The following is a 144179-nucleotide window of genomic DNA, read 5'->3' as shown; positions in this document are numbered from 1 at the left end:
TGAAGGTGAGATTGTCAGAGTAATGTATCTGGTATTCCATCATTGTTGATTCTGAGGAAGAAAAAATAACAGTAATCAAAGCAGCCAAAATGAAAGCACTAAGAGTAAGGAGAAGCAGCCAGAGGCATGAATTATCCTTGCACTGGACTGGGGAACCAGCCATTGAATAATTGAGAATTGACTTTTGTTGAATGTTGAGTTTCCACTGGGTGGAAATGTGAGCTCTGGAGCACGTAGGTAAAGATTTAATTTACATAGATTAAATCAATAAATAAAAGATAAAAATAAGGAAGATATAAAAAAATCCATCTGCAGATAAAAATCATGCTTTAAGGTTTGTTTAGTTGAATTCTTTTTGGGAAACAAACTGGCAAATTCTTCTGGTTTTCAAAATCAAGTATCTAAGCTACCTTCCTCCATAACACAGAAGAAAATTAGCAAGCAGTGCCAACAATTCATTTACATACTTAGAAACTATTCTTCAAGCTATTTCAAAATGCAGTTTTGAGAATGAGATAAACTATAACAGCAGAAGGGTCATAAATTATGAGGTATATAATTTATTAACTTAGTGTGTGGCATTTGTTTCTTTTATTCCAGTCAAAATACTGTTTTACTTGGATTTTTTTTTTTTTTGCATCACAAGTTGAAAATTGTGTGATGGTAATAATTTTTCCTTCTATAGCTATTTAACATTTTTATTGCTGCACTTAATTTTTGTGAAAACTTACTGAATATTTTAGATTTGCTCTTATGAGTCTTCCTATATATTATTATTTTTTTCTCTTGTATTATAACTATTTCATTTTTAAAATACTGTAAATATTTTTGACTTATCTTATGATCTTTATTTTGCAGTTTCTTTCATTGAATTCATGACAGGGAAATATTGTTATCTCAACAGACTCCCATATGATGAAGCCCAATGCAGAACTGAAATTAAAGCTTTGAATTATAGGCTAATTATTTTGGAAAATATGTACAGCTCCTTTCAGAATGTTTTTGCTTGCCTTCTATAACCAGTCAATTAACTACATGTACTTAAGATCCACAGAGGCTTCCCTGGTGGCTCAGACAGTAAAAATTGTGCCTGAAATGCAGGAGACCTGGTTTGGAAAGATCTCCTGGAGAAGAGAATGACTACCCACTCCAGTGTTCTTGCTTATAGAATTCTATGGACAGAGAAGCCTGGCAGGCTGGAAGTTTACAGGGTTGTAACCCATGGGGTCACAAAGAGTTAGACACAACTGAGCTATTGACATTTTCATACTTTCTCTTAAGATCACAAACACTTCCCCGGGATGAAGGAAGATCACAATTTGTGGGTAAAAAAAACATTGGAACATGTACAAAACTGCTAAAGATATTACTTTTAGGCTCTTGACTCTATAAGGTACTGCCTATGATTTTGTTATTTTGTTTTTCTTGGTTTCACGGAAGACATTGATTTGTTATATTACATCTGTATAATATTCATGGATGTAATCATCGTTACTTTATCATTATTAATACTTGACATAGATTTTTTTCTCCATTTCTTTCCTGAATAGTTTACCATTTCTCTAAAATTAATACACAATGTTAATGCACATAATTTTATCATTATCATATAATAGTGTATAATACATCAATAAAACTGTAAGGCCTTCCATGCAATTGCAAAGAATATAATCATACACTTATAAAACTTTAACTGGTCTTAGCATCTCTAGTTCAACCATTTTGTCTTCCAGTGAAAACAGTTAGGTTGGTGGATTTGTAAAATTTCCATGCATATCCAAGTTAAAGAAAGTGTTGGGGAAGTGTGTAATTTCCTCGGTTCTGTCTTGTCACAACAAAAACTTGAAGCGACGGACCAATGTTACTGCCAGCCCTCGGATGGGCCAGTGTCACAGCTCTCAGATGGACAAGTGTTACAGCTCAGTGTTAAAGCTCAATTTTATTTAGAAAATAAAGGAAAATACATCCTCGAGGAGTGAGGGCATGCCAAGAGAGAGAGACCCCCAGCCCTTTGGCTCCTCTTTTTATATTTTTATCTCCTCCCCCTGGGCCTGCTATATGTAATTTGGGCTACTCAGGAGTGCTGTTTGTTCTACCTGAGGGCCTCACTCCGGTCCTTGGACCTTCCTTTGTTCATTTTTGTGGGATTATCCCTTCTTTGTCTTTTAGCCACCACCTTTCTGGACTCTTTTTTCCTACTCTAACTACCTAACAAAAGAACCAAATTTAGAATCCAATCCTCACAGTTTTTAAGTTGAAGCTACTTTAATATCCAATTATTTGTGTGCTGTTTACAAAGTGAAAGACATAAAATTGCAGTAATCATAATAGTAATCATAGTAGCGGTATGCTTCTCAATCTCTTTTTCTTCATGGCACATGTGGGGAAAGAAGTGAGGTAGCTCATGGTAAGAAGAAAGACCCAATGGCTCTGGCTATCTCATACTCCACCCCATTATCCCAAGGACTATAGTAAAAAATACCTAAATATTCCAGTCAGTACTAAGCATGCTATAGCACATTATTTGAAAAGCTCTACTGAACTTATTAAAGATTATAAGGTTTCAATTCAAACTTAAGGATGCTTTATGATTTTCATTCTCTCTAAATTGGGACTATTAAACTAGAAATGAAAGCATAGTGGCCTTAGAAGTTTAAATCATTATTGAAGAAGATATAGAGAAGTCCATTAGACTAAGCATTTCCTCTGACTACTACCATTTGAAAGGTTGTGATGTCAGAAAAAAATACAAATAAAAAATACTTAGGTAAAGAGGAGGATATATTATGAATGTTGTTTATAATTAAAGCTAGACTTGGGTCAGAACACCTTAATAGATACTTCAAGGAATTTGAAAATACAAGAAAACATAGAAACAAACTTTTGTAAAGCAAAAACTGTTTTAATAAGATGATTCTTCTATATTGCACAGAATGGATAAAATGGAATTAAGCTCAGCAGTTGATTGATTGAATTAAGGCAATGACACTTGGAGTGATAGATAAGTAGAAATACATGGATATTTTGGAGATAGATGAGATATAGAAGAGGAGAGAAAAAAAATGCCTAAGGTGGATGTATAAGCAGGAGGATAAGTTAGGGGCAACTCATTAGAAAAGAAGAGGAGGATTAATTGGGGGAGAGAAATCAATGAAGTAATTGTATATAATTGTTTTGAATTGATTTGTAAATTACTAGTAAGTAAATGAGCTTCCCTGGTGGCACTAGTGGTAAAAAAAAAATCTGTCTGACAAAATGCAGGAGACAGATGTAAGAGACAATGGTTTGATCTGTGGGTCAGAAAAATTCCCTGGAGGAAGAGATGGTACCCCATTCTAGTATTCCTGCCAGGAGAATCCCATGGACAAAGGAGCCTGGTGGGCTACAGTCCATGGAGTCATAAAGAGTTGGACATGACTGAGCACTGAATACAGCACAGTAAATAATTAAATAAATAGCAGATTTCTGGGTCCCACTTTAGAATTACTGAATAAACCAGATCTCTGAGGGATGACAATGTAATAAGCTGTACTCATGACTCTTAAAGTTTGAGAAACATTGAAATATGTTAATAACAATATTTCTCAGGGTGTTCTGTAGGTCATCGAGGTTCTTACTAATGTATTAAATAGTCCTTTGACAATCTGGCAAATGCAGAGAGAAAATTATTAATAGAAGTTTGAATAATTTTCATTATACATTTGAAAAGAATGGCTAATTTTGACTTTTACAGAGTTCCATGTTTTTATAATTAGTATGTTTTTAAATTATGTGCATAAGTTTTAAGAACTGTGTCATTACCTTTCAGTAAATACATATTTAAGTCATTTGTGTTTGTTTACATTTGTATAATTTTAAATTATCACTGCTTCTTTTATGTAGAATTATGGTTTTTTGCAAAAGGTAGGATGAATTAATCTCTGAATATCCTGATTTCATATAAGCAATGAAAAAAAATACAACTAGAAGTTGTGAAAATTACTCTCTAAAAATAAGATTTGTTGTTATTTATCTCAATCACTACTTCTTTGGTAATTTTATATCATAAAACAAAATCATCTAAGCTTTCTAATAACCTTCTTTGATAAATTGAGATTTCCCATAAGTATTCCTATCAGGAACAGATAATTTTATCACTAAATGAAAGAAAATAGCAACTTAAAGAAAGATATTATGTTTGTATACGTCACAGGCAAAATATTTATAAGGCAAAGCATTACCAATAGGAGAAAATCTTGCTACTACATGAACGAAAATAGTTATACCTGAACACCAGATTTATTTTGTTTTATTTTATTTCTCAAGAGCGGTTGGAGTTTGTGGTGAGAATGTTCAGTCAAAGAATTTGTCTCTTGATGGTATGATGGTGACACTGATATATCAAAGACAAAAATTGGAGCTGATTTTGACAATTTAAAAAAAAAGAAAGAGAGATCAGGAATCCATTAACCACTATCTTCCAAGAGGACATATTCAGCCTACTAGATTTTGTATCTAACAATCTCTGATTTATCACTGACAAGCTATTGACTGATCACTGAAAATAGTCTTTAAAAGAAAAAAGAAAATAGACTTGAGTGAGAAAAATTTTAATATATTTCAGATGAATTTACAATTGGAATATCCAAGTATATATATCTGACAAAGTGGACCAACATTACTAACTTCCTCAAAAGCCTGTAATTTTAGGCAAACAGTTAAATATAAAGTTAAGGAAACAAACATCATATAAGAACTCTGATATTTGGCTTATCACCACTAAAATATTACCAACCCTCTAGCATAAAGTAATTAAGTTCAAGTATGAGTTAAACTGTATTGAATGCAGATTTGCAGACTTATCAGAGACTCTGCTAATCAAATACAGTAAGGATGAGGATTGTTAAATGCTTATATTAAAATGTTCCTTTGGTATCTCTAATTTTCTTGAAGAGATCTCTAGTCTTTCGCAATCTGTTGTTTTCCTCTATTTCTTTGCATTGATCGCTGAGGAAGGCTTTCTTATCTCTCCTTGCTATTCTTTGGAACTCTGCATTCAGATGGGAATATCTTTCCTTTTCTCCTTTGCTTTTTGCTTCTCTTCTCTTTCCAGCTAGCTGTAAGGCCTCCTGAGACAGCCATTTTGCCTTTTTGCATTTCTTTTCCATGGGGATTGTCTTGATCCCTGTATCCTGTACAATGTCATGAACCTCTGTCCATAGTTCATCAGGCACTCTATCAGATCTAGTCCCTTAAATCTATTTCTCACTTCTACTGTATACTTATAAGGGATTTGATCTAGGTCATATCTGAATGGACTAGTGGTTTTCCCTACTTTCTTCAATTTAAGTCTGAATTTGGCAATAAGGAGTTCATGATCTGAGCCACAGTCTGCTCCCGGTCTTGTTTTTGCTGACTGCATAGAGCTTCTACATTGTTGGCTGCAAAGAATATAATCAATCTGATTTCAGTGTTGACCATCTGGTGATGTCCATGTGTGGAGTCTTCTCTTGTGTTCTTGGAAGAGGGTGTTTGCTATTACCAGTGCATCCTCTTGGAAACATTCGATTAGCCTTTGCCCTGCTTCATTTTGTACTCCAAGACCAAATTTGTCTGTTACGCCAGGTGTTTCTTGACTTCCTACTTTTGCATTCCAGTCCCCTATAATGAAAAGGACATCTTTTTTGGGTGTTAGTTCTAGAAGGTCTTATCGGTCTTCATAGAACCGTTCAGCTTCTTCGGCGTTACTGGTCAAGGCATAGACTTGGATTACTGCGATATTGAATGGTTTGCCTTGGAAATGAACAGAGATCATTCTGTCATTTCTGAAATTGCATCCAAGTACTGCCTTTTGGAATCTTTTGTTGACCATGATGGCTACTCCACTTCTTCTAAGTGATTCTTGCCCACAGTAGTAGATATAATGGTAATCTGAGTTAAATTCACCCATTCCAGTCAATCTTAGTAAGCTGATTCCTAGAATGTCGATATTCACTCTTGCCATCTCCTGTTTGACCACTTCCAATTTGCCTTGATTCATGGACCTAACATTCCAGGTTCCTATGCAATATTGCTCTTTACAGCATCAGACTTTGCTTCTGTCACAAGTCACATCCACAGCTGGGTATCATTTTTGCTTTGGCACCATCTCATCATTCTTTCTGGAGTTATTTCTCCACTGATCTCCAGTAGCATATTGGCGACTTACTAACCTGGGGAGTTCATCTTTCAGTGTCCTATTTTTTTGCCTTTTCATACAGTTCATGGGGTTCTCAAGGCAAGAATACCGAAGTGGTTTGCCATGCCCTTCTCCAGTGGACACAAATGGTATGGACCTAACAGAAGCAGAAGATATTAAGAAGAGGTGGCAAGAATAAACAGAAGAACTGTACAAAAAAGATCTTCATGACCCAGATAATCACGATAATGTGATCACTCACCTAGAGCCAGACATTCTGGAATGTGAAGTCAAGTGGGCCTTAGAAAGCATCACTACGAACAAAGCTGGTGGAGGTGATGGAATTCCAGCTGAGCTATTTCAAATCCTCAAAGGTGATGCTGTGAATGTGCTGCACTCGATATGCCAGCAAATCTGGAAAACTCAGCAGTGGCTACAGGACTGGAAAAGGTCAGTTTTCATTCCAATCCCAAAGAAAGGCAATGCCAAAGAATGTTCAACCTACCACACAATTGCACTCACATCACATGCTAGTAAAGTAATGCTCAAAATTCTCCAAGCCAGGCTTCAGCAATACGTGAACTGTGAACTTCCAGATGTTCAAGCTGGTTTTAGAAAAGGCAGAGGAACCAGCGATCAAATTGCCAATATCCGCTGGATCGTCGGAAAAGCAAGAGAGTACCAGAAAAACATCTATTTCTGCATTGTTGACTATGCCAAAGCCTTTGACTGTATGGATCACAATAAACTGTGGAAAATTCTGAAAGAGATGGGAATACCAAACCACCTGACCTGCCTCTTGAGAAACCTGTATGCAGGTCAGGAAGCAACAGTTAGAACTGGACATGGAACAGCAGACTGGTTCCAAATAGGAAAAGGAGTATGTCAAGGCTGTATATTGTCACCCTGCTTATTTAACTTATATGCACAGTACATCATGAGAAACGCTGGGCTGGAAGAAACATAAGCTGGAATCAAGATTTCCAGGAGAAATATCAATAACCTCAGATATGCGTATGACACCACTCTTCTGGCAGAAAGTGAAGAAGAACTAAAGAGCCTCTTGATGAAAGTGAAAGAGGAGAGTGAAAAAGTTGGCTTAAAGCTCAACGTTCAGAAAACTAAGATCACGGCATCTGGTCCCATCACTTCATGGGAAATAGATGGGGAAACAGTGGACACTGTGGCTGACTTTATTTTTCTGGGCTCCAAAATCACTGCTGATGGTGATTGCAGCCATGAAATTAAAAGACGCTTACTCCTTGGATGGAAGGTTATGGCCAACCTAGATAGCATATTTAAAATCAGAGACATTACTTTGCCAACAAAGGTCCATCTAGTCAAGGCTATGGATTTTCCAGTGGTCATGTATGGATGTGAGAGTTGGACGGTGAAGAAAGCTGAGCGCCGCAGAATTGATGCTTTTGAACTGTGGTGTTGGAGAAGACTCTTGAGAGTCTCTTGGACTGCAAGGGGATCCAATCAATCCATCCTAAAGGAGATCGAACCCGGGTATTCATTGGAAAGACTGATGTTGAAGCTGAAACTCCAGTACCTTGGCCACCTCATGCGAAGAGTTGACTCATTGGAAAAGATCCTAATGCTGGGAGGATTGGGAGCAGGAGGAGAAGGTGATGACAGAGGATGAGATGGTTGGAAGGCATCACCAACTCAATGGACATGTGTTTGGGTGGACTCCGGGATTTGTTGATGGACAGAGAGGCCTGGCGTGCTGCAATTCATGGGGTCGCAAAGAGTCGGACATGACTGAGCAACTGAACTGAACTGAACTATATTAAAAAGGATATTTATTGCTGGACCTATACAAAACAGAGCATATCCCCAAACTTTAAACACTTTGTACACTGTGCCAAAGCAAAGTTCAAAATAATTCTTTCAAAATATAAAAATACAGAAATGACATCACAGCTCAAACAGTAGTAGTGCCTAAAAATCTAGAGTTGTAATACCACTTTTGTTTACCAATAGAAGGTAGTAATAGTCTAATTTCAATGGTTTGAATATGAAGAAAAAAGCTGCAGTTTTGGAAATGATCAAAATAAGCAAAACTTCAAGATAGTAATATTGAAAACTATCTAAGGTAACATCATAGTATGGTATATTCCACTACAAGATTGTAATTTTTACTTAGACTTTACAAAATTCGTTACAATTGAAAACAGTAGCATCAAAAACATGTTCTATATCAAATTTTATAAAATAGATATATTTTTTTAATCTAGTAAAAACAAAATATCTTTAATAAGACTACACACTAAAAAAAATTTTCTTTTAAATGCACGTTTTATTTATTTTGTATTGGTGTGATTAAATCATGCATAATAATGCAGTAGCTTGCTCCTGTGATAGGGACTGAAGCTCTAGTATACATAGCAATAACCCTTATATATTTCCATACTATTCTATTTGCTACCAATTTAATATGCAACATTACAAATATGACAAGACAAACTTTATTAGACTTTATATGTTATTTATATTGGTGATTAAAGTATGCACCAAATATAAGTGCATATAAAATTTTGTATAAAATTATATTAATTCATATAAAATTGAATTAATAAAACTTAGAAATAAAATAACTTTGTAGCAAATGAAGCATTTTTAATATCGGGATCTTCTGAGGGAATTTTTGCCTCTTTACATTGTTTCTTGGTGCATCAATGTTTTGAATGACTTACCTAAATAATTACATGTAGAACTCATCAGATCCCTTTTTACATGATGTTCTTTGGAGTTAAAAGTGCAACTATATGAGGAAGACCACTGGAACTGAAATTAGACATACAGCCAATGTGGGATTCTAGAACTAGGGATATATTCATCAGGACACCATATTTCAAGAAAAACAACTCTTTTCTGCTATCTAGGTCTTAAATCTCAGCTCTCTACACACCCCCACTTGTAGGTCAATATTTCTTTATAAAATGACACAACAGTTCTCACTGGTCTCACTTGAAATTCATAATCTTGACTCTTGTATGAGCCACTCAGCACTGTCAGCAGTTCACATATACATTTGTCTAGTGTGTTTTCCTTCCAAGCCCCTGATAAGGCTCTTTCATACTACCTGCTACTGCTGCTGCTGTTAAGTTGCTTCAGTCGTGTCCAACTCTGTGCGACCCCATGGACTGCAGCCTACCAGGCTCCTCCGTCCATGGGATTTTGCAGGCAAGAGTACCGGAGTCATACTACCTAGTCCTTACCAAATCATTTCCCAATCCTCTGTCAATTACCTCAGCTAAGATTTTGCCTTTTATTTCATTAAAAAATAACAAAAGGAATTGAGGAAAGTTTTTATATTCTCACAATCAAATCGGTTAACAAGCTACATCTGTACCAAACAATTTTTCCTTTACTACTATGTCTTTACTCCAAGTTTCCATTTATTTGATTGCTGAATTTCATTTTCTCTAAAACTAATATCTTGATTATGGTGATTATATATATTTTTTCTATATCATTGATTTTTCAGTCTTTGGATTCATGATCCCCAGCAGTCTTCTCATTTATAAGCTAATTAAATAAAAAGATCTCTGTTGACCATATTCTTACTTTGAAAATTGTTCTGGGGCTTCCCTGATGGTCCAGTGGCTAAGACTCCATGCTCTCAGGGGATCTGGATTCAATCCTTGGTCAGGGAGCCATATCCTACACGGCACAATTAAGAGTCCTCACACTTCTCAACCAAGATCTAAGATCCAGCACATCCCTAAATAAGACCCAGCACAGTCAAATAAATAAATATTTCTCAGTGGTAAAAAATCCACTTGTCAATGTAGGAGACATTAGAGATGATGCAGTTTTGATCCCTGGGTCAGGAAGATCCCCTGGAGAAGGAAATGGCAATGAACTTCAGTATTCTTGCCTGTGAAATCCCATGGATGAAGGAGCCTGTTAGGCTTCAGTCCATGGGGTTGCAAAGAATCAAACATGACTGTGTGTGCACACACAAGTAAATAAATAATATTTTTTAAAGAAAATTGTTTCTCCCCCTTACAATTAAGCTTTCAGTGTCTCAGCTTTCTGTTTATAGTTTTTAATCTCCCCACTTCACCATCCCCAATTCAACAAAACTGCTCTTTGTTACAGTCATCACAGACATTCATGTTGTAATATCCAGTGCTCATTTTCAGTATGTATCTAACTCTACCTCTAAGCAGCATAAGACATAGTTGACCACTTTCTATTTTCTTGATGTGTTTTTGGATCACAGTTACCATAACTACATGCTACTCTGATTTTCTTCCCATTCCACATCTCTCCTTTTCATTCTCCAATTCTTGTCCTTTTTGCATATGATCAAATTCTAAATACCAGTATGTCTCAAGACTCAGGCCTGGAATTTCTTTTTATCTCTATATCATGTTCAGAAAGGTCAGTGAGGTAGGATGACACATTCATGACAGTCAAGCTTGATGTGATGTATTTTATAATTTTTTATCTACATAGAAATGAGTGATAATTTTCATATTCAAAATCTCTAATAGCTTTATACTTAACCTAGGCTAAATTATAAACACCTTACAAATTCCTCATAAGGTTTAAGATCATACTCTGCCTTTGTCTCCAATTTCACTTCATAGTATCTGTGTTTATTGTCTTTGTCAGGTATGGACTTTCCTCAGATCATTACAAGGTTGTCTGTGGAGGAATGAGACTACTCTATTGAAGACTTCCACTTCTTTTCCCCACTGTTATTGCCCTTTATTATAAACATATCTTTTACTCTCTCTTAGGGCCTATTTCTATTGATATGATCTTGTTTATTTTCTTACCTACTTTTGTCTTCTTCTACAACATAAGCTTTTCTATCTCCATAGCCAATGTTTTAAGAAAATGACTGGTAAAGTACCTGGCACAAAACAGTGATCACTGTATAGCTGTTAATAAATGATAATAGTTGAAAAGTCTAAAATATTACTATTGAAACATGCTGGAAAAATAATGTTAAGTTGGAATGAAGTAACACTTGTTAGGCTAGGAAGATAAAAACTAATATTGCTTCTGTTCTAAAAGTAATTGTGAAAGGCATGGCTATAGCAAACATTCGTTTTCATTCTTTCTCAATATAATAAAGTTTTCAGGGGTCCATTCCATGAACTTTCCCTCAAGTTCATTTGCCAAAAGGTAAAATTGGGGTGCTGCACATGTTAGATTGCAGGATAGGAAACTGATCTGAGATACACAACTACATACATAGTAGAGATGAAAGATTAGAATGGTTAACTCACACTTAAGAATTAACTCACACTTAACTCACACACAAAAAGAATCTTGAAGAAGAATCTTGAAAGAAAATTTGATATAAAATAATTAAGAATCATTATAAGTTTTAAAGAGCAAAACAACTAGAAAAATACTAGGTTAGAATGCTACATCAAGCATGTTGAGAAATGAACTGGAGAAATATCTATGGAAAGTTTCTGTATCAAAATTGAACAGAAAAGTCTATACACGTTACTTAGGAATTCAACTAAGATTGGCAGTTATTTAGAACATAGGAAAGGCAGGTGAAATTTTAAAATGTACATAGAATTTGGGGGGATTTACTGATAACTTAGAGGACAAGGAGAATAAGAGGTTTCAGTCTGGAGCTTGGGCAACTAGAGAAGGGTGATACAAGTGGCTGTGAGATGAGAGAAGGGTGACATCCAGGAAAAATAATATCTTATGGGAAATATGACAAATTCATCTTTCAATGTCAATATTAAGATATAAATGTGCATTAAAATTAAAGTAATATTATGGAGGAGACAGAATAGTAGTGTTATAAATAAAGATGGATGAAGCCTTGCTTCCTTACCATAACCTCCGGGCAAATTCAGACTTTGTTTGGCTGTCCACTACCCTTATCTTCCTTTTAAACCACATTGTTTTTTCATTATTGGACATCAGATATGTGCTAAGTACTCATAGGTACACTTAAAATTGACTTAACTCACTAAAAACACCACTCTTTCCATAATTATATCACAGCAAGCTAGAGTACAGTGATGAGATAGCTGCTGCATCCTGTCACTGCTTCCTTTCTTATCATAAACACTGACATGTTCTGGGTCTATTACACTCCAAACAACTCTGTTTTACTTTAAAACATGGTTTTACTTTTAATAAAATTCAGAAATCTCTCCCCTCTCTCACCTCTTGCCACCCAAACTGAAAGCATCCCCTAGGTCTGTATGTTTCATAGTCAATGGCTAGTGAATCACTGTTAGGAAAAAAGAAATAAAGAAAAACCACAGATACAGAGAAAATCTTGCTCTAGATATTTTTATTTTAGATGTTTGGGACTTTGACCCACAATGATTTTGTTTTAAAAAGTGAAATAGTTATTAAATCCATCTCCATTCATCTGTAGTCACACGTACACACACTATACATACATATATATAGTGTGTGTGTGTGTGTGTGTGTGTGTGTGTGTGTGTGTGTATGTATATAACTAAGGAGAAATATTTTATCATAGAGCTACAAAGTGACTGGCTTTAGAAAAGGACTGAGGAATATACAGTGTTACACTGAAGAGTATTTTTACCCTAGAGATTCTTTGGGAAATTCAGTACATAGAGCAAAAAATTGTGTTTAGTTTGAATCATACTTGAAAGTCCCTCAGGGGAAGCCATGTCTGATACCAATACAGACAATTTTTTCCTCATTCTTGTATCTAATCACCATTTCTTTATTTGGCAATACCATGTGTTAGCTGTCTATATCTAAGTATTTTTCTAAAATCCATTTTAAATTATTCAACATTGCATACATAATAAATACAAACTTTTAACAACCAATATAATAAATGCCCATCTGCTCTGTACCCTGTGATTCACTGGTTACATGCCCTGGAGGAAAGTGGTTTTTTAAATAGTAGATGTACACCATCATTACACTTAATTTGGAGAAATGCTGATTTTAAGGAGGTGGAAGGCATCTATGACAACTGATAAAAAAGAGAACCAGAGATCTTATCTTATTCACTGGGGTATAAATTCATGGAATGAAGAATCACACAGAGTTTATGACACTATATGAGTTCTTTTGTTTCCTTTCTCTTTTTCAAGAGTATCAAGTTGAGTGCATATTAGCTCCTGCTTCTAATTGTGATGTCCCTTTTGTCCAAAATACTACTATGTGTGTTACAATAATATTAAAAGACCAATCAAAAATTAGGGAATCAAACAAGGGAAGAGTAGGAGACTGCTTAGAATTCTAATGAAACATTAGAGACAGAGAGAGAAATGGAACTGCTGACTCAAGAAAGTCATAAAATTACTTAGATTCAAGAAATAGTGTAGGTATTTATGCAAATCACTTCCTATTATACAAGATATGCAATGTATATAAAGAGAAAGACACATTCACTCCACATTCTAAAGAGAGGATGGTTATGCGGCCATGACATCACTTATGCCTTCCCTCCCCTTTCATGATATGCTTGGTGCACCCATTCACTGAGTTGTTGATCCTATGATGCTCTTTATGTTAATGTGTGAATATTACTAGATTCCTGCACTCAAGTAGTTTTCAGTCTGGTTGGGGAATAAAACATGTAAACGAAGAATTGCATTTAAATGTGAAAAGTGAGAATTGCTTTGAGGACAAGGGAATTAGGGATCACTTGACCAATTGAGTGCCTCTATTTGTGAGATCTAACACTTGAAATCCAAGAGAGAGGACAATAATTTAATATCAAGTCCTGCCTGGCTAAAATTAGTGATAAAAATAATCCTTACAGGAATTTGGTAGTTGATATTTCCTTTGCTATCTGATTCCTCTTACAAAGAACTATCTTTGTTTATAAAACAAAACTGTATAAGAAAAGATGTTTCGCATCAAAGACAGAATCTCACAGGAGACTTCAAAACTACAAAAGGACTTAAGTTTCTCCCTGTTTAAACAGAAAACATTGGGAATTTATTTGAGTTCTCTTTTTGGTTTGTTTTGTATTTGATGATACAGGAAGAAGAGAAAAAAAAAAGTAGTGGGGTAGATGATGGTTCTCATACTTCTGTATAAAGAGACAGGAGATAAAATTTTGTCTTTTTAAAAGTTGGGATACTAATGCTGGGAAAGATTGACAGCAAAAGGAGAAAGAGGTGGCAGAAGATGAGATGGTTAGATAGAATCTCTGATTCAATGAACATGAATTTGAGCGAACTCCAGGAGACAGTGAAGGACAGGGAAGCCTGGAGTGCTGAAGTCTATGGGACTTTAGAATCAGATATGACTTAGCAACTGAACAATAACAACAACAAAGATATTTGTATTGACACAAGCCGTAAGTTTCAACCTGGACTGACAGGGTTCCAAGTGCACACAGGTCATAAGCATGCACTTTGTCTTTTGTAAGAAAGAAAAGGTCAAGGGGTTGAAGCAGCAACTGCAAGATAATGAGATATCCATGCATTTAGCTTAACTGACAGAAGCAGGAACTCTGCCAGAGGTGATATGAGAATGTATATCTGAGAATTTACTTCATGTTTTACACAGGATATGGTACTGGGTTTGAGTTTATCCTCCTTAGATGTTAAATGATAAGAGTGACCCAATCTACATTTGACAATGTTAGTTTCCTTTTGATTATTAAAAGGATAGTTAGGGTCATACCTCTAAACCTATTGGAATCAAAATGTTAATGTAAGCAGTCACAACAGTCACCTTGCTATCAATGTGGATATAACTATCTTTTCTTGCATTTCATTTCTAAACTAAGTAGTAGAACACAATGATTTCGTTTACCTAATTACTGCCTATGTGTCTACATGTCCTGTAGGTCCCAGCCTTTTGGTAATGATGATGTTCGTGGTATAGTCGCTAAGTTCTGTCCAACCATATAATGATACTACATGACAAATTCCTGAGGCACTTCCTGGCCTGGTCCTTGTTACTCCTGGGTAATAGCTGCAGACATTTTCCTTAGACGTGGTGCTCTGCTTTTATCAGGTTAAGGGTGAGGCATATATGGTTTCAGGTTCACTCTTATTGGCTAATTCAAAGCATAAGAGTGAGAATTAGAGTACTAGAAGAGAGTTGGTAGGTTACTTAAGCAGACAGTTATTTAGTTTTATCCAGGGTTTCAGAAAGAGTAAACCTCATGGATAGGGGATGGCCTGATTTCTCTTCTGGCTGTTTTGTTAGTAGCTGTGTCAAACTGTTGGCAATATTTTTATTTAGATATGGATATCTTCAAAATGAATGCCTCTATAATCAAAAGCTTAATAGCAGGCACTTATACTACATTATCCTTAATTTCTTAGCTTCTCTTAACATTTTAACTATTCTCACAAAGGTAAACGATATTGTGCTAACCACTAAATATACTAACCTACATCATACCTCACTTTCCATGGCTTCCAAACCCTTCTGGATAAAGTCAAAGGTATACAATTTAGCCTTCATGGATCACAATGATATGGTGACAAACCATCTTCTGATGGATCTCCTACATCAATGATATGTTCCAGACACATTTTATGGTCACTGCTAGCCAAACGTATCTTTCCATTCCTTTATTGTCTATGTGTCACTCAGTCATGTCTGACTGTTTGTGACCCCATAGATGGTAGCCCACCAGGCTCCTTTGTCCATGAGACTGTCCAGGCAAGAACACTGGAGTGCATTGTCGTTCCCTTCTCCACTGGATCTTTGCAACCCAAAGATCGAACCCAGGTCTTCCACATTGCAGGCAGATTCTTTACCATCTGAGACACCAGTGCACTTTTTAAATTGCATAACCTTCCTTTTACCAGTATCCCTAACAAATATGTCTCTTTACTCCAAATAAACAAATTTTCTCTGACCTTTGAGAAATAGTTCCAAATTATATTTTCATGGACTAAGAAGTATTTTCTTCTACACAAGTATTTTCAGTTGTGCCTGGACTAATAATAAAATTGACACAGGGTAGATTAACAGGAGAAAAAGAAACATATTTATTTGTATATATGGAAGTCATATAAAATTGGGAACTAAAAAGTGGCCAAGGTTGACACCTTTCATAACTTTTTAGACAAACAAAAAATTTGTGAGGACTTAACAAGACAAAGAAACTAAGGTTTTGGGTGCTTAATTAGTGAAGAATCTAAACAGAGCTTTGGTATAGGGTGGTAAGTTAAAGCAGCAACAAATTTGTTTATGCAGGCTTCTTGGCCCTGAATTCCCTATCTCAGCCAAGCTCAGTGTCTTTCTACCTCCAGATTCAGAGAGGGCATCTTTCACATGGCAGATTTTTTTTCTGCATTCAGGGGAAAAGAGGAGGGTCAGTTTCTTTCTTGCATAAGCTACTTCTCAAACACCCTAAAATGAACTAATTAGTATACCACTGTGGCATATTTTGAGGTAGCTTGACCTAATCTCCAGCAATGTGTGTGTCCTCAGCTGCTCAGTGGTGTCCAACTCTTTTGTGATCCCATGGCTCCTCCATGGAACTGTCCAGGCAAGAATACTGGAGTGGGTTGCCATTTCCTACTCCAGGGGATCTTTCCGACCCAGGGATCAGACTCTTGTCTCTTGTATCTCCAGCATTGGCAGGTGGATTTTTTACCACCGTACCACCTGGGAGGCCTAATCTCCAACAATATGCTATATATTTATATAATATTCAGGCCTGAAACTGGAGCATTGAGATCCTGAATAATTGTATCCCTTACTGCATTTATCATATGAGAATATTTATTTACAAACAGAAATTTTATAAACATTTTTGAAAATTTCAATATGAGTGAATTTGAGTGAATTTAGAAGTACTTTTAATATATTTATTTTAATCTCAGCAATCATCACCAATACTTTTATGGAATAGTGAACCATAAATAGAAGAGAGTTTAGAATTAAACAAAACAAAACAACAACAAACTATCCTCTCCAAATTATAATCTACCCAAAACAAATATACACATTTCCAACATTTATAAACAACAAAACATCTTTTTAAGCATGATAGACTCTGCATATGGCAATTAAGAAATACAGTGTTTCACCTTTCACTTTGCAAGCATTTTCTCACTAAAGATTATTATAAACATGTATCCCTATCAATTTTTGACCATTTAAATGTTTCCAATTATTTTGATGCTACCATAGCATTTTATTATCTTAGAACATCTCTAACTTGCCAAATACATTCAAAACAATTGATAAACATTAAATGGAATATAATTCAGAGTGTATGACAGATGAGTATATAAAAACTCTCCTGGCATGCTTTACCCTTACGGTATTTGAAAAATTGACTAATTGGGCTATAAATCAGATCATCAGTAAAACCACTTGAAATGAAATTTTTAAAAAGCAAGCTGTAACCATCCTGTCACATCTGACATTTGATCAGATGTGTCACATCTCACATCTGATCAAATGGAAATCATTGCTAACAAAAATATGACCTTCCACAAACCTTCATTTATTGATTTTTTTTCATTTGTATAATATCGTTTAATCACCATTTGCTATAAACATGGTTTTCTCTGACTAAACATCAAATCCATAGCAGATATAAACATCTTAAAATGTGGTCTTTTAAGAAATGACTATTTTCTTATTTGGTTCATTGTGCTTTTATTCTTTATATATTGAGTCCAAAGAAAGTGCAGTGTTAAAGGTAAAGTTTCTATGAAATAAAAAATAACAATTATGGATATTACCTCTAATTATACTTTTGTTCAAATAGCATTTTGGAAAATATTTTCCTCCTCAAGTCACTATGACAGGTTTTGTAATCCTTCCAATCTGTTATTGGTTATGCTTGATTCAAAGAAAAGTACTGAAAGAGTAAATGTATATGCTTTATTTTAGGATGATATTAGAAAGAGTAATTATAATAAAAATTAACCACAATGTAAAATATCATATATACCTAGTTATTTTCACTGTGTATTGTAATCTAAATCCATCAGGTTTTTCAGTAATAGTATTCTAGTTATATCTTCCAGTCTAGCATTCACATGTATAAATTATGAAATATTGATTATCAATGTATTCACACATTTTAAGAGACCGCTTGTTACTTTCTTTTAAATTAGTCACATTATGTTATAAATTAGTGCTATTTATGTTAAAGGTCTGTCTCCAATTTCCCTGCATTCTCTTATTTTTTGTACTTTATAATCTGAATTAGAAAAAATACTCCAACAAAATCTAGGCAAAAATGATTCTAACTTTAGGAAGATATATATTTTAAAAAAGCAAATTTAGAAGGCTTTTTTTTGGGGGGTGCTGCTGATCATTTGAATTACGTAATTACAATAGGTTTGCTTTTTATTCTTGTATTACTATTAAAAGCATATCTGCATTTGAAGCACAAATTTAAGTGTCATTTATTGGAGAGCACTTTGAATTTCTTTTCAAAGTTTTGTGACCTTGGGCAAACTACAGCAAGATTCAGCTTGCTGAATAAAGAAAGGAAACTAGCCTGACTAGTTGTAGCTCCATATAACACTGAGTGTAATGATGCAAATCTAGAAAAGATGGACAGTTACTCTTCTCAGGAGCATGTCACTAGACCTTCTAATTTATATATCTCCTTTAGTGTGACTCTTGGCAGAGAGTATTCCTGGAATACAGGAAAAGAAGTAAGATATTCTGTATATTATTATTTTGAATATTGTCCCCTTACTACCTTGTCACCCTCTCTAGAAGTTATACTGATTCTCTCATATCTACAGAAAACAATTTAAAGTCCTCAAGCAACAATTTTCTAAACAATTAGCAAAGTACCTTGCAATCTTTCATAAATATTTGAATGTACTCCCAAGTTAAAAACAAAGTTATGAGATTAAGTGGTTCATCTTGGGAGAGATCTCTTTCCTCTGTATTTAATTTCTAGGCAATCAGCCCAACGCTTCTTTTTAATCAGCAATATTTACTAGGACTTAGTAGATGTTCAGATCTATAAAGTCATTAAAAGGGGAAACAAAGATAGTTAAGAAAATCCCTTTTGTTTCAAATCTTTGTTGATAAAATGATATTCAAATACATAAAGCCATTACATCACAATGTAAATCAATTCTGAGCTATCATAGACATGATAAGACCTGAGTTGAGCTCACAAATAAATAAAATCTGCATAAAGAGTAAGGAAGAAGAAAGCATTCTAAAAATTTAGACTAGCAAAGTGTGCTCAGGATACAATGTGAACCATAAAAGAGAGAGAACCTCCCTGACTAGAGCCAGTACTGGGAGAATAGGGAGAATTTGATAAAGACCTGAGTTCCAGTTACATATATGTTTTAACTTTCTCCTGAATTTAAAATAATGCATTGTCTAGAATAATAAGACTTTCTGATGTTAATAATACTCTTTATTTTAACTTATTTGTTCTATACTAGAAATTTTATAACATAACCCTTCATTTCAAAAGACTCCTTTGGTTTCCTATTATATCTTTGCTTACAGGGAGCTACAGGGAAGATCATATCTTTGCTTAAGCTTCCCTAAATACAATCTCTTCCTCATGAATTAGAGGACCTAGTAGACTGTCAAATATAAATGCACCAAACTGAACTCATGATCTATATCCACTTTCACCTTCCCTACAGAGAGAATTGCATCACCATTCCCCATGCCACTGAAGCTAGAAGTCAAGAGGCTTGCTAATTTAGGCTACAATCTTTGAAATTTTCAAATTTCAAACATTTTCCAGGTCTTCCTCATTCTATTTGCTAAATATTTTCTAAGATAGTGCTGTTTTTGTTTGTACGTTTAACCTAACTGTTGCTACCTTTTCTCTGGTTCTCATCAATTATTACCAGGATTATGTTTAAAACTATTCAATTACTACTTTTTTGTTGTTTTTACATTAAAACAAATCTCCAGCATAATATATAGATCATGCAGGATCCCTTCTCTGTCCTCTTTTCAGCTTCTTCTCCCGCAGCTCTCTTCCTTCTTAATTACTTTAAACCAGCTATTTAGAGTTAATTCCATGTTTCATAATGAACCATGCTCTTTAAAGATCTGCGGGTTTGCCCATGCCACTGTTATATCTTACAACTTAATTCCTTCCTTTAATCTGCAACCAACTCGAGTCCTTCAAGGTTCCACTTAAGTATCTACCCTCTCAAAGCCTTTTGTGAACCTGAGTTATGTTTATTTATCTAGTTTATTTATTAGATTATATGGCTAACTTTATCATGGCACTTTCAACCTTGGGACAAACTAAACTAATCCATCAGTTATTTGTTTCACCTACATTTTGCAAGCTTGAGTTCAAGGAATTTATCCTATTTTCCTGGTAGAAGCATGATGCTTCCCTGTTATATAGTAAATATTCAGTGTGCTTAGTTGCTCAGTTATGTCCAACTCTTTGCGACCCCATGGACTACCCCGCCAAGCTCCTCCGTCCATGGGGATTCTTCAGTGGGTTGCTATGCCCTCCTGCAGGGCATCTTCCCAACCTAGGGATCGAACCCATGTCTCCCACATTGCAGGTGGATTCTTTACCATCTATCTGAGCCATGAGGGAAGCCCAAGAATACTGGAGTTGTTAGACTATCCCTTCTCCAGGGTATCTTCGTGACCCACGAATTGAACAAAGGTCTCCTGCACTGCAAACAAATTCTTTACCAGCTGAGCTACCACGGAAGCCCAAATATTCAATACTTGTTCCCTAAATAAGAAAACGTTATTCCACTTTCCTGAAATTTTTCCCAAGGGAAAAAAAAAAAGGAGAATGTGGGGAGTGGGGACTCAACCAAGGTGAGAAGAAAGTCTCTGATTAATGGGCCATGACTCCATGCTACTGGACAAGTCCCTCCATGGAAGATCAGAGGATGTCTCCAAAAATTAAAAACTGCATATGCAAATCCAATGAAAAGCTGACCAAAAGAACAAATTCTTCATATCAAAGGCCAAGTAAGACTCCCTGCCTACATTAAGAAAGATAATCAATGCTTTAGATAAGATTATAATTTTATTTTATGAACTTCAACTCTTTCAAAGTCTACATCTCAATTAAATTAAAGAAATAATTTTGAGCATATCTATCATGTGCTCTCTTGGGCACTTTGATGTTCTATGAAATGCCCAACATACCTATGAGCCTGTCAGATTCCAGACACAATATCTTAGTTATAGGATCAGAAGTTCAGAAGTTTTAGGAAAAGAGTTTCAAGGAACAGATATTAAGGTAGTGATTTTCAAATACCAAACTCAAAATAAAGAAATATGTAAATCCTTACCTTTAGGGAGGAATATCAGAGGATTTCTATTTTGGACTATACAAAGCATCTAGAGTTAGATTTTTAAAACCACTTCAGATAGTTTTGTGCGCATACTGTATGAAATGCAAGCTTAGAAGTGAAAGAATAGTGTTGGAACAGGCAGATAGCCATGATTATTTTTTGAAAAGGAATTTGAGTACAAGAAACCAGTCAAACAAAACCTAACCATACTCACAATGAAAAAAAAAAATGTTTTCTAATTTAAACAACTGCTTTGCATTTTCATCATTTGCATGAATACCCCTATCTATTTGAAAGGAAGCCATCTTTTCCCCCATTCTAAAGGGGCAATTACTTTGAAGATATTTTTATTTTTTATTTTATAAAATATTACAGTTCACACTAAAACTCCATGTCTTGCTTTATCAGAAATAGAAAGCCCCTTGAAATAGATATATCATCATAATTTATATCTGTAAATCTGGAGATTACTGATTTTTCCTACTCATAGAGGTGAATGAATACTGTCCTTCAATATAGTCAAAATGAGGTACTTAATAGTTTCTCAGAACTGACTGGCATTGGTTTGTGAGTCTAACATGCATAAATACTGAAAAAATTATTAATTGATAAACCCACTTCAGAATCAAATAATTTTTCCTTGAATTGTGCATAAGAAAAACACAATTTAAGCAAATAAAATTTATTAATAGATGACAAAAAAACAGTATACTGAATACACACAGGCAGATACTCCATTTTAATACTGCCATGTCAGTATCCCAAACTGATTTCTCCTTATACATGACAGCAGCAAAAACACATTCATTTTTATACACTTTTTATTTTACATTGGGTTATAGATGATGAACAATATTGTGATAGTTTCAGGTGAACAGCAAAGGGGCTCAGCCATACATAAACATGTATCCATTCTCCTCCAAATTCCCCTCTCATCCAGGCTGTCATAAAACATTGAGTGGAGTTCCATGTGCTGTACAGTAGGTCCCTGTTCAGTTCAGTTCAGTTCAGTTGCTCAGTTGTGTCTGATTCTGCGACCCCAAGAACCACAGCATGCCAGGCCTCCCTGTCCATCACCAACTCCCGGAGTTCACCCAATCTAATGTCCATTGAGTTGGTGATGCCATCCAACTCTCTCATCCTCTGTCATCCCCTGACTTTTTCCAGTCCTGTGGCCACTGCTGAGTTTTCCAAAATTGCTGGAATATTGAGTGCAGCACTTTCAGAGGATCATCTTTTAGGATTTGAATGATCTCATCTGGAATTCCAACATCTCCACTAGCTTTGTTCGTAGTGATCCTTCCTAAGGCCCACTTTACTTCACATTCCAGGACATCTCTGTTGGTTATCATTTTTTAAACACAGCAGTTTGTACACTTCCATCTCAAACTCTTTAACTCTATTTTTCCCCTTCCTTCCCCTTCAGTGACCATGAGTTCCTTCTCTAACTCTTTGACTCTGTTTCTGTTTTGAAAGCACTGATAAGTTCATTTGTATAATTTTTTTTTTTTTTTTTTTTTTAGATTCCACAAATAAGAGATGTCACACAGGATTTCTCAAAACTCTCATGATTATACAGTGGAGGTGATGAATATACACAAGGGATTAGATCTGGTATACAGAGTGCCTGAAGAAGTATGGACAGAAGTTCATAATATTTTACAGGAAGCAATGACTAAAACCATCTGAAAGATAAACAATTGCAAGAAGGCAAAGTGGCTGTTTGAGGATGTCTTATAAATAGCTGAAAAAAGAAGAGATTTAAAGGGAAAGGAGAAAAGGAAATATGTACTCTACTGAAAGCAGAGTTCTAGAGATTAGCAAGGAGAAATAAGAAAGCCTTCTTAAGTGAACAATGCCAAGAAATAGAGGAAAACAATACAATAGGAAAGACTAGAGATCTCTTCAGGAAAACTGAAGACAACAAGGGAAGATTTCATGCAAAGATGGGCAAAATAAAGAACAGAAACCACAAGGAACTAACAGAAGCAGAGAGGATAAGATGAAGTGGTAAGAACAAACAGAACAATACAAAAAAAAAAAAAAGGTCTTAATGACCTGGATAACTACGATGGTGTGATCACTCACCTAGAGCCAGACATCCATGAGTGTGAAGTCAAGTGAGCCTTCAGTTCAGTTCAGCCACTCAGACGTGTCCAACTCTTTGCAACCCCATGAAACGCAACACGCCAGGACTCCCTGTCCATCACCAACTCATGGAGTTCACACAAACTCATGTCCATTGAATCAGTGATGCCATCCAACCATCTCATCCTCTGTCGTCCCTTTCTCCTCCTGCCCCCAATCTTTCCCAGCATCGGGGTCTTTCCAAATGAGTAAGCTCTTCACATGAGGTGGCCAAAGTATTGGAGGTTCAGCTTCAACATCAGTCCTTCCAATGAACACCCAGGACTGATTTCCTTTGGGATGGACTGGTTAGATCTCCTTGCAGTCCAAGGGACTCTCAAGAGTCTTCTCCAGCACCACAGTTCAAAAGCATCAATTCTTTGGCACTCAGCTTTCTTTATGTCCAACTCTCACATCCATACATGACTAATGGAAAAATCATAGCCTTGACTAGACAGACCTTTGTTGGCAAAGTAATGTCTCTGCTTTTTCATATTCTGTCTAGGTTGTTCACAACGTTCCTTTCAAGGAGTAAGCGTCTTTTAATTTCATGGCTGCAATCACCATCTGTAGTGATTTTGGAGCCCCCCAAAACAAATTCTGACACTGTTTCCCCATCTATTTGCCATGAAATGATGGGACCAGATGCCATTGACCTTAGTTTTCTGAATGTTGAGCTTTAAGCCAACTTTTTCACTCTCCTCTTTCACCTTCACCAAGAGGCTCTTTAGTTCTTCTTCACTTTCTGCCATAAGGGTGGTGTCATCTGCATATCTGAGGTTATTGATATTTCACCCAGCAATCTTGATTCCAGGTTGTGCTTTCTCCAGCCCAGTGTTTCTCATGATGTACTCTGCATATAAGTTAAATAAGCAGGGTGACAATATACAGCCTTGACTTACCCCTTTTCCTATTTGGAACCAATCTGTTGTTCCATGTCCAGTTCTAACTGTTGCTTCCTGACCTGCATACAGGTTTCTTAAGAGGCAGGTCAAGTGGTCTGGTATTCCCATCTCTTTGAGAATTTACCGCAGTTTATTGTGATCCACACAGTCAAGGCTTTGGCATAGTCAATAAAGCAGAAATAGATGTTTTTCTGGAACTCTCTTGCTTTTTTGATGATCCAGCAGATGTTGACAATTTTGTCTCTGGTTCCTCTGCCTATTCTAAAGCCAGCTTGAATATCTGGAAGTTCATTGTTCATGTATTGCTGAAGCCTGGCTTGGAGGATTTTGAGCATTACTTTACTAGCGTTTGAGATGAGTGCAATTGTATGGTAGTTTGAGCATTCTTTCATTGCCTTTCTTTGGGATTGGAATGAAAACTGACCTTTTCTTGTCCTGTGGTCACTGCTGTGTTTTCCAAATTTGCTGACATACTGAGTGCAGCACTTTCACAGCATCATCTTTCAGGATTTGAAATAGCTCAACTGGAATTCCATCACCTTCACTAGCTTTGTTCATAGTCATACTTCCTAAGGCCTATTTGACTTTACATTCCAGGATGTAGGAAACATTAACACCAACAAAGTTAGCAGAGATGACAGAATTTTAGGTCAGCTATTTCAAACCCCAAAAATGATTCTGTTAAAGCACTGCACTCAATATGCCAACAAATTTGGAAAACTCAACAGTGGCCGCAGGATTGGAAAAGATTAGTTTTCATTACAATCCCAAAGAAAGCCAAAGCCAAATAATGTTCAAGCTACCATACAATGGCACTCATTCCACATGCTAGCAAAGTAATCTTCAAAATCCTTCAACCTAGGCTTCAACAGTACATGAACCAAGAAGTTCCAGATGTTCAAGATGGATTTACAGAAGGCAGAGGAACCAGAGATCAAATTGCCAACATCCATTGGATCATAGAAAAAGCAAGGGAATTCCATAAAAACATCTACACCTGCTCCACTGATTATGTTAAAGCCTTTGTGTGGGTCACTACTGTGGAAAATTTTTAAAGAGATGGGAATAACAGACCACTTCACCTACCTCCTAAGAAACCTGTATTCAGGTCTAATGGCAAAAATTAGAACCTAGCATGGAAAGGACTGTTTCAAAACTGAAAAGGAGGCATGTCAAGGCTATATACTGCAATCCTGCTTATTTAGCTTATATGCAGAAGACATCAGGCAAAATCCTGAGCTAGATGAAGCACAAGCTGGAATCAGAATACTGGGAGAAATAACAACCTCAGATATACAGACAATACCACTCTAATGGCAGAAAGTGAAGAGGAACTACGTGCCTCCTGATAATGGCGAAAGAGGAGAGTGAAAATGCTGGCTTAAAACTCAACGTTCCAAAAACTAAGATCATGGCATCCAGTCCCATCACTTCACGGCAAACAGATGGAGAGAAATTGGAAACAGTGGCAGATTTTATTTTCTGTACTCCAAAATCACTGCAGATGATGACTGCAGCCACAAATTAAAAGTCTCTTGCTCCTTGGAAGAAAAGCCATGACAAAACTAGACAGTCTATTAAAAAGCAGAGACATCATTTTGCTGACAAAGATCAGTATAGTGAAAGCTATGGTTTTGCCAATACAGATGTCAAAGTGGGAGACCATAAAGAAGTCCAAGCATCAAAGAATTGACACTTTCAAATTGTGGTGTTGAAGAAGACTCTTGAGACAGCAAGGAGATCAAACCAGTCAATACTAAAGGAAATCAACCCTGAACATTTGTTGGAAGGAATGATGCTGAAGCTGAAGCCCCAACACTTTGGCCACCTGATGGGAAGAGCTGACTCACTGGAGAAGACTCTGATGTTGAGAAAGATTGAGAGCAATATTAAAATTGGGTGACAGATGATGAGATGGTTGGATGGCATCACTGACTCAATGGGCAGGAGTTTGAGCACACTCCAGGAGATAGTGTAGGTCAGGGAAGCCTGGCATGCTGCAGTCTGTGGTTTGCAAATAATTGGACACCAACTTAGCAACTGAACGACAACAGTATTTTTCCTTCTCTGAGTTACCTCACTCAGTGCGACACTCTCTAGGTTTGTCTATGTTGCTACAAATGGCATTATTTAATTCTTTTTAATGGCTGAGTAATATTCCATTGTATATATGTACCACATCATCTTTATCTACTCTCCTGTCGATGGAGCAAAGACAACTTTAAATACTACCACCCCTTTAAAGGTTAGGATTTTTTTTTTTCCTATATAAGCTTATGTCCTAATGGCTATGTGTTTACCTATGCATTAACTAGATAAACAGAAAATGTTTTGATTACTTGAAGATTTTCCAGTCTAAACTAGGTAATAAGAGATACATAGGAATATTAAATGATTTCTCCAAATTGATAAATTTCATAGCAAACAGAATAAGATAACAGCCTACTTTTTACTGTTAAGAATATCCATTGCGTTTCTCCACATCCATAAACTAAAATTATCATAATAGAGCTATTTGTCTTTCATATTCCTTTACTAAAACTGACTTGAGGAACTCAGCAGTGATATATGTCTTAGGTTATTCCAGTCATTCAATTTTCCAGACAATAAAGTATTTTGAACTGTAAAAATGAAAGGGAATTATGCCTGCCAATAAATAAAATTGTCATTCCATGTGGTTCCTATAATCCCTTTATTCTTTTAATTGTGTTTTCTTTTACATGTTGAAAATTTGTAAAATTCCATAATACACAAATTGCGTCTTCAGTTATTACTAGAACCACCAAATTTTCATGGATTTTAAAGCTGACCTTTCAGTCACAGCATCCTTTCAAATGAATTTAAGATTTGAGCCTACTATCACATAACAGGCATAAAAATTGTACAGGAAACTAAATTGTACCCACGGGCAACTAAATGAATAATTAGTCACTGGAACTTCATGCCAAAATACAAATTAGCCAAAATACAGTTGCACCTGCAACTAGTCACCTGTAAGTTCAATTAGACACATGCAGTTTTGCCTGGACAATACATATCTGACATAAAATAATTGACATATTTTTAGACCAGGAAAAGGTACTTAACCCTTTAGAAATTCCCAGAAGAAAAGAGCTCTGAAATATTTTCTTATACCTAAATATTGCCTGTTCTGGCAATGTTCTCCAAGCATTTTAAAATGTAATATTTTGTTTCTATGCTTTCTTTTCTCATATTACTTGTTTAGTTTGACAGATAACAAAGAGTTGAAATAATCTGTGATTGTGTTTTTCTCAGAATTGTTACATTTAACTATCTGTGTTCTACAGAATTATGCATGGTATCCTTCTACATAAACTGATTAGTTGTTACTAATGCTTCCTCAGGTAACACTGGGATTTTCTAAACAATACATTTTCATGGAAAATTTATATTTTATTAAGGAGTGATTTTATTTCAAGGTTAAGGCTAAAAGCAAGACAGTGATAATGAATCATGTTCTTATTTATTTTAGTAACTAAAAATTTAAACTCATGTGCAGAACACACTTTTCTTGTTTCTGGAATGATACCACCCTGCTACCCACTTCAGTATTCTAGCCTGGAGAATTCCATGGACTGTATAGTCCATGGGGTCACAAAGAGTCAGACACAACTGAGCAACTTTCACTTCACTTCACTGCACTGAACCATCCTGTTTTAAAGACTTGAAAAGAAACCTGGGGACTCATGCTCTGGGGGAAAAATCTAACAAAATTGTGAAATAAAAACTTAGCCATTGGAAATGTGTGTCACCCCAAAGTTTTAATATAATATTATAGTATACTAGATTATTGAACATTTAAAGTTTATTTCTTTTCAATTCTGATTATCATGAGAAGAGTATATCCTGTACCCATGAATGCTGAGCTTGAGCATTGCATTTGTTATAGTGGAATACATGCAGAAATGACAGATACCAGTTCTGAGCCTAAGCATTAAAAGGCCTTGCATGATTCTGCTCATCCTCTAGAACCATCAGACCTCATCAATGAGACAAACCTATGTTACATAGTTTCCTGATCCAAGAATAAGAAACACATGTAACTGACTTGAATTTGATCCATTACTGGCAACAAGCCCACTCAAGCCTAGCTTAAATAAGCTAAAATACAATCTACAGATTCATAAGCAAGAAACACATGCTTATTGTTTTATGCCATTAAAAACATAAAATAAAAAAGTAAAATTGTGAAATAATTTCTTTGTGCTTTTCAAAATCTACACTAACAAAATTAAATAGGCAACGTACCGGTATAACATTATTTCTGTCTGTGCAACCAAATCAAACAAACCGTAATGAAAATTAATCAAAACTTTAAAAATAGGCTGTGACCACTTTATATTCTTTATGCAAGTCTCTAAATGTGTCCATGTATTTGACTGGTCATTTTCTATTGATTAGGGTATTTAATAACTCTGTAAAAAAAAAGACCATTAACTTGTAGAAAGACAGTTTCAGTACAAGCAATTCCTGTCCAAATTCATTCAGTAAAGATGAAAATAATTGTGTGTGTGTGTTTGATCATTTCCTTACTTTTTGGCACAACAAGATGTTAACGTTCATCTTACATATTACCTGCCCTAGCCCAAGAAGCAACTACTTCCTTCTACTGGAGAATGTTGTTAGAAATTCATATCTGGGCACTGAACGCTTTCATAAAGTTAAATGGATTTTATTGAGCCCACAGATTATTCATAGGAATCTGTTTTCCAAGCCTATTCTTTGTGGGCAGCCACACATAAGGAAGTTATCATTTCAACAGAATAACAAACTGCCTAAAGGAACCATCAGAATGGAATGTGAGCACAGTTTGATGGATCCCTTATGTTATCTGTGGGTTTTACAATCAACTAAAATGTAGTAGTGGCATGCATCTAGCATAGATATGTGTGCATGTGTGTGTGTGTGCGTGTGTGTGTATAGAGAGAGAGATACATACTCAACTTTCTTTGTTTCTCATTCTTTCTTGTTTTCCTTTAAAATACTGTGCAATTTAAAAGAAACAGGAGGTTGACATCAGGTGGGCAATTTAAAGAAATGCTTAAACAAATTTGATGCATCTCAATCTACTCATTCCACTATATTCCACTCACTGAATGGTGCATTTAATGTAATGTTGGGAATTTTTTGCTTTGGTTGGCATTCATCTGATTCTATCAATTCCAGTTTGTAGCCATTGAAAATCCCTAATTTAGAAGATATTTTTGATTAAATTTGTCTATGTTTATCATTTGGGATAGGGTTTTATAGAATAAGAATTAGATTTGATATTTACTAGTGTAATGTGCTTTCACAAAATTTGTGTGTAAGTGTACAAGATATCCTGTCTCTGCCATGACAGATTCAAATTCAATACCTAATAGAATATAATTACATCCCAGGATGGGCATGCAATAAGAATATAAGAACAAGCTAAAGTTTAGATGTCAGGGGTCAAATATTAATAGTAGTTATAAAGGTATATACAGTATGTATATATATATATATGGGATACTTTCTCATGGTGACTCCTTTCTATTTATTCCTTATTTTGATCTATCCTACTCAGTTCTACTATGGAGATGCAAAAAATTTCCTTTCCATTGACAATGGGATATAATGCATACTACCTATAATCGCACTGTTTATTCACAGTGACCAGAATGGTGTCACCTGCACACTTTCTAAACATTAAATACAGAATACTGGAAACTATGTGGTCCTCAAGCAAATTCTTGGTTTTTGATTCACAAAGTAGGAACTTACTACCTCTAGGCCACTTTTAAAAAATATCTCACTCCCTTTGTTTTCAGAGATATTTAATGTCAGGTAGTAGGTAAATAGCATAATAAATAGTGCCACCATTTGCTATTAGCAGCAGTAAATTTTTCAACAACCTAATTTCATTTTAAATCTCATATGGCTAGGAGTCCATTGAAGCCCACTTTAAAAAGAAATCTAGCTTTCAACCACTTACTAGTGCCTCTAAGTGCACATAATGTACTCCTGGGACCCTTGTAAAGGCAAGAGCATTACAGTATCTTTTCATTTTCATCAGGGGAGAAACTTGATATGGAGTATATGTATTTTCATCGGCAATCATAGAGCTCAATTCTTTCATAGTGGGTGAAATAAAGTTAACACTTCCATCTTACGTATATCTCTTCACATTGTAGCTCTCCTGTAATGGCCAGATGTGTTTTAGGAAAGCCACTGGTTATAGAAGCTCATTGCTGAACCTGGGATTTGCTCTTTTATAGAAATATGACTAATTGGGTTAAAATCCCTATAAAAGGGAAAAGAGAACTGATGTCGGCTTTTTAAAATTTTGACATTCCAAATTTTGTTCAAGTACCTTTTGACATTAAAAAAAATACTTCTTGTTCTATATTGAAAGAACTTTGAGATTTTTGAAGCCTCATAGTCTTGTGTAAGATATAAAAGATCCTGTGTGTAGCCACTTAGACATGTGTAAGTTACTAGGGACTAGAATAAAGATTTCTTCTTGTAAGTACTTTGAAAATGTAAGAACAATCATGTCTACAAGTTGAAGGTTGATTCTAGTGTGTATGAGGAGGTAAACATCCTTTTCAGTGCTTTACCTCTTCCTATTCTTCTTGTCTTATTCTTTCAATATCCCCAGATGCTTTTTCATGGTAAATAAACAAATCTTTTGTTTATTAATGTGAAAATGTTTTCTGAATTGCCTCTAACACACCTCTATTGGTTTTTTCAGTAAATTTTACTGAGCTTAACATTTACAACTACTACATCCAAATATATTACAACTGTCATATATAAGGTTATTTAATATTATATTTCTGGTACTCATACTTGTTTATTATTCTCTCCCAAGAGAAAATAAAAAAGGAGAGACTACCTACAGTATTAGAACTATAACAAAGCATTATATAGTCAAAGCATTGCTGTTATTTTATCAAGGCAGCAAAGAGCAGCACAAAGCTAGCACTGTGCAAATAAATGTTAATCACCTTAAGGTGCATTAATGCAGCCAGGACACAGAGAGAGTGACTAAGATCACATTTCTTTCCTACATAACAACTCCCTTTCCATTCTCCCCACTTCCCCACTTTAAATGATAGTGGCTTAGGAGAGAATTAAAACAATACTTTAAGAAAAAAGAAAAAGTTCTTTCTTTCACTCAGAAAATGCCATCAGCCTGGAATAATATTTAATTCAAGCAGTTAATCAACAGAACCTGTTTTCATACTAACAAAATCAGAGTAGAGCTGATCTTTTGGTTTGTTCATTTGTTTTAAAATATATTCATAGATGGTAATTTCAATGCTCAGGTCAGTGAAATTTCTACCTAATCAGCTGGATTGTGGCCAAATGAAACTGACCAGAAGATCATACTTGAGATTAGTCCCACACTATGTGGAATTTCCTTGATAAATCATTCAAAATAATTTATATTGTAAGTTCTGTTGTTCACTACTAGAGCTTTTAGTTTGAAGATTTCTCTTCAATGAAGTACGGCCTCATGAAAGTTAATAACCAAAATATCTTGAATAGCTACTTTATCAAGAGTATAATTTCTTCTTTGAAGCACTAAATGCTGCTTATAAGGGTTAGAGGAGATGAGACACTTCGGAATTCACTTAAATTCCTTATTCTCAACTACTTAAAACATGTAACATGAAGAGATATTGTCATAAGACAGAAATAAAGTTAGTGTGTTTGATTTAAAGGTACTGTCTATAATCCTGAAAACTCATAAGGGAGATGAGTTGGAGTTTCAATGATGCTGCTCCTTTGGGTTATTCATTTGCTTTTCCTTCATTTTATTCTCTCTCATTTTTGGTCTGAATTCTCTATAGTAAGTAGTTAAAAACTTTCATTAAGCAGTAAAATACTACATCTGGCAATGGTCATGCATGGATGTAAGAGTGGACTATAAAGAAAGCTGAGCACCGAAGAACTGATGCTTTTGAACTGTGATGTTGGAGAAGACTCTTGAGAGTCCCTTGGACTGCAAGGAGATCCAACCAGTCCATCCTAAAGGAGATCAGTTCTGGGTGTTCACTGGAAGGACTGATGTTGAAGCTGAAACTCCAATACTCTGGCCACCTGATGCGAAGAGCTGACTCACTGGAAAAGACTGTGATGCTGGGAAGGATTGAGGGCTGGAGGAGAGGGGGATGACAGAGGATGAGATGGCTGGACAGCATCGCCGACTTGATGGACATGGGTTTGGGTGGACTCAGGGAGTTGGTGATGGACAGGGAGGCCTGGCGTGCTGTGGTTCATGGGGTCGCAAAGAGTCAGACATGACTGAGCGACTGAACTGAACTGAACTGGCAATCCCAAATTGTAATCAAACATAGCTAAGAATTAAGAAGGCATAGAGGAAAACAACATGTGATTTAGCTGTCCTAACAAAAATTAGTTTAACTTTAAATTAACTCATGTCTATTTTAGAATCAGTACTATTGACACCTGAGATTACATAGGAATTCAACAGGTTAAGAACAAACCTGAGCAAATATGCTTCCAGTAACGGACAGTGATAGATTTGACAGATGCATGAAGGCCTCACTTTATTTGTATTTCAAATGCTACTTCTTCTGAAGACTCAACTATATGTATTTTTTCTTTCTGTCAACATGGTGTAGTGGTAAGAGCGTGGATTTTGACTACTGACAAAATCCTGAGTCTATTATTTCCTATTCTTATGAAGTTCAGGATGGTTACTCACCCCATATTGACATATTTTATTTACCTTTCTTGGTTTCTTTCCATTTTCCTTCTTAAACCACATAAATCAACACAGAAATAATGAGGTCATTGATAAAAACTTAGAACAACCATTTTAAGTCAAAACATTTGGCCAAAAAAAAGCCAAGGAAATTAAGAGATGGAGTAAAAAATATAACATTTTCTTCCAGTGCAGGATTACCGGTAACTCACTGCCTATATAGAAAATTTTCCTCATATGTAAGATTTGAAAGCTGATTTTAATATCTGTATATATTCCTCTTAGTAGATTGATGAAAGTGGCTCTGATAGACAGTCTGGCAATCCTGCAAGCAAATGCTTTTTGGATTAAGACTACTAGTGAGCTTAGATAAGTTAGGATCCACTTTCATCTACTTTCTCTCTATATATTTTATCAACTATACTATTGGCCTTCTAAGGAATGCTCAGAAAGAATTAGACAATAAGCCAGATTTCCTTTCATGAGTCAAACTCAGTCTTGCTTTACAATCTACTCCTCTACATCACCACTTAAAACAATTCACTTCTCCATGTTGGTTACTGTACTTTAATACTTACAAAGTCCTCTGTTCAAATATCAATAGGCCTCTATCTCCCCTGGCACCACTCTGGGGTAGGTTCAGCCTTTTTTTTTTTCTGTATATCTAATATGACATCTATTCATTGTTGTTGTTCAGTCACTCAGTCCTGTCCAACTCTTTGCAAACCCATGGACTGCGGCACACCAGGCTTCTCTGTCCTTCACCGTCTCCTGGAGCTTGCTCAAACTCCTGTCCATTGAGTCAGTGATGTCATCCAACCATCCTCTGTCCTCCAGTATCTCCCAGAGTCTGTTCAAACTTATGTCCATTGAGTCAATGATGCTATCTAACTATGTCATCCTCTGCTGCCCCCTTCTCCTCCTGCCTTCAATCTTTCACAGCATTAGGGTCTTTTCCAATGAGCTGGCCCTTTGTTTCAGATGGCCAAAGTATTGGAACTTCAGCTTCAGCAACAGATCTTCCAATGACTATGTAGGGTTGATATCCTTTCAGATTGACTGGTTTGATCTTGCAGTCCAGGGACTCTCAAGAGTTTTCTCCAGCACCAAAATTTGAAAGCATCAATTCTTCAGTGCTCAGTCTTTTTTACAGTCCAAGTCTCACATTTGTGCATTATGTGCACAAAGAAATCACAACTTTGCCTATACAGACCTTTGTCAGCAAAGTGATGTATCTGTTTTTAATGTGCTATCTATTTCTGTGATAAGTTTTCCTTCCAAGGAGCAAGCATCTAGAACAGCTCTATCAATCTAAAAGACTTCCTTAAGCCCTTTACATCAATCCCATTCCCCCACATCTTGTCCTGAGTAACCACCCAGAAAGTAACTGCTTTCTGTCACAGTTCTGCACCTCCAGAATTTCTTACAAATAGAATCATACAGAGTATTCATTTGTATTTAATTTATTTCATATAGTTAATACAGTGTTTCTAAAATCTATGAGTGTGCACATTGACATTTAATTTCTATTTATTGCTAAATAATATCCCATAGTATGAATATACTGAAATTTAATATTCCCAAATTGGGGTGGTTCCAATTTAGGGCTGTTACAAGAGAAAATGATTTGGCCAAACTTTGTGTATGCGTATTTTTGCTGTGTTGTTTTCTGCTGTATCTGTCCTCAATATTAGAAATTTGCTAGAACACAGTGGATCTCATGAATTATTATGTTGTTTAAGTGGCATAGCATACAGAAGAAAAGAGTATTTCTCTAAAAGACAAACAGAGCTACTGCCTCCACCAAGGCCACTTTGCATTCTCTTACGTGTGTCACTTAAAACTTCAATTTAACCTCTACTTGTCAAATGAGAAAAATAATGAGTCTTTGCCTTGGAGGAATGATGTGAGGATTTATAACATAATAATGCATATAAAACTTGCTCTATACTTTTAGGGAAAGAAGTGCAATTTAAATACAACAAATTATTTTCATATTTTATATTGGCTTGTATCTGTTTCTGTTGTCATCTAATTAAATCAGTTTTAACAAAAGTTAAAAAAATTAGTATAGCTCTAATGCTGCAGAATAATTTTAATGATACTCAAAAAATTACATCCTGAAGCTAGTCAATAATTACAAAGCAATATTATGTTTTACAAATGAAATGTGACTACAAATCTTTCAAGTCATATTTTAACAAGTCATAAACCTTAGCTGCTTACTATGACCTGGGAATGTTGCTGTGTATAGAATCAAATGACTCTTGCATGCCATACTTTTTGTATATTAGTGTGTGTACAAAATGATCCCTGAGAAGCACAGGAGTCAGATACATGACATAACTGTATTTAATTGAATTCACATGCTTCTCTGCAATAAAGTTGAAATGTCAGAAAAAGAGTTATACACTAATTTAGTCTTCTCTTAGCTATAGTGATAAATTGGAACTTCATTTTAGCACCAAATAATGCTCTACTCGCAGTCTAAAAGATGGCAAATTGGAAAGGAAATGGAAAGACAAAAGTATGGAAGTTAGAAGTGATTTGGATCATAGCAAGTAGCACAAAAAAACTAAGATTATGGCATCTGGACTCCATCTGCAGTGATTTTGGAGTCCAAAACATCTAATTCTGCTTCATTGACTACAGTAGATGCAGAGGGTGACTGCAGCCATGAAATTAAAAGACGCTTTCTCCTTGGAAGAAAAGCTATGACTAACCTATATAGCATATTAAAAAGCAGAGACATCACTTTGCCAACAAAAGTCTATATAGTCAAAGCTATGGTTTTTCCAGTAGTCATATATGGATGTGAGAGTTGGGCTATAAAGAAAGCTGAGCACCAAAGAATTGATGCTTTTTACCTGTGGTGTTGCAGAAGACACTTGAGAGTCCCTTGGACTGCAAAGAGATCAAACCAGTCAATCCTAAAATAAATCAGTCCTGAATATTGGACTGATGCTAAAACTGAATCTCCAATACTTTGGCCACCTGATACGAAAAACTGACCCCTTAGAAAAGACCCTGATGCTGGGAAAGACTGAAGGCAGGAGAAGGGGACAACAGAGGATGAGATGGTTGGATGGCATCACTGACTCGATGGACATGAGTTTGAGCAAGCTCCAAGAGTTGGTGATGGACAGGGTAGCCTGGCGTGCTGCAGTCCATGAGATCACAAATAGCAGGACATGACTGAACAACTGAACTGACTGACTGACTGACTGACTGAAGTAGTACAGTTGAAGAACATTAGTGTTTGAGCCTCTTATAATTGCAGTGACTGAAATTTAACAGAATGTAGACACAACTTTGCATAAGGGAGAGAGGAGATAGATACAGCAAAATAGTCACATTAAAATACACAGAATTGATTCACAAAAAGACTGAGATCATAGAAATTTCAAAAGATGGCTAAAGTACAAAGCAAAATGAACATAGCTACTGCATTCATTAAAGTTTAATTAGCCTGATAATTGCTTAAATTTAATCAGTATGTCTTCAATCATATTAGAAGATTTCAGAACATAAATTTTCCACATGAGTAAGTCTCAAAACTGGCTACATATTAGAATCACCTGGAAAATATTTTTAAAATTCCAAGGTCCAGATATCATCTGGAATATTAGACTAATTTGGTTCAGAGAAAGGTGCAGATTTCAGAATTTTTTAATAAAGCCTCCAACCCCACAGTGATGCTAAAATATAGGCAGAGGTAAGAACCACTGCATTGGAGATAATAAGTTATCTGCTTCAGTTCTAAAATTATTCTCAATCTGGATATTAGATGGATATGCTAGCTGCTTTACTTTGCCAAATTACTAACTAACCAAAAATGTAATATTTCTCCACTGACTGGGATGCACTATATTATGGTTGTCGACTTGTCTGTCTCACTATTCTTTGTGAAGGTAGTTGGAAAATAAGCATATGTAACTCTTATGATGCACACAAAAATCACTGTGATCACTGACAAGGAGGGCCTTGCTGGACTAGTACTGTTGCACACAATCAAGACCAGCACAGTGTCTGGACCTATTGTCTTTTCCAAAGATGGAAAAGTTTGTGTATAAAAAGGAGGTAAAAGAAAAGTAGTAGCTCTGGGTAAAGGATTAAATAGTTGAGTTATATAATAAGGGAGTTTTCATATTACATCGACACCTCAGAAGAGATTCAAATATAGGATGATATTGTCTCTTGGCTGGATTATACCATATGCCTGAAAAACTGAAGTCATATATTCTGACCCCATTGCTGCTTTTGGAACCTGACAGTATCTCATGGGAGCCTAGTGGCCTTGCCCTGGGAGACATTTTCAGATGATATGATGAACTTCGACCTAAGTTGTTTCAGTCGTGTACGACTCTTTGCGACTCTAAGGACCATAACCCTCCAGGCTCCTCTGTCCATGGGATTCTCCAGTCAAGAATACTGAGGTGAGTTGCCATGCCCTCCTCCAGAGGATTTTCCTGACCCAGGGATCTAACCTGTGTCTCTTATGTCTCCTGCATTGGCAGGCAGATTCATTACTAATAGTGCCACATGGGAAGCCTGATGATGGGCTGGATAATATATTAACATGTAAATGGGATTCAAGTTAATGAGTCAGTTTCACTTGACTTAAGATTATTTTACTATAAGGAATCCTTGTTATAAGATGAGAGAATGGACTGTGATACTGTGCTTTATAATAAGAAATACCTAAGTCTCTGTCTTTGTTCTAGGAACAGAGTTCTTAAAACCCTTGTAAATCCCTAAGGGACCAGAGCCTTAAGAATGAATGACTTTTGTTCTAATGAGATAACCCTAGAAAGACTCTTAGATGGCTCCTGGATGGAGCTGGTCACCAGAAAGATCAAGTCATAATTAGAAGCTTGAAATTTTCAGCCTCACCACCAATTCTCCTTAGAGGGGAGAGAGGCTGAAAACGGAGTTAACAATTGAGTATGTCTATGTGATAAAGGCTCCATAAAACCCAACAATATGAGATTATGAAAGTTTCTGGTGAGTGAAAAGATTCATGTACTGGATAGGGTGACACAACTCCAACTCCAGAAGGACAGAAGCTCTTGTGCCCAGGACCCTCCCGGACATTGCCTGTGTATCTATTTATCTGGATGTTCATCTGCATCATGCATCATGTCTTTTAATAATCTGCTAAATGTGTTTTTCTGAGTTCTGTGAGCATTGCTAGAAAATTAATCAAATCCTAGAATGGGAAACTGAAATCTTAGATTTATAGATGACAACCAAGACTTGTACTAGCCTCTGAAGCAGGGTAGGAGCACTCTTGTGGGACAGATACTTTAACCATGAAATCTGATATTATCTCCAGTTAGATAGTGTTGGAATTGCATGAAATAGTAGGAAACCCCACAGGTACCACAGATAATTTCTTGGCTCAGGGAAAACCCCTAAACCTCTGGTGTAAGAAATGTTGTCATTGTGGTAGTAGTAAGAGAGTAATGAGGAATCTTTTCCTTTCCAGTCAGTAGCAGAACAGTAATAATACAATTCTAGTTTATTATAAATAATTTTCTTGTTTTTCCCTGCACAGGTTTCCCATACTCATGATCCAAAACACCTCTAGAGCTTAATATTTCTTTGGTTTATTTTATCATTGATGCTTTTATCTGCAGTACACCCGACTCGATATTATACCACCAAGTGAAAGCTATGGGAAGTGAAAATCATTCAGTCCTGTCTGACTCTTTGCAACCCCATGGACTACATAGTCTATGGATTTCTCTAGGCCAGAATACTGGAGTGGGTAGCCTTTCCCTTCTCCAGGCAATTTTTCCAACCAAGTGATTGAAGCCAGGTCTCTCACATTGCAGGCAGATTCTTTACCAGCTGAGCCACAAGGGAAGCCCGAAAGCTGTGGGAAGATAGACTCTAAGTCAGCATTGCCTCTATGTAGGTTCCTGGTTCTCATTTATTCAAACTCTGGATTCAAATTGCTACTTTTGCTCTACTTTTTTGATGATTCAATCAGATACATTGTCTAGTTTGCTAGATTTGGCCAACCATTCAAACTGAACTACTGTCCATGACCCTAAGAATTTTGGGTTAAAAAAAAATACCTGTTTTAAAGAAATATAGCAGGAAAATACATAGAAGATTTGTTTTCAAGCTTCATCAGAATTGATTTTTTTTCTTTATGGTCAAACAAATGTTTTCAAGAACACTCACATAAACAGAGTGCACACCTACATTCTTAACAGTTAAAACTGAGTAATAACATAAGAAACAGGGATTCAGCAACAAGAAGAAATGATTATCATTCAACATGTTTCCTACTGTTGAATGATTAGAAAGCAAATATATCAAAACAAAGAATCAGAGAATATTAGATAGAGATTGATTGGACTCTAGGAAAATCAAAGCTTGACATTCTCGTATGATTTATATTTAATAATTAAGTCTCATGAAACTTGAAGTGGTATTTAACATTATGTAGTCTAATGGTGACTCGGTCTTTTAAAAAAACAGAGCTACAAGATGACAATTAAATTGTATGAAATCAAACAAGTATGAAGAGGTAAAACAGGATTAACATTTCCATTTTTGACCCTAAAATCTGTACACTTAATCTTTGGTGCTACCTAGTTTTTTCTGTCTAACTTTTGACTTGTAATTGACTAACTTAAAACAGAGATATGTTAAGAATTCCTTTTATCTAAAAATGAATTACATTAAAATTAAAACTCTATCAAAACCAGAGTAAATGGCAAGAGATTAGAAAGAAGGAGCTTACATTGTTACATTTGGAGTTAGAGCAAGTCACAATGAAGAGACAAATAATAATGATCAAATAGAAAAAGATCTATTCTGACAAATGTATGGGGTCAATATTTTTACCATGTTATCGTAAATAACTACATTGCTTTCTATGCTTAGTATCATCTTGCAGAGTGAGAGGCTGAAAGTGGGTTATAAAAGGAAAAAAAAAACAAAAACCTTTTACCCTACTGTTCACCTGAAAAACATAGAAATTTTCATTTTTATACCATCTGGATATAAATGGTACCATGCAGTAGTTAGATTTAGATCTCAGTTAATAACCCTGGTGACAGAGCATTCCCTAAGGGAGTGAGGTTTAAACAGGAAAATGTCAATTCCTCTGTTTGGACAGATCTAATTTGCTGGGTGATCTGATAGCATTTTAAGTGCTCATCATTGGGAGGACCTGCTGTGCATACTGCCCCCCTCTCCGCCCTCACAAAGGATCAAATCAATATGAAGTGAAAAGGGACAAAGACTATGAAATGAATACTTGAACAATATATATTGAGTTTATTTTTTAAAGAATACAAATGCAACCTATTAAAGGTGTTAAGAATTCCCAATGCTATCTCCACATAATTTGTGTTTGATGGTTACTCAGTCTGTATTATAACTCCAGGTCTCTACTGCTGCACCTATTGCCTCGGGATCAAAAGGAAATATTCTGGGAGGTAGTGGTAGTTCACTGCTCCCTTTATTCTCTGGCCACACATCTACCTGCTGAGGTTCTCACACTTCCCCCTGCCAGTAATAGAAGGCTCTAAAAAGAAGGTAGAAGTTCATGTCAAGGATTCTGTGGATTATTTTAATGCATAATATCCAGAATAACAGAATTAACAGCTGCTGATACTTGAGAGAAAGGAGCTCACAAGGTGGAGTTGCTTCACTAATTCCTTCATGTATGAGTGCTAAGAGCTTCAGTTGTGCCCAATTCTTTGTTACCCTATGGTCCATAGCTGGCCAGGCTGTTCTATCCATGGAATTCACCAGGAAAGAATACTGGAGTGGGTAGCAATGTCCTCCTCCAGGGGATCTTCCTAACACAGAGACTGAACCCGAATCTCTTATGTCTAACTGCATTGGCAGGTGGGTTCTTTACCACTAGTGCCACCTGGGAAGCCTGATTCCTGCCATAGTGATGTTGAAACACAAGCACTTAGGTTTTACCTCAACCATCCCTTCCTATTCTGGAATGCAGCACAGTATCTAAATAGAGTTTGATGTGGCATCAAAGTCTGAGTGTGTAGTTAGTAATGCATTATATGAAGGTATTTTGTCCTTGCTACCTATGCTATATGTGCCAGACTGGTTAAGAGAAATATGATGGAACTAAACTCAACATTCAAAAAATGAAGATCATGGGATCCAGTCTCATCACTTCATGGGAAATAGATGGGGAAACAATGGAAACAGTGACAGACTATTTTCTTGGGCTCAAAAATCACTGCAGATGGGACTGCAGCTGTGAAATTAAAACACACTTTCTCCTTGGAAGGAATGCTATGACAAACCAAGACAACATACTAAAAAGCAGAGACACTATTTTGCCAACAAAGGTCCATCTAGTCAAAGGTATGTTTCTTCCAGTAGTCATGTATGGATGTGAGAGTTGGACCATAAAGAAGGCTGAATACTGAAGAAACATGCTTTTGAACTGTGGTGTTGGAGAAGACTCTCAAGAGTCCGTTGGACTGCAAGGAGATCAAATCAGTCAATCCTAAAGGACATCAATCCTGGATATACATTAGAAGGACTGACGCTGAAGCTGAAGCTCCAATACTTTGGCCACCTGATGCAAAGAGTTGAATCATTAGAAAATACCCTGATGCTGGGAAAGACTGAAGGCAGGAAGAGAAGGGGACAACAGAGGATTAGATGGTTGGATGGCCTCACTGACTCAATGGACATGAGTTTGAGCAAGCTCTGGGAGCTGGTGAAGGACAGGGAAGCCTGGGGTGCTGCATTCCATAGGGTCACAAAGAGTCAGACATGACTGAATGACTGAATAACAACAAGAAAATGGGGTGAGGGTTAAGGCCCTTGTAATAATGCAGAAAATGAATGATAAAAATGCAGAGGATGTAGTCTTCTTCTCTAAGAGCATGCTCTCTTTAAGAAATCCATTGGAATGACTAAAAATTCTAAGGGCAATGAGTCCACATAAATCAGTGGTTTTCAACAGGAGTAAATCTCCCGTTACCTCCCCAGGACATTTGGCCATGTTTGGAGACAGTTTGCTTTCACAGCTTAAAAGAGTGCTAGTGACTGTGTTAGGGAACCAGAGACCAAAACCACCTGCCTTGGCCAGGCATGATAATAACTGCTGGCATGAGTTATGTCACAACAGGAAAGGCTTGATAAGAAACATGTGGCTGTCAACAAAACTAGCCAGGAGAATTCAGGAGGGGCCAAAAAGAAGGAGGAAATACAGGTCCATAATATGCCTTGACAATCTCCTAGAAACCCTCAAGAATCCATCTTGTCTGTGAGATGCATGCACCACCAGGAAGGACTCTGAGTGGGACCAAATATGGGGATAAGCAAGATGACTGGCCAGAGACAACCAAGAAAGCTAATCCTATTACCATAAAACCTGAAGCTGCAAGCTGCATGGCATAGCAGTTCTCCTGGGTTCTCTCACCCTGCTGCTCTTTTCTTGAGGGCCCTTCCCGATAATGTCCTCTGCTTTTCCAGTACATGTATCTCCTCATACAATGCATTTCCAAGTGTTAGACAAGTGTCCACTTTTGGGTTCTAGAAAGGGGTCTCCCTTCTGGTAACTGGAGATCTGGGATGGTGCCAAACATCATACAATTTCCATGTAACAGAGTTAACCTGTGAAAAATGCCAGCAGTGCTGATATTGAGGGAAAAAAAAGAAAGTGAAGTCACTTAGTCTTGTCCGACTCTTTGCAACTCCATGAACTGTAGCCCACCAGGCTCCTCCATCCATGGAATTTTCCAGGCAAGAGTACTGGAGTGGGTTGCCATTTCCTTCTCCAGGGGATCTTCCTGACTCAGAGATCAAACCTGAGTCTCTCACACTGCAGGCAGAGCCTGCAGGTAAAGCCTGGCTTTCCCTTCTGTGCCACCAGGGAAGTCCCACTGATATTGAGGATCCCCATATGAAGAAAGTCAGTATATAACCCAGGTATAAAGTAAGAAAGCTACACCAGGATAAAATTCTTCTAAAGAATAATTACATTCAAAAGAGATATTTCAGAAGGGTTAGCACAGAAAAATACTAAGCAGAAATGCAGTTTTTTTTCCTACCAAATGAATCTTTACTATATTGTAAAAACTACCTGGATATTTAGGTTTTACAGTTTTAATACCAAAATTTAATCTTTCAAGTCTTAGGGAAAGATAAAGAGATTACATTGACCTTGATTTTTATTTTTAATTTCCCATTTCCATAGGGTAAATTTCAGTTCATATTTGAAACTCTCAAGTGGCCTCAACTGACATGAAGGCTATGAAGTCTGTGAACAGTTCCTTTTAATATCAAGTATAGTTTGTGATTAAAATATAAATGATTATTAATTTAATAGAGAATTTAGCTTTATCAAATAAAGGCTATTACATGGGAAAATAATCTCTCCTAATTTCTTTCAACCATACTTCTTGTGACTAAATAAAATGCATGTACATTTTTAAGGTCAATTTTCTTTCATACAGCTTTTTACTTTTACTTTCTAAGTTTCCCTTAAAAGGAAAGCAAATTTGATTTTATGTCACTTTACTAACTGTAGCCACTTCTAGATAATTGCTACCATCTACTGTGACTGTAAATATCAAAACAGAAATATTTAAGAAAAAAGAAAGAGTCGCTCTCAAGAAAAATGGATCAAGACAACACTGACATTCTCAAGTGGATAATTAAGTTAATTTTCTGGATCATTCAAGCTCAAATTATAATCTGAATAAAACATTCAATTTAAACACTTATTTAGCACCTGCTCTGTACAAATAATGCATAATGTGCTCTAGAGGATCACGAGATGATCAAGGCAGTTTTGCCTGTTGCAACTCTAGAGAAAGAATGCCATGTTTGAAACTCAGCTTTATGTTTAAGTTCATATTACTTAACCTCTCCCCACTTCATTTTCATCATTTGTAAAATGTTAAGAGTTATAGTCCTTATGTTTTTCAGGAGTCTGAAATGCTTAAAGCAGTTCTTGGGTAAGTAATTCATAATAAAAATATTAGCTATTTTTAAGTACACTTCTGAGAGGAAAGGACTTCTAGACTGACAGATCAGCATGAGTAAAAATGCAGAAACAGGAAAATACAAGATACATTGAGAAATGATAAATGGTTTAGTAAACTTGTAATAATGGGAGTGATTGGAAGATACAGTCAATTTTAATGAGAAAAGTCAACTATGACCCAAATCCTGAGGGGTTTGAATATCATACTGATAAATGCAGATTTGTGAGAGGTGGAAGAAGATAATCAAAGGGTTGAATAGGACCTTCATTTATCTGAGTTTTAAAAGCAACTTTAATGGCAATGTGAAGTCTGAATCGGAGGGCAAAAAATTAAAGGATGGAGAAGAATTTAGAAATTGATGTAAAAATCAACTCCTGGGCTTATCTCTAGAAAAGATGAAAACTCTAATTTGAAAAGTTACATGTGCCCCAATGTTCCCAGCATTACTATTTACAATAGCGAAGACATCACTTCAGTTCAGTCACTCAGTCATGTCCACCTCTTTGCGACACCATGGACTGCAGTACGCCCTACCTCCCTGTCCATCACCAACTCCCCGAGTTTACACAAACTCATGTCCATTGAGTTGATGATGCCATCCAAACATCTCATCCACTGTTGCCCACTTGTCCTCCTTCATCCAATCTATTCCAGCATCAGGGTCTTTTCTAATGAGTCAGTTCTTCACATCAGGTGGCCAAGGTATTGGAGCTTCAGCATCAGTCCTTCCAATAAATATTTAGGACTGATTTCCTTTAGGATGGACTGGTTGGACCTCCTTACTGTCTAAGGGAGTCTCAAGAGTCTTCTCCAACACCACAGGTCAAAAACATCAATTCTTCACTGCTCAGATTTCTTTATGGCCTAACTCTCACATCCATACATGACTACTGGAAAAACCATAACTTTGACTATACAGAACTTTGTTGGCAATGTAATGCCTCTGCTTTTAAATACACTGTCTAGGTTCATCATAGCTTCTCTTCCAAGGAAAAAAGCATCTTATAATTTCATGGCTACAATCACCATCTGCAGGGATTCTGGAGCCAAAGAAAATAAACTCTGTCATTATTTCCTTTCCTCCATCTATTTGCCGTGAAGTGATGGGACAGGTTACCGTGATCTTCATTTTCTGAACATTGAGTTTTAAGTTATATTTTTTTACTCTCCTCTTTCACTTTCATCAAGAGGCTCTTTAGTTTCTCTTCACTTTCTGCCATAACAGTGGTGTCATCTGCATATATGAGGTTATTGATATTTCTCCCAGCAATCTTAATTCCAGCTTGTGCATCATCCAGCCTGGCATTTTGCATGATGGACTCTGCATATAAGTTAAATAAGTTGAATGACAATATACAGCCTTGAAGTACTCCATTCCCAAATTGGAACCAGTCCATTGTTCCATGTCCAGTTCTAACTGTTGCTTCCTGACCTGCATACAGATTTCTCAGGAGGCAGGTCAGGTGGGCTGGTATTCCCATCGCTTTAAGAATTTTCCACAGTTTGTGTGATCCACTCAGTCAAAGGCTTTGTCATAGTCAATAAAGCATAAATAAATATTTTTTCTGGAACTCTTTTGCTTTTTCGATGATCCAACCGATGTTGGCAATTTGATCTCTGGTTCCTCTGCCTTTTCTAAAATCAGCTTGAACATATGGAAGTTCACGTTCATGTACTGTTGAAGCCTGGCTTAGAGAATTTTGAGCATTACTTTGCTAGTGTGTGAGTTGAGTGCAATTGTGCGGTAGTTTGAGCATTCTTTGGCATTGCCTTTTTTAGGGATTGGAATGAAAACTGACCTTTCCAGTCCTGTGGCCACTGCTGAGTTTTCCAGATTTGCTGGCATATAGAGTGCAGCACTTTCACAGCATCATCTTTCAGGATTTGAAATAGCTCATCTGGAATTCCATCATCTCAATTAGCTTTGTTCACAGTGATGCTTCCTAAGGCCCACTTGACTTTGCATTCCAGAATGTCTGGCTCTAGCTGAGTGATCACACCATCGTCATTACCTGGGTTGTGAAGATATATTTCGTATAGTTCTTCTGTATATTCTTGCCACCACTTCTTAATATCTTCTGCTTCTGTTAGGTCCATACCACTTCTGTCCTTTATTGAGCCCATCTTTGCATGAAAATTTCCTTTGGTATCTCTAATTTTTGAAGAGATGTCTAGTCTTTCCCATTCTATTGTTTTTCTATTTCTTTGCACTGATCACTGAGGAAGGCTTTCTTATCTCTCCTTGTTATTCTTTGGGACTTTGCATTCAAATTGGTATAACTTTCCTTTTTTTCTTTGCCTTTTGCATCTCTACTTTTCATAGCTATTTGTAATGCCTCCTCAGACAACCATTTTGCCTTTTTGCATCTTTTTTTCCTTTGGGGATGGTCTTGATTACTGCTTCCTATACAATGTCACGAACCTCCGTCCATAGTTCTTCAGTTCTTGGTTTACATGGAAGCCAAGATATGGAAGCATCCTAAATGCCCATCAACAGATGAATGGATAAAGAAGATGTTATATGTATATGTATTCATATACATATATATATATATGTTTATGTGTGTGTGTGATGGAATATTACTCAAGTCATAAAAAGAAGGAAATAATGACATTTGCAGCAACATATATAAAAATAGACTATAAAACTAACTGAAATAAGGCACACAGAGAAAGATAAACACATGATATCACTTGTTTGTGTTGTCTAAAATATGATATAAATGAACTTACTTACAAAAGAAATAGATCTATGGACAGAAAATAAACTTACAGTTACCAAGGGGAATAGGAGGAGGGACAAATTAAATGGCTGGGTTTAACAGTTACACACTACTATGTATAAAATAAACAAGGAACTACGATATATAACAGGGAAATACATTTAATATCTTGTAATAACCTATAGTGGAAAAAAATCTGAAACAGTATATATATGTGTAATGAAATCACTGTGCTGTGTATCTGAAACATTGTAAATTAAATATACTTCAATTTTTAAATATCTTTTTTAAAAAATATAAATTGTTGCCTCAAATCACATAGGAGATACTAATGTGTGATCTCAAATAAAGGAATTAAGAATAGAGAGAGTAGATAATGGAGATATTATAGCAGAAAAAATGAACTATATATATATATATTTTTTTTTTTCTCGTGAAAGTAGGGTGGGAGGGAGAGTGAGCCACCTGTACTGTTTAGTATATTTTCACTTGTATTGATACCAACCAATTTGCAATTCTACTGTATCCAGAAATATTTGATGGTAACTCTCCGAAGTTATATTGATTTGTTTTTGCTCTCAAAAAGTTTATGCAAAATTCTGTCTTGATTGTTTGGATAAATGCTATGTTTGGTTTTTTTTTTTCCCATGTTTCACCTCTAAGAAAATATTTTTGAAAAACTGCCAATTGGTCTCTCTCTTCTATCTTATGGCACAAGTGAGCCTTGCCCTGTTTGCTCCTGGCTGGTTAGTGGCTATAAGAAAATATAAACAATGCTTCACTAAGTTATAGATGCAGTGATTTTAAGATGGAACATTGAAGAGGATACCCAGAAACTTATGAAATATAACTAATAATATAGAATCCTATGCCGGATCCAATACTTTATGCATAAAAGTTTACTTTATGACAGCTGCCTTCTTAACTAACTGGAGATTTGGGATTCTCAAGCCAATATTTTACATGAGAAACAAGTTTGCTTCAGGCATAGTAATTTTACTGCATACCATTATAAATTTCTATTATCCCAAGTAAGAAGAAATATGATCAAAAGAATTCTATGATCAATGAAGCCTAAAATACAAGCAGGCAAGAATATTCCATTGCTCACTTGACAAAAGTTAAGTCCACAAGGAAGTTTCATGTTGTAAAGAATCAGCCATGGCACATGAATATTATTGGTTTTTTCTATGGCTACTATACTTACTAATAAAATCTTTGAAAAATTACAATTTAAAGTCTGCATCACTAAAGTGGAATGCTGTGGTCTCAGTGGTGGTCTAAAAGTTCCCACGAGTCAATAAGGAAAAGACCAACACCTCTACATGAAAAAGAAATATGATTTTATAAAAATCATGAAAATTCTAACCAAAAAAAATCAAGTTTCTATCCTATCAGGTTGACAAAGAAAAAAATAACAATAATAAAATATTTTGTTAGGGAAGAGATACTCTCTTGCACTATATATGGAATGAAAGTTGGCAACATTTTTTGAGGCCAATTTGGCAAAATCCATCAAATTTAAAAGGTACATCACTCTCTAGGGTATTTGTCCTAGCAGTACTCTCCAAATAGGGTACCAGGATGTTTAGTGCATAATTATAACACCAAGTGCCTGGAAACAATTTATATGTCCATCAACTGAGGGACTGTTATATCTACGATGGTACCTCATTCAATAGCATAATAAACAGGCATTAAAAAGGATGAGGTTATTTGGTATACACTGATATGAAATAACTTCTAAAATACACTGTCTACTAACAGAAAAACAAGGTACAGATTTCTTTGTACAGAAAGCAAATATTGGTATGAAAAATGAACGAATAATTTCATATATGTTTGTATTTAAAGAAAATATTTCTTAATGGAGTTACAAAAGAATCAGTAAGAGTAAGTATGTTTCAGATGGTAAGTTGCATACTAGCTGACAGAGACTGGAGGCCTTGATACTCATGGTATAAACTTATGTCCACTTGAATTCTGTGTAATTTGCCTGACTTTCTCTTTCAAAACACATGTTAAAACACAATGTTTATGAAAACACAAAGGACTAATAAATGCTGCCTTTCTGACTTCATTGTAAATGTGCAGTGCAGTTCAGTCGCTCAGTCATGTCTGACTCTTTGCTACCCCATGAATCGCAGCACGCCAGACCTCCCTGTCCATCACAAACTCCCAGAGACTATCCAAACCCTTGTCCATCGAGTCGGTGATGCCATCAAGACATCTCATCCTCTGTCGTCCCCTTCTGCTCCTGCCCCCAATCCTTCCCAGCATCAAGGTCTTTTCCAATGAGTTAACTCTTTGCATGAGGAGGCCAAAGTATTGGAGTTTCAGCTTCAACATTAGTCCTTTCAATGAACATCCAGGACTGATCTCCTTTAGGATGGACGGGTTGTATCTTCTTGCAGTCCAAGGGACTCTCAAGAGTCTTCTCCAACACCACAGGTCAAAAGCAGCAATTCTTTGGGGCTCAGCTGTCTTCACCGTCCAACTCTCACATCCATACATGACTACTGGAAAAATCATAGCCTTGACTAGATGGACCTTTGCGGGCAAAGTAATGTCTCTGCTTTTAAATATGTTATTTAGGTTGGTCATAACTTTCCTTCCAAGGAGTAAACGTCTTTTAATTTCATGGCTGCAGTCACCATCTGCAGTGATTTTGGAGCCCAAAAAAATAAAGTCTGACACTGTTTCCACTGTTTCCCCATCTATTTCCCATGAAGTGATGGGACCAGATGCCATGATCTTAGTTTTCTGAATGTTGAGCTTTAAGTCAACTTTTTCCCTTGTCTCTTTCACTTTCATCAAGAGGCTCTTTAGTTCTTCTTCACTTTCTGCCATAAGGCTGGTGTCATCTGCATATCTGAGGTTACTGATATTTCTCCAAGCAATCTTGATTCCAGCTTGTGTTTCTTCCAGCCCAGTGTTTTTCACAGTGTACTCTGCATATAAGTTAAATAAGCAGGGTGACAATATACAGCCTTGATGTACTCCTTTTCCTATTTGGAACCAGTCTGTTGTTCCATGTCCAGTTCTAACTGTTGCTTCTTGACCTGCATACAGGTTTCTCAAGAGACAGGTCAGATGGTCTGGTATTCCCATCTCTTTGAGAATTTTCCACAGTTTATTGTGATCCACACAGTCAAAGGCTTTGGCATAGTCAATCAAGCAGAAATAGATGTTTTTCTGGAACTCTCTTGCTTTTTCGGTGATCCAGCGGATGTTAGCAATTTGATCTCTTTTTCCTCTGCCTTTTTGAAAACAAGCTTGAACATCTGAAAGTTCATGGTTCACGTATTGCTGAAGTCTGGATTGGAGAATTTTGAGCATTATTTTACCAGTGTGTGAGATGAGTGCAATTGTGCGATAGTTAGACCATTCTTTGGCATTGCCTTTCTTTGAGATTAGAATGAAAACTGACCTTTTCCAGTTCTGTGGCCACTGCTGAGTTTTCCAGATTTGCTGGCATATTGAGTGCAGCACTTTCATAGCATCATCTTTCAGGATTTGAAATAGCTCAACTGGTATTCCATCACCTCCACTACCTTTGTTCTTAGTGATGCTTTCTAAGGCCCACTTGACTTCACATTCCAGGATGTCTGGCTCTAGGTGAGTGATCACTCCATGGTGATTATCTGGGTCATGAAGATCTTTTTTGTACACTTCTTCTGTGTATTCTTGCCACCTCTTCTTAATATCTTCTGCTTCTATTAGGTCCATACCATTTCTATCCTTTATCGAGCCCATCTTTGCATGAAATGTTCCCTTGATATCTCTAATTTTCTTGAAGAGATCTCTAGTCTTTCCCATTCTATTGTTGCCTCTATTTCTTTGCACTGATTGCTGAGAAAGGCTTTCTTGTCTCTTCTTGCTATTCTTTGGAACTCTGCATTCAGATGGGAATATCTTTCCTTTTCACCTTGCTTTTCACTTCTCTTCTTTTTCAAGCTATTGTAAGCCCTCCTCCGACAGCCATTTTGCTTTTTAGCATTTCTTTTCCATGGGGATGGTCTTGATCCCTGTCTCCTGTACAATGTCATGAACCTCTGTGCATAGTTCATCAGGCACTCTGTCTATCAGATCTAGTCTCTTAAATCTATTTGTCATTTCCACTGTATAATCATAAGGAATTTGATTTAAGTCATACCTGAATGGTCTAGTGGTTTTCCCTACTTTCTTCAATTTAAGTCTGAATTTACCAATAAGGAGTTCATGATCTGAGCCACAGTCCACTCCCGGTCTTGTTTTTGCTGACTGTATAGAGCTTCTCCATCTTTGGCTGCAGAGAATATAATCAATCTGATTTCAGTGTTGACCATCTGGTGATGTCCACGTGTAGAGTCTTCTCTTGTGTTGTTGGAAGAGGATGTTTGCTATGACCAGTGCATTCTCTTGACAAAACTCTATTAGCCTTTGCCCTGCCTCATTCTGTACTCCAAGGCCATATTTGCCTGTTACACCAGGTGTTTCCTGACTTCCTACTTTTGCATTCCAGTCCCCTGTAATGAAAAGGACATCTTTTTTGGGTGTTAGTTCTAAAAGGTCTTGTAGGTCTTCAAATAACAAAAGTTTTTAATTGTTCTCAGATCTCAAGGGAGTGTCTCTCTCTCTCTCTGTCACTCTCCTTCTCTTCTGAAAGTGCAAAAAAAAAAAATACTTTCTGTTTTCTTGTCACACTGTGAACTTATATGCCTATAACTCTTTTCATATCTGGACATTCTGTTAAGCTCTAAAAACAAAACAAAACAAAATAAAAAACACAAAATTCTCAACCATAGCACAGTACCCATAAGAAGATCCTCATTAAATGTTTTACACACAGAGATTATACAAAGAAAAAGATACTTGATTATTACTGAATTCACTTCATGGTGGAAAGGACAATACTAAGACTTAAATCACATGTATGAGAAATTCTGAGATTTATGGAAAGAGAGAGTTCTGAAACTTCAAATAACCTTTATAATGTGTACATATATGCTAAGTCGCTTCATTTGTGTCCTACTCTTTGTGATCCCATGGACTGTGGTCTACCAGGCTCTTCTGTCCATGGAATTCTCCAGGCAAAAATACTGGAGTGGGTTGCCAGGCTCTCCTTCAGGGGATCTTCCCTACCCAGGGATCAAACCTGGGTCCCCTCCATCTTCTGCATTGACATGAGGGTTCTTTAACACTAGCACTACCTGGGAAGCCCCATATTATATGTTGGCATGCATAAATATTACATATATGTATGTATAAGTATACATAACAGATAAATAGATGGATGCTGAGACAGTATTTTGTGAGGTGCTTTATGCTTTAAGAATATTATCTCTAATCTTTAACATTTTAAATAACCAGTTTAAGTATGATTTGAAAATGTACATGCACCCGATATTCATAATAGCCAAAGTCTATAAATGCCATGATATGGAAGCTCCTATGTGTACATGTACATGTATTTTCTTAGAATCATTATAGATGCACAGAGAAATGAGGATCATAATGAGTAAACAGCAATTCAGTAAAAAGTAACTGGTAGTATCATATAGATTTTGTAGCACCAATAATTTTGTAAATAAAATTGCTATAATATGAAATTCAAAATATGCTTTTACAGGTGTGAATGAAACAAGGCTGAGGATAGCAATAAGTGTCGATTTTCTGGATTTGTTCAAATGCACGCTCTTGAAAAGAAATCAAATAATTTATTTAAAATGCACAACATATTAAAAAAATAGAAAGTCAGCAAATGGATTCATAACTTTCAGTGTGCTAGGGTAAAATTGTCTGAATTTAATGATAGATTTTTCCTGGAGTATCTAAAGAATTTAGCAGCAGCCTATAGAGGGTTATATTGATGCATCTGGAAAACATAAGCTTTCATTTTAGATTCTCCTTTCATTCTTAATAAAACTTTCCTGTGCACTATTCAGAGTTCTAATTTAACTTTTCAATGAGATGATTACCACTGGGATTTGGATAATGATGTCTCTTTTCAGGCTAGCCTAAATTGGAGGAGCCCAAATGCTGCTTGGGTTGCCTGTTTGGGGTTTTGCTTATTTGTTTAATATAATATGTGTTTCCTCCTTTAAGTCTCCATCCTAAAGTAAACATAATTTCGTACCAAAATACTTGAGAATGTTAGTTCTCTGAAGCTAGAAATTATTCCCAAAATATTTATGAGAACCACTGAGCTTTAAGCTCAGCATGATAAATACTCTTAAAGTCCTTTCTTAAATTATTTTATATTTTGTTTTTGAACAACATTCCAAAATAGGTTTGTTTAACTGATTTATCATAAATGGAATATTTATGCAATTTGGCAAAAAGGTAAATTAAAAGTTATATTTGAAGAAAGAGTGAGTATCCAAGTTTAGAATATTTTTGGAGTCAAATTTCAAAAAATGAAACTCAACCTTTATGAGTGTACATATATGATAATGGAGGGAATAGCACAAGCTGGAATCAAGATTGCCTGGAGAAATATCAACATCAGATGTGCAAATGATGACACTCTAATGGAAGAAAGCAAAGAGGAACTGAAGAGCCTCTTGATGAAAGTGAAAGAGGAGGGTAAAAAAGTTGGCTTAAAACTCAGCATTCAGAAACCTAAGATCATGGCATACAGTCTCATCACTTCATGGCAAATAGATGGGGAAACAATGGAAACAGTGACAGATTTTCTTTTCTTGGGCTCCAAAATCACTGCAGATGATGACTGCAGCCATGAAATTAAATGATGCTTGCTCCTTGGAAGACAAGATATGACAAACCAAGAGAGCATACTAAAAAGCAGAGACATTACTTTGCCGACAAAGGTCCATCTTGTCAAAGCTATGGTTTTTCCAGTAGGCATGTATGGATATAAGAGTTAGACCATAAAGAAAGCTGAGTGCCGAAGAATTGATGCTTTTGAACTGTGAGAGTCCCTTGGACTACAAGGAGGTCAAATCAGTCAACCTAAAGGAAATCAGTCCTGAATAGTCATTGGAAGGACTGATGCTAAAGCTGAAGCTCCAGTACTTTGGCACCTGATGCAAAGAACTGATTCATTGGGAAAGACCCTGATGCAGGGAAAGACCAAAGGTGGGAGGAGAAGGGGACAACAGAGGATGAGATGTCTGGATAGCATCACCAACTCAATGGAAGTGATTTTGAGCAAACCCTGGAAATTGGTGATAGACAGGGAAGATTGGCGTGCTGCAATCCATGGGGTCGCAATGAGTTGGACATGATTGAGCAACTGAACTTAAATGAACTGAACTGAACTGAACTGAAGGTATGAGGGCAGGCTGACCCCAAAGGAGAGGCCTCAGTCTGTCTTGGCTCCCTCTTTTTATGTTTTGTCTCTTCCCCTTGGAGCCTGCCCTATGCAAATTAGGGCTAGCCAAGAAGGGGGCGTGAACTGAAGTGATCTGAGAGAGGTCTTAGGTGAAACTGAACCTGCTGTCATCTTGATACTGGACTCTCACACTTCAGAATGGTTAGAAAATGGATTTCTGTTATTTAAGCCACCTAATCTATGGGATTTTGTTATGACAGCTCCAACTAATGTAATATTTCTTTTTCATGGTTTTTTTTTCCTATTTCAGGATTTAGCCTAGTGCCATACTAAAACATATGCACCCTGAATTCAATACATAGTTACAAAAAAGATTGTATCTTTAAGAAAATTTTAAATGATTCCAAATCAGTTTCAAATTCGTTCAATTCCAAATGAATTCCAAATTCATTCATTAAACGAATCCCATTTAATCTGATGCTTAATTTCTTACCCTCCTGTATCCTTTTCAGGATACAGGTTCAGGAGAAGATGCCTTACTATTATGTCAATATCAGAACCGTGTGCATTTGGTGTGGGTTCTTGCTGTACATGTTCCTGAAAACAGCAAGTGACTACATGAGGTCTGGACCATACAAATGAGTTGTTTCCCTGTGAAACGTTCTGACTATATTGATTTTCGTCTGCTGTGGTGTTCTCAGAATAAATTGTGTACACTGAAGCCATATTTAAATTTATCTAGACTGCTGGCCTGGTGCAATCTGAAAGGGCCAAATAGTCTCCCTTTGCTGCTTCCAGAGCTGAATGACTTGTCCATCAGGATAGCAGCATGTGGCCTCTTAGCGGAGATTAGAATCTCCTTGCTTATGATCAGGGTATTGGACTGAACCTCCTATCTACCTGAAAGTCATGGAAAACTGAGAGGAAAGAATGTGTCTGCTCCCTCCCATCTAGATTTCCTCAACCTGTTTCCACTGAATATTCAGGGGACGTTCATCGATCAGAAATAAAAAGGTTAAAAACATTTTCAGCCCTATGTTTTCAAAATTGTTTTAATAAACCATGAAATATCAGCTTTCTCCTTTATATTTTCCCCTAAAAATCAACCTAGTGTGTTGAATGCATACTTCCTCTGTATACATCACTCATCTGCCCTTTGAAAACTAGTTTTCTTCATCTCCACATTCTGACTTGCCACACTCCTCTATAGCATACATTATGCAGTATAGCTGGTGTGGAGGGATGGAAGGGACATAAGATTTTTGTTTTGCATATTCTCCTACCTGAATATATATTTGCTAAAACTAATGTTTACATGTATTTTGGGAGCTAGAAGAATAAGGATAATGTGAAAGATGTTTATGAGAATGTGAGGAGAAAGATAGAACTCATCACTCTGTTTCATTTGTTTTGAAATAAGTAAATATTTCATAATAAGTGTTTATGAAATGAATTAATGATTAATGAGGAATAAATTAACTTCCAATTACCACAAAATAATTTTATTGGGAAACTTTAAAATGCCCACCAATGTATATGTAGAAATTACCTACAGAATACAACTGTTGTAAAAATTCTGGACAAACTTGATTGAGTGATATGTTTCTGTGATCTTTATTTTCATTAACGTTTTGTCTTAGATCTTGCTTCTCCCATTGGAATATATTTTATTTCTATGCCCGATTCCACCAACCTGAAACTAATAAATATGGAATAGCTTATGGTTCAGAACACACTAAGATACTGAAATATCCTTTCAGGAAAAAAAAAAAACAAACAATACCCCTTTCCATTCTCAAAGTAAAAACACCCACTTTAGGTCTTTCAGGTTAAATTCATCTTTGTATTTTTCATATTCAATGTGCTTAACATATCTGTGATTTATCACTAAAGAAAATATTTAGATTTACTTTTTATTTTTAATTGAATCTGAAATTATAAATGATTATCTTCATTTTACTTACCAATGATCTGTAAATGCACACTCAGAGTTTCATGATTCTACTTTAATTTTCTTTTTGACAATTTGATTCCATCCTTATTAATTTTTACATTGTGTAAGTATAACTGACATATACAACTTAGGTATTATTTACTCTACTGTGAAGTTATTTGCGTGAAATATCTTATGTAAAAACCAAAGCAAGAATAAAAATGTGAAGAGAGTCACTTCTATTTATATAACCACTTGAAAATTAGCATGATCTACTTTATTTCTTGCTTCTAAGAACTGATAAGGGGAAAAAAGGTCAACAAGTACATTTCCAGAACAACTGTACAAAAAAGATCTTCACGACCCAGATAATCACGATGATATGATCACTCACCAAGTGCCAGACATCCTGGAATGTGAAGTCAAGTGGACCTTAGAAAGCATCACTATGAACAAAGCTAGTGGAGGTGATGGAATTCCAGATGAGCTATTTCAAATCCTCAGAGATAATGCTGTGAAAGTGCTGCACTCAACATGCCAGCAAATCTGGAAAACTCAGCAGTGGCCACAGAACTGGAAAAGGTCAGTTTTCATTCCAATACCAAAGAAAGGCAATGCCAAAGAATGCTCAAACAACTGCACAATTACACTCATTTCACATGCTAGTAAAGTAAGGCTCGAAATTCTCCAAGCCAGGCTTCAACAGTACATGAACAATGAAATTCCAGAAGTTCAATTTGGTTTTAGAAAAGGCAGAGGAACCAGAGATCAAATGCCAACTTCTGCTAGGTCATCAAAAAAGCAAGAGAGTTCCATAAAAACATCTATTTCTGCTTGATTGACTATGCCAAAGCCTTTGACTGTGTTGATCACAATAAACTGTGGAAAATTCTCAAAGAGATGGGAATACCAGACCATCTGACCTGTCTCTTGAGAAACCTGTATGCAGGTCAAGAAGCAACAGTTAGAACTGGACATGGAACAACAGACTGGTTCCAAATAGGAAAAGGAGTACGTCAAGGCTGTATATTGTCACCCTGCTTATTTAACTTATATGCAGAGTACATCGTGAGAAACGCTGGGCTGGAAGAAACACAAGCTGGAATCAAGATTGTTGGGAGAAATATCAATAATCTCAGATATGCAGATGACACCAGCCTTATGGCAGAAAGTGAAGAAGAACTAAAGAGCCTCTTGATGAAAGTGAAAGAGGAGAGTGAAAAAGTTGGCTTAAAGCTCAACATTCAGAAAACTAAGATCATGGCATCTGGTCCCATCACTTCATGGCAAATAGGTGGGGAAACAGCGGAAACAGTAACAAACTTTATTTTTGGGGCTCCAAAATCACTGCAGATGGTGACTGCAGCCATGAAATTAAGAGATGCTTACTCCTTGGAAGGAAAATTATGAACAACCTAGACAGCATATTAAAAAACAAAGACATTACTTTGCCAACAAAGGTCCGTCTAGTCAAGGCTATGGTTTTTCCAGTAGTCATGTATGGATGTGAGAGTTGGACTGTAAAGAAAGCTGAGCACAGAAGAATTGATGCTTTTGAACTGTGGTGTTGGAGAAGACTCTTGAGAGTCCCTTGGACAGCAAGGAGGTCCACACCTCCATTCTAAAGGCAATCAGTCCTGGGTGTTCATTGGAGGGACTGATGTTGAAGCTGAAACTCCAAATCTTTGGTGACCTGATGCGAAGAGCTGACTCATTTGAAAAGACCCTGATGCTGGGAAAGATTGAGGGCAGGAGGAGAAGGAGACGACAAAGGATGAGATGGTTGGATGCCATCACCGACTCGATGGACATAGGTTTGGGTGGACCCCGGGAGTTGGTGACGAACAGGGATGCCTGGTGTGTTGCAGTTAATGGAGTCACAGAGATTTGGGCACGACTGAGCAACTGAACTGAACTGAAATATAGATCAGCTATCATTAGAGGTTTTATTCAGCTTTTTTCCCCTATAACTCTGAAAACTAATCAGCCCTAGATAATGAGGAGCAAACAAATTAAGCATAATATTGAAGTAGATACATTAACAACTAAATATAAAGAGACTTCAAACATCTGTAAAATATCCAGAAATAATCTGAGTTTTATCACTGGAAACAAAGTGGAGACTAACATATTATGAAAGATAACTTGACTTGAAATATGCTAATCTTACCTTGAAATTAAGACAGATAAATATTCCATCTTGCTTTTTATCCACCCTACTTTCTTTTTACCTAAAGGGCACATTCATTTTTCAGTATAACATTCAACTTGGAAACTATTTTAAAAATTGCTCTAAGACTCACAAGACAGATCAAATATCTAGAATATGTAAACTTTTAGAATGAACTGACAGAGCACAGGTTTTCACCCTTATACAGAAAACAACCAAGAGTAAAAGTTAACAGGACACCAAGGTTTAAAAAATTCACTGAAATGATGCCTGTTGTAATGGACAATAGACTAGCTGTACAGTAGCCTCAAGGAATAGATAATTTAGATATTAGTGCAGATTTATATGTGTGCATATGTGTGTTCATACTGTCTTTGTGACCCCACAGGCTGTGGCCCTCCAGACTCATCTGTCCATGGAATTTTCCTGGTAAGAATACTGGAATGAGCTGCCATTTTCTCCTCCAGGAGATCTTCCCCACCCAAAGACTGAACCCACATCTCTTGCATTTTCTGCAAGGCAGGTGGATTCTTTACCAATGAGCCACCAGGGAAGCCCACAGATTCATAGCCCAAGGTCTAAAACTACTATGACATTAGTTCAGTTCAGTCGCTCAGTCGTGTCCGACTCTTTGCGACCCCATGAATTGCAGCACGCCAGGCCCCTCTGTCCATCACCAATTCCCAGAGTCTACACAAACCCATGTCCATCGAGTCGGTGATGCCATCCAACCATCTCATCCTCTGTCGTCCCCTTCTCCTCCCGCCCCCAATCCTACCCAGCATTAGGATCTTTTCCAATGAGTCAACTCTTTGCATGAGGTGGCCAAAGTATTGGAGTTTCAGCTTCAACATCAGTCCTTCCAGTGAACAGCCAGGATTGATCTCCTTTAGGATGGATTGATTGGATCTCCTTGCAGTCCAAGGGACTGTCAAGAGTCTTCTCCAACACCACAGTTCAAAAGCACCAGTTCTTCGGCTCTCAGCTTTCTTCACCGTCCAACTCTCACATCCATACATGACCACTGAAAAACCATAGCCTTGACTAGAAGGACCTTTATTGGCAAAGTAATGTCTCTGCTTTTAAATATGCTGTCTAGGTTGGTCATAACTTTCCTTCCAAGGAGTAAGCGTCTTTTAATTTCATGGCTGCAATCACTATCTGCAGTGATTTTGGGGCCCAGAAAAATAAAGTCAGCCACTGTTTCCAGTGTTTCCCCCATCTATCTGCCATGAAGTGATGGGGCTGGATGCCATGATCTTAGTTTTCTGAATGTTGAGCTTTAAGCCAACTTTTTCACTCTCCTCTTTCACTTTCATCAAGAGGCTCTTTAGTTTTTCTTTACTTTCTGCCATAAGGGTGGTGTCATCTGGATATCTTAGGATATTGATATTTCTCCCAGTAGTCTTGATTCCAGCTTGTGCTTCTTCCAGCCCAGCGTTTGTCATGATGTACTCTGCATATGAGTTAAATAAGCAGGGTGACAATATACAACCTTGATATACTTCTTTTCCTATTTGGAACCAGTCTGTTTTTCCATGTCCAGTTCTAACTGTTGTTTCTGGACCTGCATACAGGTTTTTCAAGAGGCAGGTCAGGTTGTCTGGTGTTCCCATCTCTTTCAGAATCTTCCTCAGTTTATGGTGATCAACACAGTCAAAGGCTTTGGCATAATCAATAGAGCAGAAATAGATGTTTTTCTGGTACACTCTTCGTTTTTTGATGATCTATCAGATGTTGGCAACTTGATTTCTGGTTCCTCTGCCTTTTCGAAAACGAGCTTGAACATCTGGAAGTTCACGGTTCACGTATTGCTGAAGCCTGGCTTGGAGAATTTTAAGCATTACTTTACTAGCGTGTGAGAAGAATGCAATTGTGCAGTAGTTTGAACATTGTTTTACATTGCCTTTCTTTGGTATTGGAATGAAAATTGACCTTTTCCAGTCCTGTGGCCACTGCTGAGTTTTCCAGATTTGCTGTCATGTTGATTGTAGCACTTTCACAGTGTCATCTTTCAGGATATGAAATAGCTCAACTGGAATTCCATCACCTCCTCTAGCTTTGTTCATACTGATGCTTTCTTAGGCCCACTTGACTTCACATTCCAGGATGTCTGGTTCTAGGTGCGTGATCACACCATCGTGATTGCCTGGGTAATGAAGAACTTTTTTGTACAGTTCTGTGTATTCTTACCACCTCTTCTTAATATCTTCTGCTTTTGTTAGTTCCATATGATTTCTGTCCTTTATTGAGCCCATCTTTGCATGAAATATTCCCTTGGTATCTCTAATTTTCTTGAAACGATCTCTAGTCTTTTTCATTCTATTCTTTCCCTCTATTTCTTTGTACTGATCGCTGAGGAAGTCTTTCTTACCTCTCCTTACTATTCTTCGGAGCTCTGCATTCAAATGGGTATATCTTCCCTTTTCTCCTTTGCTTTTTGCTTCCAGTCTTTTCACAGCCATTTTTAAGGCCTCCTCAGACAGCCATTTTGCTTTTTTGCATTTCTTTTTCTTAGGGAAGGTCTTGATTCCTGTCTCCTGGACAATGTCACAAACCTCCTTCCATAATTCATCAGGCATTCTGTCTTTCAAATCTAGTCCTTTAAATCTATTTCTTACTTCTACTGTATAGTCATAAAGGATTTGATTTAGGTCATACCTGAATGCTGTAGTGGTTTTCTCCACTTTCTTCAATTTCAGTCTGAATTTGGCAATAAGGAGTTCATGATTTGATCCACAGTCGGCTCCTGGTCTTGTTTTTGCTGACTGTATAGAGCTTCTCCATCTTTGGCTGCAAAGAATATCATGAATCTGATTTTGGTGTTGACCATCCAGTGATGTCCATGTGTAGAGTCTTCTCTTGTGTTGTTGGAAGAGGGTGTTTGCTATGACCAGTGCCTTGTCTTGGTAGAACTCTATTAGCCTTTGCTCTGCTTCATTCTGTACTCCAAGGCAAAATTTACCTGTTATTCCAGGTGCTTCTTGACTTCTTACTTTTGCATTCCATTCCCCTATAATGAAAAGGACATCTTTTTTGGGATGTTAGTTCTAGAAGGTCTTGTAGGTCTTCATAGAACTGTTCAACTTCAGCTTCTTCGGTATTACTGGTCGGGGCATAAACTTGAGTTATCATGATATTGAATGGTTTGCCTTGGAAACGAACAGAGATCATTCTGTTATTTTTTTTTATATAAATTTATTTATTTTAGTTGGGGGCTAATTACTTTACAATATTGTAATAGTTTTTGCCATACATTGACATGAATCAGCCATGGGTTTACATGTGTTCCCCTTCCTGGACCCCCCACCCACCTCCCTCCCCATCCCATCCCTCTAGGTCATCCCATTGCCCCGGCCCTGAGCCCTTGTCTCATGCATCAAACATGGAATGGTGTTCTGTTTCACATATGATAATATACATGTTTCAGTGCTATTCTCCCAGAATGTCCCACCCTCACCTTCTCCCTCAGAGTCCATAAAATTGTTCTATGCATCTGTGTCTCTTATTCTGTCTCGCATATAGGGTTATCGTTGCCATCTTTCAAATTCCATATATATGCATTTTTTAAATTGCATCCAAGTACTGCATTTCGGACTCTTTTGTTGACTATGAAAGCTACTCCATTTCTTCTAAGGGTTTCCAGCCCACAGGGGCGGCAGCTGAGAGGAGCTACCCCAGGCTGGAGTTCAGGGGCATTGGCTGAGAGGAGCTACTGCGCATCTGAGGTAATGGGGGCGGCTGCACTTTGTTGGAGCAGCCGTGAAGAGAGACCCCACGTGCAAGGTAATAGAAACTCAGGTAAGACGGTGGGAACTGAGAGAGGGGATCAGGAGGAAGACAGACTGAAAGTACAGTCAGGGACAACTAGTCAGTCTGATCACATGGACCACAGCATTGTCTAACTCAATGAAACTAAGCCATGCCATGTGGGGCCACCCAAGTTGGACAGGGCATGGTGAAGAGGTCTGACAGAATGTGGTCCACTGGAGAAGGGAATGGCAAACCACTTCGGTATTCTTGCCTTGAGAACCCCATGAACAGTAGGAAAAGGCAAAAGGATAGGACACTGAAAGATGAACTCCCCAGGTCTGTAGGTGCACAATATGCTACTGGAGATAAGCGGAGAAATAACTCCAGAAAGAATGAAGAGATGGAGCCAAAGCAAAAACAACACCCAGTTGTGAATGGGACTGGTGATAGAAGCAAGGTTCGATGCTGTAAAGAGCAATATTGCATAGAAACCTGGAATGGTAGGTCCATGAATCAGGACAAATTGAAAGTGGTCAAAACTGAATACTCATTTGAAAGTTTTTGACCATATGCAAGTTTTTATTTCTCTAATGTAAACAGCTAGAAGTGGGATTGCTGAGTCAATTGATTTGTAAATCAATCCATGTTATTTACCATAATAATAAAGAAGAAAAACCATATTGTCATAATAATGCATGTATGGGAAGTATTTGACAAAATTCAATATCTGTTCATGATGCAAACTTTCACTGGACTAGCTGTCTAAAATCACTTCAGCTTGTACAAACTGTAGCTCTGCCTAATGAAAAGAGATTGTTCTCTAGTATATGGGAAAGGTCAGTTTTCATTCCAATCCCCAAGAAAGGCAATGCAAAAGAATGCTCAAACTACCACACAATTGCACTCATCTCACATGCTAGAAAAGTAATGCTCAAAATTCTCCAAGTCTGGCTTCAAAAGTGCATGAACTTCCAGATGTTCCAGTTGGATTTAGAAAAGACAGAGGAACCAGAGATCAAAGAGCAAACATCTGTTGGATTATCAAAAAACACAAGAGTTCCAAAAAAACATCTACTTTGGATTTATTGACTATACCAAAGCTTTTCACTGTTTGGATCACAACAGACTGTAGAAAATTCTTTAAGAGATGGGAATACCAGCCCACCTGACCTGTCTCCTGAAAAATCTGTATGCAAGTCAAGAAGAAACAGTTAGAACTAGACATGGAAAAACAGACTGGTTTCAAATAGGGAAAGGAGTATGTCAAGGCTGTATATTGTCACCCTGCTTATTTAACTTATATGCGGAGTACATCATGACAAATGGGCTTCCTCGGTGGCTCAGAGGGTAAAGTGTCTGCCTGCAATGCGGGAGACCCAGGTTCGATCCCTGGGTCAGGAAGATCCCCTGGAGAAGGAAATGGCAACCCACTCCAGTACTCTTGCCTGGAAAATCCCATGGATGGAGAAGCCTGGTAGGCTACAGTCCATGGGGTTGGAAAAAGTCAGACACAACTGAGCGACTTCACTTTCACTTTCATGAGAAGCAGTGAGCTGGATGAAGCATAGCTGGAATCAAGATTGCCTGGAGAAATATGAATAACTTCAGATATGCAGATGACACCACCGTTATGGCAGAAAGTGAAGAGGAACTAAAGAGCCTCTTGATAAAGTGAAAGAGGAGACAGAAAAAGCTGGCTTAAAACTCAACAATCAAAAAATGAAGATCATGGCTTCTGGTCCATCATTTCATGGCAAATAGATGGGGAAACAATGATAACTTTCCTTTCTTAGGCTCCAAAATCACTGCAGATTGTGACTGCAGTCATGATATTAAAAGATGCTTTCTCCTTGGAAGAAAAGCTATGAAAAACCTAGACAATATATTAAAAAGCAGAGACATCACTTTGCTGACAAAAGTCCATCTAATCAAAGCTAAGGTTTTTCCAGTAGTCGTGTATGGATGTGAGAGTTGGGCCGTAAGGAAAGCTGAGTGCCAAAGTATTGATATTTTAGAACTATGGTGCCAAAGAAGATTTGAGAGTCCCTTGGACTTCAAGGAGATCAAATCAGCCAATCCTAAAGGAAACCATTCCTGAATATTGATTGGAATGACTGATTGTGAAGCCGAAGCTCCAATATTTTGGCCACCTGATGCAAAGAACTGACTCACTGGAAAAGACCCTGATGCTGGGACAGATTGAAGACAGAAAGAGAAGTGGACAACAGAGGATGAGATGGTTGTATTGCATCACCAACTCAATGGACATGAGTTTGAGCAAGCTCCGGAAATTGGTGATAGACAGGGAAGCCTGGCGTGCTGAAGTCCATGGGGTCACAAAGACTTGGACATGACTGAGCGACTGAACTGAACTGAATTACTATAGGCTCTTACTCCTGGAAATCCTCTATGTTAGTACCCAGCTATTTAGTACTTCAAATACGAAATTATTGAAATATTTTATAGTATTAGGCAGAAAAATACCATGATAGAAGATTTCTTAGGCTTTGTTCATTCATTTCTGCCACTTGATAAATATTATTTATCTTGTATTTGTGGTAGGGATATGATAAGAATTGAATATTATTTTCTTGAGTATAATAAAAGCTTTCCCCAAGCATTGCTATTTCCAATTATCTCTTTACAGCCTTAAACATCATTGGTATTGATACTGGTTAGTATAGTATGAATAATTTTAATATGTATAGTTCTACAAATATTTCTTAATGTATAGCTTAATTTTCTAACCAATGGGCACACATTTAAGATGCTTTGAACTTTTTCATTTCTCTGTTTATCTGTAAGTTATCAACATCACTCCTATCATTCATTTTTCTGTTCCATATAGAAGGCAAATGAACCCCTAAAAATTAAATTTCTCAGACTCCTCTCCTAGAAAAATGGAAGTGGAATACATACTTTATTCAGTTTTCTCCAATTGTTACACCTTACATAATTCTAGTACAATATCAAAATCAGGTCAGGATCTGACATTTGTAAAATATATGTACAGTTCTATTTCACTTTATCAGTTATATGGATTTATGTAACCTACACCACAAGCAAGATACAAAAACATTTCAGCACCACAAAGATTTTATTCATTTTATCTTTTATAGTCACTCACATCACTTCCCTACCCCTTCACTTTCCATAACACCTGACAAGAACTATTATGCTTTCCATATCTATTGTTTTATCATTTTAAGAATATTATCTAAATAAAATCACACCATATGTAAACTTTCGGTATTTGCTTACCAAGCATAATGCCCTAGAGTTTACTGGTAGAATTTTAGGAGGAAGACGGGCAGCAAGTCAGTGAATAGTCACTGACTTCAGTGCCTTTGTAGAAGTGAGGCGGCTGCGACGGTGCCTTTGTATTCCTTTGTATTCCAGTGGCAGTGGCAGTAGGAGACTGACAGTAGTTGTTGGAGGTACAGGCTACAGAGGCTTTCAGGAGCATGAATGGCTAAAGCAGTGAGTAGTTGCAGGCCTCAGCAGCCTTTGGAGGATTTGGCATTGACAGTTTCCAGCTGAGTCAAGGGAAAATATGAACCTTCTTTTGTTTTATCCAGCTCTCAGCTGTGGGAGAACCTTCCTGAAAATATCAATCTCTAGTCGCTCCAATATCTCCTTTTTACTCTTTCTACCCTTTGAACACCTTTGTAATCATTATACAATACATAGATATATATCACAGCGTGTATTTGTTAATCACAAACTCCTAATTTATCTCTCACCTTAATCCCCTTTGGTAATCACAAGTGTGTTTTCTGTGTCTGCCAGTCAATTTCTGTTCTGTAAATAAATTCATTTGCATTTTGTTTTGTTTTGTTTTTTAGATTCCACATAAAGGTAACATTATATGATATTTGTCTTTCTCTGTCTGACTTACTTCACTTAATATGATAATCTCTATCTATACATTGCAGCAAATGGCATTATTTCATTCATTTCTATGGATGAGTAATGTTCCATTGTGTATTTGTACTGCATCTTCTCCATTCATTCATTTATAAATGGACATTTAAGTTGCTTGCATATCTTGCCTATTGCCTATTGTAAATACTGCTACTATGAATATTGAAGTATATGTATCTTCTGAATTAGAGCTTTTATCTTTTTTGGATATACACCTAGGAGTGGGATTGCAGGATCAAGGGCAACTCTATTTTTAGTTTTTTAAGGACTCTCCATACTGTTCTCCATAGTGGCTGTACCAACTTACATTTCCACTAACAGTGCAGGAGGGGTCTTTTATCTCCATACCCCCTTAGCATTTATTGTTTGTAGAGGTTTTAATGATGTCCATTCTGATTGGTGTGAAGTGATATCACACTGTAGATGTGATTTGCATTTCTACAATAATTAGCAATATTGAGCATCTTTTCTTATTCTTGTTGGTCATATGTATGTCTTCTTTGGGGAATGTCTAATTAGGTCTTCTGACCATTTTTTATTTTGCTTTTTCTTTAATGTTTTTGATAATGAGTTGTATGAGCTGCATGCATATTCTGAAAATTAATCCTTTCTTAGTAGCATCATTTGCAAATATTTTCTCCCAGTCCATAGGTTATCTACTAGTTTTGTTTATGGTTTCCCTTGCTGTATGAAAGCTTTTAAGGTCAATTAATCTACAAGAAAGGAGGCAGGAATATACAATGGAAATAAAAGTCTCTTCAATAAGTGATGGTGGGAAAAATGGACAGCTGCATGCAACAGGAAGAAATAGGAACATGCAAAAAACACCATATACAAAAATAAAGTAAAAATGGATTCAGTTCAGTTCAGTTGCTCAGTCGTGTCCGACTCTTTGTGTCCGACCACAGCATGTCAGACCTCACTGTCCATCACCAACTCCCAGAATTTACTCAAACTCATCTCCATTGAGTTGCTGATGCCATCCAACTGTCTCATCCTCTGTCGTCCCAGTCTCCTCCTGCCCTCAATCTTTCCCAGCATCAGGGTCTTTTCCAATGAATCAGTTTTTCCCATCAGATGGTCAAAATATTGGAATTTCAGCTTCAACTTCAGTCCTTCAAATAAACACTCAGGACTTATCTCCCTTAGGACGGACTGGTTGGATCTCCTTGCAGTCCAAGGGACTCTCAAGAGTCTTCTCCAGCACCACAGTTCAAAAGCATCAGGACTTCGGCGCTCAGCTTTCTTTATAGTCCAACCCTTACATCCATACGTGACTACTGGAAAAACCATAACCTTGACTAGATGGACATTTGTTGGCAAAGTAATGTCTCTTCTATTGAATGTGCTGTCTAGTTTGGTCATAACTTTTCTTCCAAGAAGCAAGAGTCTTTTAATTTCATGGCTGCAGTCACCATCTGCAGGAATTTGTAGCCACAAAAAATAAAGTTAGTCACTGTGCCTACTGTTTCTCCATCTATTTGCCATGAAGTGATGGGACTGGATGTGATGATCATAGTTTTCTGAATGTTGAGCTTTGATTGAACTTTTTCACTCTCCTCTTTCACTTTCATCAAGAGGCTCTTTAGTTCTTCACTTTCTGCCATAAGGGTGGTGTCATCTGCATATCTGAGGTTATTGATATTTCTCCTGGAAATCTTGATTCCAGCTTGTGTTTCATCCAACCCAAAATTTCTCATGATGTACTCTGCATATAAGTTAAATAAGCAGGGTGACAATATACAGTCTTGATGTATTCCTTTTCCTATTTGGAACCAATCTGTTGTTCCATGTCCAGTTCTAACAGTTGCTTCCTGACCCACATACAGATTTTGCAGGAGGCAGGTCAGGTGGTCTGGCATTTCCATCTCTTTAGAATTTTCCACAGTTTATTGTGATCCAAACAGTCAAAGGCTTTGGCCTAGACCATAAAACAGAAATATATGTTTTTCTGGAACTCTCTTGATTTTTTGATGATCCAGTACATGTTGGCAATTTGATCTCTGATCTCTCTGGCTTTTCTAAAACTAGCTTGAGCATCTGGAAGTTCATGGTTCACGTGTTGCTGAAGTCTGGCTTGGAGAATTTTGAGCATTACTTTACTAGCGTGTGAGATGAGTGCAATCGTGTGGTAGTTTGAACCTTCTTTGGCATTGCCTTTATTTGGGATTGGAATGAAAAGTGACCTTTTTGAGTCCTGTGGCCACTGGTGAGTTTTACAAATTTGCTGGCATATTGAGAGCAGCACTTTCACAGCATCAACTTTTGGGATTTGAAATAACTCAACTGGAATTTCATCACCTCCACTAGCTTTGTTTGTAGTGATGCTTCCTAGGCCCACTTGAATTCACATTTCAGGATGTTTCACTCTAGGTGAGTGATCATATCATCATTATTATCTGGGTTATGAAGATCTTTTTTGTACAGTTCTGTGTATTCTTGCCACCTTTTCTTAATATCACCTGCTCCTGTTAGGTCCATACGATTTCTGTCCTTGTTGAGCCCATCTTTGCGTGAAAATTTCCCTTGGTATCTCTAATTTTCTTGAAGAGATCTCTAGTCTTTCCCATTCTACTGTTTTCCTCTATTTCTTTGCTCTGATCACTGAGGAAGGCTTTCTTATCTCTCCTTGCTATTCTTTGGAAATCTGCATTCAAATGCATGTATCTTTCCTTTTCTCCTTTGCTTGTCGCTTCTCTTCTTTTCACAGCTGTTTGTAAGGCCTCCTCAGACAGCCATTTTGATTTTTTGCATTTCTTTTTACTTCGGGATGATCTTGATCCCTGTCTCCTGTATAATGTCACAAACCTCTGTCCATAGTTCATCACTCACTGTGTCTATCATATCTAGTCCGTTAAATCTATTTCTCACTTTCAATGTATAATCATAAGGGATTTGATTTAGGTCTTACCTGAATGGTCCAGTGGTTTTCCCTACTTTCTTCAATTTAAGTCTGAATTTGCCAATAAGGAGCTCATGATCTGAGCCCTAGTCATCTCCCAGTCTTGTTTTGGCTGACTGTATACAGCTTCTCATCTTTGGCTGCAAAGAATATCATCAATCTGATTTCGGTATTGGCCATCTGGTGATGTTCATGTGTAGAGTCTTCTCTTGTGTTGTTGGAAGAGGGTGTTTGCTATGACCAGTGTGTTCTCTTGGCAGAACTCTATTAGCCTTTGCCCTGCTTCATTCTGTACTCCAAGGCCAAATTTGCCTGTTACTCCAGGTGTTTCTTGACTTCCTACTTTTGCATTCTAGTCCCCTATAAAGAAAAGGAAACCTTTTTTGGGTGTATGTTCTAAAAGGTGTTGTAGGTCTTCATAGAACCAGTCAACTTCAGCTTCTTCAGCATTACTGGTTGGGGCATAGACTTGGATTACTCTAATATTGAATGATTTGCCTTGGAAACGAACAGAGATCATTCTGTTGTTTTTGAGATTGCATCCAAGTACTGCATTTTGGACTCTTTTGTTGACTATGATAGCTACTTCATTTCTCTAAGGGATTCTTGCCCTCAGTATTGGATATAATGGTCATCTGAGTTAAATTCCCCCATTTCAGTCCATTTTAGTTCACTGATTCCTAAAATGTTGATGTTCTCTCTTGTCATCTCCTGTTTGACCACTTCCAATTTGCCTTATTCATGTATCTAACATTTCAGTTTCCTATGCAGTTTTGCTCTTTACAGCATCTGACCTTACTTCCATCACAAGTCACATCCACAACTGGGTGTTCTTTTTGCTTTGGCTCCATCTCTTCATTCTTTTCTGGAGTTATTTCTCCACTGATATGCAGTAGCATATTGGGCACCTACTGACCTGGGGAGTTCTTCTTTCAGTGTCCTATCTTTCTGCCTTTTCATATTGTTCATGGGGTTCTCAAGACAAGGATAATGAAGTGGTTTGTCATTCCCTTTTCCAGTGGACTACATTTTGTCTGAACTCTCAACCAAGACCCATCCATCTTGGGTGGCCCTACATGGCATGGCTTAGTTTCATTCAGTTAACAAGGCTGTGGTGCATGTGATTAGATTGGTGGTTTTCTGTGATTGTGGTTTCAGTCTGTCTGTCCTCTGATGCGCTCTCCCAGTTCCTACCATCTTACTGGGTTTTCTCTTACCTTATACGCGGGGTATCTCTTCACAGCTCCTCCAGCAAAGTGCAGCCTCTGATCCTTACCTTGGACGTGGGGTACCTCCTCACGGCCTCTGGTACTGACCTTGTACGTAGGGTATCTCCTCTTGCTCGCTGCTCCAGCACCACACACCCGCCAAAGTTCTAAATATTAAGACTGGGTATTATAAAACTCCTAAAGAAAAATGTAGGCAGAACACTCTCTGACATAAATCACAGCATACTGTTTTGGATCCATCTCCTAGAGTGATATAAATAAAAACTAAAATAAACAAATGGGACCTAACTAAACATAAAAGGGCACAGTATTTTTGACTGAATAAAAGGACTGTCCATTTGTATTTAATAAATAAAAAATTATAGTCAATGCTCAGAATCAACTGTTTTGAAGTTAATCTATCTCCCATGAAACATCACTTAGGAATCATTCAACTGTCAATTTGGTTGAGTTCTATATATTTAATGATGGAATCAGAATATGTCTCCAATGAAATGTTCTAGGACTATAACACATTGTGAAATGCTGCTCTATCAAGCATTTCAGATGCCAAGTCCAACTTAGTACCCTTTAACTTGTGAAAATAGTTTTAGCATTATATTTTGTTTGCTAAAAAGTCATCTCACTCAATATGAATAGCTTGATATTGCCAGTGGAGGCCTTATGCAGCTGGCAACTTTTAATTGTTTCCCGTACAGCTTAGAGTCACAATGATGCCAGTGGCCTAGTTTAATAATTGATTACTTCTTTGAAAAAAGCTTTCTGTTTGCTTTGACTGGTTATATTTTTCTAAAAAGCTTCCTCTAAAATAAAATTACATAAAAATGCCTAATAAACGGCAAGGTTTTAATTCCTCAGGTTCTTTTGAAAAAAATTTGAACTGTACCTTAAATATTCAGTTATCTAAATATTCTTAATCAATGGTGGTGATTGCCATTTATTAATTTCTCCATGAAATTTTAAATGATAGTTTTACTGTAAACCAAATTCCTCCTAATAACACTATGTACTATATATTAACTATATATTTTGTGTTACATTTTCCTATTTTTAACAAAACACTTGTTTTGAAATGGTGATCTGTAATAATGCTTTCTGCTAAATTCCTAATAATATATATTTTATATGTCTACCATGTGTACAAACTCCTTAAGAAAAAATATTATGAAGATATCAATATTTATATATACAACATCTTGACTAATAAAATATTTAACTAACTTGTTTCTGCAGCAGTGTTTATTTTTTGTTTACAACTAATAATTTAATAGAGAATTACTAAAGCATTTGCTCTTACAATTGAGAACTATGTCACACCAGAACATACAAACCACTTTCATCATTAATTCCATCTGATTTATGTGCTTCTGCCATGATGGCTAGTGATTAAACTGGATATTCTTTCAATATCCATTGTCTCAGTTTTAATCCACAAGTGAAAACAAAGCATTCTATGTGACAAACAAGGTCCCTACTCTCATAAAACTTTCATGTGAGAAACACACATAAGAAAAATAAATAAATAAAAAGATAATTTCTCATGATAATAATGTCATAAAGAGAGCCATTCACAGGAATGAATGAGGAAGAATGACTGAATATAAATCAAGAAAGAAATTTTCTTAAAGGACATGAAAATCCAACTGAAAACTGAACCTGGTCAACAGTGTATTCAAATAATCAGAAGAAAGATTTTAGTGCATAGCTACCATGAAATTCAGAAGCAGGAATATGCTTAACTTTCTTGAAAAATATTTCCTTTTTTTTTTCTTTTTTTTCTTTTTTTTTAAAGGAGAGTAGGTGATCTAGGTTTTATGGCAAGATCAACAGAAAACAAAATTTTGGCTTGGATTATGATATGAATGTTATGATACTGGATCTGGGTGCTGTTGTGAAAAATGAAATAAGAGTGGCAAAATATTAACATTCCTTTGTTCTAGGTAAGAAATAAGAGTTGTATAGAATGGTACAAATGAATGTAAAGAAAAATAGGCATATTTGCAATACAATGTTACCCAAATTAAAAATATTTGATGATGAGTTTTATATGAGAGATATAGGATAGAAAATGTTGGGTGTACCAATGAAAAATTTAGGGAAAGCTCTTAAACAATGTTAAGAAAATGTATATTTCTGTCAAGTTTTACCACTTATAATCATCTACTTCTTAAATAACATCCTCTCAATAATTATATGAAGTAATTATTCTTACTCTACCAATGCCAGGAAGATTAAGTCAGTGTCTCAAGATAACAGAATTTTCTTTAGGGTAAAATTATTAATATAAAATAAAACTGCAGCATCTATGCTTAAAACTTATGATAGAAATAACACAGAAACATAATTTGGACCTAGTGTCTTTCTAACTGGAGGCCATTGGAATGGGAAGTGGGGACATGTATCCAATTGTTTTTAGTATACAAGCTCCTCTAACTATGTTCCTCTCAAATATTGGCATGCTAATGATTGTTAGCAAAAATCTCACTAATATACATATTTTTACCAAATCATTTGACATGGATTTCTCACATCAAAAACTTCAAATTTCATGAAAAATTATGATGAAAATAATTTTTCATTGCCACATATATAATGATATAACAATTTTTACTTAAATCAAGAGTTCATTAGGGATTAATTTAGCAAATTAAGCTTGGAGTAGTGATACCATGATATTATTATTATATTTATTATTATTAAATACCTACTAAATACCAATTACTCTCTGTACATTATTTCATAAAGTTTATGAGATAGAATACACACCAATTTTTCCAATAAGGAGAATGAAGAGACAGTTCAAGTAACAAGATAAAGATCACAAAGTTATAAATAGCGTAACTGAAAATGTGACTCTCAACTACATTTAATTCTAATCCATAGAAAAATCTTCTTACGTACATAGTACTTTTCCAATATTATGTTATGTTCTCAAAAAAAAGTTATAGTGGTTAGAGTGATATTGTTGTTTTGAGATATGCATCAAAAGGCATTTTGTCTTCTGTGTACTTAGTTCATTTTCTTCAAATAGATATACTCATAATCTTATTCAATAACTTACAGAGCTATTTCTAGTGCCTCATGTTCATATAATATAGAAAACTTGAGATTTTGACATGTATAGCTATGGAACAACACAAGTTAATAGTTGCTCAGGAATATAAATACTAATTAAATTATTTACTGAAAGTATTGGAAAATGCACAAATCCTAAGTGTGCTACTTAAAACTTTTTATAAACTGAGTATACCCATGTGACCACCATCCAGTTCATTAAACAGAGTAATTTTAGCAAACTAGAAGTCACACTGCCACCATCACCCCTTTCAATATTTATCTCCGTGGCTCTTAAAAAACTCAGACCAGTTCCTTCATTTATGAACACTGGTGATCAGTTTTGCCTGTACTGGGCCCTTAGATATTTATAGTCTTTAGCATGCATTCCTTTGTAATGACTTTCTTCTTTCAACATTACGTTTATGAGACAATGTATGTTCATTTATTACATGCTCATATAACACTGCACTTTTTTATATGCAGCAACTCATATACACAGTTCACTTCTGTTAAACATTTGGGCTATATTCAGATTGGGACTACTACAAATAATTTTCCATATGGAAAGTAAATTGACAAAAATATTTATAGAAAGTTCATTCCTCATTGTTATTCTGTGTCATCTTTGCATGAATGACTTGTTAATATAAACTGTTCTAGACTCAATTGTTCTATTAGTCTACTTTTTTTAATTGTCATGAGTATTACACTGTCATAACCTTTCTATTATATTAAGTCTTAATACTGAATAAAATAACTTCTATATTTTTTTTCCTTCAAGAATTAGGATTTTTGGCCTTTGAATTTCTAATAATTTATTTCTGCCAAATTTAGTAAAAGTTATGCATAGATTTGTTTGAGAGTGGTTTGAATCTATAAGTCAATCTGTAAAGAGCTGAAGATGTTCCAATACTACCTTCCAATTCATGAACGTGATGTATTCCACTATGTGTTTAGTTTTTTTTTTTAGATTACCCTAACAATATTTTATATTTTTCAGTAAAAGTCTTTCATATCTTACCTTTATTTACTTATTCCTAGAATCCCAGGGACGAGGGAGCCTGGTGGGCCACCATCTATGGGGTCGCACAGAGTCAGACACGACTGAAGCGATTTAGCAGCAGCAGCAGCAGCAGGCATTTTATACTGTCACTGTTGTACCAAATGGTGTGTGTGTGGATGTGTGTGCACACGAGTATTCATTTCTGCTTTAAACCTAGAAATACAGTCAAACTTTTATGTTGAACTTGTATCCAACATTATTGCTAAAATCAGTTTTTAGATCTAGCAACTTACTTAGAGGTTGTTTAGATTATTTACATACAGAATCATGTGAATGACTCATTCTGTCATTATTAATCCCTGTACTTTTTATTTTAAAATTGTCTTTATTATTGGACAATAAAGAATTTGCCTGAAGTGCAGGAGACCCCAGTTTTATCCCTGGATTGGAAGGATGCCCCAGAGAAGGAAATGGCAATTCACTCCGGTATTCTTGCCTGGAGAATTCCATGGACAGAGGAGCCTGGTGGGCTACTACAGTCCATGCGGTCACAAAGAGTCAGACATGACTGAGTGACTACCACTTTATTATCAAATCGGCTATGTCCTCTAATACAGTACCAAACAGAAATAATGGTAATGGACTTCCATGTCTGATTCCTAATCTTGATGGGATGGTTTTCAAAATGGGGAGAGGAGAGGAGAGGGTGAGATGTGTGGAGAGAGTAACATGGAAAATTATATTACCATATGTAAAATAGATAACTATGGGGGATTTGCTGTATGTCTCAAGAAACTCAAACAGGGGCTCTGTATCAACCCAGAGTGGTGGGATGGGGAAGGAGTTGGGAGGGAGGTTCAAGAGGGAGAGGACATATATACACCTATGGCTGATTCATGTTGATGTTTGACAGAAAACAACAAAATTCTGTAAAGTAATTATTCTTCAATTAAAAGAATAAATTAAAATTAAATGAAAAGTAAATATGTAGCTCTTCAAAAAAATTTTTTTTCAACATTCAAAGTAATTGTTTTTTGTAAATTTTGTGGATACACTTTATCAAATACAACTTAACATTTCTTGAATAAGACAATTTTTGTGGTGTATTATTCATTTTATTTATTGATGGATTTAATTTACTAATGTTTAATTGACTTTTGCATCTATGTACATACTAGTAAAATACTTATAATTTTTTCCAATGTCTCACTCTAATCGCAGTGGTGGAAAAGACTCTTAAGAAGCCCTTGGACTTCGAGGAGATCAAGCCAGTCAATTCTAAAGGAAGTCAGCCCTGAATGTTCATTGGAAAGGATTTAGAACATCATCCGCTTTTGTTCATATTCTCTGGAAAACTTTACCATAGGATGGAAATTATTTCTTCTGTTTGACAGCATTCCCCAGTGTAGCACCTTAGCCTGAATTCATCACTGTGGGTAAGTTTTGCAGTGCAGATTCTATTTCTTTAACATAGAATATGACTAATTAGAATATTCCTTTATCTATGTGTCATTGTTAGTAAACTATATTTTGATTCTCACAGGAATTTTTTCCTGTTTAACTTTTATTTATTTATTTTTTTCCATGGGGGTTTTCTGGTGAGGATCAGAAAACCTGCTAGACAAATTCTAAAAGAACTGTAACACTTTCTGTTTAATTGGCATTAGTTGTTCACAATGCTCTTTTCAGTTTCTTAAAATACCTGGAGTACTTGTGTCAGTCACTCAGTCGTGACCGACTCTGCAATCCCATGGACCATAGCCTGCCAGGCTCCTATGCCAATGGAATTCTCCAGGCAAGAACACTGGAGTGGGTTGCCACTCCCTTCTCCAGGGGATCTTCTCGACTCAGGGACTGAACCTGGGTCTCCTGCATTGCAAGCAGACTCCTTACTCCTGACTCCTTACTCCTTCCCTGGAGTATCTGTGGTGGTTTAATAACTGTGTGAAGCTCAGTTGTGTCTGACTCTGTGAAACCCCGTGGACTATACAGTCCATGGAATTCTCCAGCCCAGAATACTGGAGTGGGTAGCCGTTCCCTTCTCCAGGAGGATCTTCCCAATCCAGGGATTGAACCTGTTAACAGCTGAGTCACAAGGGAAGCCCTTAGTATCTGTAGTCACATCCTTTATTCCTTACTGATATTACCTATTTCTTTTCCAAGCTCTCTCTCTTCTCTCTCTTCTCAGAAAGAGTTCACTCTTTTTTTGTGTGTTCAAAGCAATAACTGCTGTTTTTCTTTTTAGTATTTTGGTTATTCCATATATTCCTTAAAATTTAGTATAAAATATTTTCTAGCTACCATTATAGTTTATTTCTTTGATCTATGGATTATTTATTTAAAAGCTTTACATTTCCTAACATATGGTGATTTTCAAATTATATTTTCTTAGGACTATCTAGCTTATTTCCATTATTTTGTGATCAGAATGAATCTAAATCCTATAACTATGTCAACATTTGCTTAGTGGTGAAGTTTTATTAATGCGCCATGTGTACTTTAAAAAGTGTTCCTTCTACAATTGGAAGTAGTCTTCTACAGATAAATATATCAAGTTTGGTTATCAAAGAGTTCAAATCTTCTCACTCATTTTTGGTCTGATAGTGCTATTAAGTACTGAAAAATGTATATTAAAATCTCCCACAATAATTCTGTATTTTTATATTTGTACTTGTGTCAAATTTTACTATTTCTGTTTTGATGTTATATTGTGTGACTACAAATTAAAATTTGGCGTATTTTCATGACTAATTAAGCATTTTATCATCATGAAAATTTTCTCTATCTTTTCACCTTAAATTTAACTGTCTGATTAACAGCTCCATTAATTTCTTTTCATTAGTATTTACATAATATTTGATTCAAATACTCTTCATTTTATATATTTCTATTATCAGTACTTAAATTATTTTCTTTGTGTCTGATAATTATCACCTGTTAATTAAACATGAAATCCACTTATATTAAAGTGCCTTTGGACATTTTCAGACTTAAATAAACCATTTTACTGTTTTTTCTATATTTTGCATATTTTATGTTTCTATGTTTACATGTCAGTGTTGCCATTGATTATTTGAAGACATTCCTTTGTATTTCATAACAACTCTTCCAGTTTTCTGTATCTTTATTTCTTTTATATATTTATATATGAGAAACATTCCATCACATTTGCTGGTTTATTACATTTAACCTGACCAATAATTAATTTTATGTTTTGAGACATGATTCTAAAGTTTGCTTGAGTAAGTGAATGAAAGTCTCTCAGTCACGTCTGACTCTGCAATCCTATAGATTGTAGCCTGCCAGACTCCTCTGTCCATGGAATTCTCTAGGCAAGAATACTAGAGCAGGTAGTCTATCCCTTCTCCAGTGGATCTTCCCAACCCAGGAATCGAACTGGGGTCTCCTGCATTGTAGGCAGATTCTTTACCAGCTGAGATACCAGGGAAGCCTAAAGTTTGCTTAGGTTGGGGGTAAATCAAAAGAGAATTTAAAATAAATTCTCCATTTCTTTATTTACCCTTCAATTACGGTACAATCACCTATTCCAACTTAGTTTAAAAATATTGAAAGTATAAAATTATATTTACTTGTAACTTACATAAATATGCACACACACACACAGACTTACTGACTCCATGAAAAACAGATATAGAATTAAATACAGGCAAATCTTAAATAAAACATATTTTCATGATTTAGGATAAACTGGAATCCTGCTACTTATTGTTAGGATATAGAATGATGGTAAAGCCTATGCTTTCATGGTAACAAAATGAAAAAAAAATTATTTAAAAGACAATAGCTTTTATATAGTATGCTACTTCAGAATAGTGGATGCAAGGAATCCTGAGAAACTGAATTCCAGAGATGAAAATGTCTTCTGTGGGTGAGCTAAGAATCATAGCTGGAGAAAAGACAAAAACAAAAACAAAAAAACACTTTTTCCAGGGGCAGACAGATAAAGGAGAGGCAGAATTCTTAATGACAATTTAAGATAGCATGGTAAATTAGAAAATGAAAAGCCTCAAATGTAAAATTAAATCACTCAACCTAAAATTCTCCTCTTCCCTCATTTTTTCTGAAAACAATTGCTGTGAAAGAGTAGCTAGAAATTAAAGAGAACTTATGAATTCTCAATGACTTTCAAAGAAATTAGATTCATAAACCCTCACACAAAATTATATGAAGTTTTGGCTATTACAGCCCAGATCAAATGTTTACAAGATTAAAGAGATCAGTAACTGTTATGTCAGCAGACAGGGGTTTTACTAAGAAGGTCTAAAAGACATTGTAATTAAAATAACACCTAAATTGATAAAGTTTAAATGTTTAGTTCCCTATCCTAGCTGCCAGATGAAGGAGAGAACTGTTAGCTCAGGAATGCAAATTTTAAAAGTCATATTTCCATCTTCTCTACATTGTTATTTTATACCCATTATCCAGGAAAATAAAAGAAGAGGGAAAATTGAGAAGCATGAAAAAACAAAAAAACCTGATACATAACTAAGAGGAAAATATTCAATAGAAAGAGACCCACAGATGACTCAGATGTTGACACTAACATTTAAACAATGATATGGTGCAGTCTCAAGGAGAAAAGCAAACTGATTGTTTTCAATCACAATCAGTTTTGTGATGCTTATTACCTAAACAGTAAAAAATTTTGTGTTTCAAATATGACTCTACATAAAGGGATAGATTGAAGACCACTTCATTAGAAATGGGATAAGGGATGGAAGTCCCTTTTAAATGGAAAGATTAAAAACCACTTCCTTCACTACTTTGAAGTACCTTAGAAAAGAAGACAGAAATAAAAGTAGAGCAAACAGGTCCAAGTGGGAATGTGGATCTAAACTCTGAGGTTTAAGACAGTTGTTGCTATGCAAATACTCATATTTGTATAAAGAAAAGACAATTAAGCTGGTATGGCTCATCACTGGCAGATTTCCCACCACTTGGCACCATTTAATGTGGAGTAGGAACCATTCTGATCAACTGGTGAAAGAAATAAAAACTAAAGTAGCTTTTCTAATTCCCCTTACTCTCAAGCAGCAACAGGTAATTAAGAAATTCCTAAATGCTATGGGAGGAGAACACAGAATGCTGAGGTTAAAGCAGCTCTGATACACAGAGACTTTGAATCCAGAAGCAAAGCTAGTTCCTCAGACACCAGTAGTGGGTATCACATCATTCCAAAAGATTAGATAGGGTTAATCATAACATGGCAGATGCAAATTAAGGAACCAAAGCTAATCAGCCATTTTTCACCAGAAAAGAGAGAGATTATGATATTCCTAATGGATTGAGTCTCTTCTCTGACTGACTTCTATGGAGTCAATAAAAACCACTCCTGGTACTTAGTACCTATTTGGAGAAGATAATAAAAAGATAATAGATGTATGAAACACTGAAAAATTCCATGCAAATGTCTGCGAGGGGGGAACTTTTAACTTAAGAAAGACCATTAATAGGCAATTTCCAATTGTTTGTTTACTTCTTGACTTAGCCTGGTAACTGGAAAATGAAAGTAAATAAATAGCAAAAAAAATACACCTTATTTTTGCCTGTTTGAGACACAATCTAAATTTACAATTTACTGCCTGAACAACTGCAGCAGAAGTTTAGAATATAATTTTATTTTTAAGAACCAGTCAATAGGCTAAAAAGGCACAATTCTAAAATGGCTTTCAACTATTCTTTTCATGCTTAGAAAGTAAGAAAAAAATGCAAACAAAAAAATCTATTATTTAATTAATCAATTAATTAATTGTCCTAATCTCCCAAACCATAATCTAGAATAGGGGAAAAAGACTCTCAGTGTGTTTGTTCCCTTCACACCACTGGGAGGGGGCCATATAGGGCAAAGCCAAAGCAGGACTGTCAATAATGCAGGGCGCAGATTAAGGGTCTCTTCTGCCCAGACCTAAGGATGGTACTGTCTCTCCAGCAGTATAATGCTTCAAGGATAATATTAATGGCAAATGAATGAGAAAACATTGGAATGTTTAAAAGGACATATATGTAGAGACCCAGCTAAGAATATGAAAGAGATTATACTTAAGTGTACAGATTAAAGTCAAATGCAGAGGTATCTTAACTCTGTGAGCTGCAGCTTGGATGAGTCATACCTTGTAAATGGTTCTTATTTGGATATTAGTAAGCCAAAGTTATAAAATTATGTGGCTTTAAGGTCAACCAAACAATGTACTGTTGCCAATAAGGTATCTTCATAATTTCCCACCCTCCTACGCTTTGAGTCATCACATTTCTGATATCTATCAGGTTAATTCACCAATGTATACATTGCTTTCCCCTCGAAAGGAAGTGCTACCTAGAGTGATATACTCATTATAATAGGATATGAAAAACCAAATTTAATGTAATCAATCTTCAGAAGATTGGTCCTAACTCACCCTGTCCAGTGTTTCACATCTTTTAATATTTATGCAAAAAGTATAATAAAAATGTGACTAGAATGAATAAAAACAGTACTTTCCTTGATTTTTAGTGCTTTTCAAGCAGTCTATTATCTAACATTATTAATGAAGATGGACCAACTTTATTTTTTATGATGTACTCCATTAATATCAATTATTTAAGCCCATGTAACCTATACAAATATGGTATAAAAAGGGAAAGATAATCAAAGTGTTTGAATGATGAACTATTTAATGGTTATTTACTACTTATAACTTTGAATATGTATTGCATTAGAAAAAATAATAATGTAATTAATTGTAGTATACCTTAATGAAAGGCTTCTCAGGTAGTAAGGTAGAAGTAGTGGGAAAAAATATAATTTATTTTTTAACTTCTAGGATAATTGTGGTATAAAAATATTCCCTCATTTACTCCAGTCAAAATCAAGCCAACATTGTGAATTTAATCCAAATTGAGCTACACTCATTTCCATAGTTATTTTACCACCAATAAAAGCAATCAGCAATTTTGGATTTATTAACTCTGCATACATATTATTTGCATCCCTATGTTCAAATCATATTGTGACTGATTAACGGAGAAGAAACAAAAGATATTTTCATAGATTGTTCACATAAAATATGTTCATTATCAACCTTACTAGCTTTTCTATTTTAGTATACCTCTTACCATTGGCTTCCACCTTCACATTTAAACTTGATTTTAGTTTGATAATTAATCATTTTATAAAAAACAGTCTTTTGCTCCATCCTTTCTCTTATACAATCTTAATTGTAAAATTTTATGAGTTTAATTATAAGACTTTAACTTAGTACTCAATTATATTGTGTTCTTCATAGTGGAAATCATTCAATATCAGTGTCAGGAATATGTCTTTTTTTACCAACTGATTTATGGATTATAATCAGTATAATGAGACAAATTCTGAAGTTTAATGAACATTCAGGGGAAAAAAATGTCTACAGAAAATGGAAAGTAGTTAACTTTAGCAACTTGACTGTTTTTTGGTTTCTTAAAGATCTAGTTTTTGTTCTAATATCTTTGCTTAGTCAGTGAACAAAGTCTCATGTCTCTTGTCTTGCTCTGTTAGCCATACTGATGATAAACAGAACATTTAAAGATATGATTGCATACTGTGGTTGCTGTTTTGGAACTCACAGTTGGAACATTAACTGAAAATAAAATGATAATCATCAAACTATTCTTTGTCCCCAGTGCATTACTGTACTATGAGAGGAAACTAAAATAAGCCTAAAAGACAAATTCTTTAAAAAGGGAGTTTTTCAGTATAGCTAGGCCATTTTATTTATCAAATCAATGATTTTGACTTTAATGAAATGATGCAAAATCTTCACAATTATATATTTTTGAGAAGAATCTTATTTTATAATAATTTTAGATTTTCAAATAAAAAAGTGAAGATAGTAATATGCTCAAGTTTCCTTATTATTAACATCTTACCTTATTACGGTACATTTCTTACAATTAATGAACTGATACTGAATAATAATGAATAACTAAAGCACATATTTACTAATTTATCTTTGGTTTTTATAGAATTTCCTTTTTTTTTTTTTTTTTAACTTCAAAATCACATCCAGGATATGATACTGCAATTAGCTGCCATGTCCCGTTGGGTAATATTGGCTGTAAGAGTACCGTAGACTTCTCTTATGTTTAATGACCCTGACAATTTTGAGGATTACTGTTCAGGTATTCTGTTGTTGTTCAGTCATAATTTGTGTTTGCCTTTTTGTGACTCCGTGAACTGCAGCATGCCAGGCATCCCTGTCCTTCACTACTGCCAGAGTTCGCTCAAACTCATGTCCATTGAGCCAATAATGCCATCCAACCATCTCATCTTCTGTTGCCTGCTTCTCCTCTTGCCCTCAACTTTTCACAGCATCAGGGTCTTTTCTAATGAGTCGGCTCTTTGCATTAGGTTGCCAAAGTATTGGAGCTTCAGCTTCAGCATCAGTCCTTCCAATGAATATTCAGGGTTCATTTCCTTTAGGATTGACTAGTTTGATATTCTTGCTGTCCAAGGGACTCTCAAGAGTCTTCATCACCACAATTTGTAAGCATCAATTCTTTGGTACTCAGTCTTTTTTATGGTCCAACTCTCACATATTTACATGACTACTTGAAAAACCATAACTTTGACTAGATGGACCTTTGTTGGCAAAGTGATGTCTACATTTTATATGCTGTCTAGGTTTTTCATGGTTTTTCTTCCAAGAAGCAAGTGTCTTTTAATTTCCTGGCTGCAGTCACTGTGCACACTGATTTTGGAGCTCAAGAAAATAAAATCTGTCACCATTTTCACTGTTTCTCCATCTATTTGCCATGAAGTGATGGGAACAGATGCCATGATCTTAGTTTTTAGAATGTTGAGTTTTTGCCATCTTTTTTATTCTCCTCTTTCACCCTCATCAAGAGGCTCTTTAGTTCCTCTTTGTTTTCTATCTTTAGAGTGGTATCATCTGCATATTTGTGGTTGTTGACAATTCTCCTGGCAATCTTGATTCCAGCTTGAGCTTGCTGATCTGAATCACATGGCTGTGTTAGTGTTTAACTGATTTCTCCACCATAAGGTTAGTTTTATTCCCTCCTTTGGTATTTTACCCTTTGGAAGGAAGTTACTATGCACAACCCATACTTAAGGAATGAGGAACTATGCTCCCCTCCTTGAAGGTAGAGTATCTATGTAAATTAACTGAAATTGTTTTATGTAGATTTGTATTTTACCCAATGATTTATTCAATCATTTATTTACATCAATATGGACTCATATATTTATTTTGTACTTTTGGCTTATAATCCAGTATTACTATTAATATATCTATTTGGTTGTTCAACCTGTTGCATATTTGGCCACTGGAAACACTTTGAGTTGACTTCTGGTTACTTACTGTGTCTCTTTGGTATAGCCACATCATAGTAATTTGTTTTATTTTTATTTTAAATTTCCTTCCTTTCTGGCACTGAACCTCAAGCTCATCTTGTATATTTCTGTCTGAGTCTTAGAATCAACCATTTCTCCAAAGAGCTCATTTCTTTAATAGAAAATCATATTATAAACCAAGATCTGGGTATTAAATGTGCTAATTATTAATGAGGTGTCATTATCACCATCCCTCTCAAATGACAGAGAAAGAAATTGTATGTATATATACTAGTTTGTTTGCATATATCTCTAAAATGTGTATATGTAATAATCTACATTCATATTAAGTTAAATATGAGTGAATAGTGCTGTCTTCAACTTTAATACATTATAATGGATCATCCTAACTTCTTCCCTTACCTGTGAACTTCCATTTCAACAATGAGAAAACTGGCTCCCACCATCCATTTATTTATTAATGCTTGATCATTCAATCTCAGTATACATGTAGATTAGTATCAGAATTGCTAACATGTGCCCTATGTGAGAAATAACTTTATTAATGAGTGAACAGGACTTATGTACAATTTCTGATTTAGTGTTACAAACTCTGCTCATTTCCAAAATTACTTAAGCCAACACCATTTCCCCCCATGCCCTTCAATGAGTTTGTTTCATAAATTTGTAATAGAGTTAGATTGTTTTGTTGTCACATTCTGAATTCCATCTGAAGAGCTCATGGCAGCATAAATAATTCTTTTAAAAATATATATGTACGAAAGTTCAATCTTTGTTCCATAAATTTATATGGGTTTTAAGAAAGACATTGCATTGTATATCCTTTATTGTAGTATCAAACAAACTAGTTTCAGTGTTCTAAAAATTGCCCTTTGCTTCACTTATCCAGTTATTTTCCCCAGCCTCCAGGAACCCCTGGCAACCATGTTCTTTTTACTATCACTGTTGTTGCAGTTTAGTCACTAAGTCTTGTCCGACTCTTTGTGACCTCATGGACTTCAGCACACCAGGCTTCCCTGTCCTTCACTATCTCCCAGAGTTTGCTCAAACTCATGTCCACTGAGTTGGTGAAGCCATTCAACCATCTCATCCTCTGTTATCCCCTTCTCCTCCTCCCGTCAATACTTCCCAGAATGAGGGTCTTTTGCAATGAGTCAGCTCTTCACATCAGGGGGTCAAAGTATTGGAGCTTCAGCATCAGTCATTCTAATGAATATTCAGGGTTCATTTCCTTTAGGATTGACTGGTTTGATATCCTTGCTGTTCAAGGGACTCTCAAGAGTCCTCTCCAGCACCACAACTCAAAAGCATCGATTCTTTGTCACTCAGCCTTCTTTACCATCCAACTCTCACATCTGTACATGACTACTGGAAAAAACCATAGCTTTGGCTATATGCACCTTTGTCAGCAAAATGATGTCTCTGCTTTTTAATACACTGTTTAGGTTTGTCATAGCATTTCTTCCAAGGAGCTAGTGTCTTTTAACTTAATAGCTATCACTGTAGTTTTACCTTTTCTAGGTTGTCAAATTACTTGGAATCATACAGTATGGAGACTTATAGACTGACCCTTTAACCTTAGCAACACATATCTAAGATTCATTCATGTCTTTTCATGCTTTACAGCTCATTTCTTTTTTTCACTAGACAACAGTCCAGTGTATAGGTGTATCAAATTGTATTGATCCTTTCACTGACTGAAGAACAATTTTCTTGTTTTTAGTTTTGGAAATTATGAATAAAGTGTTATAAACATTTGTTTGCAAGATTTTATATAGACATAAATTTTAGGAGGATAATTGTTGGACTTTAGTTAATACTATGCTTAACTTGCAAAAAAAAAAAATTGCCATATTGTCTCACAAAGTAATGATCCCAGTTTGTATTCCCATGAGCACCGAATGCAAGTTCCTGTTGTCCACAATCTCACAGGCAATCATGTTGTCAGTGTTTTGCATTTAAGCCATTTTAAACATATATAGCAGTATCTCACTATTGTTTTAATTTTCAATTCCTTATAATAAACTATGTAGAGCATATTTTCATTGCATATGATCTATTTATATATTTCTTTGGTAAAATGTCTATTCAGATATTTTCACTTCATTTTTAAATTAGATTTTTTAATTACATAATGCCAAGTGTTCTTTATATGTTTTGGATTCAAGTCTTAGATCAGATATGTGGTTTACAGGTATTTTCTCCCACATTGTGGTTTGATTTTGATTCTCTTCACAGATGTTCATTCGCTAAGTCGTGTCTGACACTTTGCAACCACATGACTGTAGCACATCAGGTTCCCCTCTCCCTCACTATCTCCCAGAGTTTTCCCAAGTTCATGTCGACTGAGTCTGTGATGCTATCTGACCATCTCATCCTCTGCCTCCGCCTTCTCCTTTTGCCTTCAGTCTTTCACAGCATCAGGGTCTTTTTCAGTGATCTGTTTGTCTGTTTACATTGGGTGACCAAAGTATTGGAGTTTCAGATCAGTTCTTCAATGAACTTTCAGGGTTGATGTCCTTTAGGACTGACTGGTTTGATCTTCTTGCAGTCCAAGGGGCTCTCAACAGTCTTGTCCAGCACCACAATTCGAAAGCATCAACTCTTCAGCACACAGATTTTTTTTATGGTCTAACTCTCACACAGACCGTGTACATGACTACTGGAAAGACCATAGCTTTGACTATTTGGACCTCTATTGGCAATGTGATGTCTCTACTTTTTAATACACTGTCTAGGTTTGTCATAACTTTTCTTCTAAGAAGCGTCTTCCAATTCTATGGCTGCAGTCACCATCCGTGGTGATTTTGGAGCCCAATAAGGGAAAATACGTCACTGCTTCCACTTTTTCCCCTTCTATTTGCCATGAAGTGATAGGACTGGACACTGTTATCTTCATTTTTGAATGTTGAGTTTTAAGCCAGCTTTTTCACTCTCCTCTTTCCACCTTCATTAAAAGGCTCTTTAGTTCCTCTTCACTTTCTTCCATAAAATGGTATTATCTGCATATCTGAGGTTGTTGATATTTCTCCGGAAATCTTGATTCAGCTTGTAACTCATCCAGCCCCACATTTTCCCTGATGTACTCTTCATATCAGCTAAATAAACAGGGTGCTAATATGCAGCTTTTCCCAATTCTGAACCAGTCACTTTTTCCATAGAGATTTCCAGCACCATAAGCTTAAAAGACTGTCCATTCTTCATTGAAAAGACCCTGTTTCTTTGCCAGACATGAGACGATTACATCATATGGGTTTATTTCTAGACTTTCTATTATGTTCTACTGATCTATGTGTGGTTTTTTTTTTTTTTTTTGCCTCCACTAGTATCACACAGGTGACACTTGCTTATTGTAAATTTATTGTAAGTCTTAAAATGAGATAGTGTTAATCCTCCGGATTTGTTCTTCTTCAGTATCGCATTAGAAGTTCTTTACCTTTGCTTTCTCTTTAAAATTTTAGAATCTCTTTATAAATGTCAAGAGTATTCCTCACTATAATTCTGACTAAGATCTCACTGAATATATTGATCAAGTTGGAAAGAATTGGTATCTTAACTATATTGAATCTTACAATACATAAACAAGATTATTTTGCTATTTAGTTAGTTCTTTGATTTTTTTTCAACAAAGTTCTTTAGTTTCTCACATATATACCCCGTATATATTTCCTTAAATTTATAGCTGCTGCTGGTGCTGCTAAGTTGCGTCAGTCGTGTCCGACTCTGTGCGACCCCATAGACGGCAGCCCACCAGGCTCCTCGGTCCCCGGGGCTCTCCAGGCAAGAACACTGGAATGGGTTGCCATTTCCTTCTCCAATGCATGCATTCATGTTAAGTCACTTCAGTTGTGTTCGACTCTGTGTGAGCCTGTGGACAGCAGCCCACCAGGCTCCTCCATCCACAGGATTCTCCAGGCAAGAACACTGGAGTGGGTTGCCATTGCCTTCGCCATGTATGGATGTGAGAATTGTACTACAAATAAAGCTGAATACCAAAGAATTGATGCTTTTGAACTGTGGTGTTGGAGAAGACTCTTGAGAGTCACTTGGACTGCAAGGTGATCCAACCAGTCCATCCTAAAGGAGATCAGTCCTGAATATTCATTGAAAGGACTGATGCTGAAGATGAAACTCCAATACTTTGGCCACCTAATGTGAAGAACTGACTCATTGGAAGAGACCCTGATTCTGGGAAAGATTGAAGGCAGGGGGAGAAGGGGACGACAGAGGATGAGATGGTTGAATGGCATCACCTACTCAGTGGACATGAGTTTGGGTAAACTCTGGGAGTTGGTGATGGACAGGGAGGCCTGGCTTGCTGTGGTCAATGGGGTCACAAAGATTCAGACACAGCTGACTGACTGATCTGAACTGAGTTTCATCTAACTCTACCTGAAATTTGGCATTTCCCTCAAGTTTGAAAGAAAGTGAAAGTTAGAGTCACTCAGCTGTGTCTAACTCTTTGTGACCTCACAGACTATACAGTCAGTCCATGGAATTCTCCTGGCTAGAATCCTGGAGTGGGTAGTCTTTCCCTTCTCCAGGGGATCTTCCCAACCCAGAGATTGAACCCAGGTCTCCACTTTGCAGGCAGATTCCTTATCAGCTGAGCCACAAGGGAAGTCCAAGAATACTGGATTGGGTAGCCTATCCCTTCTCCAGTGGATCTTCCCAACCCAGAAATCAAACCAGGGTCTCCTGCATTGCAGGTAGATTCTTTACCAACTGAGCTATGAAGGAAGCTACAGGTAAAAATCAACAGTAATAAAAGAAGTAGTCATGACTTTGGAATTTGCAACAATAAAAATCATAGATACTTTCATATCAGCCACAGTCATTGCAGACGTTTTCAAATACTCCTATGTTAGTCAGTACACTGAAGTTATAACTGTTCTTAGACCCACTATCTGGATCTTTTTACTTCATTAATTAATGTACATAAATATATTTGCATGAAAAGTGTGATTTTTAAAATAATTTGGTGTTTTAGTAAATTATCATTTGTAATTCAATATGATTTATGCATTTAAAAGTACTATATTTGAGAAAAGTTTACAGCCTCCACTAGACTATTAAGGTTCTTAGCACTAGTTAAAGAAACAGACCTATTGACAGGCAGATAAGAAAACATACACACATACATAAACAAGTAAATGACTACACATTTTATATAAAGATACTTGATTATCCCTATGTATTCTTATCTTAATGGGAATTTTAAAATTATTATTACTAGGAGTGTTACTAGAGTAAAAATCATAGCTCTTCATTATTTATTTTGTAGCACTGGAAAAAAGAAAAAACACAACAAAAAACCTCAGGGACACTTTTAGCTTGGATGTTGTTTTCCTACGTTTACTATTTTTTGCTGATGCAGATGACCAATTAATCTGAGAGACTGCCTCAAATTCTAGTGCGTAGAGATACTACATAGCCATTTCCCTTCTGGATGTCATGACAATTCAAAAAACACTATCTGAAAGGGGATCCAGGTCTTTTCTGCTCTTGGATCACCCAACTTTGCTGCATATTTGAAAATTTTAACAATCCCTGTACTTCAAAGATACTCAGAAATATACTCAAGGTTAGAGTAGGAGGAGAGTACAGAACATTCTTTCTGAAACCCACATAATCTATGTTTTCCTCATTTCCTATTGTATTCACTTTCTCCCCTGAATAAGAAATTCTGATCATCTGTTTGGTAATATTAGCTAGAATTTCTTTTATCACAGTAGGTTAAAGACTTCTAAAAAATCAAAAGTTAAGAGAAGTCCCCCTCTTGCTCCCTTTACCAAAATTTTCTGTATTCATCTATTCTCTGACTCAAAGAATAATGAATGTTTAGCTGACTGAATATGGAAAACAGCATCTATAGCATAAGATAAGAAATTCTACTGATTTATAGGCTTCCCTGGTAGCTCAGTGGTAAAGAATCCCCCTACCAATGCAGGGAATGCAGGTTTATCCCCTGGGTTAGAAAGAACCCATGGAGAAGGTAATGGCAATGCACTCCACTATTCTTGCCTGGGAAATCCAAGGGAAAGAGGAGCTTGGGGGGCTACAGTGCATGAGGTCGCAAAAGAGTTGGACATGACTTAGGGACTAAACATCAACAACCAATCATATTTCAAAATATATTTGTCACTTCTTTTGCTTTAATTGTTTTTTTTCTGATTGTGAGAAATATGCCTTTTAATAACCTTGTAAACTAAAGAGTCTCTTGATGAAAGTGAAAGAGGAGAGTGAAAAAGTTGGCTTAAAACTCAATATTCAAAAAACTAAGATCATGGCATCTGGTCCCATCACTTCATAGCAAATAGATGGGGAAGCAATGGAAACAGGGACAGATTTTATTTTAGGGGGGGGCTCCAAAATCACTGCAGATGGTGACTGCAGCCATGAAATTGAAAGACACTTACTCCTTGGGAGAAAAGTAATGACCAAACTAGACAGCATATTAAAAAGCAGAGACATTACTTTGCCAACAAAGGTCTAGCTAGTCAAAGCTATGTTTTTTCCAGTAGTCATGCATGGATGTGAGATTTGGACTATAAAGAATGCTGAGCACCAAAGAATTGAGGCTTTTGAAATGTAGTGTTGGAGAAGACTCTGGAGAGTCCCTTTAGAGGCAAGTATATCCAATCAAATTCAGACTTAAATTGAAGAAAGTAAGGAAAACCACTAGACCATTCAGGTATGACCTAAATCAAATCCCTTATGATTATACAGTAGAAGTGAGAAATAAATTTAAGGGACTAGATCTGATAGACAAAATGCCTGATGAACTATGGAAGGAGGTTCATGACATTGTACAGGAGACATGGATCAAAACCATACCTATGGGAAAAAAAATGCAAAAAAGCAAAATGGCTGTCTGAGGAGGCCTAACAGATAATTGTGAAAAGAAGAGAAGTGAAACGCAAAGGAGAAAAGGAAAGATATTCCCATCTGAATACAGAGTTCCAAAGAACAGCAAGGAGAGATAAGAAAGCCTTCCTCAGTGATCAATGCAAAGAAATAGAGGAAAACAACAGAATGGGAAAGACTAGACATCTCTTCAAGAAAATTAGAGATACCAAGGGAACATTTCATGCAAAGATGGGCTCAATAAAGAACAGAAATGATATGGACCTAACAGAAGCAGAAGATATTAAGAAGAGGTGGCAAGAACACACAGAAGAACTGTACAAAAAAAAGATCTTCACAAACCAGGTAATCACGATGGTGTGATCACTCACCTAGAGCCAGACATCCTGGAATGTGAAGTCAAGTGGGCCTTAGAAAGCATAACTACAAACAAAGCTAGTGGAGGTGATGGAATTCCCGTTGAGCTATTTCAAATCCTGAAAGATGATGCTATGAAAGTGCTGCACTCAATATGCCAGCAAATCTGGAAAACTCAGCAGCGGCCACAGGACTGGAAAAGGTCAGTTTTCGTTCCAATCTCAAAGAAAGGCAATGCCAAAGAATGCTCAAACTACTGCACAATTGCACTCATCTCACACGCTAGTAAAGTAATGATCAAAATTCTCCAATCCAGACTTCAGCAATACGTGAACCGTGAACTTCTAGATGTTCAAGCTGGTTTTAGAAAAGGCAGAGGAACCAGAGATAAAATTGTCAACATCTGCTGGATCATTGAAAAAGCAAGAGAGTTCCAGAAAAATATCTATTTCTGCTTTACTGACTATGCCAAAGCCTTTGACTGTGTGGATCACAATAAATTGCAGAAAATTCTGAAAGAGATGGGAATACCAGACCACCTGACCTGCCTCTTGAGAAACCTGTATGCAGGTCAGGAAGCAACAGTTAGAACTGGACATGGAACAACAGACTGGTTCCAAATAGGAAAAGGAGTACGTCAAGGCTGTATATTGTCACCCTGCTTATTTAACTTATATACAGAGTACATCATGAGAAACGCTGGCCTGGAAGAAGCACAAGCTGGAATCAAGATTGACGGGAGAAATATCAGTAACCTCAGATATGCAGATGACACCAAATGTATGGTAGAAGTGAAGAAGAACTAAAGAGCCTCTTGATGAAAGTGAAAGAGGAGAGTGAAAAAGTTGGCTTAAAGCTCAGAAAACTTAGTTCAGAAAACTAAGATCATGGCATCTGGTCCCATCACTTCATGGGAAGTAGATGGGAAAATGTGGAAACAGTGTCAGACTTTATTTTTCTGGGCTCCAAAATTACTGCTGATGATGATTGCAGCCATGAAATTAAAAGACGCTTACTCCTTGGAAGGAAAGTTATGACCAACCTAGACAGCATGTTAAAAAGCAGGGACATTACTTTGCCAACAAAGGTCCATCTAGTCAAGGCTATGGTTTTCCCAGTAGTCATGTATGGATGTGAGAGTTGGACTGTGAAGAAAGCTGAGCACTGCAGAATTGATGCTTTTGAAATGTGGTATTGTAGAAGATTCTTGAGAGTCCCTTGGACTGCAAGGAGATCCAACCAGTCCATCCTAAAGGAGATCAGCCCTGGGTGTTCACTGGAAGGGCTCATGTTGAAGCTGAAACTCGAATACTCTGGCCACCTCATGTGAAGAGTTGACTCATTGGAAAAGACCCTGATGCTCAGAAGGATTAGGGGCAGCAGGAGAAGGTGACAACAGGGGATGAGATGGCTGGATGGCATCACCGACTTGATGGACATGAGTTTGGGTAAACTTCGGGAGTTGGTGATGGATAGGGAGGCCTGGCGTGCTGCGATTCATGGGTCGCAAAGAGTCCAACATGACTAAGCAACTGAACTGAACTGAACTGAGATCCAACCAGTCCATCCTAAAGGAGATCAATCCTGAATATTCATTGGAAAGACTGATGCTGAAGTTAAAATGCCAATATTTCAGCTGTCTAATGGGAAGATCTCACTCATTTGAAAAGACCCTGATGCTGGGAAAGATTGAAGGAGGGAAGAGAAGGGGATGACAGAAAATGAGATGGTTCGATGGCATCACCAACTCAATGGACATGAGTTTGCGTAAACTCTGGGAGTTGGTGATGGACAGGGCGGCCTGCCATACTGCAGTCCATGCAGTTGCAAAGAGTCAGACATGACTGACGGACTGAACTGAACTGAAGTTTTATCAGTCATGCCTTTTCTGTGTTTTCTGATGTTTTGACATCTGGAGACTTCCTGATTGAGAAGAGAATTCCTCATGGATGACCAATATCTGGGGACAGTAAAGGGCCTATCTGCAAGTGTGCCTTCCATATGCAAACCAACCAATCCAAAGCCTGTAATCCCTAACTACCTCTCCTATTGAGCATTTATTCTTTGGAACACTTCATCTACACTGATCACTTCATATGTGCCAGAACCTGCTGAAATTATTCGAACCAGCCAATCCTAAAGCTAAAAATTTACTCTGTCTTGCCTTCTCATGGAAACCACAATAAAGTCCCTTGCCCATGCTTTCGTCTCACTCTCTCTACTTCCTGACAGACTTCGGTGCTTCTCCTTGTGCCTTTTGCATGGTGTGACATGTCCCTTCTCTTGAGGACTATGAGTAACAAGCTTTTACTTCAAACGACAGTTGTCTCCTCATCTGTTGGGCTCTACGTGCTTTATAATAATAAAACCTACATTTTAAAACCTAAGGATAATTATGTATCTATCAAAAATGCATCTGGTAATTTTATTAGACCGAGTTACTAAAAAGTTATGTGCTTTGTAAAAGTATATATTTTTAAGATGTTGATATCAATTGCCTAAAATCCTGGAAAAAATGAAACAGTTTATACTCTTTCCTACAATACTTGAGAGTATTTATTTCCTCATGTTCCTGACAGTATCCTATAAAATAATTAATCATAAAATTTGCTAATAAAACAATATAGTATTTGCCAGTATGCAAATATTTTGCTTTCCCTAGGTTGGCTGGGTTCTGATAAAACACCAGAAAGTTAGGTTTGGGTTAGTTAGTTTCTCCTGAGGGCAGACCTTGTTAAGAACAGGATGCTCTGGCATTTCTGATGGAAGCAGAAGGAGCTTTTCTCCAGTGTTCACTGTGAACTTGGCAGAGCTCCAGGATATAAATTCACGAAAGTACTGGGCCCATCAGATGATTGGGTCTTCTTGTAGTATTTGCTCCTCACTGAGCACACAGCAATTAGTCAATTGCATTTCAGGTTTTCCTGCCCTGGCTCTGGTTCCCATGAAGATTTATGCTCTGCTTCAGTAAAGCTGTGATGCTTTCTGTATTCCTGTCCATCTCTACATTTTGGGGACAGCAGTTTGTCCTGTGACTTCATTTCTCTCATGGATCTAAGAAGAGTTGTTGATTTTTTAGTCTATTAAGCTTGTTACTTGTTCTTAGGATATAGTGGTAACTTCCAAGTTTCTTATATGCTGGCCCTTGTTTACTATACAATATGGCTTTTTGAACATGGCCAATACATCTGTGTCTCAGCCATCCTCTATCCAGTCCATGGCTGATGATGTTAATCTCATAACTTACTAAAGTACATATCATCCTTAGCCAGAGTGGCCATTTGCAGGCCTTCTGTTTCTTTTTAATAGTTTTTCTAATTCACCTCACATTGGTACACAGAAATGTAGTCAGACTAAAGAATAGAGGAGCTGAGGAATCTACACTTTATGAAGGAGACGGCTGGCTTAGGGATGCTTGACTAGATACTTCCCCCCTTCCATTTGTTAAATACAACCTGAGAGGTAAAATCTTGCTTTAGTCCCACAATAAATGCAGGGATTTTTTTTTTTTCTAAGGGGCTATCAGTTTTCCTGGGCTTTGTTAGCTGAATCTATACTTCATAGAAGATATGTTCCAACCAGCTTCTCTCCAACTCACTTCTGAGATTATAATGGTGAAACAGGCTGTATGAAATATATATATTGTGGGGGAAGAAGTTGAAACATTACTGGTTTCATATATTTTTAAATTATTCATTATGTTGGTTTTCTATTTGACTTGGCATCTGCTCTGGAAAACCACTGTGTCCATGTACCATCAATTTTCCTGGTTATTTTGCTAGCCAATTTGGAAGAAATTATTATTTTGTTTTTTTTACTTAACTGAGATTTTGTTGTTTATTTAGGAGCTTTCCTACAGAGAGTTTTTGTCTGATGACAGGAATATATTTATTCAGGAGCAATACCTGTTGCTTGCAGGTGAGATCCATGAATATACATATTTTTTCTTCTATTTTTCTAAAAAGTGTTAGTATTTGAGAACAAAATCTCTCCTAGATTAGGAGTACTTGTCATTTCTACATTACAAATAACACTTTAGATGCAACTTTTACGGGGTTAGAATATTACTGTTTTGATTAAGAAACAAACTTACTGATGCTTGAATTATTTCAAACCCATTATCCTCTATTAGAAAATCAGTCAGAGTAAAAATCATCCAGCCATAGAATTTTCCATTTGTTGCAACTTTATATTTGCTGTATAAAGCATGCTTCTGTAGTCTCAGAAAGGCACCTTTCACTGCAGCAAAAGTGATTCCCATTGACTGATTCAAAGAATGACCATAAATTATGAATTGCCCATTGTACTCCAGTTAAATATTCACCTCCAAATTGTAGAGATATTAAGAGGAACTTTTTCATCCACTTCACATAACACTTAATTGCTTTTGCAGAATAGGAAATGGAAAAATTTCTTCAACATGATACTATCTTCACTTTGTCTGGGAGAAATTCTTCTAGTCAGTGCTTGGTTTATATCATGGCTCTAATGTCCATGTTAAAGAACGTTCTCCACTAATTTTTCTCATTTTGGCAAATCCAGTGTGTTCATGAAATAGAGATTTTTGAATACCATTCTTCTATTTCATCTTTTCTAGAAGTTCCTGAACTCAGTTTAGAGGAATAAGTACAGATTAATCAGATGAGGAAAAGTTGAGCGATCATCTAGGCAAAGAAAATAATAATGATAATAAACACATAAAAAATCACCAAAGTAAATCATCACATTACATGTTCATGGCATTTTCCCAGAAACATAATGAAATATTTCATTAGTGACTGTATGTAGAACTTAAGAAACTGATAATAATCTATTAGTTTATTCTCCATATAATCAAATTTTGCAATTTTAGATGATAGTATACATTTTCTTAGATTTATTATATATAAATTCACACAATGAAAACTTTTACTAGCTTTAACATTTTTTTCTGTGTGGAAAATAATCTTTTCAACCTCAACTGTATTTCCCTAAAGTTTTAAATGTCTTATTTCCTGAGAAAAGGAAAGATATTCCCATCTGAATGCAGAGTTCTGAAGAATAACAAGGAGAGATAAGGAAGTCTTCCTCAGCAATCAATGCAAAGAAATAGAGGAAAACAACAGAATGGGAAAGACTAGAGATCTCTTCAAGAAAATTAGAGATACCAAGGGAACATTTCATGCAAAGATGGGCTCGATAAAGGACAGAAATGGTATGGACCTAACAGAAGCAGAAGATATTAAGAAGAGATGGCAAGAACACACAGAAGAACTGTACAAAAAAGATCTTCACGACCCAGATAATCACGATGGTGTGATCACTCACTCACTAGAGCCAGATATCCTGGAATGTGAAGTCAAGTGGGCCTTAGAAAGCATAACTACAAACAAAGCTAGTGGAGGTGATGGAATTCCAGTTGAGCTATTTCAAATCCTGAAAGATGATGCTATGAAAGTGCTGCACTCGATATGCCAGCAAATCTGGAAAACTCAACAGTGGCCACAGGACTGGAAAAGGGCAGTTTTCATTCCAATCCAAAAGAAAGTCAATGCTAAAGAATGCTCAAACTACCACACAATTGCACTCATCTCACACGTTAGTAAAGTAATGCTCAAAATTCTCCAAACCAGGCTTCAGCAATACATAAACCATGAACTTACAAATGTTCAAACTGGTTATCAAAAAGACAGAGGAACCAGAGATAAAATTGTCAACATCTGCTGGATCATCAAAAAAGCAAGAGAGTTCCAGAAAAACATCTATTTCTGCTTGATTGACTATGCCAAAGCCTTTGACTGTGTGGATCACAATAAACTGTGGAAAATTCTGAAAGAGATGGGGATACCAGACCATTTGACCTGCCTCTTGAGAAACCTGTATGCAGGTCAGGAAGCAACAGTTCGAACTGGACATGGAACAACAGACTGGTTCCAAATAGGAAAAGGAGTACGTCAAGGCTGTATATTGTCACCCTGCTTATTTAACTTATATGCAGGGTACATCATGAGAAATGCTGGGCTGGAGGAAGCACAAGCTGGAATCAAGATTGCTGGGAGAAATATCAGTAACCTCAGATATGCGGATGACACCACCCTTATGGCAGAAAGTGAAGCAGAACTAAAGAGCCTCTTGATGAAAGTGAAAGAGGAGAGTGAAAAAGTTGGCTTAAAGCTCAAAGTTCAGAAAACTAAGATCATGGCATCTGGTCCCATCACTTCATGGGAAATAGATGGGGAAACAGTGGAAACAGTGTCAGACTTTATTTTTGGGGGCTCCAAAATCACTGCTGATGGTGATTGCAGCCATGAAATTAAAAGACACTTGCTTCTTGGAAGGAAGGTTATGACCAGGCTAGATAGCATATTTAAAAGCAGAGACGTTACTTTGCCAACAAAGATCCATCTAGTCAAGGCTGTGGTTTTTCCAGTGGTCATGTGTGGATGTGAGAGTTGAACGGTGAAGAAAGCTGAGCGCTGAAGAATTGATGCTTTTGAACTGTGGTGTTGGAGAAGACTCTTGAGAGTCCCTTGGACTGCAAGGAGATCCAACCAGTCCATCCTAAAGGAGATCATTCCTGGGTGTTCATTGGAAGGACTGATGTTGAAGCTGAAACTCCAATACTTCAGCCACCTGATGCGAAGAGTTGACTCATTGCAAAAGACCCTAATGCTGTGAAGGATTGGGGGCAGGAGGAGAAGGGGACAACACAGGGTGAGATGGTTGGATGGCATCACTGACTCGATGGACATGGGTTTGGGTAAACTCCCGGAGTCAGTGATGGACAGGGAGGCCTGACGTGCTGCGATTCATGGGGTCGCAAAGTGTCGGACACGACTGAGTGACTGAACTGAACTTAACTGAACTGAATAAGTGATGCTAGTGGTTTTTCCAGCAGTTGTGTATGAATATGAGAATTGGACCACAAAGAAGGCTGACTGCTGATTAATTGATGCTTTTGAACTGTGGTGTTGGAGAAGACTCTTGAGAGTCCCTTGGACTGCAGTGAGATCAAACCAGTCAATCCTAAAGGACTAATGCTGAAGCTGAAGCTCCATACTTTGGCCAACTGACTCATTAGAAAGGACCCTGATGTAGGAAAATATTGAAGGCAGGAGGACAACGGAACAACAGAGACCGACATGGTTGGATGGCATCACCGACTCGATGGACATGAGTTTAAGCAAGCTCTGGGAGTTGATAAAGGACAGGGAAGCGTGGTGTGCTGCAGTCCATGGCGTCGCAAAGAGTCGGACTTAACTGAGCAACTGAGCAACAACAAGTGGTAAAGAACTTGCCTACCAATGTAGGAGACATAAGAGATGTAGGTTTGATTCCCGGGTTGGGAAGAACCCCTGGAGAAGGGCTTGGAAATCCACTCCATTATTCTTGTCTGGAGAATCACTGGACAGAGGAGCCTAGTGGGCTATAGTTCATGAGGTCGCAAAGAGTCAGACACATCTGAAGCGACATAGCACAGTACAATAATGTTTCAGAGTCAGTTATGAACCTGGAAGCCAAATTAAAGAAACAAATATTATTCTAGAAATTTATAAGTTACTAAATTTGAGCAAAAACAAGAAAGAATGTGATTTAAGAATCCCTGATTCTTGGAAACATCTTTTTATATATATGGTGATTTTCTATAAATGGAAGTGCAACATGTTCATGGTTTTCCCCAATGAAACCTCATGTAAGAACTCAAAGTTCAATTCACATACCACATGAAATGATTTAACTTCTTCAAAGTAACTACATTTTTAAAATACTGTTATTAAAATCTAACATTGTTTAGAAGTAAGGCAATGCCCACTGGCTTGGGACTACTTTTCTACTAAAATTTTTCTAAAGTATTATAAGTAATATTCTTATACATAAGAATTAATCAAAGATTATTTACTTTAATTTCTCAAACTTCTCCACTCATCAGACTCCTCTCTTCACTGGTTTCTATCACTAGACACACAGTGCAATGAAATGATAAAATGGTATCTTTCTTCCAGTGGGAACTGGAATAGAATATCACCTCACTTGGCTTTAGAACTATACTGTTTCCTTCTTGAATTAATGAATTATATATACATTTTTAACAAGTGTTGAAAAAACCCACTCCCTGCTTACTGAAAATTCATATTTCACAGATAGAATTTGGATGTAAATGGAGGGTTACATTTCACTAGAAAAATACACATTTAAACTGGTAATTACTATTTACAGTATCGTCCTTAAGATGTCTAATAGTACTTTGGCTCCTCTGCACTATTCATGCTAATTCCCAGATAAGAATTTCCCAATGGAAACAAACCTTATAAATCTTTCAAAGTGATCATGAAGATACCCTATGATCACAAACTGAAAAACCATTAAATTGTCACCGATGATATTGTATGCATGGACATACCTTAAACTCATGTGTCTATACCATTTAGCAACAAAAATTCAATAACCCACGTAAGTGACAAGTACTGTACAATCAATCCCCATTATCAAGAGCAAGTGAAAGTGCTAGAAAAGTTAATCAGGTGTCACAGGCCACATAAAGAGAACTTGTGTGTTTTCTAAACAATTGTCTGTTTGCTATGGAAAAGACAGTGATAAAAAGAAGTACTAATTATTGAGAGCCTACTAGTTGCGTGTGTGTGTGTGCATGCATGCATGTGTACGTGTGTGTGTGGGGGGGGTGTTTGATAGTGTCAACTCTTCACAACCCTTTGGACTGTAACCACCAGGCTCCTCTGTCCATGGGATTTTTCAGGCAAGAATATTGGAGTGGCTTGCCATTTCCCCCTCCAGGGCATCTTCCCTGGAGTTTGAAGGATCAAAACTGTGTATTCTGCATTGCCAAATTCTTGATCTTTGGCATCTTGATTTTATTGTTAAAAACAGCTGTGTTTATAGAAATAACCAGAGATGTAGAAAACAAACTTATGGTTACTAGTGGGGAAAGTGGGAGGAAATATACTAGGAGATTGGAATTGACACATACACACTACTAAATATAAAATAGATAGCTAATCAGGACCTACACAGGGAACTCTTCTCAGTATTCTGTAATGGCCATTATGGGAAAAGGATATAAAAAAGAGTGGATATATATGTTTGATTCACTTTGCTATACAGCAGAAACTAACACAGCATTGTAAATCAACTATACTCCAATAAAATTTTTAAAAACTATTGTATTTTATCATACTGTAATGCTATAAATACAAACTTCCGTTTTAGTGTGTATCTTTTTAGTGCACATTGCCTCCAAACCTCAATTTTATTGTATAGCTTATGAGCAAATAACTTTATATTTCATTAACCCTTTTAAGTGTCAGAAAATTTTTTCTAGTTCCTTTACTTTCCTATATCATACTTTCTTAATAATTTATATAGATGAAGTTCAAATAATGACTTGGTTTGTTCAATAATGCTTACAACATTGTCACATGACAATGATAGTGCATAGTTATCTAGCTCCCTATATTCATAAGCTTCAGTTAACTTATCTATAAACTGAAGGAAGATATTTGATTAGTGTATTTCTAAGACCCAATCCAGTCTAATATTCAATGCTGTATGACTGTGCTATTCCATTCATTATCTCCCATCTATATTAAAAAACAACAGCTATGCATTTTCCTAGTCAAAAAAGAAAAACCATATTATTCTGTCTTACACATTTTGATTCTTCCTTCACCGTTTCACAAAAGGGCTAAATTTCTACTCAACTGACAAGACTAATTTTATTTGACAGTTAATATGCTGAACCAAAAATGTCCCAATGACACAGTCATCTCTGAAATATCGTTCAGTTCAGTTCAGTCACTCAGTCGTGTCTGACTCTTTGCGACCCCATGAACCGCAGCACGCCAGGCCTCCCTGTCCATCACCAACTCCTGGAGTCTACCTATCTGGAAATATCCTTAGTCCCATCCAAATCATTTGAACCAATCAATGGGAAAAGAAAGAGTGGTTTCTTAAAGGGCAAGACAAGCACATAACACTCACTCTACTTTGGCCAATGAGACAGAGAAAAGATGGTTGTGTTTTACTGAATGTCAAGTTACAATCTAGCATCACTATTATATTACAGGGACTATTTGCTATGGAAAGAGTTGTGCTAAATCCTCATGTGTATTAGAGACAGTATCTGCCCTAAAGTAATCCAAATTCATGGTTATAGCAAGGTGCTTTCTAATGAAACTTTACTTTGATATTAATTTTATTTTCATTGCTAAACCATGAATAAATAATAGAGCACTCATATGCATCAAGGAATTCTATTAGTGACTAAATAAAAAAGTTTTATTGGAATAAATAAGGTATTGCTTTACTTTTAGAAAAGGGAGATTTTGTCCAGTTCCACCATTCTCTTTGCACCCCAACTTGCATTTCTCTCTATGAAACCCAGACATTTTTAGAGAACATTATGGAAGGGCAATATCATACATTCTCCCCTAGCACCTTGAGCATTTCGTGAATATGATTTAATTCTGGGCTTTTGTTTTTTCCCCTTTAAATACTGAAAGCTTAATTGTATCAATAAATAAACAAAACTGCTTTCCAAAATTTTGGCCAAGATATCTGGTTTCAGGGAATAGTTCACTGATAACTCTAACGGTTTGCCCTATGCTATAGTCTAGTCAAGGCTATGTTTTTTCCAGTAGTAATGTATGGATATGAGAGTTGGACTATAAAGAAAGCTGAGCACCGAAGAATTGATGCTTTTGAACTGTGGTGTTGGAGAAGACTCTTGAGAGTCCCTTGGACTGCAAGGAGATCCAACCAGTCCATCCTAAAGGAGATCAGTCACAGTTGTTCATTGGAAGGACTGATGTTGAAGCTGAAACTCCAATCCTTTGGCCGCTTGATGCGAAGAACTGACTCATTTGAAAAGACTCTGATGTTGGGAAAGATTGAGGGCAGGATGAGAAGGGGATGACAGAGGATGAGATGGTTGGATGGAATCACTGACTCAATGGACATGGGTCTGGGTGGACTCCGGGAGTTGGTGATGGACAGGGTGGTCTGGTGTGCTCTGGGTCATGGGGGCGCAGAGGTGTACACAACTGAGCTACTGAAATGGTATGGACCTAACAGAAGCAGAAGATATTAAGAAGAGGTGGCAAGAACACACAGAAGAACTATACAAAAAAGATCTTCACGACCCAGATAATCACGATGGTGTGATCACTCACCTAGAGCCAGACATCCTGGAATGTGAAGTCAAGTGGGCCTTAGAAAGCATCACTACGAACAAAGCTAGTGGAGGTGATGGAATTCCAGTTGAGCTATTTCAAATCCTCAAAGGTGATGCTGTGAAAGTGCTGCAATAGATATGCCAGCAAATTGGAAAACTCAGCAGTGGCCACAGGACTGGAAAAGGTCAGTTTTTGTTCCAATCCCAAAGAAAGACAATGCCAAAGAATGCTCAAACTACCACACAATTGCACTCATCTCACATGCTAGTAAAGTAATGCTCAAAATTCTCCAAGCCAGGCTTCAGCAATATGTGAACCATGAACTTCCAGATGTTCAAGCTGGTTTTAGAAAAGGCGGAGGAACCAGAGATCAAATTGCCAATATCCGCTGGATCATCGAAAAAGCAAGAGAGTTCCAGAAAAACATCTATTTCTGCTTTATTTACTATGCCAAAGCCATTGACTGTGTGGATCACAATAAACTTTGGAAAATTCTGAAAGAGATGGCAATACCAGACCATCTGACCTGTCCCTTGAGAAACCTGTATGCAGTTCAGGAAGCAACAGTTCGAACTGGACATGGAACAACAGACTGGTTCCAAATAGGAAAAGGAGTACGTCAAGGCTGTATATTGTCACCCTGCTTATTTAACTTATATGCAGAGTACATCATGAGAAACGCTGGGCTGGAAAAAACACAAGCTGGAATCAAGATTGCCAGAAGAAATATCAATAACCTCAGATATGCGGATGACACCACCCTTATGGCAGAGAGTGAAGAAGAACTAAAGAGCCTCTTGATGAAGGTGAAAGAGGAGAGTGAAAAAGTTGGCTTAAAGCTCAACGTTCAGAAAACTAAGATCATGGCATCTGGTCCCATCACTTCATGGGAAATAGATGGGGAAACAGTGGAAACAGTGTCAGACTTTATTTTTGGGGGCTCCAGAATCACTGCTGATGGTGATTGCAGCCATGAAATTAAAAGATGCTTACTCCTTGGAAGGAAGGTTATGGCCAACCTAGATAGCATATTTAAAAGCAGAGACATTACTTTGCCAACAAAAGTCCGTCTAGTGAAGGCTATGGCTTTTCCAGTGGTCATGTATGGATGTGAGAGTTGGACGGTGAAGAAAGCTGAGCACCGAAGAATTGATGCTTTTGAACTGTGATGTTGGAGAAGTCTCTTGAGAGTCCCTTGGACTGCAAGGAGATCCAGTCAATCCATCCTAAAGGAGATCAGTCCTGGGTGTTCATTGGAAGGTCTGATGTTGAAGCTGAAACCCCAACACTTTGGCCACCTCATGCGAGGGGTTGACTCATTGGAAAGGACCCTAATGCTGGATAGGATTGGGGGCGGGAGGAGAAGGGGACGACAGAGGATGAGATGTTTGGATGGCATCACCAACTCGATGGACATGGGTTTGGGTAGACTCTGGGAGTTGTTGATGGACAGAGAGGCCTGGCGTGCTGCAATTCATGGGGTCGCCAAGAGTCGGACACGACTGAGCGACTGAACTGAACTGAACTGAACTGAGCTACTGAACTGAACTGAATAGCTACAAAATAGTTTAACCTGTCATCATTTTTGATAATTAATGTATGCTGCCTGCTTTTGATTTTATCAATGACAAAAATTATATGATGTGTCTCCCAAAAGGACATACCTATTATTCAGAACCCGTTAACTCATTCAATAAATAGAGAAGGAAACAAAATAAACTGTGCTTATATTCCTGTTTCACACCAGACGTTGTTATATACTTGGGTCAAAGATGGACCCTCTGCATTGGCTTAGATGTATACTTCTACACAGCAGACAAGCCTGCTAGCTCAAATCTTACGGATGCCAAACTCAAATTCTTAAGCGTTAAATTATTCTAAATACAGTCCATATAAACATATTTTTAGCCATTTAGAGTCTATCAACTATGTATACTCCTCTAAACTTGCCCCCTATCTGATAACCATAGATAAGATAAACCCTGTGATTATAAAAGACCGCAAACCCCAGATGTCCTTCTGAACTCAGACCTGGAAACTCCCAGCCTTACTGCTAACTGACATCACCAAGACATATTTGCCCCTCTCTGATTTTCCCTTCTTAAGGTGGTCCAGTCTCTTGCTCTCTTCCCCTTCTGAAGGTTTCCACATGCCCAACTCCCCTTCTCGCAACCTTGTCGAGTAACTGACCAACAAATCTTGCCATGTATTACTGCCTCTCATGGTTCTGGTCTCTTCCTTCTCAGTTCCAAAATCTTCAAGCTTACCACACAGGTAATATACTCATTTCAAATTACATAGTGTCTAGGTCTTGCCCCAACTCTCAGAAACTAAGATGAGGAAGGAAACATAATTTAATTAAAGTACTACCTGTGAAATTCTAAGTGGAAAAAAATGTAACGATTGCCATTTAAGAAAGATTTCAAAGCAAAAATATTCTGTAGTTAGCTGGCAATTCATTAAAGAGAACAGACCAAGGTTGAATATTTTGCTAGGAAATACTTGCAACTATTTGAAAGTATAAAACTGAACACAAAATAGACCACATAAATTTAAGAAAAAAAGAGAGGGAGAAGAAGGAAGCTGAGTAGAAGAAGGAAGAGGAAAAGCAGATACTCACTATACTTACATGCAAATATAAAATCAATAAAACTGAGTTATTAAAGATAATAGTGACCTAAGTCAAAGCTCTGAAAAATAAAAATTCACATACTATTTTAATTTTCCTAGAGTAATTAATCTATATAATAGCTTTGTAAAAAGGAGGTTACTCTAGCACTAAAATGTAAAAAAATATATATATATATTTGAATGTTCATCTAACTGATATTTTAGCTGTTCATATCTAGCAGCCCAATTATTTTCCTTTCAGAGAGAAAATAAATCTATAGGGAGAAACGCTTAGAGATTTATGTCGGAGTTTTAAGAGACAATTATATTGTATACTTTTCTTCTGGTACCTTTTTGGAATGGATAGGGAAATAAGATATCAATTTTGAAATTGCTCAATTTGGATTACAAGACTAGATTTTCCTATCTGTAAACAGATAAGTTTTTTTTGTTTGTTTTTTGTTTTTTTTTAGTTTAGAAGGTTTGCATAAATTCTGTTTGGTCTTTTAAACACCCTTGTGAGACCTAGCAGAGATGAGCTAAAGCTTCCCCTCATGGAATTATTCTTATGTAAATATTAGATAAAGCTTTAAGGTTGTCTCCAGTAGTTAAAAGTAAGAGGTTTTATAACAAAGAGAAAAATAGTCAAATTACAACTTCGCTGCCAATGACTTATATGAACTTGGGAATATTTATTAACAGGTCTATGCTTCTGTTTCCCCTTTTCCAGTATGGGGGAAAATCAAAATGGGCTTCCAGGAATTATTGAGAGGGATTAGTAAGGCTTCCAAAAGTGATATTACCAAGCAACACTCTTGTCAAAAGAATTTTTGTCTATTTATTTATTTTGGCCTATTCTGGTCAGAAAGTATAACATAGTATTTTATATTATTGACTTTGATGGGTTAAAAAATATCAATATTGTTTTAATTTTATTGTCTTTTATTATTACTGACTAAGAGTACAACTTTATGGGTGTATTGAGCATCTGCATTAAATCTTTGGTAAGTTGCTAATTATCATCCATTACCCATTTGTATACTTAGTTGTATTATATTTACATACATTAATCCAATTACTATGAATTATACTACAAATCATTTCTTACAAACTGGTTCTTATCTTTAGCTTGGTATATATTATTATTGTTATTGTTTGCCTTTGAATATCTGATGTGGTGAGGGTGATTCTAATATAACATGCAGGAATAGCATACTTATCCTTTCTCTCTTACCACAGACACATTTAGTTTTTAAAACATTTTATTTCAAAATGATTTTAGACAAAGTTACAAAAATCGAATTCCTATGCTCTTTACCCATTTTCCCCAGTGTTAATACCTTTTACAGTATAATGATCAAAGCCAGAAGAGTAGCATCATGATACTATACTATGGTATTTTCAATTTAGTTAGTTGTATTTTATAGTTTGCACAATTTCTTCTTTGGAATTTTAAATAAGATACATTAATTTAAGATCATTATTTTATGTACTTCAGACTGTGTCTCTTGATTTTATACCATTTAAGAATAGTAAGTTAATAACTTTGGCACCTGTTTTTCCAATGTAATGGGTTCCTCCACTTTCTCTATATACTATTCTACATTTTAACATGGTTTATAATATAATGCACTTCACTGCTAATTGTTTTTTTGTATTTTTTTGGTTACAGAGATGTTAGATGGGCAATTTTAATTTTAAAACGTGTAACAATTCCAAAATTTAACAATTCTGACTGCAGTCCTGAATTTCCTGGCCAATGTATATTCCGGGTATGAATCATTTTTTGAAGAAACAATAAATTTTATTTGTCCTACCTAGTAAAGATAAGCTTTCTAAATTCATAACTAGAAGAGCTGTTCATCAGGACCATTTGAACCAGATGTCTGTATACTTCCTGCAACACTGTATTTACTTGATTTTTTGACACAATTACTGTCCTTATTGCTTCTATTTCATAAATTTTCAGGTACTAACTCTCATAAATCATATTTTAGAATTGGTTTTCCTTAACATTTGGTTGTGTTGTTTTCTCTCATAAATTTATTGTTTCATACAATTTCAAGGACTCTACATCAGCTAGTTGATAACTTCAAAATTATTTTTACCAAGACATCCTCTGAGCCCAACTTGTACATTTTCATGTCATTCTTTTACATTTATCTAAAGCTTACTATATTCAAAACTAAATTCTTATTTAAATGAGCATAGTTGTATCCACTTCTATCACACAGTCATTTCTATTAGAAGAAATTCTATAATAAATAGAACATGTGAGTATTTTATACATTTTTTATTATAGATATGTTAGATGGGCAATTTTAATTTTAAAACTTGTAACAATTCCAAAATTTGTTAACATATCCAAGTAAGCATATATCAACAAATTTTGTCAGTTTTACCTATATAAACATACTAAGTTAAGTTTTGTCTATCTTCTCAAGAAGATGCCTAGTTCAAGCTAGAATTATGTCCCCTTCTGCCAATGTATATTCCACCACAAAGTAATGACATCTCAGTGGTCACTCTACATAAACACCCGCCTCCTCTCAATTCTTTCTCTACTATGTGACCTTAGTGATTTTCTTAGAACACACATCAGAGCATTATGTTTGAAGACAACTATGCATGGATTCCTTACAGGTATGCATGTTTTGGGAGTGAGACATTGATCTGCCTTTGTTCTAGATGATTTTTTCAAGGATATTTGTAAGACAAAGATAGACAGAGTCTCTTACTGAGTGCAAAGCAGGCATGCTTACTGCCCAATTTAATTAAAACCATGTATTTTTTTTGTGGGAAAAGAGGGCAGGTTTTTAATAACTATTACAAAAGATTCTTATTCCATAAGCTCAGAGTCCTTCTCTCTTCTGTAGCACAATCCATTGCCTGTTCCAGCCCACCAGTGTTGCTGCTGTGGAAATCAGGCAAGAGGAACTGGTACAAATATGTTGATCCTCATGGCACTTGTTATGTCATGAATAATAATATCTTTCATCTCTGACTTAGTATGAAGTCTTCTACCAGTAGTATTCTACTTGTTTCTGATAGGCTAACATAACCTTACAAGTAAGATCAAATTTCCAACAACAGTTGGACCTCTCGGTCTACAGGTTCATCATTCATGGATCCACTTGTGGATTAGATTGTCTGAATGTAAGGAACCTGAGAATTGACAAAGTTTGATATCTGCAGGGAATCTGGAAACAATGCCATTCTGGAAACAATAAATATCAAGGGATGACTGCATTCACATACCTTGATACTGTCACTCTCATATCAATTTTTAACCATAATTCCTAAAAAGGAAATATTGTCTCTTTATGATGGTTTGAGGTGCACTGCATGGTCAGTCGGAGAAGGCAATGGCACCCCATTCCAATACTCTTGCCTGGAAAATCCCATGGATGGAGGAGCCTGGTGGGCTGCAGTCCATGGGGTCGCTAAGAGTCGGACACGACTGAGCAACTTCACTTGCACTTTTCCCTTTCATGCACTGGAGAAGGAAATGGCAACCCACTCCAGTGTTCTTGCCTGGAGAATCCCAGGGACGGCGGAGCCTGGTGGGCTGCCGTCTATGGGGTCGCACAGAGTCGGACACGACTGAAGCGACTTAGCAGCAGCAGCAGCAGCATGGTCAGTACTAATCTATCTCATTTGATACAGTGCTACTTTCCCATTTACCCATTGCATATTAATCATTCAAACTTTCTTTTAGTTTCTCAAATATGCCAAGATTTTTCCTGCTTAAGGGATCCTCCTCCCCTCCTTATCGTAACATGACTTTCCTTCTTAACTTTTGAAAATCTGCCTCCTCACTTTCAACCTATTATTACTCTCTCACCATTACTCACTGTCTGCTCCCTGGTTCTTTCCTCTTAGTTCATACCACAATGCATTATTTTATCTGACTGGTTGTTTTTGTTTGTTTCCCCATTAGACTGTATTTCTAAATCTTAATACAAAGTTAGAATAGTCTGAGTAAGATTTTAACTTTCTGTGCCAAAAGTGGTTGTGATGTATAATCTTCTATGTCAAACTTCTTTTAACTTTAAAAAATAAAGAAAACCTTGATGGCCCTAAACAATTTGAATATGTGCATTAATCATGTTTCCAGATTAAAAAGGATAAATGCATGTTATATAAATGTATGTTATTTGCATTTGAAAATGGTTTCTAGAATGCATGAAAATACAAACTTTTAGGAATATATTTAATAATATATTCCTATTAGCAATTAGAAAATATATATAGTGACCAAAAATCCACATGTAATCAATAATTTTTTCTTACTTCTGTATTAATGTAGTAGTTATTTCAGTGTTAAACATGAAATAATAAATGCATATTATTTTTTGATTGTGTAAAAACACATAACATGATATCTATCTTTTTAACAAATCTTTAAGTGTACATTATTGATTATATGTACGGTGCTGTATAGCATTCCACATGTTGGCTATTGTGGATAGTGCTGCAATGAATATGGGAGTACTAATATCTCTTCAAGATTCTGATTTCAGTTATTCTGGGTAAATACTCAGAAATGGGATTGCTAGATCAATGATAGTTTAGTTTTATTTTTAAATTCCTGAAGAACTGACACACTATTTTCATAGCAGTTACACCATTTTGCCTTTCTGCAAGCTACATCAAATTAAAATGCTTCTGCACAGCAAAAGTAACAATCAAAAGTGAAAAGACAATCTACAGAATGGTAGATAGCTTTATCTCCAAAATATAAAAGGGATTCCTACAATTCAATAGCAAAATAACTTCTTTTACACTTGGCTAAGGACTCAAATAGACATTTCTCCAGAGAAGGTATACAACTGGCTAACAGGAATATGAAAAAATGCTCAATGTCACTAATCATCAGGGAAATCCAAATTAAACCCACAATGAAATATTTGTGTTAACTGATTAAGGGTATATTTACATGACCACTTCACTGGAGACAAAGGAGAGTTTTCTAAAACTATTAACTACCGAGAAAATTATTCCCCTGATGTCACTGGCTTTATTTAACTATACTTGGTTGTTTATATGCTTGTATCTCAAATTAATAAAATATTTGTGTCTAGTAAGTTTCTTTATCCATTTTGAAACTCAAAACATAAATGACTGACTTATGGCTGATCCATGTTGAGATTTCACAGAAAACAATAAAATTCTATAAAGCAATTATCTTTCAATAAAAAAAATTAAAAAGCTATGCTTAAAACAATAGTTGAAACTGCCAAGTTAGTCACAAATTTAACATATTGTTCAGTTGGTTGTGAGAGGTACATATATTATTCTTCTGTCAATGCCCAGAGGCGGGGAGAGGGTTGCTAAGGATGGTCATATAAGACTGAAGGTAGAAAATGCACCCTAAGAGCAGACATCTTAGTCTATCTTAGTTATAACAGCTCCCAAGGTGCCAGTAAAAAGATACCTCTAAGAGTGTAAGAAACACAAGTCACCAGTAATTGCAAAAACGGTAAATTGGCCTCTTTTGTTGGGTGGGAGAAATACAGTTTTTGAAGTTAAAATGATCAATGGAAAAAGTTCTTTGAGTTCATCAGTATTTCTGGAGGGGTGACAACTGCTTTAAAATCTCCATGATTTCTGTCATACTTTAAACCCAGCACTTACCATAGTTTTCTCTGGGGTCCATTCACCTAAGAGATGGTAAGTCTGCACTAGGAGTTATAAGATTGATGACTTCACTGAGGCTCTAAATTGAGAGACACACTGGCCCTTATATATATATATATATATATATATATAAAAGAGAAAAACAATATGTATCAGAAAAAAACTTAATGTTATTTTGTCAGTTGTTGTTACTGTTGCTGTTGTAACTTAAACGGAATCAAAACTCATGAAAAGATTACAGAGCTTTTTCAGGCTCTTGTTTTACAATTTCTTAAAAAGAGGAATCTCAACAACAGAATGGAAAATGGGAAAGTACTATTAGATGAGTGTGCTGTGCTCAATTGCTTCATATATATTCAACACTTTGCGACCCCATGGACTGTAGCCCACCAGGCTCCTCTGTCCATAGGATTCTCCAGGCAAGAACACTGGAGTGGGTTATCATTCCTTCTTTAGAGGATCTTCCAAACCCATCTCCTGTGTCCAGTGCATTGCAGGTATATTCTTTACCACTGAGCCACCAGGAGAGAGACATATAATCACTGAAATGATGCCTCAAATCCGAATTCAATCAAAACTAGAAAGGGGTAAGATTGTGCATGTGTGTATACAGTCTGTGTGGCTCTCTGTGTGAGTAAGTAGGAGAGATGAAAGAATGCAGTTCTGATAGAATATAAGTTGACTTAGTCATTCTCTGTAACACATATTGCATAGGAACCTGGAATGTTAGGTCCATGAATCAAGGCAAATTGGAAGTGGTCAAACAGGAGATGGCAAGAGTGAACATCGACATTCTAGGAATCGGTGAACTAAGATGGACTGGAATGGGTGAATTAAACTCAGATGACCATTATATCTACTACTGTGGGCAAGAATCCCTTAGAAGAAATGGAGTAGCCATCATAGTCAACAAAAGAGTCCTAACTGCAGTACTTGGATGCAATCTCAAAAATGACAGAATGATCTCTGTTCATTTCCAAGGCAAACCATTCAAGACCTTCTAGAACTAACACCCAAAAAAGATGTCCTTTTCATTATAGGGGACTGGAATGCAAAAGTAGGAAGTCAAGAAACACCTGGAGTAACAAGTAAATTTGGCCTTGGAGTACAGAATGAAGCAGAGCAATGGTAATAGAATTATGCCAAGAGAATGTACTGGACATAGCAAACACCATCTTCAACCAAAACAAGCAAACACTCTACACATGGACATCACCAGATGGTCAACACTGAAATCAGGTTGATTATACTCTTTGCAGCCAAAGATGGAGAAGCCCTAAACAGGCAGCAAAAACAAGACCAGGAGCTGACTGTGGCTCAGATCATGAACTCCTTAGTGCCAAATTAAGACTTAAATTGAAGAAAGGAGGGAAAACCACAAGATCATTCAGGTGTGACCTAAGTCATATCCCTTATGACTATGCAGTGGAAGTGAGAAATAGATTTAAGGGCCTAGATCTGATAGAGTGCCTGATGAACTAAGGACAGAGGTTCGTGACATTGTACGGGAGAGAGGAATCAACATCATCCCCAAGAAAAAGTAATGTAAAAAAGCAAAATGGTTGTCTCATGAGGCAACAAATAGTTGTGAAAAGAAGAGAAGTGAAAAGCAAAGGAGAAAGGAAAATATATTCCCATTGAATGCAGAGTTCCAAAAAATAGCAAGGAGAGATAAGAAAGCCTTTCTCAGCGATCAGTGCAGAGAAATAGAGGAAAACAATAGAATGGGAAAGACTAGAGATCTCTTTAAGAAAATTAGAGATACCAAGGGAACATTTCATGCAACGATGGGCTCAATAAAGGACAAAAATGGCATGGATCTAACAGAAGCAGAAGATATTAAGAAGAGGTGGCAAGAATACACAGAAGAACTGTACAAAAAAGATCTTCACAACACAGATAATCATGATGTGTGATCACTTATACTCACCTTGAGCCCGACAGCCTGGAATGTGAAGTCAAGTGGGCTTAGGAAGCATCACTACCAACAAAGCTAGTGGAGGATATAGAATTCCAGTTGAGCTATTTCAAATTCTGAAGTATCATGCTGTGAAAGTGCTGCACTCAATAAGCCAGCAAATCTGGAAAACTCAGCAGTGGCCACAGGACTAGAAAAGGTCAGTTTTCATTCTAATCCCAAAGAAAGACAATGCCAGAGAATGCTCAAACTACCGCACAATTGCAGTCATCTCACACGCTAGTAAAGTAAACCTCAAAATTCTCCAAGCCAGGCTTCAGCAATACGTGAACCGTGAACTTCCAGATGTTCAAGATAGATTTAGAAAAGACAGATGAACCAGAGATCTAATTGCCAACATCTGCTGGTTCATGAAAAAAGCAAGAGAGTTCCAGAAAAAACATCTACTTCTGCTTTATATGCTATATCAAAGCCTTTGACTGTGTGGATCACAACAAACTGTGGAAAATTTTGAAAGAGATGGGAATACCAGACCACGTGACCTGCCTCTTGAGAAATCTGTGTGCAGGTCAGGAAGCAACAGTTAGAACTGGACATGGAACAACAGACTGGTTCCAAATAGGAAAAGGAGTACGTCAAGGCTGTATGTTGTCACCTGCTTCTTTAACTTATATACAGAGTTCATGATGAGAAATGCTAGGCTGGAGGAAGCACAAGCTGGAATCAAGATTGCTGGGAGAAATATCAAAACCTCAGATATGCAGATGACACCACCCTTATGGCAGAAAGCGAAGAAGAACTAAAGAGCCTCTTGATGAAATTGAAAGAGGAGGGTGAAAACGTTGGCTTAAAGCTCAACATTCAGAAAACTAAGATCATGGCATCTGGTCCCATCACTTCATGGCAGATAGATGGGGAAACAGTGGAAACAGTGGCTGACTTTATTTTTCTGGGCTCCAAAATTACTGCAGTTGGTGACCAGCCATGAAATTAAAAGACGTTTACTCTTCGGAAGGAAAGTTATGACCAACCTAGACAGCATATTAAAAAGCAGAGACATTACTTTGCCAACAAAGGTCCATCTAGTCAAGGCTATGGTTTTTCCAGTGGACTTGTATGGATGTGAGAGTTGGACTGTAAAAAAAGTTGAGCGCTGAAGAATGATGCTTTTGAACTGTGGTGTTGGAGAAGACTCTTGAGAGTCCCTTGGACTGCAAGGAGACCCAACCAGTCCATCCTAAAGGAGATCAGTCCTGGTTGTTCATCAGAAGCACTGATATTGAATCTGAAACTCCAATACTTTGGCCACTTGACGCAAAGAGCTTACTCATTGGAAAAGACCCTGATGCTGGGAAAGATTGAGGGCAGGAGAAGAAGGGGAGGAAAGAGGATGAGATTGTTGGATGGCATCACCGACTCAATGCACATGGGTTTGGGTGGACTCTGGCAGATGGTGATGGACAGAGAGGCCTGGCGTGCTGCGGTTCATGGGGTTGCAAAGAGTCAGACACGACTGAGCGACTGAAGAGAACTGAACTGATAGCACATATCTACAAAAATTAAAACTGTCACACATATTGTATAATTGGAAGTGTAGAGCAGGAGAAATTCCAGGAAAACTCTCAAGAGTCCCGTAAATATGCCTTCCTACTTTTACTCAAGTGATAATTCTTACAGCAAATTTTCAAATACATACAGTATATACACATAAATGTATATATGAATATATAGAGAGATATATAAAACCCATATGTATGTGTATATGTGTGTATAGAGGTATTTATTCTATATTTTAGTTTCTTCACTGTTCAGTCTCAGTCATGCCCAACTCTTTGCAACACAATGGACTTCAGCACACCAGGCTTCCCTTTCCTCCACCATGTACAGGAACTTGCTCCAACTCATGTCCATTGAGTCGGTGATGCCATTCAACCATCTCATTCTCTGCCATCCCCTTCTCCTCCTGCCTTAAATCTTTCCCAGCATCAGGGTCTTTTCTAATGTGTCCACTCTTCTTATCAGGTCAGCAAAGTATTGGAACTTCAGCTTCAGCATCAGTCCTTCCAATGAACATTCAGGACTAATTTCCTTTAGGATAGACTGGTTGGATCTCCTTGCAGTCCAAGGGACTCTCAAGAGTTTTCTCCAACATCACAGTTCAAAAGTATCAATTTATCGATGCTCAGTCTACTTTATGGCCCAACTCACATCCATACATGACTACCGGAAAAATAATAGCTTTGCCTAGATAGACCTTTGTTGGCACAGCGATGTCTTTGCTTTTTAATATGCTGTCTTGGTTTGCCATAACTTTTCTTCCAAGGAGAAAGTGTCTTTTAATTTCATGGCTGCAATCAGCATCTGCAGTGATTTTGGAGCCCAGAAAAATAGAATATCACTGTTTCCATTGTTTCCCCATCTATTTGCCATGAAGTTATGGGACCAGATGCCATGATCTTAGTTTGTTGAATGTTGAATTTTCAGCCAGCTTTTCACTCTCCTCTTTCACCTTCATCAAGAGGCTCTTTACTTCCTCTTTGCCCTCTGCCAAAAGAGTGGTGTCATTTGCATATCTGAGGTTGTTGATATTCCTCCTGGGAATCTACATTCCACTTTGTGCTTCATCCAGCCTGGCATTTCACATGATGTACTCTGCACATAAGTTAAATAAGCAAGATGACAATATACAGTCTTGACGTATTCCTTTCCCAATTTCAAACCAGTCCACTCTTCCATGTCCAGTTCTAGCTGTTGCTTCTTGACCTGCATACAGGTTTCTCAGGAGGCAAGTATGGTGGTCTTGTATTCCCATCTCTTAAACAATTTTCCTCATCTTGTTGTGATTACACAGTCAAAGGCTTTAGAGAAGTCAATGAAGCAGAAGCAGTTTTTTTTTTTTCCTGGAATCTTTTGCTCTTTCCATTATGCAACAGATGTTGGCAATTTGATTTTTGGTTTCTCTGTCTTTTCTAAATCCAGCTTGAACAGCTGGAAGCTCTTAGTTCTCATATTGTTTAAGGCTAACTTGGAGAATTTTGAGCATTACTTCGTTAGCGTGTGAGATGAGTGCAATTGTGCAGTAGTTTGAACATTCTTTGGCATTGCCTTTCTTTGGAATTGGAATGAAAACTGACTTTTTCCATTCCTGTGCCCACTGCTAACTTTTCCAAATTTGCTGGCATATTTAGTGCAATGCTTTAACAGCATCATGTTTTAGGATTTGAAATACTTCTGCTGGAATTTCATCACCTCCACCAGCTTTGTTTGTAGTGATGCTTCCTAAGGCCCACTTGACTTTACATTCCAAAATGTCTGGACCTAGGTAAGTTGATTACACAGTCGTGGTTATCTAGGTCATTAAGATCCAATTTGCATTGTTATTCTGTGGATTCTTGCCACCTCTCCTTAATATCTTCTGCTTCTGCTAAGTCCATACTGTTTCTGTCCTTTATTGTGCCCATTTTGCATGAAATGTCCCTTGGTATCTCTAATTTTCTTGAAGAGATCTTTAGTTTCCCATTCTATTGTTTTCCTCTATTTCTTTCATTGATCACTTATGAAGACTTTCATATCTCTCCTTGCTCTTCTTTGGAATTTTGCATTCAATTGGTATATCTTTCCTTTTCTTCTTTGCCTTTCACTTCTCTTCCTTTCTCAGCCATTTGTAAGGCCACCTCAGACAACCATTTTGCCTTTTTGCATTTCTTTTCCTTGGATACTGTCTTGCTCACCACCTCCTCTACAATGTTACAAACCTCTGTCCATAGTTCTTTTGGCACTATGTCTATCAGATCATATCCCTTGAATCGATTTGTCACTTCCACTGTATAATTGTAAGGGATTTGATTTAGGTTATAGCTGGATGACCTAGTGGTTTTCCCTACTTTCTTCAATTTAAGCCTTAATTTTGCACTAAGGTGTTTATTTTAGCCTTCTTTAAAAGAGTAGCACAATTCTTCTATAAAAAACAAATTGTTTTAAGGGCACTTTTTTTTAATGTTAGCTATTAAATTATTGAATATAATTTGGTTTATTTCTTGGTAGATCCATTTTGCAGATCTATGTTCTGCTAAATTTATTCATTATATACAGTTTTGATATATTTGTTAATTCTAATCAACTGCTACCTTGTCAAGAACTTAAAAGTTGGTTGATTTTAGTTCTTTTTATTACTTTACTTACAGAAATCAAAAATAATCGCTAGAAATTGACTAACCACATATATTAGTATTTGTCAAGTTTAGCTTACTTACTTTTAAATATTTAATAATCATCCAATGTTTCCAAGATAAGGCTCTATAATACTCATTTTTAAAGAGCTATTATGACTGAGACTTAGAAGATAACTGCCTTCAATAAATTTTTGAGAAACACCAAAAAATCTTTGCTCTACTCCAAATATCATTTTAACAGTAAGCCAAAATTACCCATATTAATTGGCTACAAATATACAAAATTCTAAATTTTTGTAAGAAAAATTCATTTTTTAAAAATAATACAGAATTAAGTCCTTTATTTACCAATATATCTGATTTTCAGGCAGGGCACAATGATTAGTTGGTGTTTAGTTGCAAAGTTGTATCTGACTCTTTTGGGACCCCTTTGACTGTAGTTTATCAGGTCCCTCTGTCTATGCGATTTCCCAGGCAAGAATACTGGAGTAGGTTATTATTTCCTTCTCCAGGGGATCTTCCTGATCCAGGGATTGAAGCTGTGCCTTTGGCTTGGCATGTGGATCCTTTATCACTAAGCCACCAGGAAAGCCATACAAGATAAGCAGAATAGGTCATTAATGACCTAATCTATTAGCAGACTCTAATTATCTACTTGGTTTATTAATCCACATACTGAATTATACTGGACTGGAATACATAACACATAAGACAAGATCTCATAGGCCTCTATGAAAATGTGGCACAACAGATAAATAAGTTTGAGGAGTTAGAGTCAAAAATGTACATATACGAAATACTTGGGGATAATTAGTATGCCCAAATAGAATCGCCAAATAAAATAGAGGATGCTAAGTTAAATTTTAGTTTAAGATAAATACCAAATAAATTTTAGTTCAATGAATATGTTCTAAACATTTCCTAAGATACAATTATAGTTAAAAATATACATTGTGTTTATCTAAAATTTAAATTTAACTGGGATCTTAATATTTTATTTGCAACTATTTCATCCTCAATTCTAAGGAAACAAGAGCCCAGTATGAGACCATCAATAGCTACAATGGAGGAGAAGGAAATAAGCTTAAAAGTGACAGTTGTAGAGCTTATAGCAAGCAACTCAAATTTGCTTGTGCTGAATCTAGGGTAGTAGGATATATAGTTGAGAATTTTACAAATCTGAATATGATTTGCTAACAGGGATATCTATTAGATATTAATATTCATAATTTGGAGTTTTATCTCAATGACTCTATAGTAAATACTAGGAAATTTATAGTTCCAGTTAGCTCTCCATAAATACTCATATCCATCTAGCTAAAGTCAGTAATGAAATATTTCCTTTATGTTAAACCATAGATTTTTTTTTTAAGGGACTGAGTTATTTGAGCATGAACTAGAAACTTTGTAATCTGCTTGGTTCATTTGGATACTTTTAGAATTTATTAGAAAGTGAAGAATGCATTAAGAAATGATAGTGTTTTTATTTATTATTTTCTTCTCATTTTGGAAGATGGTATTATTTAGTTCTGTTGAATATTATTTACTCATTGTATAATTGATACTGGAGAGTAGGTCTAGTCTCATCACAGAAAGATTTCAGAGACAAGACAAAGAGATCAAGAAAGCAAAATGAGGATTTATTAAGCAAAAGGAAAGTCTCAGGGGCTTCCCTGGTGGCTCAGACGGTAAAGCGTCTGCACACAATGTGGGAGACCTGGGTTTGATCCCTGGGTATGGAAGATTCACTGGAGAAGAAAATGGCAATCCACTCCAATACTCTTGCCTGAAAAAGCCCATGGATGGGGGATCCTGGTAGGCTACAGTCCGTAGGGTCGCAAAGAGTCAGACATGACTGAGCGACTTCACTTTCACATTTCAGGACAGTCTCAAGGGGAGAGAGGGCATACTCAGGTGAGTAGCTGCCCTGAGTTTCTTTGGCAAGCTGGTTATATCGGGCGTGAAAATGAACAGGCGGAATGTTCATTGACGATGGAGCAATTTGGGGATCGTATTTCCTGATTCCCATCTCAGCTCCACCTTCACATGGGGAGGAGGAATTTTTATCCTTACTTTATCTTGATTGCAAGTGTGGTAGCAACAGTGCATGATGAGTACTTTTGATCTGCAAGGCTAATTTTATTATAATGATGGCATATGAGCAAAAGGTTACATTCACATGCCAGAGGATTCCTGGCTTTTCCCATTTTTCTTTGTCTGCCTCTAGGACCCCTGTTACCTCAAGATGCATGGCTTCCTGCAGTCCAGAGTTTCCTGCTTTCTATGTCTGCCCAAGGACCCCTGTTGTCACAAGGTGCATTGTTTCCTGTCACCTGGTCTGTGCCTGCCTTTCTCTGCTCACATCTAGCTACCAGCCTGCTTGAACATAATTGTTCCATTCTTATTATAAACTTTCATGGTTAGACTGAAAAGACAGTAACAAAATCAGGTTTATCATTTAAATTGTTTGGTTTAAACAATTTTCCAAAGATGTATTTTGATGAATGCATTACACAGAAAATAAGATGAATGTACAAACTTAAAAGATGGATTCATTAATTTGTAATTCAGCCAATGAATGCATTAAGTCTGTTTTAGGTCACTGGTTGTATGAAGTGTTTACTTCTTATAAATAAGGATAATTTAAATTCTGATTTTTAAACCTGCCATGTGCTAGTAACTCTTCTAGACACTGAAGATACAGGAATGAAACCAAAGGAAACAAAATAACTGGCCTTTGTGGAATTTATCTTTAAATAAGGGTCAGACTTTGAATAATATAAAGAGATAAAATAAGTAAAACATATAGTATATTAGATGTGAGAGGTGCTATATTATAGATAAAACATGAATCAAGGAAGGAAGATAAGGAATACAGGGACAAGTGAGTTTTCAATTTTAAGTCAGAAAGGAAAAGACTCACTAAGAAAATAACAAATAACCCAAGACTTATAGATGGTGAGGTAACAAGCCATGTGAATACACACAGGAGAGGATCCAAGCAGAAAGAAACGTATGTCCAAATCCTGATGGTGTAAACATGCTTGATATGTTCTAGGAACCAAAAGGAGGCCGAAGGGGCTAAAATGGAGTAAGCTGGAAGTGAGTAGTTCAGAAACTCACTAGAAAATGAAAAGTCATGGTTCCAACTGTACAGCATTAGTTAGATCATCTATATGGTACCTGAAATCATCAAGAGAGAGATGTTAAGATGCTAGTACATGCTCAGTTGCTTGCTGCTGCTGCTAAGTCATGTCAGTCGACTCTGTGCGACCCCATAGACAGCAGCCCAACAGGCTCCTCTGTCCCTGGGATTCTCCAGGCAAGAATACTGGGGTGGGTTGCCATTTCCTACTCCAAGATGCTAGTATTGGTGGAGAAAGACAGTCAGCTAAGAGCCTATAGAATCTAGGAATACCAAGTAGTGCTTTAGAATTGTTAGATGACTTCGTGAAAGAAAGGAGTGATTTGATGCCAAAATACTAATTTTCCAGCCCAGTAATATCCAAAGTATGGGTAAGAAAATCTTATTATTTATGCAAGCTAGATTGAACAGTTTTTCTTTAGAAGAAGGATACGGGGGGACTTTCAAAAAAGGGATAAATAATTCTGGGAATTTCAATAGGTCCTGCAAACAGAATAGAAAGTTTCAGGAGCTCAAGGGGAATGACAGGACAGAAAAGACAATGTATAGAGACATTAGATTCCAGGTGTGAAGAAAGGTCTGGGAGTCTTGTATGTTCTTGTGACGATGAGCTATTGACCAAAAGCAGAGGCAGAGGGCACAGTATCATTTGTGCTGAAAGAACCAAGTCAGATAATAGTTGTGAAACTGTGAATATTAAGGGAGTATTGGGAACTTTCCACAAGCTGGTAGAGTTTAAGGCTCCTCCTGGATCTGTGCTATGGGAGGCATGACGGTCAGCAGAGGAGTGGCCTCTGGGGCTGCCAAGCGATCCCCAGAAGGGCAAGTCAGATCCAGTAATAGGGGCTCCCATGTTGTATACCAAGTGATTTCTTTAATGCTTATTCTAGAAACTGAAAGTTATGTTTCTCTAGTTTATTCCTATCTTTTCACTTAGAGATTGGATCTATTAACTATTAATAGCATGCCATTGAAAAATGAACATATAGTTCAACGTATTCATCCTGGAATAGTCCAACAAATGAGTTATCTTAATTAACTATAGGAATGTTGGATTAAGACATATTTCTGTATGTGTCTCTATGTGTCTATGTACAAATACATACTAATACCATTTTTATATATGGCTGTGTTTATGTCCATGTAATACATAGGCAGATATTTTAGAGGAAAATAAATGCCAAAAAGCCGGCAGGAAACAAACAAAAAAAAATGTCTTCATCAAAAAGTTAGAAGACTGCCTTGATAATCATATTCAAAATAATTTTCAAAGAGAAATTCTAGAGTTTTAAATGCCACTATTCCCTTTTATTATAATGGCTACATAGAAGTTACCTATATTTTACTTTTTTTCCCTTTTTTGAACAAACTTATTTTGGAAAGTCATTAGTCAGCCAGATACATTATACTAAACTGTAACATCAAGGATTTTATGCAGGTATTATTATTATATTTGCATAATGGATTTTTAAATTGGATGCAAAAACATTTATTACCTAGAGCTTCTATAACATCAAAATATAATATAGCACACACAAAACATTGATCCCCATCTGGTTTAAAGTTTGCCAAATTGTATGATAGGCGTGCTCTAGAAGACTTAGAAATGATATTGCATGGCTTGAAAGATACTTAGCTTTATGGATTTTTAGCAGGAACATGACTGCTAGAACTCACCTATGGGATCCTAACCTTGTTTATATCCATTACTTGCCAGGAACTACATTTTTTCTTAACATTTACTCTTCAGAATAAATTTCTACATGTTGCCCTAGTGGCCTTTAAGACCAGCTAGAGACACCCCTGTTAGTAGTTTAAGAAAAGAAAGAACAGAGCAATTATGCTGCATGTCTTATTTCATGTTCTTACTGTGTGACTCCAGGCAAGAGTAAATATTATTATTCAAAGGAAAGTCATGGGAGTAGATCCTAAGAAGTCATTGACATATGTAACTGGTAAAGCTAAAGAATAACTAAGTTGCTTATCAGTACAGTTCATGCAAACCCATGGGGCAATAACTTGGTTACATATCAAAGATGCATAAGAAGTTCCTTCCTCTGGCCACATGAAACTAATATTTATATCCAACTAGTGACTTAAAAAAAAAAAAATTCTGATTTACTTTTTTAATCAGAAAAAAAAAATCTACTTGACCTTCATTTTTCTATTTCACATTTAATGACTTCCTCTTCTTCACTCATTCTACCAAACCTTTCTCAGAGAAATAGATGTCTCATCATCTCATCCTTCCTTCCCTCTTCCATACATGTCCTCATCTTTGACTTGCAAACCTACAGAACTCAGATATTTAGAGTATGGCTTCTCAGACTTGAAGACTCTTTGGCATGTGCAAAGGTCTAGTAATCATTTTCATTTCCATATCCTGATAGATCATCAAAGCCGACTTTGAAAAACATCTACTACACAACTGGCTATCTTTACCAACTGGTAAATCACTGCAGATGGTGATTGCAGCCATAAAATTAAAAGACACTTACTAATTGGAAGGAAAGTTATGACCAAACTAGACAGCATATTGAAAAGCAGAGACATTACTTTGTCAACAAATGTCCATCTAGTCAAGACTACGGTTTTTCCAGTGGTCATGTTTGGATGTGAGAGTTGGACTATAAAGAAAGCTGAGCGCCGAAGAATTGATGCTTTTGAACTGTGGTGTTGGAGATGACTCTTGAGAGTCCTTTGGACTGCAAGGAGATCCAACCAGTCCGTCCTAAAGGAGATCAGTCCTGAGTGTTCATTGGAAGGACTGATGTTGAAGCTGAAACTCCAATACTTTGGCCACCTGATGCGAAGAACTGACTCATTGGAAAAGACCCTGATGCTAGGAAAGATTGAAGACAGAAGGAGAAGGGGACGACAGAGGATGAGATGGTTGGATTGCATCACTGACTCAATGGACATGGGTTTGGGTGGACTCTGGGAGTTGGTGATGGACAGGGAGGCCTGGCATGCTGTGGTTCATGGGGTCGCAGAGAGTCGGACATGACTGAGCGACTGAACTGAACTTAACCAACTGGTCAAAACAATATCATTTTTCTAACTCTCCCATATTTGATTATGTCTGAATGTGATTTTTCCAAGAATGTAAGCCTAAAATATTAGAGCATTCTTTGATCCTTCACTCTGTTCTTCTACACTCAATTATTGCTTTAAGATTAATTATTAATTAATACTCTTCATAGCACAGGATTACCTTCCTACCATCGTTGCACTGCTTTAAGTTTTAATGAGTTATGAGCACTTAATTTTATTATGTTATAATTTCCTAACTGGTAGAATTAATCTCACATTCTTCAAGTTCCTATCTTATACAAAATATCTAGCGGCTTAAAGTATCTTCATAACTATTTATCTCATCCACTTAATTATCACTGTTTCTTTACAAACCTGTATTATACTTTTTGTCTGGCAGTCAGGAACTTTCGTAACCTTATGTCTGTCAGTTTTTCTAGTTCTATCTAATTATACTCCTTTATATTTAACATTTAGATTAAACCAGACTATTCACACTCAACTTAGATTTCAAGTGTTCTTTCTTGTCATTGTCTTACTGACTCTTTAACTGGAATACCTTAAACACCTACATATTCTATAAAGTCCAAATTAAAGATTACTCCCTAAACAGTCATTTCTGAACAGCCTCTATTTTTATATTCCTTCACTCACCTCTTCCTGCATTTTTTAAAAATTATTATACACTATGCTGCTAAGAGATGTACTATTCCTTCTCTCTTATATACTCCAGGCATTAGGATATTATCTATGAATGCACAGATAATTTTAAAAGATTATTTGTTTACAATTAGCAAATATTTCTTCCTTATTTTTATCTTTATGGGGACAGAATGTCAGAACTCTAATTATAAAATGTATGAATAATAAAAGTTATATGCCTTTCATTAAGTCCACACTGAAAAAAGTAGTGAAGTAATCCTTCATCTATTTATATGCTGTCTTGATTTAATAATAAGTTAGGCAGCTGAATTATAAAATAATCTACATAAAGTCAGATACTAAATGATACCACTATATGCAAACTATGAATTACTCTTTTAATTGATGGGGTATAAAACTTTGGAAAAGAGGATAAGGCATTTATTTTCATTCTCTCTACTGTTTATTTTTTTAAAATGAAGATTGTTTACTTTTGATTTTATAATCAGGGCTGATGGGTAGCAAAATTCTGTGACTGCATTATAAAAATAAGAATGTATTAAATTGGAGAAAGAGAACAAGACTATAATTTTTAAAATTAGAATAACATATAATTTATTTTCAGGGAAAAATTTAACTGAGGTAGAATTTAATAGTAAGCAAGCAGCCCCCATTAACTTTACTCTGCCTTAACACTTAAATCATTCTTTGTTTCAGAGTTTCTTGTTCTAAACATGTTTTTTCTTCACTTTCACTAGAAAAAAAATGAAGTATCTAGTGAACTTTTCTCAAGTTACTTATCTGCCATAAGACAAAAAAAGAATCTTGCAAAGTCTTCACACACAATAACTAATTTTAAGGATGTATACTAAGACTCTCAAATGAAAAACACATTTTAACTAACAATATTATTAATTTTAGAAGGCTGACATTTTATTTCCATTTTCATTGCAGCAATGAAGTAGTATTTAAAGACCTATTAAATACTATCTTGTTGAGATATATGAATGCATTTCTTAATTTTCATGAATATTTTATGCAAGTTTAGACCTTCAGACATCTAAATCTCAGTAAAATGTATTATAGTAGATTGATACAGTAAACTTTGTAGTAGACCAATGCTTTCACAGGGAATGCTCCAGAAAAAAAAAAAAAAAGATGAAATGTTTAAAAAATAATTAAGATTAACCTTGAAATTTCTAGAGAATTATCAAGCCACAATAACACGAAGAAAAAATAACAAATAAATATAAACATAATAATACAAAAGGAAACAGTCAACAACTGTTTTCTCTCAGAGGGCATGCTCTGTCACTTCAGTTGTGTCCAGCTCTTTGTGACCCCATGGACTGTAGCCTACCAGGCTCCTCTGTCCACATGATTTCTCCAGGCAAGAATACTGGAGTGGGTTGCCATTCCCTTTTCCAGGGGATCTTCCTGACCCAGGAGTTGAACCTGTGTCTTCTGCGTCTCCTGCATTGTAGGCAGATTCTTTGCTACTGAGCCACCTAGGACAATGGCCTAAAATTCTTCTGAGTATCCAGAAAGACTCTGAACACATTTTACAAAGGACCTAAGTCCTCTACTAAGAGTCATAGAAATCAGCAGAGATATTAATGTTTCCTGAGGTAGATGGGGGAGAGATTTTTCAGTTTTCCAAAAGTAGAACCATAAACTGCAGAGAAAAGAGAGCTATAAACTATCAGACGCGCCCCTTTCCCCAGATATTTTTTAACCTGTGTAACTGCACCAAGCATGAGCCAAAGGTCAGTCAGAATATTTAGGAAAGTTAGAGCAGATATTTTGACAGTTTGTAATTCTGGGAAGATAGTTATTAAAGATAATAATTGGAGTTCAAGACCTGTGTGTAGGTGAGTAAGTGGATCCATGAAGCACCCCCAAAGATCTAAATATAAGATATCCTACAGTCAACTCTTGCCCCAATTTGGCTAATGTTATCAACCCATATTCTTTTATTTTCTGTAAGAAAAAAGTGTGAACACTCTTTGTAGGAAAAAAACATCTATATGCTTTATAAGCAAACACAATAACAAGCATTTAAGGAAAAATTACCAGGCACAGAATAAAGCAAAATAAATTTTTTTAAGTATTAAAAAAAAAGAAAGGTAAACAAGTGATAGAAATATTGAGGATAGTAGACTGTAGAGGAAAACATGAAGAAATAATAAAAATTGCACCATATTCTGAGATCTATATTAAATAATCAAATGAAAATTTTAGAAGAAATAAAACAACTGAAATTAAGAAATAAACAAATGAATTTAACAGGCTGTAAGATTCAGAGCAGAATTTTCTAAAAGATTAATAAAATATCAAGTGAATATATAATGTCCAAACTGAAGACCAGAGGAAACAAATGAGATAAAACTTATTCACACAATGTTAAAGACTAAATTTTTTTGTTTTTTTAATTCATTAATTTATTTTAATTGGAGGATCATTACCTTATTATTGTGATCATTTTTGCCATGCATCAACATGAATCAGCCACAGGTACACATGTTAAAGACCTAAATTTAAAGGGCTCATATGATTAGGTCAAGCTCACTCAGATAATCTCTCTATCATAAAGTTAATTGATCAGGGACTTTAATTAAAGCAGATTACCCTCCAGAAAGGGTCTCACCCAATTAGTTCAAAGTTTTATGAGCAAAGACAGGTTTCCTGAAGGAGAAGCAACCTGTCTCACTGCAACATAAAAATCCTGCCTGAGTTCCCAGGTTACTGACATTCCCTGTAGTTTCTGAGCAAATACTACAACATCAACAATTACCTAAATTTCCAGCCCACACCTTGCCCCACAAATTGCAGACATATGAGCTAATAAATGGTGGTCGAAGCCTCTTAACTTTGTGATATCGTGCCATGCACTAATAGAAAATTGATAAATAATTTAAAATATATATTGTAAACTTTTAGGAAAGTAAAGAGGACATTAAAATACAGAATTTCTGCAAAAAAACAAAAATTGTAGCAATCATCAAATTTAAATTTGAGATATTCATAATTTTCCCCCATTATATCAGGACTAGGATAAAAATGTTATCACCGTATCTATTCACCATTTATTGGAGATTCTAGCCACAGCCATAAATAAATGTAAGTGAATTGAAGGAGAAATAAAAATTTAATTATATAAAAATGTAATTGATATTACATGTAAAACACTCAGAAGACTCTACAAGCTACTAGAACAAACTTGTAATGTTTTTCCACAAATGATTTTTATAAATACCAGAAATATGAAAAATGAAATAAAAATACTATTTACAAAAACCTAAAACCTTCCACTATCTAAGAACAAACTTAACAAAGAGGTAAAATTTTATTATGAAAGTCATTAAATATCATTAGGAGAAATTAAAGACAAAGCAAATAAGCAAAAGGATATACCATCCTTGTTAAAAGGAATGATTAATATTAAAAGCTGTTAATTCCACCCAAAATGACCTATAAAAGCAATGCAAACACAATAATAATCATCCTAGGAGGCATTTTGAAGCAGACAAATAGACTCTAAACTTTCCATCCAAATATATTTTTTATGAGTAACCAGCACTCTTGAAGAAGAAAAAAGTAGAAAGACTTGTATTAAAAGGTATGAAGGCTTTCATACTGGCTATATCAACATGGCCAGTATAAAAACAATGATAAAAAAACCCAAATAGGTCAGAATGGTTTCCAGAAGCAGACACAAACATACGTTGCCACTTGATTTACAAACAATATGGCAGTGTTAAAAGAAAAAGAAAACATTATCTTCTCAATAAATACACTGTGTCAACTGGATATCTATATGACAAAAATATTCCATCTTACTTCATATCATACATAAAACATCAATTTTAGTTATACTGTAGAAAAGTGAATACAAAACAATAAAAGCTTTATATCAAGATGAAAAAGATAGCCATAAAATGTCAAATTGCTCATTAGAATTAAGAATTATACCACTGAGAGTCAAAAGTGAAGCCACAAATTATCAGAAGATATTGTCAATGCATATATTTGATAAAGAACTTCTAGTTGGAATATATAAAGAACCCCTACAATTGATAAGAAAATTACTGACTCTGCAGTAGATAATATGGGCAAATGACTTGAATTTATGCACTATATAAATGATATAAAATGGTCAACAAACTTACAAAAATATGTTTAATCATTACTCATCACAAAAACACAATTTAAAATTACAATGCAATACAACTGCATACTCAAAAGAATGACTGCAATGAGACAAAGACAATACCAAATGCTAGGAAAAAAATGAAGTATAAATGAAAATTTTGTTTAGTTCTGGTGTCAATTTAAGTAGAATCACCCAATCAAACGCTTTGCACTGTCTCCTAGTGCTAAACATACAAACACACTGTGATTCAGCAACGCCACAACTAGGCACTTACCTAAAATAAATGTGTACATTATTTGCCAAAGACATGTGAAAAGGTGTTTTTAGCAGGCCTTTACTTGATGATGATGATGTTGTTGTTAAGTCACTAAGTCATATTCAACTCTTCTGCAACTCCATGGACTGTAGCCTGCCAGGCTCCTCTGTCCATGGGACTTCCCCAGCAAGAATATTGGAGTGGGTGGCCATTTCCTTCTCTGGGGGTTCTTCCCAGACCAGGGATCAAATCCACATCTCCTGCATTGGCAAGTGAGCTCTTTACCACTGTGCCAGGAAGAAAGCCCCCTTTACATGATAGCCCCAATTATAAACAAAAATAAAAAGAAAGGCCCATCAAATTCAGTGAATTGAGACATATTCATGCAATACAATGCTATATCACTATGAAAACAAATGAATTTGTAATTTGCAACATCATGAATAAACATAAGAAACATAATACCACAAAATAATTCAGACAATATGATTCCATTGTTGCATAGTTTTACAGCATACATGAATTATCTAAAATGAAGATATGGCTTGTCTTATGACAGTAACACTGAGTAGGAAAGAGAATGAGGGCTTTTGGAGTTACAGTAATATACTTTTAATGTTGATTACAAGAAGTGATATTAGTTTGTAACAAACTGTTGATATATTTTTATGATTTGTGCATATATTGATATCCCTCTCCCTAAATAAATATGCAAACTCCAAAACCATTTTCCAATGAATGAATGCATTGACAATTTTGGAGCCAGGTCTTTCACTTTGGAAAACTAGGTTGAAAAACTTGAAAGAGGACTAGAGTTCACCTTGTAGTTTCTTATTATATTGGGAGGAAAGAGGGGTAAAAGAATGAGAGGGAAAAGGGACAAGGGATAGAGAACGAATCTCCAAATATAAACAATGTCTATAATATTTACATTTCTTAGCTGTGTCCAATGAGAGTACCCTGAAGCAATGATACTCAAATAATGAACACTTTAGCTCTTAGATATTCTTATCAAAATCTCATGTCCCACTTAAGTAATTAATACTCCCTAGAGTAAAGGCTAAACCCAATACTGAAGTAGGGAAACTACAAGATTATCCTGGAATGTGTTCATTTTATTGTGTCCAAAGTTGCTCAAAGAATGCTAGAGACAAATCAAAAAGACATAATTGCTGTCATGAAGGGGCTTTAAGTGTAATTTGGAAAAATGTGAATACCAAAACGAAGGTACTATTGGATTATAGTGCCCTAAATAACATAGGACAATATAAGCCCATTGTTGTTGTCCTTCTTCAGTTGTTCAGTTGTGCCTAACTCTCTGTAACCCCACAGACTTCAGTATCCCAGGTCTCCCCGTCCTTCACTATCTCCCAGACTTTGCTCAAATTCATGTCCATTGAGGTGATGATGCCATCTAACTATTTCATCCTCTGTTGCTGACTCACTGGAAAAGACGCTGATGCTGGGAAAGACTGAGGTCACAAGGAGAAGTGGCCAATAGAGGATGAGATTAGCCCATACTAATATTAATAAATTAAAGAATGAATAAGTAAATATATTCAAAGGGAAAGCTTTCTTTTCCTTTTAATGACAATTCATATAGATGAAATGATGAAGTTAGAAAATCATCCAGCGAGACGAAAATTACTAATTTGATTGAAGAAAAGGGTATTTACATGCTTTCAAAGAATTTCATCCCAAGTACTTATAAGTCACAAGAGTGAAAATAATAAGTTTACAGTGGAGAGAACTAATGGATACAATCTTAACAAAGTGATTTTAACTGGCATCAACAACACTGAGAATAATACAATAGCATGTCTGTGATATGCTTCCCTAAAGTGCATAATTTCAATCAAATCCTGAGAAAACAGCCAAGAAACATAAAATGGAAGACATTCTATTTCTCAGAAATATCCAGGTCAAGAAAAACTATTAAAGAAACTCTGCCAAATTAAAGTTGCTAAAGAGAGAAAGCAACTAAATGCAATGAATAATCCTGTATTAAATCCTATATCAAGGAAAGAATAAAACCTATAGAGTACATTGTTGAGACAACTGACAGGATTTAGGTATGAACTGTGGATAATGTTTGATCAATATAAATTCTGTTTACTTTGATTAAAAAAATACTATGGGTTTATAAGAAATGTCTTTATCCTTGTTTTTAAGGGAATGTACACAATATCAATAACCTCAGATATGCAGATGACACCACCCTTATGGCAGAAATCAAAGAAGAACTAAAGAGCCTCTTGATGAAAGTGAAAGAGGAGAGTGAAAAAGTTGGCTTAAAGCTCAACACGCTTTTGCACTGTGGTGTTGGAGAAGACTCTTGGGAGTCCTTTGGACTGCAAGAAGATCCAACCAGTCCATCCTAAAGGAGATCAGTCCTGGGTGTTCATTGGAAGGACTGATGTTGAAGCTGAAACTCCAATACTTTGGCCACCTCATGCGAAGAGTTGACTCATTGGAAAAGACTCTAATGCTGGGAAGGATTGGGGGCAGGAGGAGAAGGGGACAACAGAGGATGAGATGACTGGATGGCATCACTGACCCGATGGACATGGGTTTGGGTAAACTCCAGGAGTTCATGATGGATAGGGAGGCCTGGCATGCTGTGATTCATGGGTTGCAAAGAGTTGGACATGACTGAACGACTGAACTGAACTGAACTGACACAATAGTACCGAGGTGCAGAATGCGTGATGTATTAAATGTACTCTCCAATATAAAATTTATTTTCATGCCTGATGTTGTCCATTTCTTTGATTAACCTTTGAGAATGATCTGAATTTCCTGTATTAAACCCTGAGGGACTATATATATAGCCATTGGTTACAAACAAACGAGCTACTGGTCATAGATATGAATTTAATCCAGTGCACGAATGATGTTATAATGGTGACCTATTGAATTAGATATAAAATACACTGGTTGATTCAACTGTGCATTGTAACCTCAAATCTGCAAAAAAAAAAAAAATGTACATACAAACTCACTTTGAAATATGCTGTATGTAGGCAGTTCATACTGAACCTATATTTATGTGTTTATATCCATATTCTTGAAATATTATTTATGTTAGAGTCTGCCATCTGAGTGCTGTATTGACTATACAGTGAGGTTTAAAACAGTATATAGCCATTTAAAAAACAACTCATCTGGGTAAGAGAAGGCAATTACCATTATTGCCTGCCACTTATGTAAGCTAAATCCCACATATAAATATATTCTCAAGAGAAGATGACAGATTGCTCTTTGTTAAATTAAGAAGGTTCAAAGAGTGACATTTCATAAAAAAATTGCCCTGCCACTTCTACACAGGCTGTACCTACTCGTATTTGTAATCAGACTAAAGTACACAATTGGACAGAGCTTGTCTGGATTCATAGCTCTGCATCATATTCAGAAATTTTCTTTTGATGGATGGCATGTTGCCAACAAGCTCACCTGGGAACATCAGAGATAGAGTGAAACACATTAAAGCAGTCACATAAATAACAGATCAATGACTAAAGCATCTTTCCATTGATGCAATCAGAACACTGAAACATTGACAGGAAGTAAAGATTATTGGTAATACTTTTTCATTGTTTTAGCTACTATGAAGCAGTAATGTGATTGATAAGGGTGGAGAAGTATAACTGTGTCTTATATACTATCCTATGTGGGCATGTATATTAACAAGTGAAGCAAGGACTCTGAAAAAAGCAACTTTAAAGACAATATAAATCATCTTATCTACATTATTACTGAGTTTTCCAGGGAGCTCAGTAGTAAAGAATCTGCTTGCCAATGCAGGAGACACAGGAGACATAGTTTCAATCCTTGGGTCTGGAAGATCCCTTAGAGGAGAACAGGACAACCCACTCCACTGTTCTGCCTAGAAAATTCCATGAAATGAGGAGCCCGGTGGGCTACAGTCCATGGGGACACAAAGAGTCAGGTACAACTGAAAACACACAGGCATGCATATTGTTACTATCATTAACAAGTAACAAAGACAATAGCTATTTGATACTTATCATATTTAACACTTGAATCTATACATTTCAGGGAACACTAATACATGCATTCAAATATTTAATAACTTTCTCTTTGACTTGTTTAATAACTTTCTATTTGACTCATCTGATCAACAGAATTGGTATTACTTGTCTTATAACAGTATATATGTAATAGAATGTCAGTATAGGTTTGCTTCAGTAAATCTTCCATTTGGTGAGATAGAAACTGAGTAAGTGATGTTCACAAGCACATTTTTAGAGCTTACCATGGTGCTTGACACATAATATTTACCTCATAAATATTTGTTAAATGATTTTTTGTGAATATTAGGAAAGGAATGAGGAAGAAATTAAATTATCAGAGTTAGTCAAAGATGGAAAATGCTAGCCTAAGAGTCACCACATTTTCTAATGGAAAATATCCAAACAGATATATTAAATAATGGAACTGAGAAACTTCAAGTTAACTAGGGTTTGACCTAGTATCAGTGTATTTCCAGCTATTTTTTTTAAACCTCTGAATCAGATATAATTGAAATCTCATGTGAGGTGAAAGTTGCTCAGTAATGTCTGACTCTTTGCAACCCCATGGACTATACATATACAGCTCGTGGAATTCTCCAAGCCAGAATACTGGAGTGGGTAGTTATTCCCTTCTCCAGGGGATCTTCCAAACCCAGGGACTGAATTCAGGTCTCCCGCATTGCAGGTGAATTCTTTACCAGCTGAGTCACCAGGGAAGCCCATGAAATCTCACGAGGAAGTCTTATTCACAAGGTATTTTTTTGTTTCTGTTTTTAATAGGTACATAATCAGAACATTTAAAACCAGCTTCAAAAGGGGATATGTGAAATGTGTTGGTTCATGTATATAAAACAATCAAAGATGAGTTTAGCCTCTGTCAATGGAGTTTTGGTAACTGATAGCATTGCTGTAAGAGTGGATGGTGTCTCCAGAGCTTTTTTAAACTTCATGGCTCTTGGATTATCATCAATAAATCAAACAATTTTCCTACTCAAGATACTTGATTGTGAGATGTCTGAGCATCATTAATTCACCAGCTTTGACTGTTTCTAATGTATGCCAGGCTTCATATAACTAAACATTAAGCAACCTAGTTAGGTTCATAATGTTATTCTCTCTGGGCTGTGTGCAAGTTAAGTCAATTCAGTCATGCCCTACCCTTTGCAACCCTATGGATTGAGCCCGACAGGGTCCCCTGTCCATGGGATTCTCCAGGCAAGAATACTGGAATGGGTTACCCTGCCATACTTCAGGGGATCTTCCTGACCCAGTGATAGAACATGTGTCTCTTATGCCTCCTGCACTGGCAGAGGGATTCTTTACCACTAGCACCACCTGCATAACAAATGCATGAGAGTTAAGTCACCACAGATCACATAGTTAGAGAGGTTAAATCTTGGGTCTTAACTCATTTCTATACCCTTTTGTGTCTACATCATGGTCAGTATTTGCAATTTGAATAACTGAATTTATAAAATGGGGAAAAAATACAACTTCTTTAGGTTCTTGACTCATTACAGTAAATATGTGTATATCTTCTATCAATAAATGACAAAAGCATCTGAAGGAAACACTTTTATTCCCTTGTCACTTCACTTGAGCATTTTGAAACCTACTTAGGAATCATCACCTTTCATAACTGGTCAAATGGTCTTTTCTTTTTAATTTTTTGGTTTTATTTTTTGGCTGGTGAGATCTTAGATTCTTGATCAGGTAGTGAGCCCACCTGCTAAGCAATGAAAGTTTGGAATCCTAACCGCTGAACCACCAAGGGATTCCCCAGTCTTTTCTTTGGCTTCTATACCTTACACGTTTCTTTGAATAAAATACTTGATTAAGAAATCAAAAAGACAAAGCAAACAATTCTGTCTTCCTTAGTGTTGAAAGTTTAAGGAGTTGAAGTAAATTAGCGTACCAGTACTACTTTCTCTCAGAAAGCATAAGATAAATGTAATATGAACTCCAAGAATTTCCTTTCCTAAAGAATACATTTTTAACTTAATATCATTCCTACTTTCCCTTTTGCAAATAATTTTGACAGGTGGAAAACAAGCAAGTTGTTGTTGTCATTGTTCAGTTGCTAAGTTGTGTCCTACTCTTTGCGACCCCATAACTTCAGCACACCAGGCTTCCTTGTCCTTCACTATATCCTGGAGCTTGCTTAAATTTATGTCCATTGAGTCGGTAATGCCATCCAACAATCTCATCCTCTGCCATCCCCTTCTCTGCCCACCTTCAATCTTTCCCAGCATCTGGGTCTTCTTTAATGAGTTGGCTCTACACATCAGGGGGTCAAAATATTGTAGCTTCAGCTACATCAAAACTTCCAATGAATATTCAGGGTTGATTTCCTTTAGGATTGACTGGTTTGATCTCCTTGCAGTCCAAGGGACTCTCAAGAGTCTTCTCCAACACCACAGTTCAAAAACATCAATTATTTGATGATCAGCCTTATTTATGATCTAACTCTCACATCCATACATGACTACCAGAAAAACCACAGCTTTGACTAGATGGACCTCTGTCAGCAAAGTGATGACTCTGCTTTTTGACACAATGTCTAGATTTGTCATAGCTTTTCTTCCAAGGAAAAGTGTCTCTTAATTTTGTGGCTATAGTCACCATCTGCAGTGACTTTGGATCACAAGAAAATTAAATTTGACACTGTTTCCACTTTTTCCCCATCTATTTGACATAAAGTAATGAGACCAGATGTAATGATCTTCATTTTTTGAATGTTGAGTTTTAAGTCAGCTTTTTCACTCTCCTCTTTCACTTTCATCAAGAGGCTCTTTAGTTCCTCTTCATTTTATGCCATTAAAGTGGTATCATCTGCATATCTGAGGTTGTTGATACTTCCCCTGGCAATCTTGATTCCACCTTGTGAGTCATCCAGCCCATTATTTCATACAGTGTACTCTGTATATATGTTAAATATGCAGGGTCACAATATACAGCCTTGATATACTCCTTTCCCACTCAACAGCCAATAAAGCTACACATGCTCAATGAGCAACAGCAGTGGGACAACGATGACACCAGGCATGTCACTCAACTATGCTGAATAGCTGAAGGACAGGTTCCTGCTAGCTAGGGCCTGAAAAAAGGTGGTCCACTGGAGAAGGCAATAGCAAACCCCTTCAGTTTTCTTGCCTTGGGAACCCTATGAACAGTATGAAAATGCAAAAAGGTATGACACTGAAAGATGAGTCCCATAGGTTGGAAGGTGTCCAATATACTACTGGGAAAGAGTGGAGGAAGAGCTTCAGAAAGAATGAAGAGGCTGTGACAAAGCAGAAACGATGCCTGGTTGTGAGTGTGTCTGCTGGTGAAAGTAAAGTGTGATGTTGTAAAGAACAATATTACATAAGAACATGAAATGTTAGATCCATGAATCAAGGTAACTTGGATGTGGTCAAATAGGAGATGACAAAAGTGAACATTAACGTTTTAGGTATCAGTGAACTTAAATGGATGTGAATGGGTGAATGTAACTCAGATAACCATTATATCTACTACTATGGGCAAGAATCCTTTAGAAAGAATGGAGTAAACCTCATAGTCATCAAAAGATTCCGAAATGCAATACTTGCTTGCAATCTCAAAAGTAAGAGAATGACTGTGGTTCATTTCCAAAGCAAACCATTCAACATCACAGTGGTCCAAATGAGCAAGTAAATGTTTCCAATAATCAACAAACCAAACGTATACAAACATTCCATGCACTATCCAAATAGGCACCCTATAATAGCTGAAAGATAAGCTTTACGACTTCTCAGCAGCAGCAAGCTTCAAAAGAATTGCTTAGCAGAAAATTAATGGAAAAGAAAGCAATAAGAAAAAAAAATCTACATTGATGAAGAAAGATATATATCTGCAAGTTCGGTTTAGCTCAGTTCAGTCTCTCAGTCATATCTGACTCTTTGCAACCCCGTGGACTGCAACACGCCAGGCCTCTCTGTCCATCACCAACTCCCAGAGTTTACTCAAACTCATATCCATTGAGTCAGTGATGCCATCCAACCATCTCATCCTCTGTCATCCCCTTCTCCTCCTGCTTTCAATCTTTTCCAGCATCAGGGTCTTTTCAAATGAGTCAGCTCTTCGCATCAGGTGGCCAAAGTATTAGAGTTTTAGCTTAAACATCAGTCCTTCCAATGAATATTCAGGACTGATTTCCTTTAGGATGGACTGGATAGATTTCCTTGCAGTCTAAGGGACTCTCAAGAGTCTTCTTCAACACCACAGTTGAAAAGCATCAATTCTTCAGGGCTCAGCTTTCTTTATATTCCAACTCTCACATCCATACATAACTACTGGAAAAACCATAACCTTGACTAGACAGACTTTTGTTGGCAAAGTAATGTCTCTGCTTCTTAATATGCTATCTAGTTTGGTCATAACTTTCCTTTCAAGGAGTAAGCATCTTGTAATTTCATGGCAGCAATCATCATCTGCAGTGATTTTGGAGCCCAAGAAAATAAACTCTGCCACCGTTTCCACTGTTTCCCCATCTATTCGCCGTGAAGTGATGGGACCAGATACCAGAATCTTCGTTTTCTGAATGTTGAGCTTTAAGCCAACTATTTCACTCTCCTCTTTCACTTTCATCAAGAAGCTTTTTAAGTCTTCTTCACTTTCTGCCATTTGGGTGGTGTCATCTGCATAACTAGGGTTATTGATATTTCTCCTGGCAAGCTTGATTTCAGATTGTGCTTTATCCAGCCCACCATTTCTCATGATGTATTCTGTATATAAGTTAAATAAACAGGGTGACTATATACAGCCTTGACAGACTCCTTTCCCTATTTAGAACCAGTCTGTTGTTCCATATCCAGTTCTAACTGTTGCCTCCTTACCTGCGTACAGATTTCTCAAGAGACAGGTCAGGTGGTCTGGTATTCCCTTCTCTTTAAGAATTTTCCACAGTTTGTTGTGATCCACACAGTCAATGGCTTTGGCGTCATCAATAAAGCAGAAGTAGATGTTTTCATGGAATTCTCTTGATTTTTCAATGAGCCAGAGGATGTTGGCAATTTGATCTCTGGTTTCTCTGCCTTATCTAAAACCAGCTTGAACATCTGGAACTTCATAGTTCATGTATTGTTGAAGTCTGGCTTGGAGAATTTTGAGCATTACTTTATTAGCGTGTGAGATGAGTGCAATTGTGTGGTAGTCTGAGCATTCTTTGACATTACCTTTCTTTGAGATTGGAATGCAAACTGATCTTTTCTAGTTCTATGGCCACTGCTGAGTTTTCCAAATTTGGTGGCATATTGAGTGCAAAACTTTCACAGCATCATCTTTTAGGATTTGAAATAGTTCAACTGAAATTCCATCACCTCAACTTGCTTTGTTTGTAGTGATGCTTCCTAAGGTCAACTTGACTTCACATTCCAGGATGTCTGGCTCTAGGTGAGTGATCACACCATCATGATTATCTGGGTTGTGAAGATCGTTTTTGTACAGTCAATTCCATATTATCTTTGACCTCAAGTTTTGTTGAAGTGCTTATCTCAAATTGTCTCTATTTTGCTGCTGTAGAATAATATTACCAGCTTGTTTTAGAACAGATTGCTATGCAAATCAACAGATAAGGAGAAAATCAAAGAAGTCTCAGAAATATGCAGAGCTGAAGTAGTTAGTCCTCTGATACTCTTTGTGTCCCTGAATGCTTAAGGATTTTATCTAGTTTTGAGAACTGGCATGACTTAACTCCATGTTCCAAATCTCATTGTTATTATGATCACTGATAGTGTTTATACAGGTTATATTGCATAAATAATAATTTGTTGTATATACTTTCTTAAATTTTTTAAGTATCTCCTCATTTAAAATTTACAATGATCTAGCACACAACCCTGGGTCCCTGTTGTTGGTTCTGATAGTGAAGAATCTGCCTGCAATGCAGGAGACCCGGATTCTATCCCTGGGTTGGGAAGTTCCCCTGGAGGAGGAAATGGCAACCCACTCCAGTATTCTGGAAAATCTCATGGAGAGAAAAGTCTTGTGGACTACAGTCCATGGGGTTGCAAAGAGTCAGACATGACTAAGCTACTAACACTTTCTCAGCATGCAACCCAGATACCTTTATTTTATCCATGTTACACTATCCACATTTAATATATACAACATGTTAAAACATGTAAATATAGAAAGATCTTGCAATTCTTCATTAACATGAAGATGGCATATGCTATGTGATTTAGTCATTAACCTTTGCTTTAGTTTTTCAAATGTTTGGTAATTTGTATTATAAACAAATGACCTGGAAACTGAAGTGAAGTGTAGCTATTTTCAGAATGTCTGAGAATTGTTATTCAAAATCTGTATATGAGTTCTAAATGAGAGTAGCTCATATAAGGAGTAACAACATGTGAGTAAAAGGGCTTAGCTAGGACTTCTTAACCTCCAAAAAGTATAAACATGAAACAATATAAGCTGTGTTGTTTTTTGTCAAAATTACCAATGAGAAATATACAATAGATTTTTAAAATAATTCTTACATTTATGCTTACATGTATCCACTGGCTTCCCAGGTGGCTCAGTGATAAAGAATGCACCTGCCAATGCAGGAGTCACAGGAAACTTGGGTTCAATCTCTGGGTCAGTAAAAACCCCTTGAGAAAGAAATGACAATTCACTCTTGTATTCTTGCCTGAGAAATCTCATGGACAGAAGAATCTAGCAGTTTATAGTTCATGAGGTCACAAGTCGGACATGACTGAGCACACACACAAAAACAAAACATAACTAGTATAGGATAAATGTTGTTGCTGTTTGTCGTTTAGTCAGTAAGTTGTGTCCAACTCTTGGGACCCCATGGGTTGTAGCTCTCCAGGCTCTTCTGTTCTTGGGATTTCCCAGGTAAGAATAATGGAGGGGATTCCCATTTCTTCTCCAGGGGATCTTCCTGACCCAGGGATCAAACCCATGTCTCTCCTGCACATCCTACATTAGTGGGTGGATTCTTTATCACTGAGCCACCTGGAAAGTACAAACTTCTAGCCACCATTGCAAGTATACCTTGTGGTTCTTTTCTAATCAATCAATCCTACTTGAAACAGAAAAAACATAAGATATCATTTCCAGATAATGTGCTAGGTATTTTACTATATTATGCTTTAATGGTGGTGAGTAATTTTTTTTTAGTTACTTACTAGATATATTTATGGGCATGATGTTGAAGATTTTAGAGCAGAGGTAGTGATATTTGGAAGAGGAGACATTTCTGAACTACAACCAGTAATATCTAATCTTATAACATTCCATCTGCCTATGAAAACAGCATATAAAATAAATCTATATATTGAATCTATATATTAAATCTATATATTTTTCCCCTAAATATGAATTACTTTAAATTTGTAAATTTATCCACTATAAAGATTACATAATTTCAGTTATAAAGTGGGAAATTTTATATTGTTGAGTTAGTTTCTTTCTATTACTAAATGTTTTTATCATGAAAGGTGTTGAGTCTTCTCAAGTGCTCTTTTTGTAGAAATAATCACATGCTTCTCCCAACACCACCCTGCTTCAATCTGCTGATGTGGCATAGTACATTAATCAATTTTCACATGCTAAACCATCCTTGCATTCCAGGAATAAATCACATTGATCGTGGTGTATAATTCCCATAATATGTCACTGAGTTCTTTTTGATAGTGTTTTATTGAGGAGTTTTACATCAATGTTCACAAGAATTACTGGTCTATTGTTTTCTTTTCTTACAGTATCTTTGCCTGACTTTGGTATCAGAGTAATGCTGACCTCACAGAATGAGTTTGTAAGTATTCACTTCTCTTCAGTTTGTTGGAAATGTTAGAGAAGTATTGGTAGCAGTTCTTAAAATGCTTGGCAGAATTCCATAGTAAAGTCATCAAGTTAGGGTTTTCTTCTGAATTTTAATTAATGATCAACTCTTTTTACTAGTTATAATTTTATTCAAATATTCTAGTTATTCATGATTTAGTCTTGGTGGGTATCATGCTTCTAGGAATTGGTTCATTTTGTCTATGTTACCCAATATATTGGTATTCAATCATTTGTATTGTTCTCTTATATTCCTTTTTATATATGTATTATCAGTTAGTACTGTCCTCACTTTTTTTTCAGATTTTACTAAATTAAGATTTCTATATTTTTATATCTGTTCATCTAGCTAAAGGTTTATCAATTTTATTGATGTTTTCAAAGAACCAAATTTGAGCTTCATTAGTTTTCTCTATTTCTCTATTTTCTACCTTATTTTTCTCTGCTCTAATTTCTATTATTTCCTTTATCCTGCTAACTTTGGGTTTAATTTATTCTTGTCTTTCTAGTTTCTTAAATTATAAAATTAAGTTGTTTATCTGAGATCTCTCTTGCTTTTCAATGTAAATATTTATAGCTATAAGCTTCCCTCTTTGCCCTCCTTTTAGTGTATAAGCTTTTGAGTGGTGTGTTTTCATCTTCACTCATCTCTAATTAGTTTAAAATTCCTGTTGTAATTTCTTATTCAATCCATAGTTTTTCAAAAGTGCATTGTTTAATTTCCACAATTTTGAATTTTTTTCTATTTTCCTTTTATTATTGATTTCTAGCTTTATCCCATCGTATACTTAAAATTTACTACATTTTAAATTATACTATGACTTTACTCATGGCCCAGTATATGGTTTATCCCAGAAAAGGCCCCATGTGCACTTGAAAGCAATGGCCATTCTCTTGTTTCTGGGTAGAATGCTCTATATCTGTCTATTATACCTAGTGCTTTACTGTGTTGTTTAAGTTCTTGATTGTCTTAGTAATCTTCTGACTCATTGTCCTGTCCTGTCCATATTTGTGAGTGAGTTATTAAAGTCTCCAATTTTTATTGAAAACTATTTATTCCTTCAATTTTATGCATATTTGCTTCATATATTTTGAACATCTGTCATTAAGTATGTAAATGCTTTTAACTCTATTAAAAATTTACTAAAATATGCCATTTGCTTCTTATATCTATTTTTGTTTAAAGTCTATTTTGTCTAGTATTCTTATAGCCACACTTACCATCTTTTGGTAATTATTTTCATGGACTATATTTTTTACCCTTTTACTGTCAACCTTTTTGTTTCTTTGAATTTCAAATGAATCTCTTGAAGACAGAATATAGTTGGATCATGAGTTTTTTCTATCCAGTCAATCTCTGTCCTTTGATTGAATAGTTTAATCCATTTACTTGTAAGAAGGGACTTACGCCTATCATTATATTTTCATATTTTTCCTAAAAAATCCTTATAACTTTTTTTATTTTTTGTCTCTAATACTCTCAGTACTGTCTTGTTTTGAGTTTAGTTGAACTTCTATAGTAAGAAGTTTAAGTTCCTTTCTCTTTTCCTTTTGTGTATATTCTGTTGCTATTTTCTTTGTAGCTACCATGGATGTTATATTTAATGTTATAAAGTTATACCATTCTAATTAGAATTTATACTAGCTTAACATCAATAAGATACAAAAACTGTGCTCCTTTACCTCTCTTTCTCCCAACTTTTAGTTCTTGAACTCACAATATTGCCTCTTTTTATATTGTATGTCGCCAAACAGAAATTATTTTTAAAGTGTATTATATGGCAGAGTAGAAGGACGTGAGCTCATCTTCTCCTGTGAGAACTCAAAAATTACAACTTTCTGCTGAACAACAGTCAACAAGAGAATGTTGAATCCCATCAAAACAAGATAACCCTTGTCCAAGGGCAAAGGAGAAGCCCTAGCAAGACAGTAGGAGGGGTGAAACCACATTTAGAATCAAACCCCATATACCCATCAGACACTCAGAGGACTCAAACAAAACCTTTTGCACACTAGGAGACCCCACAGAGACTGAGTCAGACCTGCCTTTGAGTGTCTGAGTGTTTCCTACAGAGGTATGGGTCAGCAGTGTTCTGCCACATGGGCAGAGGATCTAGGTGCAGCAGACCTGGGTAGAGCACAAGCCCTCTTGGGAGAGGTCACCATTAACCCCACCATAGAGCTGCCAGAACTTACAAAGGACTGGCAAAACATACTCTTGGAGGGCACAAACAGAATCTTGTGCACACCAGGACCCAGGAGAAAGGAGAACTGACCCCACAAGAGACTGACCCAGACTTGCCCCTGAGTGTCCAAGAGTCTCCAGCAGAGGCGCAGGTCAATGGTGGCTTGCTGTGGGATTGGAGGCACTGAGTGTGGCAGTGCATGCATGGGACTTTTTGAAGGAGGTCACCATTATCTTCATGACCTCCACCATAGTTCGGCCCCTGGTCAAACAACAGGGAGGAAACACAGTCACCCCCATCAACAGAAAATTGGATTAAAGATTTACTGATCATGGCCCTGCCCATCAGAGAAAGAACCAGTTTACCCCTCAGTCAGTCTCTCCCATCAGGAAACTTCCATAAGCCTCTTATCCTTCTCCATCAGAGGGCAAACAGAATGAAAATCACAATCACAGAAAACTAACCAAACTGATCACATGGACCATGGCCTTGTCTAACTCAATGAAACTATGAGCCATGCCATGTAGGGCCAGCCAAGATGGACCAGTCATGGTGGAGAGTTCTAACAAAACGTGGTCTACTGGAGAAGGGAATGACAAACCACTTCAGTATTCTTGCCTTGAGAATCCCATGAACACTAAAAAAGGCAAAAAGATAGGACACTGAAAGATGAACTCTCCAGGTTGGTAGGTCTCCATTATGCTGCTGGAGAAGAGCAGAAAAATAACTCCAGAAAGAATGAAGAGACAAAGACAAAGGAAAAACAATATCCAATTGTGAATGTGACCGCTGATGGAAGTCCAATACTATAAAGAACAACACTTCAAAGGAACCTGGAATGCTAGGTCCATGAATCAAGGTAAATTGGAAGTGGTCAAACAGGATATGGCAAGAGTGAATACTGACATTTTAGGAATCAGTGAACTAAAATGGACTGGAATGGGGGAATTTAACTCAGATGACCATTATATCTGCTACTTTGGTCAAGAATCCCTTAGAAGCAATGGAGCAACCCTCATAGTCAACAAAAGAGTCTGAAATGCAATACTTAGATGCAATCTCAAAAATGACAGAATGTTCTCTGTTTGTTTCTGAGGCAAACCATTCAATATCAGAGTAATACAAGTCTATGCCTCAACCAGTAATGCTGAAGAAGCTGAAGTTGAATGGTTCTATGAAGACTTACAAGACCTTTTAGAACCAACAACCAAAAAGATGTCTTTTTCATTATAGAGGACTGGAATGCAAATTAGGAAGTCAAGAAACACCTGGAGTAACAGGAAAATTTGGCCTTGGAGTGAAAAATGAAGCAGGGCAAAGGCTAATAGAGTTTTGCTAAGGAAAACACTGCTCATAGCAAACACTCTTCCAACAACACAAGAGAAAACTCTACACATGGATATCACCAGATGATCAACACCAAATTCAGATTGGTGATATTCTTTCCAGCCAAAGATGGAGAAACTCTATACAGTCAGCAAACACAAGACCGGGAGCTGACTGTGGCTCAGATCATGAACTCCTTATTGCCAAAATCAGACTGAAATTGAAGAAAGTAGGGAAAACCACTAGACCATTCAGGTATGACCTAAATCAAATTCCTTATGATTAAACAGTGGAAGGGAAAAACAGATTCAAAGGATTAGATTAGATAGAGTGCCTGGAGAACTATGGATGAAGGTTCATGATATTTTACAGGAGGCAGTGACCAAGACCCCCCAAAAAAAGAAAAGTAAAAAGGCAAAATGATTGTCTGAGGAGGCCTTGCAAACAGCTGAGAAAAGAAGAGAAGATCAAGGCAAAGGATAAAAGGAAAGATACACCCATTTAAATGCAGAGTTCCAAAGAATAGCAAGGAGAGATAAAAAAGCCTTCCTCAGTGATCATTGCAAAGAAATAGAGGAAAACAATAGAATGGGAAAGTCTAGACATTTCTTCAAGAAAATTAGAGATAACAAGGGAACATTTCATGCAAAAATGGGCACAATAAAGGAGAGAAATGGTATGGACCTAACGGAAGCTAAAGATATTAAGAAGAGGTGGCAAAAAGACACAGAACTCTACAAAAAACATTTTTATGACCCAGATAACCACGATGGTGTAATCACTCACCTCGTGCCAGACATCCTGGAATGAGAAGTCAAGTGGGCCTTAGAAAGCATTACTATGAACAAAGCTAAAGGAGGTGATGGAATTCCAGTTGAGCTATTTCAAATCCTAAAAGATGATGCTGTGAAAATGCTGCTATCCATATGCCAGCAAATTTGGAAAACTCAACAGTGGCCACAAGACTGGAAAAAGTCAGTTTTCATTCCAATCCCAAAGAAAGGCAATGCCCATAAATGCTCAAACTGACACACAATTGCACTCATCTCACATGCTAGCAAATTAATGCTTAAAATCTCCAAGCCAGACTTCAAAAGCATGTGAACTGTGAACTTCCATATGTTCAAGTTGCATTTAGAAAAGACAGAGTAACCAGAGATCAAACTGCCAACATCCGTTGGATCATCGAAAAAGCAAGAGAGTTTCAGAGAAACATCTACTTCTGCTTTATCGACTATGCCAAGGCAATTTACTGTGTGGTTCACAACAAACTGTGGAAAATTCTTCAAGAGATGGGAATACCAGACTAGCTTACCTGACTCCTGAGAAATCTGTATGCATGTTAAGAAGCAACAGTTAGAACTGGACATGGAACAACAGACTGGTTCCAAATAGAGAAAGGAGTACATCAAGACTGTATATTGTCACCCTGC

At 36.4% G+C, this 144179-nt stretch overlaps 1 non-coding gene across 1 annotated transcript; it reads right to left on the bottom strand.

The window, feature by feature from the left end:
- Positions 1-75661: 75661 nt before the first annotated feature.
- Positions 75662-75723, bottom strand: LOC145540016 (U7 small nuclear RNA). Its single transcript, XR_014078146.1, has one exon. It is a non-coding gene; the product is annotated as a U7 small nuclear RNA (small nuclear RNA).
- Positions 75724-144179: the final 68456 nt, after the last annotated feature.

This window comes from Giraffa tippelskirchi, chromosome 2, assembly GCF_054371585.1.
Source record: "Giraffa tippelskirchi isolate mGirTip1 chromosome 2, T2T-mGirTip1v1.2.pri, whole genome shotgun sequence".
In the NCBI taxonomy this organism is placed as follows: domain Eukaryota; kingdom Metazoa; phylum Chordata; class Mammalia; order Artiodactyla; family Giraffidae; genus Giraffa; species Giraffa tippelskirchi.
Note: the sequence above shows the minus strand (reverse complement) of the source record. Positions and strands in the feature narration are given on the sequence as shown.